General features: G+C 39.8%; 1 protein-coding gene across 2 annotated transcripts; it reads left to right on the top strand.

Moving 5' to 3' along the window:
* Positions 1–52,811: 52,811 nt before the first annotated feature.
* SLC44A1 (solute carrier family 44 member 1) lies at positions 52,812–123,250 on the top strand. Of its 2 annotated transcripts, XM_063181014.1 has the most exons (16): positions 52,812–52,921; positions 69,454–69,543; positions 71,626–71,768; positions 77,601–77,737; positions 92,150–92,243; positions 97,065–97,234; positions 99,030–99,119; positions 101,252–101,379; positions 102,410–102,596; positions 104,531–104,696; positions 108,935–109,091; positions 109,539–109,622; positions 110,702–110,839; positions 112,531–112,767; positions 114,322–114,402; positions 116,588–123,250. In XM_063181014.1, exons 1-16 carry the CDS (start codon positions 52,895–52,897, stop codon positions 116,609–116,611), a joined length of 1,953 nt encoding a protein of 650 aa, XP_063037084.1. In that variant the 5' UTR covers positions 52,812–52,894; the 3' UTR covers positions 116,612–123,250. The 2 variants fall into 2 exon arrangements, with proteins under 2 accessions (XP_063037084.1, XP_063037082.1); XM_063181012.1 differs by lacking the exon at positions 116,588–123,250 and having other exon boundaries at positions 114,322–116,581.
* Positions 123,251–144,179: the final 20,929 nt, after the last annotated feature.

Below are 144,179 nucleotides of genomic sequence, written 5' to 3'. Positions count from 1 at the left end.
GTGGTATTAGGGCATGGGTGGGACTTGATGATCTTAAAGATCTCTTCCAATCTAGTGATTCTGTGATTCTGTGATTTGTACCTTATGTGTTCCAGGAAGCCTTCCTTCATAATGCTTTATAGGAAGAAAAGCTATAGTGGAAATCAGGAAAAGTCATGTAAGAGGTTATTGCGATAATATTGAGCATATGTAAAATTACCTCTTTGTTGTCAAAGCAAGCAATTTAAAGTTGCATTTGTCAGCCAACAAGAGATTAAAGATCTTCTTCCTGTATCTAAGGAGTTTATTCTGGAGTCCCAGGAGTGCACAGAGAGTCTCAACATAGCTATTCCTTGCCACAAAGTTGAGGTTATCAAGAGGTAGCTGCAGACACAGTATGTGAAATTCTGTTAAGGAGCCATGCCTAAATCATGCCACACTCAAAATCTTACATGGAAAAAGTAAATACATCTTATACATAAAGATAAGGATTTATCAACAGTATGAAATCTTAATAGGCTAATTAAAAATTATTATCAATCCATGAAAAAGAAAAATAAAAATACAATAATGAGAAAATTCTGCATAATAATGCAGTTTAAAATGTTGAACATAATTATCTTACTTTCTATTCTTTTCCCTGGTGTTACACTTGCTCTCTGTTGCTTCTTTGGGTCCCAAAGTAGAGGGTTTCCACTTAGCTGGAGGAAAACAGAGGGAATAAGTCAACAGCATTCAAATTCCTTTGCCATGGTGATTTTGATTTCTCTTTCCTAATCTCTTTCGTTCCCCCCACCTCCCCATATACATGTGTTATACAGTACTTTCACACCTTATTCTTTGCTCACTGGTCATCAACTTCATATTAAATTGGAATTTGCTATGCTATACTTGTTTTATGTGCATTAAATACTTGTAATTTTTTCACTTTTCTAGTCATACAAAGAGCTTTGCCCACCTCCAGGTCTCTGTTTCTTTAATTGGTGGGCTGGGACCTTCAGAACGAGCCTATGCCTCAGCTCTTATCATTCCATGCCCATACCCCTCCACTGCATCCCGTGTACCTCCTTGTCAAAGCCTCTTCTGGTATATCAGGCCAGCCTGTATCTCTTGCTTTGCCCAGAACAACCATCTCATATTGCTACTGATAATGAAACACAGAAAAGAAAACTTCAGCGTAATAATGATGAACCACGACAACAAGATTACTAGAAATCCATACTGACACCATAAATATCGAGAAATTCCACAGTAATTTTAGTGCAGGATTCCATGCAGATGAAGAGGGATTGGCATATAAATTCACAGACTCTCCTGTGTTGACCTACAACACAGGAGATGGATTTATATGCCAATCTTTGTAGGTCACCTCCTACAAGGTGACCTACAAGGATCATGGAGTCCAACTCCTGGTCCTGCACAGGACACCCCAGAGGTGACACCATGTGTCTGACAGTGTTGTCCAAATGTTTCTTGAACTCTGTTGGGCTTGGAGCTGTGACCACTTCCCTGAGGAGCCTGTTCCAGTGCCCAAGCACCTCTGGGTGAAGAACATTTTCCTGATATGCAACCTAAAGCCCTCCTGACACAATTTTATGCTATGCTCAGCCACAAATTTTAACTGTATGAACACCCAGCACATGAGAACTTTGTCCTACTCTTGCGCAGAATTTCTGAAGGAACAATACAGGTTTATGAGATTTTTACAGCTTCTTTAGGGAAAAGAGAAAATAAAAAATATCACAACCATCACAAAATTCAGCATCTTCCATAAAGGTAATTTGTTTTCAATACTCCTACATGACATATTATGCATGGCATGACACATTATGTGAAGTTCTAAATTGGAGGCGGTTCTTTTGAATCAAAAAATGGAATCATATGAGGAAAATATGTTACAATTTTTTCCTTTTAAGCTTTGTTGTTTACCTGTTAGTCATTATTATTCCTATAATGACTTTTATTCTTTAATTTACAATCTAAGGAGGTTTTGGCCTGTCTCTGAAAAGCAAACATTAGTCTGAACATAAGCCAAAATTTTAGCACCTGTCTTCTGTTTGACATAGATCAACGCAAACACTGCCTTACCTTTTGCATTAAATACTGCCTATCAACTATTCCACTTCTTCAGTTTTAGAACTACTGCATATTCAAACTGTTTTTATAACTCTGAACTGAAAATTAGTATTGAATAAAATTGTAAAATATAATAAACTCACAGTTTATAAAAATATTATGAGGAGAGAATAAAGAATTAATCCACAAAAAAAACCAAAAAAACAAAAAAACAAAAACAACCCCTGGGGATATTTAATAACAAAATACAGTACAGAAGCTGATATACTGGGAGAATTTTTTTGATTCTATATTTTCACCATTACATTGTTTGACCAGCTCTATTAAAATACAATTATATAATAACAGAAAAAAACAATTATTTTTAATCACCTTATTTATTCATTTGACTGAGAATAGTAAGATCAGATGAATATTCACTTTATATCTACATGTCAAAGATAAATCATTCTGCAAGTCATCCATGAGATAATGGCTGTTACTGAATAAAAAATTTAAATAATAATCTTCCCTCCAATGATATACTATCATTGGCTCTTCTTACTGTTTTACAATTAAATCCAAGTTTTTACCTTGCCTCAAACTATTCTCAGGGATGAGTCTGTCTTCATAGTGTCATTTTGGTAAAGCCTGTACCTTTAATCATTTCCATACATGCCATTTTAAAAGGTGAATTGATTCTACTGTGATTACTTGATTCGAAGTAAAGAACTTGGGCCCCCTATACCCACAAAGTCTTTAAGTAAGGGGTGGCCTGCCTTAGTCCTTGAACAGACTGTGCATTTTAAGTGCAGTTCTTGCAAAACAGTAATATATTGCACAGGTGGAGACTGCTGTGTATCCAGGTCCACACACAATGCCTGAAATGAGCCAAGAAGTGTTTCAGTGAGTTTTGAATAGCCTTAAGGTCCATAGGCTAACCCATACGAACTCCACCTATAATGGCCTAATCAGCTGCTGGAGGTCAGTATTATCATCTGCCTGTGAACAGCCCTGGAAAACTCTGCCTCCTTGATCCTCCATGGCTGGTCCTGCATTCCTTCTGTTTCTCCACCACATGGAAGCTGTTAGGTGTCTCGTGTAGCCAGGAGGCTGGGTACCCCCTGCTTTCAGCTTATGTTAATGTGAATAATTGCAATATTTTTGTATTTATAAATAATCCCCTGTAAAAGTCTATCCTGTAACTGTTCTCTTATTTCCTCTTTCCAGAAGGATATGTTGGATGACTCTCTGCTGGTACTGATCTAGGCTGAATTGCTCAGCTCCCGAGCCAGTTCCTTTTCCTGATTCCTTGATGTCTCTATTAAATAAATGTTAATTTATGTTATCCTTTGGGGTTTAGACTTGTTTTGTTTTGGTCTTATGCAGAGTTTTTTCATTTGATTGGCTGTTTTGTTGTTGGGTTTTTATTTCTGGAGTTTTTTTCCCCCATGATAGAAAACTAATTCCCTCTAATACAAGACATAAGTGTAATTTTGCAGGTAGCTCATTCTGTCCAAAAGCCAGTCTGGATAAGACAGCATCAGGTCTGCCATATGTACTCTTTTAGTCATAGTCAAGAAGGTTTTGCATGTTCAAAACAGCTGTACATGCACTTATGCTGCCTAAGGCATGCAACATACCATTTTAGTGGCAGTAAGAAGGTACTACGCTGCCAGGCTGGACAAACACTGACTGGATATAACACTGGATATAACCCCACGGTCTAGATCCCTCAACAACTGTGAGCATAACTCCACATCGCTTGAACAGGTCAGGAACTGGATGCAGCTAGCAAGGAGGTACAGCCAGTAACCCTTCCCATTATCAACTGACTTGACACTTCATCAAGCTTATCTTAGTACTGAACTTTACCAGCAACCTCAAATGTTTTTGTAATAAAGTCAGTGGAACACTCAGCTATGTGCAGTAGAATCTGTTTGAAGAGGAAATGGAAGCCTCAAAGCTTGGACTGTATCCTGGATAAAACAATATCAGGTTTTACCTCAGTCCTATGCAGGAAAAAAGGGAACTTGTCTCTCATTTTACTCTGGGGCTTGCTTGCTGAAGCAAAGTGGAAGCAGTAAAACTTAAAGCACATCTCTTAATAGTAGTTTTCTTTTGATACTGTATTTCTGCACTTATTGTGGTGGTACATATCGAGATGAAACGGCAGTTGCTACTATTGAGGTTTTGATGTCTGTCTCCAGGTTCTGGTAGCTTTAGCTTTGGTGTGGAATGACCTAGTGTATTGGTCTGGTCAGAATATGGTTTATTTCAGTGACAAGTAAATAAAATGTAACTCTTAAGTTTGCCACTGTGCCAGTCAGTTCACATCAGAACTTTGAAGACCTCCAAGTCTGTGTGTTAACAGAAGCACATAAAGATGATTGCACCAGTAAGATCGGAGGTCCATCTCACTCAATGTCTGGAGGGCAGTAGCAGGCCCAAGGCTAAATGTAAAATGAGGGCAAGCATACAGTGGTACTTCCCTGAGATAAGTTCTCAGAATCCAGTGACCTAAAACTCAGAGATGTCAGGTCTACATAAGATTATGGGAAAAAAAAAAAAAAAAAGAGAGAAGAAGGTTTTAAGGTAATGCTCTAAAACCAGAAGAATCTCACTGGCTTGATGGCTAAATTTGAAATCTACTTAGGCCTGTACTACTGACAGCACAAACTGCAGTAATAATTCCTACCAACATATGGCTACTCCGAAAGACAGTGGGGTTTTTGTGGGGATTTGTGGACCACACCTGTAACATTAGGGAGAATAAGCTGGCCCTGGAGTTATAGAAAATGTTTTTAAAAAGCATATTTATATGAAGATGAAAGAAGATGTCAGGTCTGGTTTGAAATAAAGACCTGAACTGTATTAAAAAGTCTTTATTAGCTCTCTGATAACTTATTTGCAGAATGTGAAGAAGGTCTATTTATGGCAGCCTTCCAGGACTCGAGTTCATGTGTTGTCCTGCAGTAAGGTACGTGAATTAGGTCTGAATGAAATAGTCAGTCTAGAGAGACAGACACTGCTCTGAGGTACAGGATCATTCCCTGGGAAATGGAGAACACATTATTCAGTCTACATCAGATCATCTTCTATCCAAGCATCAAAGAAAAAAAAAATTGCAACCTCTCTGTGATTTAATTTTACTTTTCTAAAGGATGATTAATGAAGTAGTGATTAAAAATATCAGCAGAGATATACCCAGCAAGACTGTAGCTAATGATGTGCAGTTTACCAGTGGTTTTGGTTTCTATGATTTTCTATTCTATTTGGTTCATGGGTCTCTAAAGCTTTCTCTATCAAAAGAGCTGTAAATATCTTCAGAAAAAAGTATGAGTAAAAACTGACTAACACTCACAGGAATCCTATTCTCCCTTTGATGACTGCATGTAATCTAGATTTCCTACAGTGTTCTTCATCCATGGCTCAAAGTGTTTTATAAAAGAGTCTGTAAACATTGCCCTCGTTTCATAAGAAGAGGCTTGACCATGGAAGGAAGTGTTCAAGGTCACACTGAAAGTACTGGTAGAGACAGAAACTAGATTTCTTTCTTCTAAGTTAGAGAAAGCAAGTAGTAAACTTTTTATTTAATGATCACACCAAAAACTGAGAAAATAATCACACTGGTTCAATCTAAACCAAAAGAAATGTTGCTAAGTTGGCAAATTCATGTTGAAATGCAAAGTATAAGTTGCAACATTTGCTGTTGTTTTCCTAGCCAAAGCATTTCCTCAAACTAAACCCAGATTTAGAACTCTTTTCTGCTTTCTACTTGATCACCACAACTAATTTTGCCAGTACTAGGTGAGGGCTCCAGTTCAGAGTGTTACCTAGCCACAAATATCCCCAACACAGTACAAATATAGCATCACAGAGACAAATGCTAAAAGAGAAACCTGAACTTCTCCCTCTTTCAAAGGACAATCAGTAAAAATTACTAGACATTATAGTACTTTATACTTTACTAGACATTATAATACAAAGAGAAAACAGACTAGATTTTCCCTATGATCAAGTTTTCTGGAATGAACAGAAGTACAAGAAATGTGCCAGAAGAGCACAATGCATTCAAAGTTGTCTATAGAAACCATAATGAAAACTGTACTACTACAAAAGATGTGAGATATCAACAACAATGCAACTGCATCATATACTAACTACTAGATATAGCTACAAATATGAGATATATCAAACTATGTGCATTAATTCAATATTTTGTCTCAGACTAGCCAAAAACATGAGTTTAGGAAAAAAACTATAAAACCAGGGAATTTGTAGAAATTTTTTGTGGATATAATACTGTCTTTCAGTAGTTTGAGGTTTAATAATAACCTGTATCCTCACATTTGTGCTTAATAGTCCACAACGGATCTCCAGTAATTCATCTAATGACATTTAAACAAATTGCTGTCAGCACTTAGGGGTGATGCAGCGTGACCATTATGTGACATGCGCACACGCTGCACTGCCAAATCTTCACACTGTTGTCCCCCATATGGGTTCTTTCACATGGTGCACTAGAAGCTGATTCACACACAGAGTCAAAATATTTATTTCATCTCTGTGCAGAGAGAAATTCTGGATGGTAAATCCACAAAGCTGGCACACCTTCTGTTTTATATGCTTTGAACAGTGAAACATTGGCATTTCCCATATCCATAACAACCTGAAACCATAGTCACTGACCTTTCATTCTCTCATTCCTGCTGAAAGGTACACTGCACACTTATTTTACTGCATGTGGTCTGAAAGGAAGAGGCTTAGGTGAGTAAGAGGCAATCATATGGTGGGTATTATGTTATTTAGTGACTAAGACTAACACAAAATTCCCATTGGCTTTGGCTTTGTAGTTTGATTTCCAGTGTTTTCTTGTTCTTATTTCTCAAGTCATGGCTCTTGGTTCCTGAAGGTTTGGTTATTCCCTCATTTTTCATAAGCTTTTTTATTTACCCTGTACTGTGCTTCAGTGAATTTTTTAGCTTTTCATGACACCTTAGTTCAACAAAAGAGAAAAGGGCTTACAATGCTATAATCTCATGTAAAACTGGACCTGATGCTAGACACATCTTTACAAAAAAAGGTATCATCCATTTTGCTGATAATGTTTTAAAGCTTGGCCTTGCCAGGTTGCTCTTGTTTTCAAAACAACTCACAACACAATGCTACCTTGTGACCTATGTTTTGAGTAACACATGAAAGAAACTGAAAGAGTATTGTCCTGTGGGTTGTTGGAAACTACTGATCTGTGTCTACAGCTCTTTGCTGTGAACACTTTCTCTCCCCCAGCCTTGCTCCAACATAACGCAGCTGTCATCTTCCCAGCTAAACTGGAGGAAATTATCACTACACTTTGATATGAACACTGCCTTGATCATCTCTGGTGTTTAATCCATTTCCTTACAATGAAGCTTCTAAAAAAAGGCCAAAACACTTAAAGAGACAAATACTTATCAGATCAGTAATTCAATTTCAAACTTTCAACAGTTGGTCTTTTGACAGGGGAAACACTATCCACAATGGCAGGGACACTCACCTGTCCTTGGGCTATGCAAATGTTGGAAGAAAAGATTAGTTTATCTCCTGCACTCCTAGTTTAATCCAGGATGTGGCTGATACCACTCACATTAAATTTACAAAATGCAGAAGCAAAGGGTGAGTAAACCCAGCTGCCATGCTTTTGACATCTTTCTTGTACATCAGTTAAGAGATGACTGACCAAATTTTCAAACCTTTTAAATGTCTTTGAATGCTTGGGTCTAAAGTTTTTTTTAAACTATTATTATAATTTTTAAGTGTAAGACATTTTGACCAGCCAACATGTTTCTAATTTGGCAAATTTGGACAGTGCTTTATTGGCAGAGAGGAGCTAGTGGCCTAAAAACTGTATTTAAAGACAATGAAGTTGCATAAACATATCTGATTTGTGTGTTTAATTATCAAGGCATAAATACACTGAAAAGATAAAGTCCTTTTTTAAGACTCTGTATGTAGGACAGGTTTCTAGAGCTGATGATTACAGCTGTCACTGTCACTAGCTTCCTTTGGAAACATACATACTCACATCTGGAAATCAGGCTACTTTTGTTAATTTTTTCAGTTTCAGGTCCTAGGCACTAGAGTTTTACTCATTGTTCTATATATATCATGAACACAGAGTGCCAAAGCTAAGAAAGGGAGAAAAAATCAAATTGTTAAGCTATCACCGGAGGGCTCTTTTAAAACTAATTTTAAAATTAAAATTATTTCTAATTCGTCATAGAGTCTATTTCCTCTTCTTAGCTTTGGTAAAGTTGTAAACTCTTAATTTTCCAGGAAAACACAAAAAGTTAGGTGCCTACTATTCTCAGGAAGGGGAGAGAACTGAGATTTGGAACAACATATTTATTATAATGAAGGAGCTTGTGATCCTGAAAAAAGGCATCTCTTTTGTTTGTTAATTATTTTGCTGTGAACAATATGACTTGGGGCATGAGCCATAATAGAAGCAGACAGTGCTGTGTCCCTGTTGGCTACTGGGCCAATCTTTCAGTGCCTAGGAAAGGATGGAGCTTTCACTGGTGAGAGTTGCTGGTTTTACCGATGTTTTATTTGCAGAATGACAGCACTGTCCGTAACTGTTTCAGCTTTTGCAAAATTCTTGTGTCACAAATAAAATGACCAAGAGTGATATTTGCTTCTTGCCTGCCTGCTGATCAATAAGCCATTCTGGATCAGCCTCTCTTTGCATATAAGCATCTACTTGCCATGGAATGATTTACATTCAAAAACCAGAGTCAAGGGCTCCCTGCTGTCTTCCAGGACATATATGTTGTGAAAGTTTTGTTTAAAATACAAGTGGGACTTTCCTCATTTGTGCATGAGAGTTGGAGTTTGTGTGGTGAGAACTGTGCACTTGTGATGGTTCCTGCTTACAGTGTTTAAATAGGGCTACCATCTGTTTGGGATTGTCTGTGGCCATATTCTGATTATTGTTAATACTACAAGCCATAAAGACATAATAGACTGCAGTCCTGAAGCAGTTTGGACCCACAAACCAACAGGGAAACCCAGGCTCTTTCAAAGCAAATCAGAAGGTTGGAGGCCATTGGCACTTCAAGTACTCAAGCACAGCTTAAGTGTGTGTTACAAGTTGGTAGATCTAGCCAGGTATTTTGTGAAGTAATTCATATCTCCAGATGTGACTCTTGAAGAAAATTCCCCACATCACTCCTCTCTCACCTTGCACCAACAAAAGATGTCTTCACAGAATGTTTCTTCTGAGAACCATCCCATTTCTTCTTAACACCAGTGGTAATGTATAGGTTACCTTTACTGTTGCACGTGGTCACTTTCCTTCTAGCCTTAGTCAGAGCTTGTCTGCTCCATCTTTATTTGGGATTTGCTGCTGGAGTAGTCTTCTCTCTTTATAAAGAGCCAAGTCAGTTCATAAAGCCTGTGTCACTGCTTGTGTCAGCACAAGAGAAAATTGCAGGAGTATGCAGTCAACAGTCGGAAGGGGAAGCAATATCATATATATCATATCCTTGCTCTACTAGAACTTTCCTAGTCTCCCCTAGTACTAGTTACCTTAAATTTGTGTTTTCAGCAGGTTTTGCTGCTTGAATGAGAAAGTGACTTTTATTTTCTAACTAGTAACCAATGTCAAATCTTTCTCAAGACTTCCTCTGCCTGTGGATTTCAGATTTACTTAATAGCTTCTAACAAGGCCCTTAAAAACTTAGAAATATTTAGAAAACTTTACTTCTTTATCATGAATTATTTATTTAATCCCCTAGCCAATGCAGCTTAGCCTCACACCACAGAAGTCAGGGGACTCTGCTCTTTTATACTGGTTGGGAACCTAGCAGCCAAGAATCTGCTTCACTAGTTTACCTAAGAATTTAATTTCAGGAGTAGGATTTAAAAAGACAGGACTATTTCAATCCCTATTATGTGTTCACATCACAATGTTATGTAATTCTACCTTTAATGATTTGCTTCAGAGTATTTCCTTCGCACAGTTTTTCTCAGAAAACAATATAACACGAGTGACTCTCCAGCCAAACAGATCTTCTGAACCATAAAGAGCATAATTTTTGTTACCAGTATAGATATTTTATTCTTTGGTTCTGTAAGAACTCCCAGGTAAACTTCATCCAGTCCTGGCAAACATTCACCAATTCCTACAGTTTTTGTATCACAATTTTTAATGCCTCTCCCTGTGACAATGCCTCCTCATCAGACAAAAATCAGCATATCCTTTCCTTTGTTGTGAGAACTACAGCAAAATACTCATTTTGCTGCTGCCTTTTGATGTTCTCCTTTGATAGAAAAAGTGTACTTGTTCTGGATTATAATTCTTTTTCCTTAGAAGGTAAAATAAGGAAATAACAAACACAATGTCCAGAGAAAGATTCCTCCTCCCTATTCCCATACTATGAGAAAAATGCCAGCAAGATGGGTAACTACAGCCTTGGCTATGGATACAACAAATGCCAATAGTTCACATTATCATTTAGTGTCATTTATAATCAGGCTGTCCCTATTGATTACCACTCAGAATCAGAGCCTTATGCTCTGATAAGTACCTCTGTGGAAGGTACTGCCAAACACTTAAGAAGAGAAGCAGATACTTACATGGAGTTATTAGTATCTAGAGAGCTTATGTAACTTCTGGCATTTCCTGTTTCCAAGTGGACTATAAACAATGTTAAACATTTACATCTTCAAGATTTTAATTGCTCTCCATAGGAATTCCAATAAGATGTGGGCTGTATGCATTATTATCCATGTTTATTAGGAGCAGGAGACAGGAATGGTGAGTTGTACAAATAGTGATGAGGAGTTCCTGGCAACTACCTGTAAAAGAGGCCGGTAGCTCTTCTCTCAACACAGGCTTTCTCCCAGCCACGTCATCTATTTCACCTGAACTAAGAAACTAATGAAGGATATAATAATTTTGAGGGTGTAAATATTCATTCATATGTGGGCTATAAAGATATAATCCACTTAAAATATATCTGGAATCTCATTACAACCAAATACTGTCAAGATGCCCTTCCCTGCCCTTGTATTCTTGCTCAATACCTCTGACAGCACACCTGCTGTGTAAGCACGATGACAACTTCATGGGCAGGCTGCCTGCAGACTGAGTCAGGTGCACCTGTTCTGCTTCAAGTTATTTTATATATCTACAGATACCAAAAAATCACAAGAATTTTCGTTCTTGGAAGCAGGAGCAGAGTTCTGACCAAAGAGACTGCAAAGAGACTGGTAGGTGTGCAAAGTGGCAGACACAGGACAGGTGGTTTTTAACAGCACTCAAGTCCAGAGCACACTGCTGAATTTACAAGGACAGATCTAAGTAAAGACATGGAGCCCTGGTAAGACAGTGAAATCCTGGGCTGAAGCTGGAAGTGTGCCTAAATGCCAAGTATTTATCACCTTACAGTAGAAAACCCTTTTGCCCATATATGCCTGTCTATGTGTCCTGGTGGTGTCCTATGGGAAGCAGAGTTTTAATAGTCTTCTACTGCAGAAGTGTGTGTTTTCTTTAAAAACTTCTGAACCCATAGTGCAATTACAGTCAAATTTGACAGAGAATGAAATCAAGAAGATTTGCTTCATGTTTTAGGAAAACAAGAGAGAGGCTGGCAGAGCGATTCTCAGACATCAGCATTCTCTCTAAGGAAAAAGGCTTCACAAAACACCAGCAAAAGATGCACACAGGATGGAGATTCTGCTGCTTGCCTATCCACAGGAGAGCTCTAGACAGTGAGCTTACTTACTACTAACTAATACTTAAATAACCAGAAAAACACTCTGTAATCTGTTTACTGGTGTCTAGTAAACAGTGAGTTGACAAAATAGCTTTGATATAACAAAAAAGCCAAGCAACTATCCACAAGATGTAAAGCTCAAGAAATTAGGATTTATGAATTGTGCTACTTCTGGAACTAATTTTTTTGATTCAAGAAATAGGATCTAAAGGGGTCAGCATCACATTTTACATATATTTGGAAAATCAGCTCAATTCAACATAAACAAGCATAAGCAGATAATCCATCTTTGGTCAACTTTCAGTCACAAGAACTAAAATAATTAGCTCTGGATTTCAGCACTTTTGAATACTTTGCTTCCTAAGTATACCTACAAGCATTTTTTAGTGTTCAAGACTTAGATGAACATAACAAAGTCTCCAACATGTGCCCCTTGCATGGAGTCTTAGAAAGGAAAGATCCAAGATAAAATGCTATCTGAAAAATATAACATGACCACCGAGTCACTGATGAATTGTCAAAAAGTAGTTTAGGAGACAACAATATTCACCCTTGCTAATTCCATTTCCATTTCCTTCTCCATCTAACAGAATTTCTCATAGTACCACTGATCTGTAGTTTCCTGCCAGAACTGTGCAGGATGTGAATTATTTCCAGAAGTTTTCAAAAATATCTAGATCATGATCTGGAATGTGTTTTTTCCATCCAGGTAATCAACATGCACTCTTGCTATGGATTCTCTGATTTACCTTACAAAACCAAAGCCCAACAATATCTTTCACCTTCCACATTATTATTACTTGAATTTCTTTTCCATTTTAGAGGTACAGTCAGGAGATGTCTGTTCTGGTTTTGGTTTTCTTTTCCCTATTTGAATCCCAAGATGGAGAGAAAAAGCATCTCTGAAATGTCACATGTTTAGTGAGTGAGAGTTTTAAAACAAATCTCTTCCAAATGCATTATTGTAAATATATAAATGGACGTTAAAACAAATCTAGAAAATATTTTTAAACCCTCTGTGTCCCAAAAGAAGCCCAATTCCTATAGACTACCATGTCAGAATTGTTCATCCTTTGCATGGGCTTTTCACTGATATTGTATTCCCTATGTCCATGCAGATCATTAGAGGCAGCCGGGAAAGAGGAACACTGCTTGCCTGCATCTCTACAATGGTCCAAAGATATGATACAATGCAGAGAAGATGAAAGTACCATCAGCTCAATCTTTTTTAGGATATTCTCCCTGTGAGTCAAATATTTCTCCCTGACTAGAGTGCTGTGGGTAAATAGAAACAGTCAGTTTTCTGATTATATGGGACAATTAAAGAGAAAAAGTAGTTGGGAGTTTTGATTTAACAAACATTTGTTTTATTTCTATCTATTTCACCTATTACTCTGATGTTTGTGCCATCCTACAGCTCCACAGAATGATATGAGGTAAAAAAAATGTGCAGGGTAATGCAACTGTTACTTAAACTTTGCATAGTTTAAGTCTAATTTCCTAACAAAGTCCAGCTGATACTAAAGCACTGGCTACCCATCTGCTTATTTCTACTGGGATGGATCTCTATAGATGAGCTGACTCATTTGTGGTCTAAGTCACTACATATAGAGTCAGCAGAGTAGTCTAGATGGCAAGCAGAATAGTACCATCTGCCTGTATGCTCACACTGCTTTCTCAAAAAAGCAGACTGGCTTAGTATTTATACATATACAGTAAGGAAGGGGAGAAGGATACAGATAATTTGTTGTGCAGATGCTGACTCAGCTAAGTTGAAAATGGCTTGTGATAAGCCAGCCTGCTACACTGGAGGTCTGGAGCACTACTGAAGGTTATGGGACAGGTACCCAAGGTAGAGGTGTTGAAGATCAAGGATAAGGGCTTGAGTGGTGTTTCCAGACCTTCAGAATTACTGCCTCAGAAACTGGAAACTGCAGTATCAACAAACAAATGTGCCTGCCTCTTGTTAGACCTGAAGAAAATGAATAGGGTTGCAGACCACAAGTAATATTGAGCAAATTCCTGACTCCTTTAAGTGTAGATTCAGCTCCTTTTCTGTAAGAGAATTGTGCCTTTATTTATACTGCTTTTGCATCTTGAAACTTAAATGCCAAGTAGATGGACCTTTGCTGTCTCCTATTTTTGTCAGTTTTTTGGATGAGCTTTCTCCAAGCCAGTAACATGTCAGGCAGGATACAATCACAGGAAGCTGGATGAAAGGGAGAGAGCTTTGTCAGAAAGTATTTCTGTATTCAGACTGAGCAGGGATCAATCTGTTTGAGGATTCTGTGCAGAGGTGGCGACACTGACAAACTGAAAACACCTCATAATAACTGGAGCCAAACTGCTGCCATGGAGGATTATGAGCACAACTTCCTTCACAATCTCTTTTGGTTTTCAAATTTCCACTGGAGATATAAGATATATAAAAATAGAACTTGTCCTATGCATATCTAAGTAGTATAAAAAAATCCATAAAGTGGAGAAACTCTATAGTCCTAAACTGCTTCATACAGGTACTCAATACACCATGTTCTCAGTTCTCTGAAAAAGTGAAAACCATTGAGCTGTAAACTGCCATCTAAGAGATGCCAAACTTCATTTGTCATCAGTGATGGCCTGAACTACAGAAAAAACTAGGGAGGAAACTTGTAGGAGACCATACAACTTACCAGGATAAGTTAGGCTTACTGTAATGCAGCAGTTCAGATGCATAATTTATATTGGTTTCCTTATTTGACCATTTAATTTAACTGCTTTTAGTAAAATACTGTAGTCAGTATTTTGGAGTCACCAGATTCTTCCTTGACATCCTTCCTGGGATTTATATGCTGTGTTCATGGAGTAGCTTGATGCTGGAGAAAACTTTTATTCCTAGCTAGTGCTGGTGATAACTTGTTGACAAGAGTTTGGTTTGGTACTTGCATTACCTTAATCTAAAACAAGTTTTGCCAAAAGGAAAATAGCTTTGAGAAAAGGGTTTTCTTGACTTTTTGGCTAGTCATTTCCATTAAATTGATCCTAGGTTTCCCTTTCTGGCAGAAACAATGAGTTTAAGGCATTTGTAGAGGAATAGTAATCTCGTGTAAAAGCCTCACCAACACTCTTGATTAGACTTGGGATCTTGCCCTTTTAAAAATGTCAATTGTGTCCTTATTGCCCATAATTAAGGAGGAACATAACTCCAAATAAATGATTTAGCACCTAAAAATAACAACTAGCTGTGTAATGAGAAAAAATGTGCTTCAGCTCCCTGTGGCTACACAGAGAAATATTCTCCCTTGGCAAATGTACAGTTTCAAAAGCAGAAAGAGCCTGTCAATCTTCTAAGCTCAAGTGATATCGCAATTGGAACTGTCAGGAACCCCTAAACACTTCCACAAGAAATGGTTATCCACAGAAGACACAATATCATTGAAAACACAGAATACTTCACATTAAAAAAATAACAACCAATGCATTACACGCATTACACTATTATTCAGGACAAAGCACTCTGATTTCCATGCTTGCCATCACACTGTTTTACTTATGTTAATGACTATATACCACTACACAGTGGAAACATAAAAGGAAGATTAGCTGTGGAAACGTGATGAGCTCTTTCACTGATGCCACTTAGTCACAGAATAAGAGAATAATTCAGGTTGGAAGGGACCTCTGAAGTTCTTGAGTCAAATGTCCTGTTTAGAGCACAGTCAACCAAAAAACATTAAAATAAATGAGTAGGAAAAGTAGCCCAAGTCACTCTAGAGTTAATCTGACTTTTAAGTCAACAGCAGTGTAAATGTTATGCTGGAGTAATAGGTGCTTATGCAGAGGGCTTTCTTTATCTGTAACAAGAGTATGCAGCAGGAGTTTTACCAGTCTTTTCACAATGGGTTACACGTGGGAAGCATTAGGAAGTGGAAATGGCTGAATAAGGAAGTATTCTCCTTTGCTCAATGGAAAGCAACAGAGCTTGCTGGGTTGCAGGATGTGACCTATGGAAGGACATGTGCTGGCCCAGTAAAAGAGGAAGTGGTAAAGTCTTCTGAGTTTTGGTTACTGAAGTGCTAAATTACAGAAAAGTGGCAAAAGTTTGTGTCTTTCCTGCCTCAGACTAAGTCAATAAGAAGCATTCACTGAACACAGTCAAGACTGCCAGGAGTTAGCTAAAACCTCATCTGTGAGATTTTTCATTCAACTGGCAATTTAAATTCAAGAGAACATTTAAATTCTAATTTTCTCCCAGCATCTTCTCAAAGAAAGTTTAAAAAAAAACAGCTATAGGATAGGGCAATATGGAGAATAAATGTAAGGGCTGAGGAAATATGTTTAAAGCAACAAATATTTATAATAACTAGAGATAAAGACATGCAGGTGAGTTGTGTTGATGCTTTTTTGGGTGCCATAGTTTCATCATTATTTTCTCTGCTACCATTGATCATGCTTCACTCCCACAAAAATTAGTAATGAAAACATGCAGGACCAAAGAAGCTATTCAAATACACAGTAACTGAGTATCTGAGCCAAAAGTCAAATATTTGTCATCAACTTTGGTAAACTGTTACTTCCCATCAGGTTCAATTTAGTGTTGTTTATTCCCAGGAACACCCATCACATATTGTTTGTATTAGGATAGGGTCAAGAATAGGAGAAAAACCATGTCAGAATCTCAATCTGTGATTATTCTAGCCATAGATAGCAAGAAAATTTCAGAGTAGAGAGGAACAGAAATTTTGTGTACAACCTTGCAAATTTGATTTTGTTAGAATCAAAAATCTTAAATTTCTTCTAAACAGCTCCTATGCCTGTGAACCCAAATGCCATGTGACCTAAATGAATAGATGTTTTGAGTAAGAGCTCTGCCTTCTTCTATAAAACCATAGAAATGGTGTCTGTGACTTTATGGAACCATCCTGGGCCCCTATGTTGACAGCCCATGTTTTATAACAACAGGAGGACGGCTGTTTTACATGACAGGATGAACAGCCAGATAATCCTGTATGGCAGAGCACCTTCCATCTCACTTGGAAGGCATTCCTTAAATGCAGATAACAGCTATTTATTCTACAATGTGCTCCTGTTCATTTGGCAGACAAAGCTCTGTGAGAATTGAGTAATCCATGCCTTCTGCAGGCCTTTGGTGAACTCTGGTAACCCTTCTGCCTGCCACTGCTCACTTGTCATGGACTATACGGGCAGGTTCAAAAATTCTCTTGTGGGCTGGCACTGCCTAGAGCTACAATTTTGCAAACAGTTGTTTATCTGTGTGCCTTCCATTGCACTAGAATAACCCTGTGACTGGGACAAAAACACCCATTGATAAATGCCCTCTCAGAGAAGCCACATACACAACAATAGCATATGTTCTGCATTTAATTGTGATTTTGCAAACATTGCATTGGTTGTAAACACATCAGCTAAACAATAATTGTAGATGCATGCACAAGCAATATAGGAGTCTTTGTTAAAGAAAGAACGTCTACTGAAAATTGTACCTACTAACATAGTGCTTGCTTGCAGCTAATTACTGTAACTTCCAGGGGGTGTTTGGACATGTCAAATCAATGGTTTCCATTTGTGTTTTAATTTTTTTTTTTATTAGTCAAAAAAAATTTACATTAAATAGTATTTTTTTGTCAAATACGCAAACTAGGCACTATAAGAGGCAACAGGCACCAACAGGGTAACTCATATTCAGCTCCAATGCCTCCAGCAGTTAGGCAATATAACATTATTAAAATTAAAATAAGAAGTGGTTCAGCAAGATCTACTGTTGAGGCCAGAGCAGCCAACACACCAAAGAGCTAAAAGGCCTGTACTAGTGTGCTCTTGTTAACAGAAATTAATAAAATATGTGTATATACCTAGCTGTCTATATATCTGTTTACTTAACTGTGTTTTTGAACACAGAAATATCATAAAAACGTTAAAATCAGCATGAAAAGAAACCCAATGAGGGTCATGGAAAGATGGGATAATTTGGATTAGAAGGGTCCACAGATCATCTCTAGTCTAACCTTCTTCTCACACAGGGTCTACATGGGATCAGAACAGGGTGCTCAGTGTGTTGTCCAGTTACACTCTGAAATTCTCAAAGAAGGGGATGACAGCTTCTCTGAGCAGCTTTCTCCACTGGCTGGCTGTGCTCATGGTGGTACACTTTCTCATTACACCAATCTGAACCTCTCCTGTGTTGGATTATGCTTGTTTCCCATGCTCCTGCCATCTCATCCAAGTTGCAAACATCAATCACTAGGACTCTGGCATTAAACCCTTATCAGTTTGCAGTCTCTCTATTTTTCCACTGAAAGTACAGATCCCTCTACAGGAAATTTAAACTTTCTGAACAGGTAGTGATTTTCTATAGTTCCCTGACAAGTTGTTGTGGACCACCACCTGGAAATACATTTCCAGCTAAAGGCTTGTCAAATTTCAACACAGAAGACTGGGGAGCAGAATGGTAGAGCACCACTCTAACTGGAAAGATGATCTTTAGGAGCAGATGGCTAGCAGTGAAGAAATCTCAATACTGCTAATGAAATAAATATATCAAGGTGGAGAGAAAAAGGTACAATAGAGAGAACAATCTCTGTTCACTAATGAGAAAGAGCTGGCACCCAAACTGCTGTAAATCAGTTGAGCTCCAGTTCTTTCAGTGGAGATATATGCCTCTTACACCACCTCAGGATTAGGCTTGAAGTATCCTATCCCCTAAGGAGCTATTCCTTGTCTCATTCTATGTATCATCTTCCATGCGCCACACATTATACACCAGCCGGGAGATGCTTGTTATGTCGATACAGTGCTGCACTGCACGGTAATTCATTGCTCACTGACATGCCAGAAATTTTTTTAATGATGTGCTTCTGCTACTCCAAAATACGGTGAACCCTGAATATTAAGTTTTATTTACATTAGGTATTCATTTAGATACTGTGGCAAATCCAACATCCTCACAGCATAGCTCAAATTCCTTTTGACGCATTCCTTCTGTTTGAACAAATAATTTTTAATAATTTTTCCTTCGTATGCACGAGTCAAAGGTGGAGAAGGCACTACAAGGATGACCAGATCTGTCAAGAAATCTGTAGCATGCTAGAAGGTGCACAGGCAGTTTACTTGTGGCACTTCAGTGAGATTGAATGAGTGCTACATTAAACAGCTCTTATTTATAGAATGGAAAGTAGAAGTGGAAGGATCACATTTAGGTTTAAAATAAGAGCTCTCCTAGGGATGTGGCAGTGCATAATTGCATTGCAAGTCTGGCTGAATTTGCAATCTGATGCAATTCTAGGATCAGTCAGGAAGTCAGAAGTCATTGCATGATATCGTTCTAGATCTTTAATTACAATCCCTGTCTAAGCAGGTTTTTAAGTTCAAGTTAAACTCTCACTTCCACAAGATCACTCACATGCTTCCAAGTTAAAACATGCTTCACTGAGTGTCTAGCACAATCATGGCAAAGCTTGATTAATTCCTAAATCAAATTAAGTAAAGATTTTCACAGATAAAAGGAATTCAGACTGGCCCCTCAAACTAGGTGCAATACCCCATTGCCAGGGCAGGTAAGGCACAAGGGCTAAAGAGACACATGACGCAAGGTGATTCACACAGTATTGATCTTTAATGAGACTGTCAGGTAGATTATTTACTGATGTAACTCTGACAAAAATGCCTGGCAAAGCTGCCAAAACAACGCTGATAAGCAGGTGCTTAGATTTACTGACAGAACAATAGGATGGTAAAGTGTGGAGTGCAGGTGCTCACTGCCCCTGCTCTTATCTCTGCCACTTCATGCCAAAGAGATACAATTGAAAGCCAGTCTTCAACACAATAATACCTATTCACACATTCTCTGCATAGCAAATGAAAAAAGGAGAACTACATTTACTGTTGTGCTACTGCCCCTGGCGCAGCTTTTCCTCATTCATTAGTTCAACATCCAATTCATCAGCTGTACACCAAATGAGACACAGCATTCTTAGCAATATCTCAGCTAATACGCACACAGTCAAGGTATGCAACGTAATTCTGCATGATTTGGTTAAACCAAACTGGATTTTCTTTCCATTGGGTCTAACGGATTATATCCATTGCAGGTTTCAGGTTTCTGGCTCCTCCTCTTGGGATGCTTTAGTACACACATTAAAAAAATACACCTTTGTTTATAAATATTGTAATAGATGATATGTATAAATTCGTGCTGAGGCTACAGTAATCTCACCTGATGAAAATCCTAGCATACCAAAGGAGAGTTTCAGGAAATTCCCTCTGATGAGATTACAGCAATATGTGCCTAAATTCTTGAATATTTGTCTCCAGAAATGTTGATTACAGAGGGTTATTCATTTGACCAAACCCCAGCAATATGCATTTGATATGCATCATCGATAAGATAAATATGTGTCTCCCAGAATGTGTATTGCAGGAGATTTTCCTCTAACAGTTTCAGGGAAACTCTCAGCAAGAGCACAGCAAGGAAGGAGAAACTACATGAATATGCTAAAAGATTAGATCAACATAAGAAAGCAAGAAACCCTTCCCAGCAATCCTCAGAGCTTGGAAATGTATAAAAAAGACTTTGTGAGAGTTGTCTCTCCGTGATGCACAGAGGAGAAGGAGGCATAGTGGCCCCCTCTGTCTCACCAGACACTGTTAGCCTGGTTCAGTGCCGACCTGATCTTCGCTTGTGGCCTTTTCACAATTGTATTTTAATTATGGAATAAATTCTCCTTATTAATCAAATTGACTAATTCATTTATAACAATATAAAATCTAGAAAGAAAGTAATTCCATTGCATCAAGCTGTTTCTGCTCAAACTTCCCAAAATAATTTCTTTTCAAGCAGAATCCAGGTTCAGAAAAACTTCAGCTCTGTAAAAAAAAGGAAGCCGTCTTTTTTTGTTAGCTTTGCTTCTAACTCACTTTGGATTTCAGCTGTAACATTCATAATATTTAGAAGCATTACATTTCTGATTTCATCTGAAGTATTCCAGTTCTATTGTGATTAGATTTGGGATGTGAAATGTTGGGGGTCTTTCTGTAGAAACCAGTATTGAAAGAAAATAAAAATATTTAGAGAAAAGTATTAGAGTGTCACTGTAAGTGACAAACCTGTGCCATGTCTTATAAACTCTGTCTCTCCAAAACTAAAAAATATAAAACAGTTATAGGACCTCAAGATATACATGAAACTAATCTGTTGAGAAATGCAAGAAATGTACCAGTTTATATAAAGAATAAAAAGGCAAAAGCCAAGTTGATGCTAAACCTAATGAAGCCATGACAGATAATATACTTTAGCCACCCTGCTCTTTTCTCAGTTGTCATAAACAGTAGTCACTACTGACTGTAAGGAATATAAAGGAACAGAAAACCCCCACATTTTTAGTGCTCGTAAACACTTATGAAGCATTTATGACAACAAGGGCTTAACAAGATCTCTCTCTTAACATACTTCAACAAACCAGCATGGACTTGCACATATTTCAAATTAAAAACTATAACCAACTGAAGTTAGGCTCCAAAGTAGGAGGCTAAGCTCCTGTTAATTCTTCTGTGAGTGGACCACCACACGCATTTTCACTGCTGACCATTAAAAAGAGGAATTGGCCAGGAGAGATATAGAAGACTCCATGACACCATTTTAACCTTTCTTTTTCTTAATCCTCTTGCTATTATGTGGCAAATAGAAATCTAAATTGTAGGAAATGGTTACTTTTATGAAAGCATAAACACATGCTTAAACACAATAAGAAAAAGAAATGTCCCTTACCACCAACAAAGGGGAAAACAATTAGACCTGTTTTCTCCACTTCTCCCTACCCCACCTCACCCCTGATGCAGGAATTTTCACAGATTTAACAGAGTCTACTTTGAAGATTCAGGTCAGGCAGAAGCAGTTTACAGGTATAGGAGGGAACACAGAATAACACAGTTCAGCCTTCTATCTACATGAACTCTGACTTACAAGTACTAAGGCTTGTATAGATTTAGCACACCTCTGAATTCCACCATGAAGGGGTCTGATAGGCAAAGAAGCACCTACACAAAAGGAACTTTGTTCCTGCAGATGTAGCTATGTGGGCCTGATAACTAAAAACTGCATCCAGGCAACCTTGACATACCTCTTTTCCTCTGCTCTGCATTTGGCCTGTGAGATTATTGTGCCCTTGACCAACTTTCAGGTCTAGCAAGGCTTCCACACAATTTATTATCTGAAAAAAATAACAATGTTTCAGCTCACAAAAGATGCTTATTTTGCTCCTCCTGATGCCAGATTTTTTTATCAAGACTTACCTACAACTCAAGTTTTTCCATCTTGTTTCCCTAGCATGAGGTATCCAAAGAAGCAAAGAATTTATAGCTTCGGATGTCATTGGTGGAGTAAAATAGAGCTGTGCCATTTTTTCTTTACTAAATCCTACTTTATTTCTCTTCACTGGTTCTGTCTATATGCAAGCTGTACCCCATCTAATCTGCTTCAGGGATCACTCACCCTACTGCCTATGAAGCAATTATGTGAATGGAGCTTGCAGACTTACCCAGTACAGTTCTCTTTCCATTTGGCCATCCTTTCTGGCATCAGTAATCTCTCTTTCTAAAGTGTTTTTGTTAAATAACTTGATAAACTAGAACAATTTTTTTAAAAAGCACATGATCCTCCAGCATAATAGTCTACCTACTTATGTAATTACATGCAGATTTGATATCTGCAAAAAATACTTTCTCTGAAAGTAGATGAAAACATATTTAAAACTTTCTGCAGGGAGGCACTTTCTGAATGGTTGTTAATTCAAGACTTGTGGCATTCTTAAAATACTTTTTGACAGAGTTTTAGGAGCATTAAGAAAACTTGTGGTACCTATGACCCAGAGCCACAATCTGCTTTTGTACTTTCCTGCACAATTAAGCAAAAGCTGAAAAGCTCCCAGGCCTAACTCAGAGCTGGTATTCTTCCTCCAGCCAGAAAGGATGGTTTGTTTCAGAACAGAACCAAGAAAAAAATGTTGTCAGCATTTCAAATAATCTTTTTGGCATTACTCTACAGATTTCCCTCTCTCTCTGAGCCATATGAACTGTGTGTATCTTCCACACCTAACTGTTGTCATACAACTTTGTGTGTTGGGCTCTTGAGCCCATTAGACACCCCCTTATACACCTTGGCTCTAGATGAACACAAGAGAGCTCACTGAAGAGCTGGGAGGTGGAGTAGTGCATGGAAGACTTTCTTTGCTTGGCTACAAATCACAGCAGCAAGTTTCAAACAAGACCTGCCAAAGGGTGAGGGAAAGAGGGACGTGGGCAGAGTTAATGCCAAGTACCATCAAGCAAAGCCTGCAGAAGAGCTAGGCAGCTGCTGGGAGTCAAGTTAAGGGCTTAGTTGAGTGAACATCCACTAAATCTGAGCTTGAAGGCAATCTAAAGTTCAGACCACAAGTACAATTGCACCAGACATGAAACATGCCAATATCATTGGGAGAAGAGTGGTATCATTTCAGTACTTGTTGGCATGTATGGATGACTTGACCTTCTAAGAGTATCCAAGTATTCCAGTGTGAAATGTCTTTTCAAGAGTCTCAGAACTACATGTCCCAGGCTCAAGCAGCACACCTTCAGACACCCAATTTTAATTTTCAATAACCAAGACATGCCTCTTGACTGAGACCACAGCAACAACCCACAGAGCAACAGCCATAAATCTGTACTAGTACAATGCTGATTTACCTGCAGGGTGACAAGAGGAAAAATTTAAACATTTCTGCCTTTTCTGTCTTATTGTGTGTGAAGACCATGAGCACATCGGCAAGCTGCAGCTTCCAGCAAAGGAGATGCCCAGCAAGCTTCCAGATAACAGCTGGAGCTGCAAAGAGAGGACCTGCAACTTAGCAAAAGAACAGACTGTCTTCAGCCACTTTTGGAGTTTACGACATCTTGCTGTATCTACAAATACAGGAGGAAAATCTTCAACAGCTGTAAATCTGTATGGCAACAATAACTACAAAGGACTGGTGCAAGTTTCTATAAAAGGGACAGTAATTTCAGTTTTGACAGACACTCAGAAAGGTCTTACAGCAGTAAAGATCACTTTGTCCTCTCTTTGCATGAATCTAACCACAGTGGTACTGGGACCCACATATGCCCCCTATGCTGCTAGGACAACCACTAGTAACAGTAGTAACTAAGAGTTCTCAGAAAACTTCTAGCTTTACCACTCCATTTGCACTTTAAGACCAACCCCATGTCTTACAGAGCAAGGAGTACTGGCAAAACTATTAATACTTAGCCACAAGGTGCTATCTTTGTATAATTATTTAGATTTTATTTGCTATTAGATTTCTTCTGCTTTACATGCAAAGATGACTATGGCTTAGATGGCCTAAATCAAGATTTATGCTCTCTGGAAACCTGAGATAATTTACAAAATGAAGAAAGATAAACCAGAGTGTATTTTACATGTTTATAATATAGCATGTGTTCATGATCTCTTGAAATATGTGTATGTATATGTGATTTTCATACCTTTTTTCCTCAACTATGACCCAGTCCAGATCTCTGATCTATGTAAGATCAGGGAAAGGAGAGAAAATACCAAAATTGGTATCTCCCCAGAGGAAGGGAAAGAATCATACCACACAGAAGTCAACATGTTTTGGGCTTTTTTTCTGGCACTGATCTAGTAGCATTTGGGATATCCTAAGCCTAAATCTCAACACACAAGACTCTACACCATTAAAAGCACTCAAAATGCAGAAATGCTGTGCCATGTACGGCAATGTCTGATTTTTAGAACTTTTTTCTTCCCAAATAGCAAAAGTATAAGTTATTTTCTTTTTTTAAAAAAAATCCCTTCTAGAGTTACATGTATCTGACTAGTTTCAAGTGATCTGTTTTATCTCTGTTGTCTGGCATTGCATGTTGCAGCATGGCATGGCATAACACATCAAACAGTATTTAGAGTCATAGAACCATAGACTCATAAAATGGTTTGCATTGAAAGGGACCTTACAAATCACCCACTTCTAACCCCCCTGCCATGGGGACACCTTCCATTAGACCAGGTTGCTCTGTGCCCCATCCAACAGCTTCTCTGGGCACCTGTTCCAGTGCTTCACCACCTTCACAGTAGGGGATTACTTCCTCATATCCAATTCAAACGTACCATCTTGCAGTTTAAATCCATTCCTCCTTATCTTATCATAACATGGCCTTGTAAAATGTGCCTCTCCAGCTGTCATGTAGACCAATTTAGGTATGAAAGGCTGCTCTAAAGTCTTCCTGGAGTCTTCTCCAGGCTAAACAGCCCAAACTCCCTCAGCCTGCCTTCATAGGAGAGGTACTTCAGCCCTCTAACCATCTTAGTGGCCTCCTCTATTGTGCTGTTGGCTGTCATGCTGTAGAGCTGGATGCAGTAGTCAAGCAGAGTACAAGGAGAGAATCACTTCCTTAACCTTTTGGCCATGCCGCTCTAGATGCAGCACCATTGCCAGCTCATGTTGACCTTCTTCTACAATATTCATAAGTCCTTCCCTCCAGGGCTGCTCTCAATCTCTGCCAATCTGTATTGGGGTTTGGGATTACCCTGACCCAGGTGCAGGACCTTGCACTTGGCCTTGTTGAACTTCATGAGGTTTAAACAGGCCCATCTCTCAAGACTGTCCAGGTCCCTCAGGAAGTCATCCCTTCCTTTCAGCTTGACTGCCCTACACAGCCTGCTGGCACTAGTGAACTTGGTGAGGGTGCCCTCAATCCCACTGTCCATGTCAGCAACAAAGATATTTTAGAGTATCTGCCCCAATATGGACTCCTAAGGGATACCACTAATCACTGGTCTCCATTGGCTCATTGACAGCTGACCACAGATTTTTGGGTGTGACTATTTAGCCAATTCCTTATCCATTGAGTGGTCCATCTGTCAAATCTGCATCTCTTCAGTTTAAAGAGTAGGGGTGTTGTGTAGGACCGTGTCAAATACTTAGCACAGTTTCAAGTAGAATAATGTCAGCCATCCACCACCTCTGTAATGCCATCATAGAAGGCCACCAAATTTGTCAGGCACAATTTGCCCTTAGTGAAGCCAAGTTGGTTGTCACAAATCAGTTCTGTTTTCCATGTGCCTCAGTATAGTTTCTTGCAGAATCTGCTCCATAATCTTGCAAGGCACAGAGGTGAGACTGACCACCCTGTAGTTCCCTGGGTGGTCCCTGTAGCTCCCCTTTTTCCCCTTTTTAAAAATGGGAGTCATGTTTCTCCTTTTCCAGTCAGTGGAACCTTCACTAGGCTGTCACAACTTCTCAAGTGAGATCTTCATCCTCCCAGTCTCTTAGTACTCATAGCTGCAACTCATCAGGTTCCCTGGACTGATGCACCCTTCCTGACATGGTCTCAAACCTGACTTTTTTCCTACAGCAGGTGGTTCTTCAGTCTTAAAGTCCCTACCTTTGCCTTCCATGACTTGGGTGGTCTGGCTGGAGCACTTGCCAGTGAAGACCAAGGCAAAAAAAGTTGTTGAATATTTCAGCCTTTTCCACATCCCAGGTCTCTTGTCTCTTTCCAGAGAAGGCCCACATTTTTCATAGTTTTCCTTTTATCACCAACATACCTATAGAATATTTTCTTCCAGCCTTCTGACATACCTTGCCAGATTTGGTTCTGTAAGGATTTAGATCTCCTAACCTGGTCTTTGGCTGCTTAGATGGCAATTCACAGTTTTCCTGTCTTTGTTTCCATCCTCTGTAAGTCATAAAATTAAATGAATGGTTCTTCCACCACCTAACCCCCCAAACATTTCATGATTTTCTCCCAGTAGCACTGGTTAAATGCTTCTGGGTTTGTTGAATTGAAACAAAATTGCCACAAAAAGTTCTGCTAAGAAATTTTTATTCTGCTTTGCCTTCTACTTTTGCTAGCAATTCTCAAATGCATAAAGAAATGACAAGTAGGTTTGATATGCTCTCAAACTGGAATGGAAGCCTTTTATGCCCTGTTCACCCAGGTGTGAAGGATAATACAAGGTACAAGCAAAAGGACTAATGAGCCAGGCCTTCAGAGAGCTAATATACTTGGAAGGAACCAGGATGCAGCACAGTCCTGCTGCTAGAGCTGCTACTAGTCAGCTGAAAGCTGAAATGGCACAGTGCTAGGAAATGCAAATTAGAAACATACTCAGTTCTTGGGTTTTGACTGTCTGATTGTAAGTCTGATTTAGTAAATGATGAATGGTTTTATTATATCTGGTTAGGTTGAACATATGTTGTTAAGATAGGTGTAGGTGTTGCAGTGTGTTGTAAACTTCCTTCCCCAGGTGTGCCTATACCTGTCTCCCTTCCCCCTTGCCCCCATGCTGAGTGAGTCCTGTCAATCAGGCTTAACATTCCAGCAAGGCGTCGTGTGGTTGGTCAAGTTCAAAGGATGCCCCTCAGGCCTGGGGGTCATTGGCCTGTCTGGGTGTCATCCTCCCCTGAGACCCTGCCCCTCCCACCTGGTTGGTGGCTCACCTGTACCTCCCCTCCCCCTGTCCCTGAGCTTAAAAGGTGAATCAGACCATGCAGCTGGGATTCTGTTGGAGCAGTTGCTCACGTTCAGACCTCTGTAACCATGGAATAAACCTCTGGACATTAAACCCTTCAGCAGAATCCTCTCCTTTTTCTCTTCACCATCGCCTGAAGTTCTCCTCCTGAGGTAAACGGGGTTCCTAACAAGCCTGGACTTGTTCAGTGCCCAGCTGCAATCTCCAGCAAGCCAAGGTATCTCTGGGGTGATACACCGCAGTTGCTGCCTTTGGCCCAGCAGCGAGGGTCTGACTGGCCCAGGCACAATCTAACTGGTAATATTGGGATTCGTATACCAATAGTAGGAAATTATGATACTCTGATTCTTTCTGGCTCATTTTTTAGCTAGTATTAATACTTGTTAGCTTTTGGTATCCAATGGCAGATTTGGGCCTAGTTCTCTTAGAAGTATTGTCAGTATTGTGGACCCATGAAAAGAAGTGAGTTCATTTTGTCATAGATTAAGCTTGCAGTATCACAGAAGACAAACTGCTTAAGCAGCAGGCTTGACCTGGGATACCTTGTGTGCATCCTGCTTTCCAAAACAAATGGGCAGTACAGGCTACAGAACTAATGTTCAGCTTTAATTGCATAGTGTTATAGCTTTTGCCTTATCATACACAAACATCCTCACATATTTTAGCCTTGAATTAGTTCAAGGTTTTCTCATCTGTTGATAATTCAAAGGTTTTGTAGTCACTTTCATTCTCTTTCTCTTTCATCACCTGTCACTTCTACTCCCACTCTGTCAGTCTTTGCCCTATCTTCTTACTGCAGGAATAAAAGTCAACAACCTTCCCCATACTAGGGAAGAACCCATTTCAAATGACCTACATATTTCCAACTTATCTTGCAATATCTGTTTCTAAGGGGACTGTAATGAATACACATACAAATCAAGCAACCTCAATTTTTTCAACCTCATTTTTTCACTTTACTTTTCTATTTTCTGGATGTGATGAATTTTAATGTCTACACATCCAAGAGCCCCACAATCACGTCAGCACACAGCACAGGATCAATAGAGATGAACACTACCTCAGCTGTTTTACTTATTGCAGTCTCTGTGTATCACAAGTTGAGCCTCAGAGAATGGGAGCAGCGCTCTTTGGTATTCAGTGTCTGACAAGGATTTGGGTGTTCCCACATACTTAAAGGTTTCAGTCCCAAACTTTTACATTAGTTTCCTCTGTTTTTATGGGAAATCACCAAATCTCTCTATGACATTGTAATGGCAAATACCAATTCTTGCCTGTCCATTGCAGGATCTTTGTGATGGCAATCAGTTTTTATTACTAGTCTCTACAATGCCAAACAGAACAGAACACTTATAAAGATCTGCAGGAATTACTGTATTACAAACACTGTGAATAATTTGGAATAGCCAGTAATACTGTTTTGTGTCATGGCTCATCTCAAGTAGTTTCTGTTTTTTGTTACAATGAAGAATCAGATTGGGGTTAGATATCCAAAGCTGCAAGCACAGAGAGAAAGTAGCTTCACCTCAATTCCCAGTGAGGCCTTTCTTTTCTGAAAACATTAAGGAGAAACAAGAGACCTGGGATATGCTAGAGAATGAGTTTATGGTTCTTCCTATGCTCTGCTGTGTTGGCATGCAGAAGACATATCTACACAATGGAAATGAAACCAGACAAGACTGGGACTCTTGAGTTACCAGATTAGAGTTCTACTGAGGCCAGCTGTGTAAAAAACCTAAGATACTACTCAGCTACCCTTATTGAGTAAGCATGTGAGACTTAAACAGTCATGTAGTGTGGACACTGGCTATGTAGTACAAACTGCTGAGAGAGAGAGGAAATTCCTCATTTAATCTCCTGGAGAAGCCATCACTTCATTAACCAGCAGCTATTTACATATTTTAGCAGCTGCCTTTCATTCAGAAGCAACTAAACCACTCAATAAATTTTCACCAACAGTAGCTGCTAGAAATAGAATCCTTTAAAAACAAATTTAAAAAAAAGCCACAAAGAAAGTGGTCTAAAAGACAAAAGTAGATATTTAGTACATTGCCGTTACAGTAGCAGTTTATGAAACTGTTGGCCACATTCATTAACTGATAGCGGCCTCCTTCCACCAATGCTGCATCCCATGCAGCTAAATCTCTGAAAGTCCAGCAGACTTGAAAGAGCAGATGACTTATCTTGAGGAAGTCTAAGGCAGACTGCATAAGGAAGCACTTTGACTAATTCACCATTCACCATCTTCCTTCTAGGCCTGTATTATACAGGCACCGTGCAGTTTGCCTCTTCCAGTGAAGCAGTGGCCTAAAACTGAGCACAGTCTATCTATCAAAGATCCAGAAACAAATGATTTGACAATCACACAATGAACCTGACACTAAACTAACTGAATCCTTCCTCTTCCTAACTATAGTGGGGTGCTCCTACGAGATGCTCTTCCCTTTTGAAAGGCTGACAGTTTTTCTTGTTTCAGAAAGCTATACAGGTTTTCTTGTTTCCTTACTCAAAGGATGATGATTAGCAAGAAGCCACACCCATGCTGTCAGACCTAGACTGAGCTAGACTGACCTGGCACCCTGACTGCCAAGTCTAAATATCATCAACTGTTATGCCTCAGTACAGAACAGATGCCCCTTAAAACAGTCACAGCTGGTTTTATACACAACAGACTGTCTGTTCATGCAACACAGATGGCTAAGAACAGAGCAACTCAGGGCTTTGCTCTTTCCCTGGCTTCAGGTCAAAATAAAATGAGGGGTTTGATCTTCATATTATCAGAGACATTCTAGACTTATCACACATGCCATCCTTATCGATGTTGCTTTATTCCTCCATGAAAAAAAATGAGTGGAATGTAAAACAGGCAAAGACAGCAAAATCAAAATTATAAATCAAAAACCAGTGCTACTGATGCCCAAAACTGCTTACTCTTTTGCCATGGAGATTGACTAGATTTGCCCCACAAAATCAAGGTCAGGATCCAGATAAACAGGAGAATGGCTAGGAAAGGAATCAGCACCAGCACAATGAGAAGAAAAGAAAAATCATACCTGTGAATTGTAACCCAACTCTCAAGTAACACTATATAGTTGTTTTCTGTTCATAGATGAAGTACAAAACACTCTTCTGTGAAATTCTCTGATCTAGTGAAATTGTAATTGTAACAGTATGTTGAGAACACGGAGAAGAGTAAATGAGATCTTCAGCTGCTTTGATCTTTGCTTTGGGCCTTTAACTGCTTCTTTAAGGCAAGAACTTCTAGAACTATGATGCCATACTGAACCAGCCAGCATTACACACATGAATCTTGTCAGGTAAATCTTGTCCAGTATAAGAAATACCCGAACAGATAAAGTGCTGGCTTTCAATGGCATTCTTCACTGTAGTCTAAGAATTTATTTTATGGAGAATTCCCATAATCAGGAATTGCTCTTTCTTAAAAATAAAATTGAAAGTAGGTCTAGGATGCTTTGTTTTACAAATATGGTCTGAAAAGATTTTCCTTTGCTGTCATGTTGAGTTAACATAAATTGTTTTGACTTTGGGAAATGAGTAGAGACCCTTAACATGGTACTATTAGGAAATATTATGGTCCTATGAGAAAAAGAGAAGAACGAGACGAGACTGTCAACTGAATCTCCAACTTGAGACTAAACTTGACTTGTTCTATCTCAGACTAATGACCTAAACAAAAGCAGTGAGATGTAATGACCCCATGCCTTTCTATTCTTCAAAGAAGAGACAGTTCCCACTGCTCATTCTCTGCTAGACCAACCTGTATGTTTGCTATAGCAAGAGATGACAGCTGTTCCATCTGTTACGATCTTACTGTCTTAATTGGGTACTCTAGTCCTGAACATAGAGTTAATTTCTACTCTGTGAGTGTGTTTCTCAAAGGCTAATTCTTCCACAATTTCAGAGTTCTTAATGTACTGCATTATTTGCTGCAGATGAATCTTTAATGAAATTCCAAGGCTTTGAATAGGAAGAAAAGTTCCCATTCATTTCTAATAAGGCAGGAAAAAAGAAAAACACTAATACATATCATGCACAAAGTAACATTTCACTGATTTGACTGACAAGTCAGCTTGGCAGAAACCCACAGACATGAACCTGGGAGGGAGGATGCAAAATTCAGGTCAGCACTCACACTGCTGTGACTGGGATTGGCAAAAAATACTGGCCAAACTGTAAGGCATTCAGTGGCAGACACATTTTTGCATAATAAACTGGCAACCCTCACTAAAAAGATACATTGGCTAGTTAATTTGCATAGGAACCTTCTGAGAATGACCTTCTGCTTTGCCTACTTTCCAGTCTATAGCTAGAAAGCCAAACCTTTTTTCCCCAAATACTGCTACCATAAGTGGGATTCAGAGCAGCCAACAATTCAGCTATGAATCTCATCTCAAAATACTGCAAAAGAGAAGCTATTTCCTGCTTCCTCCTCCTCCTGAGGAGCATGTTGACTCAGCGGGCAGGTGGACAAAATTGCCACTGGTAGAAGCTTGCAAGTGTTCATCAGAGGTAGTTATGAAGCAGAGTTTTATGTCTACAGCCAGGACTGGGCATAAATTAATGTGTAATTGTCATTTTCAGGTTCTTGAAGAGGTTAAAGTGTAGTGCTATTACATGAAAATGTATGTTTGGGCATCATAAGTTAAAATTATATTCATTCTTTTTCAGGTTTAACGTTTTTAATATCCTTTTCTATGTCCATTATTTTATTCATGGATATTCATACTGAATTCATAATGACATACTTGGTACTTTCAAAGACTGTAGTAGAAACAGGTAGAAACAAATACGAATAGATGGAAAACAGAAACACGGACACAGCCATCCCAGGGATGAACATGTCCTCTTGTGTCATTCAGCCAGTAACTATCTCCATCAAGTAATTGGTCAGACAAGCATATGTCACTTTGGGAAAGCAACTGGAGGTGGATGATTTTAAAAATGAAATGCCTAGATGGATGCTCTAATCCACTCTAAACTACTAAGGCACTAGTAGCTGCATTCTAGATACCCATTATCTAATCTAAAACTTACTCTGGTTTCTCCACTTTCAGGAAGGCACTGGGCAGAACACAGATCTTCAGCTATTTTATGCAACATTAATCTATGAAGAGATTTATGAACAAGAAGAGTAAAACAGTCAGTCATGACCCAAAGAAAAATCACTTTTCTTTTTGTGGTTCTTCTCTTTCTGCTGTCTGAATTTACAAAGCCGATCAAGAGCTCTGAAGCAATTCATTTTTTCTCTACTGTGTACATCTGTGATTAGCCAGTCAAACCTAGCTTGTTCCCCATATTCCATCCCTTGACTTAAGTATAATAAGGGGCATAAGCAATTAATTCGCTACCTCCTCGTTGCAGATGAAAAGCCAGAATTATACACCCAAAAGCAAGCCTGACTTTAGTTTTATACTGCAATCCCAAGACAAGGAAAATGTCTCTTTTACCTCTCTGTGAATAGTTCACAGCTCTTCTTTTGCAGTGCAGCTCCTTCTCTATATATTCTCCTGCTCATTTCCTTCTTCAGCTCTCCACTGCCAATTTCATGTCAGATTTTCCAGTCCAAGGCTATGAATGCTTTACTGGCCTTCCTCTCTCATTGTTTTTGAAACTGTGGAGTGAACAGGACATGCTTCACTTACTATTAAGTGAATGTTCAGTCTTTGTCTAAATGACAGCAAAGTGAACAAGGGAAGAGAACAATAAGCCAAAACACCCAGAGACAATAAAGTTAAAAGTAGGCTGTCACATTCAGGTCTTTGTTGCATTCTCGTCTTCATCAAGACCTTTGACTTGGGCATCTACGGCATAGTTAGATTGAGTTTACCATTATTTTCATAGCACTGATGAATGAACTCATTCTAGGGGAAAGTAAATATTATGATGCTTGGCACTGGATCCCTACAGCTTTGATATTATTTGAAGTTTCCTGCTGCTTCCAAGCAGAAAGAGTGGTGACTTGTGCTATTGAGATTACAAAGACCTGCCAGCAAGGTTGCAGCTCATGTACTGGTCTGTTAAGGTCCTGAGTGGCACTGTCATCTGGCACCCAACATTCCGCTTCATTCTTCCTCATGGTTACACAAATAAAAGCACTGTTGACACTTTTGGGATCTTGCTCATCCAGAGCCTGCAAAGCATTCTGCCAAAGAAAAAGGCATTCAATGTAAACAATAATCTCACTAAATCTTCATCAGTTTCACTGTTGTGGGTAATAGATCATTTTACATTGCTATTATATGCTGACAGCTAGCTATGATGGACTAGCTCTAAAAATACTGTCTTCCAAGAAATTACAGAGTTAGTCACAGAATAGCTATCATGAAAATTAGCAGACATTGCTATCATGACATTGCCATTTTGTTCTCACTCTATGGAGCTTTCCCTTGCCTATTGTGAAATGGTTTCTCCTCAGTATTTTGTTAGCTTCTTTGTTTATCAGAGAACAATGAAAACAGTTTATCAAGCCACTGTTAAAGAAGCCCTTGATTTGAAATGCATTTATCCAGCTAAAGACATTGTTTGGTACTGAGCAAACCTTTCTGGACTGACACAGATTTAATTTTAGGTGAATATTATGCAAGCAGTATTTCAGTAACAGGTAGGAGAGCTGTTAAGGTCTTTGTCCACACTGTAGAGATGAGTTTGGACACATGCAGCTGTGAAAACAGAGGAAAAAAAGCTGGACTATTTGATGACAATGATGATGATGATGATAATAACAGCAACGTTAACATCAATAACAATGCCAAAACCAGTGCTTCTCCATTTGAATCAAACATTTTGAGCAAATGAAACAAATCAAACATCAAAACACTTGAATCAAACATCAAAAATATTGAGCAAAGCTCTCAATGAAGATTGCTTAGAGAAAGAGAAAACATTTACCATTAACTGAAATAACACACATGTAATTGGAAGGAAAACAGTTAAATGCTAAAATCTTTCCTAACTCTACACAGTCACCTTTTGAATGAGTCAAACTGATTGATGACTCTTTGAAATCAGTGTAATAACAACAAAGTCAAACTTGACCTAAAGAGTTTAATCTTAGCTCTCAACTTTAATCAGTGGAGACAAGAGATTCATGTATGCAAAAAAAATCTCAATGTCAGAACCACTGACATATATATCTTACTGCTATAACTGCCTCTGGAGACCTTGTCTGACACCTTCGGTGCCAAGCATTATGTAAAAGCATTTTCTTTGATGTAGAGTTAACAGTCAAAATGGAGGAATAAATAATGAAGAGAGAAAAAAACATTTCTCAAGTCCCAGTCTTCTTCACAGCCACTCTGCGGTATTGTCTTCTTTGTGGATTGTTTGTGGTTAGAATCAGATTTATTGGGAGATAAAAAATCTGGTAACAGATCATCTTCAGTCTGAACAGCAGTACATGAAAAGCCAGAATGTTGGCTGAAAGAAGAATCATATACCCAGTCCTCAGCTTGCACTGATGATATAATCTCTGACACAGCTTGCCAGAAATAACTGCATCTAATAAACTGAGAGAAAGCACAACTGAATTTATTACAATTGGGTCATCTTAGGAAATTTCAGTTGTATCATTCTATGCAAATGATCCCTGCATTCTGATCCACAAAACAAATCCCCCAAATAAGAAACTAAATGCAGTGTTGTGCTGGATAAATTCCTTAGCGATGAGAAAGACCTATCACATGCTGACAGGTTGTAGGTAGGCCTCTGAGAAGCTGCAAGACTCTACAGTTTGCAGCCAGTATTTAATCAAGAAGATGAGGAATCCTTTCCCTCTTTTGGAATCCTTCCAACACTACTTCAGAGCTGGGAGCTATCACCAAGTGCTCTCTGGCATAGGAGCTGTATCAGCTGAATACACCAGGAAAGGCCTGCACTATTGGTGGACAAGTGAAAAGAGGCGGGAGAGGAATTCCCCCAAGCCTCTGTCTCAGTGACCTCAGTGACCTGTGGCCATAGTCTAACAGGAACACCACAAGTGGACATTTCTACTCTGCATAGAAGCTGTGACACTCTGAGAGGAGCACTCCACTCACAGCATCTCCTGCAGAAGGAAATAACAAAAAGTCAAGGTATCTTGGGCTTCCCCTTTTTCAGTCTGTCCTCAATACCTCTGACCATTTCTGGAACAGGTAAATATTACATGTACTGTGAAACAGCAGAATTTGGTCTAAAAATATCTGCAAGTTCTCTACACAAGTATGTCCTGACATCAGTGGAGATAGCTTATTTCCAGAGTGGCTTTGTCCCCAGTTCAAAAGCAAAACCAAGGAGAGTTTGTTGTGATTTAAGAATGTATTTCTTTATCACTCTGTTGTCTGTTGGCAATAATTTAGCCAATTTTTATGGGTAGGATCTCTTCTGTTATGATAAAATAATTTAAGAGTATGTGTGTATAAATGGAAGAATTTAGCAAACGTATCCTTGAAAGATTGATTTGCCTTTGAAATATGACCTTTCTTTTACGTTTCACCAGCTCTTCTTGCCTGAATATTATTCAGGCTTTTTGAATGTGTAAACATTTGCTTTCAAATGGAACAACTTCCACACCAAATTATGCTTTGAGATAGAAAGACAGAGCTTACTAAATGAAATGGGTTGCAAGTTTCAAAGCAAAGAGGTTACTCTTTCTCTATTATATTCAAAGAAACTTCTTTTACATCATTTATCATATAATGGGAAGTCTTCACAAATACTCAGTATTTCCAATTTCAAATACTGAAAAATTAATTTGCTTAAAATATTATGACACTTTAAAAATGTTGGTTTGCTTAAAATATTATGACACTTTAAAAATGTTGTCTGCCTTGTAGTTTTAAGTTTTTAGGAGTTTTATTTTTCTCCAATTGGGGTCAGTACTTCTACTTTCAAAACAAAGGTATTTGCTCCAGAAAGTCCTTTCTCAGCATCTACAGGGACCACATACCAGTTTGAAGGAATGTATGTGTGTGTGTGTGTGTGTGTGTGTGTGTGTGTGTGTTCAGTCCCAAGAGCAGTAGTCTCCTGTCTTTCCTATGACTATCTGATAGTCATAATTTAATCTTTTTTCTCCTCTCTGGGAGGATGAAACAAAAATGGCAAGCTGACTCTGTCTAGCAACAGAAATAACTTAGGCCATGGAGAAAACACAGAATGGTTAAAGATCTGTAGGAGAAAAATCCCAATGGCCACATCAAGTTCTCATACTAGAATCTGGGGAGTATTTAGAGATGCTATTATATCCTTGTCTGTTTCTAAACTTCTCCCTAAACACTGTGTTTTTGCTTATGTTGAAAACCTAAACCTAGGGTCTGACCAAATATGTCCCTTCTGCTCTTACAGAATAGGGCAGGGAGGACAGAAATGCTGTGGTCCATCTTTGGAAAAGGGCAGATCTGTCATAGGTTTAAAACACCCACTTCTTGAACCACTTGCACACTGTAGTGTATTCATACAGTGGTATGGAGTGCTGCTTTCTCCTGCTGTAATGCCTTGCATGCATGTCTCCTTTCTTTAGCACTCTTTGCAAAGAAGTTTACATGCTTTGTCCTGTAGCTCAGCAATGCCACCACTGCAGATAAGAAGAGTGCTTGGACAGGAGAAGATTCTCTTCATTACAAACCCCATGCAAGCTTGCCCATCAAGCATTGCTCACCTAACACATGCAAAGGCTTTCTATGTGCTGACTTGCAAAAGCATTGCAAAACACGGGAAAGAAAGGGAAGGCAATGCCATTTTGCTGACTGGACAGAAGACAGAGCCATCAGTCCCATGTCTGAGAGCTACACCAATATGCATTGCTACTGAATATTTGCAGAGCAGTAAAACCACACGTACCGAACTGCTCTGCAAGTCCTGTCATTATTTTCAGATAAAATAATGGCAACTAGCAGGAAGCAGCAGTTCTGACAAAGAGTTCTGTGGTACTGCAATAGGGAATTCTCAAAGACAACTTCCCTCCTCAGAGAAGACAGGCTTGAGTCATCTTTTTCATTGATATTCAAAATGTCCCAAAAGACATCAACACTACTTATGTATTCTGAGTTTATCTATTTGGTAGGATGTTCCAAAAAACAACCACTGGGCTCAGAAGCCTGAAGAGAGACCTCAGGCCTTTTGGCTGTTCCTTGAAACACCAGGTTTACAGCGCACCAAGCAGAGAGTTAACATTTCACATGTGCTTGAGGTTTATCATCATTCAGCCATGCATTCAAGCACATGGCTGAAATTAACTACCTGTGTAAAGTGTTTTGCTAGATCACAGCCTTCCATCCATCAAGGTCTGAGTTATTCTACTAAGACAGGTCAGCAGCAATGTATAGTGGGAAGACCTTCTCCTATAGTTATTTAATTGCTTACTGAAAGTAAAGATAAAATCACAACTTGTAGAGAGCAAAAAACCCAAAAAGTTGTGGGCAGTGATTTTTGACAACAACCACCTCTGAGAAGTCATCAAAAGTTCTGAAACATGGTCTTCAAAACCCACCAATCAAAGTTGTGTATCACTCTATTCTAAGCTGAAAAATCTCCTGTTCTGCAAGAACAGACATAATATTGGGACATTAAAACTTCCCTATGAAAGCTATTTTTAATAAAGCAGTTAGCAACATTTCTGCTGACATCCAAATGCTGAATACTAAAAATACTTTCTGTCTATTTCAGAGCAGAATTGTGTATGCATAAAGAAATAGCTGCTGTCTTCTTCAAACACAGAACAGGTCTGACTTCTAAGGCTAAACAGTGAAAAAAAGCAAAGTCCCAGGGCTGTGAGCTAACTCTTTTATACTAAATTAGATGCATTGTTACTGCAGTTGTGAGGCAAATCAGGTCTTTGAATATACAAAATGGCAAGACGGCCATGCTACTGCAAATTCCAAATGAGAGTAAATAATATTTTTACAACCTGTGCATATGCATTGATCACAATGCTGTAAGGTACCTTTCCATCTTAATGAGAAAAAAAATCATAAAATTTGAATACTGAAATGAGATTCTAAGTATTTTCTCATATTAAGCAACAATGTTTATAAAACCCACTTATTCCCCTAGCCGGCAGAAACTGAACAACTGACCTCCTACAGTATTTCAGTCAAATTCTCTCCAGCAGCTTCCATATATGTCACAGCCTAAAATAAACCTTTCCCCCATTTCAGATGTAGAGGAAGATGGTGTTCCTGATACCTAATGTCAGCAACAATCACAGTATGACTTTCCTTCCTTCCTTCCTTCCTTCCTTCCTTCCTTCCTTCCTTCCTTCCTTCCTTCCTTCCTTCCTTCCTTCCTTCCTTCCTTCCTTCCTTCCTTCCTTCCTTCCTTCCTTCCTTCCTTCCTTCCTTCCTTCCTTCCTTCCTTCCTTCCTTCCTTCCTTCCTTCCTTCCTTCCTTCCTTCCTTCCTTCCTTCCTTCCTTCCTTCCTTCCTTCCTTCCTTCCTTCCTTCCTTCCTTCCTTCCTTCCTTCCTTCCTTCCTTCCTTCCTTCCTTCCTTCCTTCCTTCCTTCCTTCCTTCCTTCCTTCCTTCCTTCCTTCCTTCCTTCCTTCCTTCCTTCCTTCCTTCCTTCCTTCCTTCCTTCCTTCCTTCCTTCCTTCCTTCCTTCCTTCCTTCCTTCCTTCCTTCCTTCCTTCCTTCCTTCCTTCCTTCCTTCCTTCCTTCCTTCCTTCCTTCCTTCCTTCCTTCCTTCCTTCCTTCCTTCCTTCCTTCCTTCCTTCCTTCCTTCCTTCCTTCCTTCCTCCCTCCCTCCCTCCCTCCCTCCCTCCCTCCCTCCCTCCCTCCCTCCCTCCCTCCCTCCCTCCCTCCCTCCCTCCCTCCCTCCCTCCCTCCCTCCCTCCCTCCCTCCCTCCCTCCCTCCCTTCCTTCCGACACTTCCTTCCTTCCTTCCGACACTTCCTTCCGACACTTCCTTCCGACACTTCCTCCCTCCCTCCCGACACTTCCTTCCTTCCGCCACTTCCTTCCGCCACTTCCACCACTTCCTTCTGGCACTTCCGCTCCTTCCTTCTGCCACTTCCGCCACTTCCTTCTCTTCTCACCCCCCCCTCCCCTCCCCTCCCCTCCCCTCCCCTCCCCTCCCCTCCCCTCCCTTCCCCCTTAAATAGATTTGAAATGTATTTTTTAATATCTCCAGGGATGAAGACACAATTACTTCCTGGGCAGTCTGTTCAAATGTTTCACAATAATTTCTGTGAACAAAATTTTCCTAATACCAGATCTAAACATTCCCTGATGCAACTTGATGTGATCTCCTCTCATCATATTCCTTGTCACCTGTGACTGGCTCCCAACTGGATTTACCTCCATTCACCACCATCCAGGCCAGAAAACAGCGCACCTGTCCAAGCCATGAGCAGACAGCTTCTCCAGGAGAATTCAGACAGTGTCAAAGGCTTTGCTAACACCAAGTAAAAAACATCCACACTCCCTTCTCCACAAAATCAGTCACCATGTTGCAGAAGATGATCAGGTGGGTCAAGCAGGACCTGACTTTCTTAAACCTCTGCTGGCTGGGCCTCATCACCTGCTTGTTCTATACATGTCACATGATGGCACAGAAGTTGATTGCCACCTTTAGATGAGTGCTGTCACTGCTCAATAATCATCCCTGGCACTGAGGTCAGGTTTACAGGCCAGAAGTTCCCTGGATAGTCCTTCCTGCCCTTCTTGTAGATAAGCATGACACTGGGTAGCCTCCAGTCACCTTGGGACCTCCCAGGTTAGCCATAACTGCTGTTAAATTATTGAAAGTGACTCAATGAGCACTCTCCCAAGAACAAGTGATCTTACTATTAAAGACTGCAGCAATGAAGGCATTAAATATTCAGTAATATACTTTCACATACAAGAAATGCCCTTTCTTCTTGCTATGACAAATTAGAAAAACTCAGAAAAGAATGGTAACAATACATTTGAATACAAAGACCCAAAGGAAGCAGGAAGCAAATACAAAATCACTCGAATCACTACAGCCAATCATTTTCCTTTGGGCCCTTCAATATTCTTAGCTAGGGGGAATACAGCTGATGAAGATTAAGAGCATTGAGTTGTGCATGCAGAATTATTTTCTGTGTGCTCAAGACACCGAGTTAGAATCAAGTGTCAAGTCTGAAGACACTGAGATCTGGGAACATGGAGCAGAAAATTATGAAGACTGTGTAATAAAAATTAAAAATGGTGCTAGGTAATACCGTAACTTTTTGTTGCAGTTGATTTCCCTTCCAGAATCCAAAAAATTTGTTTCAAAGTCTTGAAATCTCACTCACCTTTGTGAACACTTGAAAAGGGTTTTTATACCATCAAGCTCAAATGCTGCTACTAATGTGATGTTGGCATATTTGGAAAAAAAGTTGCAAAGGGGAAACAGACATTCCTTCATAGATCCATATACTGGAATACTATATAGATCCATGTATTGGAATGTTACACTTCCTTGTGGACAAGCAGAAACTTCAGTGAATGGGTGAATCATGCTCCTTCCTGTTTCATTCTGATTGGAGAATTATGCAAGACTCTGTCTCCAAAGTATGTAGGACAACAAAATATGCCAATTACAGGATTAAAGAAAGTGGCAGGAGTGTGTTTCTCTCTATGCCGCATGAAAGCACAAAGAAGTTATTTACCCTGTCCTTCAGACATTTCAGTATTTCCAGATCTACCAAGACAAGAAACAGCAGTCTTATTCCAGAGATCTTGTTCTCACCAATTGCTCCTTCTTCTGACCAACCTGTGCTATGATCAAGCACAGAAGATACAGCAACTTGAACATTAATTTATCAGAGTAGAAACCAATTTGATCTGGAGCTGCTTCAAATTTTGCAGTTTTTGAAGTTTAAATTTTCTCCGTAAAATCACAGTCTTGTTAACATATTCCCTGGACATTCTTAATTTATCAGAAGAGTGCTTGGAATAAGAAACATTATTCAAATATTCTCTCTCTTTGTAACCTAAAGATTCAAACCAACCTAAAGCACATTGACAGAAAGAGGTCACAGTTTTAAAAGTTCACCAAACCTGAATTTTCCAAATGTTTTGGCTTAGCTCAGAAAATATGATCCCTTGTGATGTAGTCTGAGCTTTGATTTCACTAACGTTAACCAAAACCCCTAAATGGCATGTCTCAGAGGCAGATTCCTCTAAAAAGAGTAAATATTACCCAGCAAATACAAAACCCCCCTGGAATCATGCTTGAACCTTCTTTGAGACTGGCAAATCAAAGCCCTGAAAGATTGCATTAACAGGAGAATGTGTTAAATTTGCTCATGTCTTGAATCCAGCGTAAGTGCAAGTGATCCACCAGCTGCAGGGCATCATATCCCTGACAGGGTGTCCCACTTGTTCTTTCACACAGCTCCCTCTGTCAGGACTTGGATACTGATTTACAGGAACAAAGCTTAAAAAGTTTGCAAGCATTAAAAAAAAAACCCAAAAAAACAAAAACAAAAAACCCCAACCAAACCGGAAAACAACAAACGCGCACGGTTTGACAACGCAAATTCTGCCACCTACTGACGATGAAATCTGCAGTTTACGAACAGGCTGAGAAAGGCCTGGCTCAAACAGCTGCTGGTCGGTGGCACTGCCTTAAATCCACTGGCACTCGTCGTTCACGCCTCTGCATGCTCAGAGCATAAAAGAGGATAGTGCAGCAGTGCATGAGAAGGATGACCAAGCCAGTATGTACAAGCCCAGTTCATTCATCACGCTGGAACTGCTGCTGCCTCTGGATTTCATCTTCAGAGAGCTCAATGAGCATATTTAGCTATTGGTTGCACAGAAACATGGTATGGGAAGGTGGAAAGGCAGCAGACACTGATGTTCTTTCACAGTCCTTTGGCTCGCTGGAGAATAATCAGCACTCTCCATCTTTAAAGTGTGTAAGCCACATAGTGATTTAATGAGATTTTGCAATTTCCTAAAATGTCAGATGGCTCTGAACTGAGCCATACACAAAAAGGACATCATCTGAATGAGCGAAAATCATCATCCAGGGAAAATGTATGTACATGTCTCTATCCAAAATCTTCTCACTTTATTTTCACTGTCCTGTGTCTTGTCTCTCTAGGAAGAGACAAAGCATTTAGGGTAAAGGTTGCCTGCTGTTACAAAGGGAAACAGCAAATTGTGTGGCGTTTAGAAATGAGATTTCAGAGCAAAATCATATGGGTTAAAATATTAGCTTCTACATATCTGCCCTGGAAGCATTCCTAAGCTACATAGGTATAAATTCCTGCAACAGTGTAAGCTACCACATTTCTTGGTGCTTACCTACAGTGAAATTGCTCTTCAAGCTTTTGTAAAGGGGGTGGCAAATGCATAGAAAACCACAGTTGAACTAACAAACAAGAAAAATCTACACTGCTTTAAAAGATACATTACTAAGTAATACAGTCTGCAATTAATCATTAAAATCTTAGCAAGGACAGACTGCACCAGAATCCAGGCTTGCCATCTTCATCCTCCTTGTTCTAATGGCTTGAAAACCCTTTGTCCCTGACACAGACAATTAACTTAACAATTTGATGGTTTAACACATCAGTACCACAGTTAAAACATTTGTTGTCCCTCAAATGGTCTGAGTCACTAGGCCACAACTCAGGACTGGGTACAACTTTTCTACTCCAGAGGAGGCGCACTAGAACAGACAGATACAGACATGGTAACAATAAAAAACAACCATAATCCTAATGAAATAGTGCTAATGATTGATATCCTTGCCCATCTAGAAACTGACAGGGAGGAATAAACGCTGCAAGAGATATTTGGTGAGATAAAAGAAAGGAAAACACAAAAACAGCAGAAGCCAGTATCTTCTCTACTTACAGTGAGAGTAGGTCATCTGCCTCATCTTTACTGATGTGTTACACACTTTTTGCAACTTGCTTAATGACTTCCATGATGACTTATAGATCAAACCCTCCTCACAACAGAAAGGATCTGCACTATAAACAAAGCATGGGTCCTTCTGCAAGCTCACTAGCTGAGATGGAGATTATCTATTTCTCCAAGAAATTTCACAGGAAAATTCAGTACCACAGAAGACTTGCTCTAAAGAAGGATAATATGCAGTCAGCTCTCCTAATTCTTTCATAAGTTAGCCTACCCCCCTGATAAAGGTAGATACACTCATTAGAGAGGTGGAATAATTCCCCTCTTCCCTGTACCCTGCCACCACTTCTAAGCAGCAGAATATGTCCTTTGGAGATTTTGTGGAATTGTCTCTGATGAAAGCAAACTTCTGTGGAATTGTCTCTGATGTCTTTGATGAAATAAAACTTTACAGTAGGAAGACATTTATTTCAGGAAAGTCTCTGAGGTTGAGTTGTTTGGTAAATGTGATGGGATAACCCCTGAAAAAAAGACAGGTCTCTCAATCCTACCTGAAGCTATCAGTTTACCATCACGTTTACTGCAGTTCAGTTCTCTTGTTGTTTCAAGAAATATTTTGACTACGCAGTTCCTCACTGAAAAATGCAGGCTATTTGAAACTGAAACTTTTTAGCAATGCAGAAATCTTTCCCTAAATCTGTCTGAAATTAATTTTGCTATCTGAAGGACAATATCTGATCTATACCAGAGTCTGTCCTTGGTCATTAGTCCAAGCAGAACTAAGTGTTCCAAGAGTGAGGCATTAATTTGAAAAGCAAGTGAACAGCTGTGCACTACTTCCAACAGAATTTGCATTATCTCAGTAATGAAATGATTAACTAAAAAAAGCATGGGGGTTTATCTTATTAGAAGAAAAAATATGAAATATATTCTTTTCCTACTGCAGAACAAACAGCTACTGAAATCTGTCTTTATGGCATGGCACTGTTTATTACTGTTGAGGTTTTGTTAAGCAAAGTACAATTTCTATTGCAAATTTTCTGAGAACCTGTGTTTTCTCTATCTACTCATAAATCTTCCTGCCTTTCACTATTTCCTTCGTTTGCTGAAGGAAACAGTGTTTCTGTTTTGCAAGCACAGACTGGCCATACCCTCCAGCCGTCTCAAACGCACAGCACATTAGGAAGCAGTAAGGGAGATGGGCTTGTAGCCAGGGGCCTTATTATGGCTCCTGTGAGTGTGACTTCACCAACAAGGAGCTGAGATGCAGAAAAGCAAGTCTTAGTCAGGATCAAGGACAGAAACAGTGATCAGGTTGGACAGAGCATCTCCCAAGGGAGACAAGGGGCAGGGCCCTCACCTCTGGCCTTCCCTACAACAGTGCTTACTAGGGAAGTAGCTGACCTTGCGCTCAGACAGCTAAACTTAACTCACACAACTAAACTTCCAGAATGTGGATGTGTGCTGGACCCTACCTACCAAGGATCTGACTCAAGAAGAGAGAGGTTTCCCCATCTACCTCTAAAATAAGAGGGTTTCTGGTAATGAGCTATTGCAAGCACCCATGTCAACAGACTTGGCTGGACTGTAAAATGTAGTGTTCCCACAGCACTGCCAAAAAACAGTTTTCCACATTTAAATTTTTTCTGTCTTTCAGCTTGAAAACTGTCTCATGAAATCTTCTGTATTTCAAAGTGATACGCTTCTCTCTCTTCCGCAATCCCTCCTACCAGAAATAGCTACAAAAGTGTTGATACCAGACACTGCATCCTGCCCCACAATTTTTCCAGTGCCATGAAAATTGATGAAACTGTTCTTTTGTACCCAAGATCTGTCAGGGATTCTGTGGTCTATGCCCAGCTAGCTGTCTTGGTCAGGTTTCTGGAACCTGGTCAGTGAGATAACAGGGACAGTGACAGGAAAAATAACAAAATCCTTTTCAGTCAGTTATTAGCACCCTTTCCACATTCCTCCACCTCCTGAGCCTGTTGCCTGTGTCCCTTCACGCAATGTCTCAGTTCTGTGTCATTAATCACATGCTCATTAGTCCCGCAGCAGAAGTTAAACACTTGTGCTTGTCTGCCACGACTGAGAAGAAGCCACAGCAAAAGAGCTATTTCTCAGCGTCACCTGCTCAAGAGTGATATATCTTCAAGTGAAACAACAACATGTTTGGCTTGTCAGACTAATACCTACAAGCAGACTGTTGCTGCTTTTATTTTGGAAGTATTGTCCCACTCAGGAACTTACACTGACAACAAAAGCATTAATAACAGGAAAAACAGGTGCAGGTGACAAGAGGCTGGAGTTAGAATCATGTCACATAGAAGCAAAGAGCAACAAGAACATTCTGGAATACTGTTGAATAGATATTTTTGGGAAAGGCAGGGAAATAGAATTCCTGCAGACAAATCCTACACATTACAAAACAACTTATTACAGTATTTAGAGGGATATTTTGTCAAAGAAAAGAGATATAGCCAAAATGAAACTAAATAGATGTAAAAATAACACTGGCTGATTGTATTCCTATAAAATACTTCCTGAGTTTGAATGAACAATCAGAAGCAACTGTACCTCTCCAGGTGAGCTATAACCTCTAATCAAAGACCTGCTAATCAAAGATAAAGTGCTGACCAGAAAAAATGCTCAAAGTTATCAGAACTTGCTCTTCTCAAGAATATTGTCAGCCAATGTTCTTTCTTTGGTGTTTATGCAAACAGTGGTTATTGCAGATGGGGAAGGATTTTTTCTCCCATCTAATTTTTTTGTGGCCTTAGACCCCAGAGCTAGTGGTATGAGACTGCATCAACTAACGCATGCCTGGCTCAAAGGACATGGGCAGCCTGACAGCTGATACCGCTCAGCAGATGGAACCTTTATTCACTGGAGAAAATACATCATTCACAGTACCATACTGGTCTCCAGCACCTACAAGGATGGAAACCCTCCAACTAGGCCCACAAGGTCACATAAGCTCTATCACCTGCAGTTATTTTCTCAAACAAAAAATGCACTTTTTTTTTTTCCAGAAGAAACTCAATATTAACAGGACCTGATGAATATGTAGAACTTCTGAAAGTCCCCATATTTTCTGTATGCCAGAAAAATTAACATAATACCATTTTCCAAATATTCTTTTCATCACTTACAGGCTTTCACTAAGCAAAGTACTTGTTATGAAGTTAAAGATAAGCATGTCTATATAGGAAGGAAACATGCAAACTAAGATTGTCAATTTCAAATAAATCTCGATTCTTGTTTATATACATATGCTTACTTCTTTTTGTAACTGAAGTGGTGGGGCCATTGTATTAAAAGAAACTGCTTTTCAAATTTTTATTACTCTAATTTTAAAGGTAAATATGAGTGACTGAAGAACAACCAAGCATTGAGGCTGGGACCTTTACAAGCCACCTCAGAAGAAAAAAAATCCAGTGAAATTCAACAGGAAGGCCTCATTATCTTCTTTTGTTAGCTGTCACTGCCAGCTGTATTGGCTGTATATATACTGTAAGCTGCAGTATGGAGCTGAATTATGCAGTCCCTTGACAGTCCCATATCTCTTTCTGGTTTAACTGAGCCTGAAAGTCTCAAAAGACTACTTTCAAGAACTCACACACAGGACACACAACAGTATTTTGAGCTCTATCAGTGTCTACTTACCTACACTGAGTATATGAATGAGTGTTTGTGTCTACAGTAAAGCACTCCTTGGTCTTCAGCCTGCACCCGAGCTGAATGCAACTTCTGAGCCTACTGCAAATATTCAGCACAACCAATAGTCCAGACCTGTGCCAATCTAGCAATCATTAGCCTGGAAATTACTATAACTAAGATAAAAAATTCAGCCTCTGGAGAGGGATTTCTACTCCACCTCATATAAAATACTATGCAGACAGCCAAAGTATTACACTTTGAATATAGCCATGTCTCCTTTCTTCTCTTGCTCACAGAAACAGCTGAACCTTCCTTGATGAGTGATTCCTAGCACAACAGTAAAGAGTGTAGAATGGAACAGTACCTCTTTCTGTAGCCCCTCTTCCCATCTTGCCTAAGAAAACAAATGGCAAGTCCCTTTAGCATAGTTTTTTCTAGGCATTGACTCTTCTCCAAGAGATTTACAGCAGTAGCCTTGTAAGAGATTTGTTGCAGGCAGTCCTCCATCTGTAGTCTTACATCCTCACTATGGGAGCCATAACTCTTCTGGAGTGAAATGACAGGAGGTTGTAATAGCTCATCATGTATTATGATGGTACAGTCTCTACAGGAAGGATTGTACTTGGCTTTGTATGTCTCTCTTGGGTAACACAAAACTTTATCAATAGGTTGAAATAAATTCTACAATTTTGATTGCTATCATGCCATCATTGCACACGTGATCCACACACTCCACACATACACAACAGCACCATCACAGGTATTTTAAATAACATTTTTTGAGATTTTTTGGATTCGGATTTTTGGATATTTTGGGGCTTGGATACTGGATATGGAACATTTTAGCTGCAAATTGCTAGAATGATTCTGGCTCAGGCTGATAACAATGTAAATGTGTGACAGGTGTCTTGCTTGCATGAAATGGACTATTCACACTGTTCTTCATGCACAGGTGATCTGACATCAGAATGAAGTCCAACAGGTATTAAATAGGGCAAAACCTCCATGCTCTAATATAAAAAGAATATCCATTTTACTTTCATTACAGCATGAATGTACTACCACAGATACAAAGCAGGACTTAAACTAAATGTTTAAAAAGCCATTTTCCTAACACACAATAATTATAATCTTCTAATGAGTCCTGAATATTTTTGATAGCCTCCTATGGACAGGATCTCCACTATACACCTCTATCTTCTCACCAGGAAGTTACATCTCTAAGAGTATAATGGACCAAAATTTTGTTTCAGGAGTGGAGAAAGAAAATTTCACCTTCCTGATTTGTTCAAAAAGCCCTATGCTCTTTCTCTCTCCTTGGAGTCTCTAGTTTTAAATTGAAACAGTCCTGATATGACTCATTTATGGGGCTCCAGTAAAAAGTAGAATCACAATTGGTTTTCTGATTTTTTCAAAGAGTTTACTGAATTGACCTCCTCTTCTGTGGTCAGACATGCAGCAAGAAGAAAATCTTAGCCTTAACTGGTAAGAACTCAGTCTTACTGAGCATTGTTCATCTTTTTTTAGTCAGCAATCACAAAGACTGCAAGAAACCAACTATTCCAATTCAAAGAAGAATGCCTTGAATGTTTTTATTTTGACTGACAAAAATTCACAACTGACAGGATTTTCAGTATAGAAGCTGGAGTTTATAACATACAGCTCCAGTTCTCTGTTTTGTTACTGGTGTCCTGTGTGATTTGACAGAAGCCTCAATGCTGTAGCTCCACAGCACTTAAAAATGCGCAATGGCATGGTTTAACTTTTCAGAAAGATGATCAGTTTCACATGAGTTCTGAGATATGTAGGACCACAGGGGTCTGAATAAGTCAGTGGGCTTTATCCCCTGCTCATAGACAGGCTGACAGCCTACTTGCCATGTGTTTGTTGCAATTCCTTCTCATGATGCGCTTCCATTAGTGTTCTGCTGAAATCAGCAGAATCTCCCCTAATCCTGCATCGACACATGTGTATGACAGCTAAGCCCATTCACTGGGCATATTATGGAGAGAATACATGTGGTTCTGTATTTAAATACATTTTAAAAACCACAAAACCAAAACAACCAAAAAGGCCAAAAGTAAATAAAAACAACCTCAGGAATAGGGAGGCTAAGCACACTGGATGGGATTATTAAAAATTCATAGTGGTTGCCAAGCACATATAGATGCAGGTTTATTGGTAGGTGGAAGAAGTCAGCAGAATGATAAGTACAGTTTGCCAATTAGAAGAATGATGCAAACACACAGACTGCAACAACACATTGCTCGTGCAATATTCAGATTTTAGTCTGCACAATGCATTGCTCCCTATTTCATTAATGGCAAGGCCAAGTTTTGTCTACGTCTTGATTGAGTATTTTGAGAACTGAGCTGGTTCAAAAATTCCTTCTCAAAATTCACACTTAAGAACATATCAATGTGGATAGAATTTTATCTAATACAATTTTAAAGGTATTTCTCTAATAAATATGGAACAAAAGATATATATTGTACTTTGTAAAATCCTTAGATTTTTAAATATGGCTGAGTAAGGTCAAGATTCTGCACCTGCTGAGAAATGAAAAGGTAAATATTACCATATAATTAATGCTTCCTTCTCAGAATAGAAGCAGTTGGAACATAACCTACAATTTTCTCAAGTACTAATGGCATTTCTGTCATTCTAGGGCCTTCCTTCTTTCTGTCATTGTCTCTCTCAATATTAGATGGTGCTTAAAAACTCTTACCTATCATTTTGAGTCTAGCAATGAAATGAAAATACAGGTAAAGCTCTTGACGAGAGCAGAGGGGCGGACTCAAATCTGTTATGGAAAAACAGGTAGATTCCTATTAACAGTAAATTGGGGCAGTCAGATTTGCTTTTTAGCAGCTTGTGACGTAACCATGCCTTAGAGCCTATTACATTCAGATTCAGTAAGGTATCCAAAAAGCCCAATTAAAAAAATGCACTTAGACATCCGCTTGAAGTTCAACTTTTGTATTACTGAACTAAGATTCAGCAAGCCTCAGTTCAGTTCCTTCATGAAATGCTAATCCAAATAAATAAAAAAGCTCATATAATTATGAATAAACCAGAATCTTTTAACTTTTCCTCTCCTTTGTGTGACTGACCAGACAAAGTACAGTAAAACTAGTGACAGTCAGGCAACTATTGCTGCTGCTATTACTGCATCCCTACCAAAAACATAATTAATCTCCTTAGTCCAGAGGCAGAGATTCTGAGATTATTTCTAACACTCATATCTGTTCAAATAATTTCTACAGTTGTCATATATCTGCACTAAATCCCAGTTACCTACGCTACAGCTGGTATGTTTACAAGCTTTTTCATAAAGGCTCCCCTTGTCAATGCATTTTTTAATTTTTTAATCACTATTAAGTTATTATTACCTCTCTGCAGTTGCACAAAGCTCTTCATTATTGGCTAGAATATAGGGTTTTAAGAGTCCACAAATTTGGGGGGCAGACATTTTTAATGTCATGTGTTTTTAATGCATTACTCTCTTCTGATAATCATGCTGAATATATTTAGTCTGCATGCAAAAAAGTAGGAGGCGGAATTTAATTTCTATGACAACGTTTTGAGGTCCTAAATGAAACTATTGAAGCAAACGTCCTAAATGAGTAGACTATTTTAAAAAAATTAATTTCGCCTGTTTAAGAGACTGGCTAAATAACATCTATGGCATAGACATAATTCTTCTGACACCCAAACAAACAGAAAAGAGAAACACTGAGACAAAGTCAATTTTATAAAAATCAAAATGGAGGAACAGAGATTCTGATGACTCCAAAATTACACAAGAATTGGCTACAAATTTTTGTTATCAATTACTGTGTCAGTCACAAAATAATCATTCCTGCTAGAGAGTGTTCCTGCAAAACATTTCTCTCATAGCCACATCTTTGAACACCAGATAAATATCTGGATAGAATGAGGTGGAACAATGAAAATAATAGCAATATACATGCAAAAAGGTAATACACTATTTTAACCAGATACTACAAAATCAGAAAATTGTGATGTTACTGATGAGTCACCAACCTTGGAGGTATTTAAAGGATATGAAGATGTGGCATTAAGGGACACGGTTTAGCAGTGGACTTGGGAGTGCCAGGTTGTGGTTGGACTCAATGATCTTAGAGGTCTTTTCCAACGAAAATGATTCCATGATTCTACTTGCCATTAAACTGACAAGAGCTAAAAAAACCCCAGTGTGATTCACAACTCACCCACATGTCAGTTTCTCAGTTTTCTTGGAAGCCTAACAAAACTCCTTTTCTAGTCACAAGGTCTCTTTTGCCTCATTCTGCCTGTAAAAGGATAATTTTATATTTAAGTCATTGCAACACTATTTCTAATCATGGATATTCTACTATATTGATAGAATAGTAGATAATTCTGCTACTGAGTTAAGATTCAGCAAAAAACCCCAAATTTTATGCAGAGTATTGCTTCCTATGTTTAGGTTGTGCTCAAACACAACTGCTGGACCAGTAAACGTACTTTAAAAGGGACTGAGGTTAGCCAATGTGACACTCAACTACAAGAAGGACAGGATGGAGGATCTAGGAAACTACAGGTCATGTCAGCATGACCTCAGTGCCCAGGAAGATTGTGGAACAGACCATGAGTTCTGGACATTCTTGATCACAGAGTGTGCAGGACAATCAGGCAGTCAGGCCCAGCCAGCATGGGGTTAGGAAAGTCAGATCCTCATTGATCAATATGATCTCCTTCTTCATTGACAAAGTGATCTCCTCAGTGTACAAGGGAAAGGCTGTGGGTGTTGTCTATCTGGACCAGAGCAAAGCCTTTGACTCTCTCTCCCACAGTATTCTCCTAGGGAACCCGGCTGCTCATGGCTTGGATGTGTGTGTTGTTTGCTGGATAAAAAATTGTCTGGAAGGCTGAGCCCAAAGAGTGGTGGTGAATGATGCCACATTCAGTTGGCAGCAGGTCACTGGCCTCCCTGGGCTCAGTACTGGGGCCTATGTAATATATTATATATCAATATACGTGGGCGAGGGGATCAAGTGCCCCTTTAGTCACTCTGCAGATGATACCAAATTGCGTGGGAATACTGACACTCTGAGGGTAGGCTGGTTCTGCAGAAGGATCTGGACATGCTGGATTGGTGGTCCAAGGCCAATGGTAAGAGCTTCAACAAGGTGCCAGGTCCTGCCCTTGGATCACAATAATCCCAGGCAGTGCCACTGGCTGGGGTAAAAGTGGCTGAAAGCTGCATGGTGGAAGAGGGCCAAGAAATGTTGAACATGAACAGGGCCTGAACATGATACAGCAGCATACCCAGGTGGACGTGAAGGCCAATGGCATCCTGGCCTGTATCAGCAATGGTGTGGCCAGCAGGATCCTCGTACTTGGCACTGCTGAGGCTACACCTCACGTTCTGTGTCCAGCTCCAGGCCCTGCAGGACACTAGGACACTGACACTGAGGTGCTGAAATGTGTCCAGAGAAGGGCACTGGAGAATCACTATCCTTCGAAGCGTTAAAAGAAGTGCAGAAATGGTGCTTAATTCTACCACAGATTTTTGCCTGCAAATGCGTATGTACTACCAGCCCATACGATCAGGTCTTTTTTTCCTCTCAGCGGGCAGGCTCTCAGAGTCTTGGGCAGCCCCACTGATCAGAGCTTGGTTTCCACACGCAGCTGTCCCCACCGCGGCGCGCGCCTTGCCGCGAGGCGAGTGGTGAGCGAAAGACGAGCCCTGAGCTCGGCCGCCTCCTCAGCAGCGGCACCCCGCCGCCATCACCACACCGGAAGCGGCGGCGGGGCGGGGGCGGGGCCGCCGGCCGGGCAGGGACCCCCCGCGCCGCAGTGCTCTGGCCCCGCCCCCGCCAGGCCCCGCCCCCACCAGGCCCCGCCTTCCCCGCGCGTCTGCTGGGGGAGGAGGATGAGGGGGCGCCGCGGCGGCGTTTGTGGTGCAGCCGCGCTCGTCTGACCGGGCCCCGCGGTCCCCGCCGCTTCCTCCGTGCCGCCCTCCGTCCCCCCCGCGCCGCGCCGCGCCGCTGCCCGGGGCGGGGGAGTCGCGGAGAGTGGATGCCTAGCAGGACCCACGGGGCAGAGACCAGCGGACGCCATGGGCTGCTGCAGCTCTGCCGCGCAGGTGAGTCGCCCGTGTCCCCCTCCCTTCTCCGACCCCACCGCCCTCCGCTGCGGGGCCCTGGCACACCTGCCCCTGGCCGCGCTGCCCGCCCCGCGGCTGTGCCTCCCCCTGGCTCCGGGTCTGCCCACGTCGCTGTCCTGTGGCTGCGCAGCCGCTTGTCCCCTCCGCAGCCGCGCTCTCTGGCGGCCGTGCATCCCCTTGTGCCCCTCTCAGCCCGGCTTGCCTCATGCCAAGCACCCCTTAGCTGCCTCCCACCACGGAGCCCCGCTTTCCTGTGGCAGTGCATCCCCCTCGCTACACCTGTAGCGCCGTTCTCCCGTGGCTGCGCACTCTCCTGCGTCCCAGTCTGTAACCACACTCTGTCGTGGCTGGGAACCCATTGCTTTCCCTCCCCACTTCACGCTCCTCCACCAACAGCTCTGCCCTCCCGTGACTGCGACCACCTTGCTTTCGCCTCTCGTAGCCTTGCTGTTTCGTGGCTGGGTACCTCCCCCATACATCCACTCGCCCAAAGCCTTGATGCACATGAACTGTGCACCTTTTTGCTCCCTCTGTAGCTGTGCTTTTCCCGCTCATGGCTGTTCACCCCCCACCATAGCCTTGCTCCTTACCATGCTACGCACTTCCATTCTCTACGTACTGTTCTGTGTGCTCCTTCTCCTGTGGGTAATTTTCACCTTGCCCATTCTTCCCCAGCCTTTCTTTGGCCTTGCAGTCTGTGGCATTCCCTGCTCCACTTCCCTGCCATGGCTGCAGCTGCAGACCTCCCAGTTCTCACCTGCCATCCTTGTAGTGCCTCGCACCACTTTGCTGTGATCCCCACCCCAGCTCCCCCCGACCTCAGTACCTCTCCCTAGATAGCCCTGCATGCCCTGCCCTTCCCTGCAGCATGTTCTTTGAGGTCCGTACTACCTCACCCGACAGAGAGAAGCTATTCCGTGGGAGAAAAGTCATCAGGCCCAGGGCAGCCCTCAAGTCCACTGCCCGTGGAAAGGGAGGCAGTCCTAATCCCCAGCCTCCTTCCTCACTCTATGGCCAAGGCTTCAGGTGCCTCCCTACATCCATTTCCCTGTGTTTGATTGGTCCCGTGCACATCTCTTGTTTCCGAGGTCGGTTTTTCTTTCTTCCCCCTCCCCCTTCTCTCTGTTTTGCCCGTACTGACTCCTTTTTTCCCCCCAGAGTGGTGCTGCCAGGCAAGGCACAATCGGGAGCTCCACCCAATGCTCCAGTTTGCGGCTCTGCTTCCCATTTTAACTTTGCCTTTGAACAACACAGCCAAAGCTATGCTGTTTTTTTTCGTGGCTCTTTTCTGAAGGCTGTAGTACAAACGATCACGACTGATGCCTTGGCTGTGCTTTGCTCGCTTGTAAATGTTAGTTTCCTTTGGCTGTATCACTTGCAGTGGCTGAATCGTGCTTCCAGCAGACTGCTTATGTGAGAAAGTCCGTTTCTGCTGTCCCAGATGACTCATCACAGAGATGAGTTTTTGTAGCTTATCCGTTCAGGCATACTTTTATTTTTATATAAGAGCTCTGTCCTTCCAATGCAGAACACTGCGGAGAGCTGTCCAGTTGCAATAGGAAACATCCTTTCTGTATAGCAAATATGCTGCAAAGAGGAAGGCAATCAGCCTTATGGTGCATGAACAAATGGTTTGAATTAAGAGACTAACATATATGCTAAATGTTAGGGGCAGATTTTGAAATTGTTCAGTCACTGCAGTAGACTGCCAGAGGATATTGTGAAGTCTGTATTGCTTGAGGTTTGCTAAAAAAAACCCAAAGCATGTTAGATAAACATCTGTCAGGAGTGGCATAAGGAAAGCTGATACAGACTTGGAGCACTGAGAGTGAAGTTGATGTTTTGAAGTAATGTTTTCAAGTCTTTTCCAACCTTATTTTCTGTGATTTCTATGCAAGTGGCTTTTTTTGGAGTGTTTTCTAGGCCCTTTCTAGCTCTTCTGTATGAATTTGAATTGCAGTTCACCGTTCTTTTCTTAAAGGAAAATGCAGCTGTATTTGTGGGTAATGTTAGAGGTGAATTGGTCTGCATATCTAGCGTGTTTATGGGTTTCAGCTGACTGATTTTAGGTTTTAATTAAATTTCTGCTGTGTTCTGCTGCTAGGTTGTATGATGTTCAGAGTAAACTTTTCATTTGCCTTCCTTATGTATGGCAAGATACAGTACAACAATTGAGCATTGTACCCCATATACATATGAGGGAAGTATAAAGAATGACAGTTTATTTAATTTCCTAACTGTAAGCAAAGGTGTGTCTCCTCAGGAAATCCAAATCAAAGACTAGCTGCTGAATGTTTTATCAGCAGTTTTGTCTGGTATATGGATTACAGAAACCTTGCTGTATATCATACAGCACTACATTAGGTCCTAACGTCTGTCCTGTCATACCTTTTATCATGAAAAAAAAGCTGTGCTCCTCATCTACCATGGTCTTTGCATTTCCTCCTCTTACATTTTTCCTGGGCAGGGGTCCATCAGACATTCCTTCACATTTCCTCACCTACTTTTTGCTTCTCCCTTTGTGGTTTCATATTGGTCTTTGACATAATCTCTCCTCTTATCATGAATGCCTTCATTCCTTATGACTTTGTTTTTCAAGTAGATTTCTCATTAAGTTCATTTTTCAGCACTCTAGCCTTTTTGATTTTCATCTGCCAATCCCCGTTTCTGTTTCTGACAGAAATGATCACTTCTGTTTTGATTCTGCCTACCATCTTATCTGATTACTGCATCTCCAAGTCCCTTTCTCAAGACTACCACCTTCTCCTCTCATTTCTGATAATTCATTTACCTGTGACTGAGTGTTGAACTGGATAGATTTCTTTGTTGTTTTATTCATAGCTTTTATTTCATAATCAATTAGCCATTTTCCCCCCTATATATGTTTCCCAGTTCCTTTGCTTTGCCAGCTCTCTATCTTAGGTCTTTTTCTATGCCTCTTCCCCAGCAGAATCTAAAGGTTTCCAGAGAAAAACCGATTAGAATTGACATGTTTACCTTTATTCAGCACTATTGATTGCTACTTACAGAGATGTAGTCTCATGTTTGTTTTCTGCTTTTTCTGCCTTTTTAACTACCCAAAGCCCCATTCATTCAGTTTTTCTGTTTTAATTTCAAATTTCAGGTTTTTACATCCTGCTGCCATCTTCTTCCCTTCCTAATTTTATTCTGAGTTGCTATTCTCCATCCTTAAACATAACAGCACTCCAGTCTATCTCCCTTCTTTTCCAAATTCCTGAACACAGCAATGTATGTTTGTTGTCACACACTCTTTCCCCTTCATATTAAATCAATTCCAGTCCAGATTCTGTATTATGCTGAAATTGTCTTCAGTTTATATCTCTACAGGCTTCTTGTACCCAAGGTGCAAGGATTCCACGTCTTTCTCAACCTACTTGGTCTCTGTTGCTTTCAATAGCATATGTAATCCTCTAGCACATGGTGTCTTATTCTCCCTGGATGTCTGCAGTGCCACAGAATTTTCTGAGTTGGAAGGAACCCACAAGTATCATTGAATCCAGCTCCTAAGTGAGCGATCCCTACAGGGATAGCACTGCCTTCTACTCTCTGATTATTGTTTATTTGCCACTACTTCTGTCTCTGGTTATCCCTCCAGCCTTTCTCCACTTTTTCTTCTTATTTTACCAAATTTATCAGCTGTATCTGTTGAGTCATGTTAAATTAAACTTGATGCAATCATACCAGGCTTTCTTCCAGTTGAGCTAATCTTTCTGTTGCCCCACTGCTGTTTTGCCTGCTGAGGCGATTAGAACTGGAGTACTTCTTGTCAATTTCTTTCTTATTTTCACTTTGGTATTCCGTTGTTGCACAAAGTTCTTTCACTTCCCCTGGTGTAGCATCTTCTATGATCTCCGCTATTTCTTTATCTTCCCAATTAGAATTCTTGTTTACTTCTTGTTCCTTTTCAGCGTTACCGGTTGTTTCTCCTTGGTGTTACCAGGATGTTGTCATCTTTTTTTCTTTAGGGGCTTGTGCAATCCTGTACTTATTTAGGATCACTAAGCTGTCATTTATTTGAGCTTGCTGTCTCTTTACTACCACCATCTTGAACCTTGAGCTTATAGAGGAAAGCTTGTGCAGTGTTGGCTACGTCTTAGTTGTCTTAAAGCACTCTTGTTTACCTGTTGTCAGTTATCATGAACAGATCTTCCTAAGATTTCTTTGAATTGTTTAGCCAAAGTGTACTATCCTATATAAGATTAAAACATGTAAAGGAAGGGATGAATACTGAGGTGGGATTTCTGTCTCCTGTCTGGTATTGCTGTTACTTGTCAGTACCTTCGTGTTGTTTCAGACCTCTTTTGGCCATATCTTTATGGCCATCACGAGGTGGGTGTTTTCACAGGAAGGGTGCTTCTGTCTGGATGCATCTCTTTTGTCATGGATCTGCTGTGCAACAAAGCTTTAGTTTCTTCTTAACTTTTGATGGAGGTAACTCTAGTTTGAGTTTGTGGGTTTTTTTTTTTTGTATGTTTGTGCTGTTTTGGAAATTATCTTCTCTGCCTAAATGTAGGGATCTTTTTAGCAAATAGTGCAGAAGTTCTGAGTTGTTAAAATAATTGCATTTCTTTCAAATCTTTAGTTTTACTGAGGAAGAAAAATGGAGTTGAGTGCTGTTATTTTCTTCCCTGGCTTTTCATTCTTCTCCTTTTGCAATGATATTTTCTTTTATGTCACAGAATCAATCCATTTTAAAACTGGATTTTAAGGAAGCAACTGTTGGAGTTCATCACTCTTCTGTTGCCACAACTGTTAGGCTGTGCTGTAAATCTGAACCAATCCACACAGGGTTTTTTTTTGTTTCTTTTTAAGCAAGAAAACTTATTTTACAGTATAACTCAAATTGCTCCACTTATGTAATTTATAGCACAGTTCTGTAAAGTTTGCCTTTCTTTATCTGAGAGGACAGAAATTCATAGATGGTGAAAGGGAATGAGGTGTGGGGAGAGACAGACCTTAAACTGCCATCTCATGGAAAAGTTGTAAGACAAAATCTCTTCTCCCTTCCTGCTGTTCTATGAGGTAGTAGCTGATAGTAGTTATAAGGTGTTTGCTTTGGCAACATGTTATAGGAAACAAGGCAATTTATTGGAGTCTTAGTATTTGTGTTACTATTAGAAAATACTGTGTGTGTTTAAAATAAACTTACAGCTTTTTATGTTAGTGACTTTATCTACTATATGTGTGAGAGAAGCTTGAAATATTGCTGGAAACTGGAGGCGTGACTGGGAAAAACAAAGCACATTGGTGGTTTTAGTGGTGACCTTGGTTTTTGAAAGACTGTAAGAACTTCCTGTTATAAGAGGAGATGAAGACAGATTATCCCTTAACTTTCCCTTGAGCATTTGCTATCAAAACAACATTTAATAAATCTGGAGTTCCTAATTTTTTGCAAAATTAAGCAGTTCTGATGGAATACCTCTTTCGACTATTATGGCCAATACAGATTACTAATTGTACATCAGCTACATATCTTTAGTGGTCAGAGGTTCTCACAGTCAAATGAGTTTGAGGGGCATCAAAACATGCCTGTTTCATTCTGGGCCATGGGTATTGTCATGGAAGAAGACCAGACAAATAATTGTGTTGATGAAGGGAAGCAGAATGAATTACAACTTCTTCTTCCAGGAGATAGAAAGCTTGATTTCCCTTTCAATATATTGACAGTAAATGAGTCTTCTGTTCTAGTATCTGGTAAGCAGATATGGTAAGAGGGATGAAGTGTACAAGCAGGATCCAAGAACATGCTAATGATAAGGCGTCTCATGGAATTTCTTCTTTATTTCTCATCTGTAAGCTCTGTTGCTTTCCTGTGAAGCATGAGACGTCCTTTTATAAATGCTGTCACAAGCAACTGCACAACCTGTGCAAGTAATTCCTTTTGATCTTAACACAGAAATATTTCACCTACATAGATACTTGTGAGTACTCTATAAAATTCATTGAGTTTTTCCTACTGAGGAGTACCCTTCAATTGTTGTTTCCTTTACTTTGTCTCTCCCAGGGTGACTCGGAGGAGGAATGCGCAGCTTTGCCAACGAGGGGCAGAGCCGGGGGTCCCGTCCTTATGAGAGCAGGGGGCATAACCGCGTCTTTCGCAACTTTTGAGTGGCTCCAGCCAGTGTCTTGGCCTTAGCTGAAGTCTTCTTGCTTAGGGAGGAGGGCAACAAAGGTTTTCAGCATCTCTGCAGGCTCGGTACTCTGTTCCTCAAGTCCAGACATCACTCTAATCTCTTAATTCTGTATTGGCTCATTGTTTTTGGGGTCTTTTCAGTAAGTTTGGTGGAGTAGCCTCCCATGGCATGCTGGTCCTGACGTTAATTTTGCATTCTCTCTGATGCCCCCCACTATGTCACTTCCCCTCACTGTCCTTACTCTGAAGGCAAGCTTTGGCAGTAACTGCATGTCTTTTCTGTATTTAGGCTGACTAGAATTTTTGTGCTTATGAACCTAGCTCTGTGATTTCTTCTGTGAAAAGTAGAACTTACAAACCAGTTTAACAGAAACTGTGTCTTTGATATTTTGTATCTTTCCCCCTCTGAAGCAGCCTTTAGAAAATTGTGTAAATTCTACGCTTATCTTCTAAAAATGGTTATGCAGTGTTGTCCGGCAACTTCTACCTGTTGACTAAACTGATTACTAATTTTTACCTTTGTTTTATGAAACTGTACTGAGAGCTTGGTTATAATTTTTAGAGAAAGAGTTTGTGTTGATGGTTAAGGTTCTAATAAGGTTCTTTTAGGTCATTCTACCACTCTGACATTTCCCAGACTTATGCAGTAAATAAATGTCATTGTATTCATTGGCCTGCTTTTGCTAGGTCCCTTCTTTTTTTTCCTATGTTTTTTGGTTTCTTGTTTGTTTGTTTTGGTTTTTTTTTTGTTCTGCTCTTTTAAATCTTCTAGGTAAGCAATTTTCTAATGTGCAATAGAAGTGTATAATTGTATGTCAAGAGCATCTGTATGTATATTTAAGAAGAGAGAAGCATCCACTTCATTTTGAAGTTCAGCTTTACAATCCAAAAGTTTAGTTTTCTCTGCTTTAATATTTCAACACCCAGTATACGATGCATTATAAGAACAGAAGATGATTGCTGGTATATTGGAAAGCTGATGCCATACTGCATTTTTATATGCTGGTTTCTAGCAGCTGCTGTTTTTATCAGTAGTGTTGCTAGACTGTGGTGGAGAGCATGATTAGCAGAACATGTTGACTTGTATCTGATAATATATATCGTGCCTGCTCTTAATTAATGTAGTTAAAGCAGCTGTCTACAGCAGAAATGATCACTGGCCTTTTTGGTTTGATTTTGTTTTAAATTGAAACCACTCTTGCTGTTCTCCAGATATATTATTTGACTGAGGAAGAGACCTCTGAATGTTGTATGCAGATCTACAGAAACAAAACAGGAAAACCATTTAAGTACTTTGTTCAAGGTCATGGTAACTATGTCCTGCAAATGCTTTGTCAGACTTCCCATAGTTTGCAGTGGAAAACTGGAAAATTATTGCCTAGTTATAAGGAAGTATGCTTATGCAATAAGCTAAGGGCATGACATATTATTTCCTTTTCCATTCTCCTCCCACTTTTTCTTACATAAATCAGATAGAGCTTTCTTAGTATTAGTTCCTGTTAATCTAATATACTTTAAGTGTCCTCAAGCGCTGCCCTCTTATTATGTAATCCTGAGTGTTTTTCTTTCTTGTTATGCCAGAATTTTGAACCTGTAATTCAGGAGTTTGTGTTTAAGCAGCTTTGAATGTCACTTGGCAAATACATTTGAATATATTTTGGATGCATTTTGAGGGAATGTGTATAAAACTGCTATGAATGTCCCTGTAAGTGGCAACACGGTTAGTTCTCACAGCAGTGTCATGCAGACCATGAGCTCCTAATGAGCAGTGATTTACATGAAGACAGTGCAAAGAACAGGGCAGTGTTTTTCATGGAATGTCCTCCACATCTCATGGGGAGACCAGTAACTGGAGAGTTCTGCCCTGGGATTCCTGGTGGATTTTTTGGGTGCATCTCGATGTCCTGTGATAAAGCTAACATTTGAAAGTAAAGTATGTTTTTAATTGCATGTTTTACTAGTCATAAGTTAGAAAATATTTTGTAATTTATGATTTGTAGTCTGTAGAAGTCAAAAATTTTGAAATTCTATGAAACAGGTTGATAATCAGGTAGAAAATTCAAATGTAGTGCAGTAACTTGGTATGTGCAAAATGTCTTCAGAAGTGAAGAAATGTTTTGGTTTTGTGGTTTTGGGAGGGTGGGGTTGTAGGGTTTTTTGGGGTGGTTTTGTGGTTTGTTTTGGTTTTGTTGCTTTAGGTTTTTATTGTTGTTACTGGTTTGATTTTGTTTGCATGACTGATTTTTTTATTAATGATTAAGAACTGTGGAAGTACCAAAATTGCATTGAAATGGATATTTTAAGCCCCTGAAAAATATTACTGTGATATTTGTAAAATATCCTTATTTATTGCTTATTCAAAATGTATACTTAATGTATAATGAAGAAACCACAGCTAAATACTTTTGAGGCTTAAAAACAAGGCTTTTGTCTGCAGATGGCCTGATCTCTAAACTTCAAAACTGCAGCAGGTGTGCTGATCATGTCAGCTTTGTTTAATCAGCTGTGTTATGTTTCAAGATAAATATTTAAGTTGTTGATTGAGGTGGAGGTATGTAATCAAGGAATTTTGAAGCCATGTTTAGTACGAATTGACTAAAGATGAATGGAAGATGATCTACAACACAACATATGCTACACTAAAGATTGAAGTCCCTATGTATGAGTTTTCAGGGTAAACATCCTTATATTACACCATTAGTAATACTGTGATACCTTATGTGCTCTCAATTTTGTTTACCTTATGTTAAAAACTTATAAATACTATTGGTGCTATTAGCAAAATAGAAGATACAGAAGACATACTGAATTAATGGTATTCATAATATCTATAAGAAGCAAAGGATAAATTCATTACCTTTTGGTGGATAAAGCAGTAGAACACCATCAGAAAACTTCTGCTAGTATTATTTTTGTGTTTCATACTTAAAAGGGGCAGGTGCATCTTTTCAGTGGACAGGGCATTGGAGAACAGATGGTGGATTGTGAAGTTGTTAGGAAAATAAGAATGTGGGTGCCTAGATGTAAAACACAATAAAATAAAATATGGCTCTAGGTCCAAAGTGTGACTAGTGTCTGCTTTGCAGTAAATTAAAGAATACACTGGATTGTTACTGCAGTGCCGGATTTCTTCAGCCTGACCAGCTCCTGGCACCAACAGCAAGAGTGGGCCGCCCCCAGAAAGCTGTCGAATCTGGGGTGCTGCTCTAGGGCACAGCTGCTCTAGGGCACAGGTGGACTGCACTGGGGATAGTGCTGCGCCGAGGGCAGGGACAAGGAACGGGGAGAGGGCTTCTGTATGTTTTCCACACCAGATTACACCCTGCCGGGTCTGGGAAAGAAAGACCCTGACTCAACCGCATTCATCAACTTATAAGTGGGGGGAGGTCCCAGGGGAGGATACAATCTTTAACTAACCGGGAGAAACTAGGGGTGGAACATAAGGCGGGGAACACAATGTTTAAACCAGTAGGGGACTACAGGGGAGGAGAACTTAAACAAACCAATGGGGTTTCGAATGATGTAAAATTGATAGGGAAGTTTCTAGAGAAAGCGGCACGCTTGGGGAGGGATTGACATTCAATGGGAGGAGGATCAGGGTACAAAAGGGCAGGTCTTTGGGGAGATGGACAACTAGGGCAAAAACCAACAACACATGGGGAAAAGGAACAATCCATTCGTAATAAAATATGCTATAACAGTACTAAATAGGAAGGATTCTAAAACTGACCGCTAGAGCTGCATTACAATCAAAACCACAGACTGCAACAGTTTGTAGTGAGATTGAAGCAGAAATTCCACCAAAATGGAATTTGGACTTCACTGTGAGTTGCATGTCCTATTATGGAGTCCCTTTTGGAATTACCCCAGGGTGTTTTGGCTTCTTTCTAGAGATGACTGAGACATGCTGCAGTAGTGTTACAGTGACAAGCTCTTTTGTCCTTTAAGCAGGAGACATTGCTTCAGTTGTCGAAGTCTCTGGCAACTCAAGATTCTGCCTCCCATGAGAATGCAACCATTAGCAAGCTCTTTGAGGTTGGTATGGTAGTCCTCTTCCCCAGAGGTAGATCCGGGCCAAGTCTACTAATAATTATTTTAGTGTGTTTATGCAGGTACTCTAATTGATACAATTTAGTTTATTCTTCCAGGGAGCTGGTATAGTTTAGTAGTGTAAAAGTTTGCACTTGCTGGTGTGTATTCCTGTTCTAGTAGTAGTGGAGGTATACCAATAATATGCTGTACAATAAACAAGTTTTATTGTGAACCTGAGAGATTGTGTGAACTCATGACAGAGTGCTGTAAGGTGCTGTTTAGTGCTTTGTCTGAACATCTTATAGGTCAGCTACAGGAAGTCTGTAGGGAATGGTGGACATTTTAACTGAGTCAGCTGTGTAAGTGTTCTTAGACTTCCTGATGGTGTAAGCTAAGGGTTTTCTGTAAAAATATAACATGGTTGGTAATGTCATGAACTGAAAATAGGCTTCATTCTTCAAGACTTTGTTCTGCACACTTAAATAGTAAACTCACCACATGAAAGTTTTATACTAGTTTAATTTTTATTTTTTTCGGAAGTGTACTTTGTGTGGATTTCAGTGTGTGCTTGGGGTCAGGACTCGTGGTTTCTTTCTCTTCACGCTCTAGGATTGAGGTCTGTTCAGAAGTGGAAGAAGTTTCATTAGGATAATATGCAGCTGCTGCTAATTCTTTTAAAAGTTGCATAGTGTGGAAAAGTCTGCCATGTCTTGGACAGAAAAATGCCATATATGTTAGACCTCTTGCATTGGAAACAGTTTGGTAAACTAGTAAATTATGGCTCATCTTATTTGTAGGCGGAATGCTTCACAGTAAAGGTCAACATGTGATTAGTGCTGTTCTTTAGCTTGTAAAGATGTAAAATGGATAAAATACCATCTCCTTAAATGGCTGTTAGGAAACACTGATAAATGTTTCAAGAGCTCTTTTTCTTCTGCGTGGGTATGTTTCAAAAGCATTTGAAGGTGCAGGGTTAAACCTGGCTTGCAGGACAGCTTCTGAACTGGATGACTTCTTGGTCATCACCTTTTTAATCTGGCTTGTCCATTTCCCAAGGAGCCATGCCCTTAAATGTCATTTGGTGGTATGCAGCAGTATTGCAAACGGACTGTCCAGTTTTGAAGAGTTGAACTTGCATCATAGGTGTAAAAATGTATATATTCTATACTCAAAATGCTACCAGAACAAACCAAATTCTAATTATATGATCAGTTGAATCACTGGTACCTCATCAGAACCAGTCTGCCTTCTAGGAAAGGTGCATGTTGCAGGACTTTGGCAGTTTCCACAAAATGTGCCCATTGAGAATCTCTTGATGAGAATCCTTTTCTGCCTCTAAACGCCATTTATTAATGCTGTTTGCACACTGTGGCTGTTTGTCTTCTATGAAGACAGTTAGCTACACAATAATTTCTGAACTCTAATTTAAATAAACAAGGAGCAGTTATGTCTGTTTACTCTTCTGTATTGAATTACTGTTGTATGTGTTCTGAGTCAGGATGTTACATCAAGGTGATGAAACAACAGAGAATTTAAAGGAGATGTAGTTAGATTAATATGGTTCCTGATAGGGTTTTGTAACAAATTATCTCAACATCAGTGGAACTATTAAATGAAGTTGTGACTTTATTCTTACAACCTTTGTGTTCATATACAAGTTGGAATACCCCTATACTCTCCAGCTGCTAACTTACACTCACTAGCTAAAGTGGAGCCTAGGGTCTGACCTGCAACTCCTTTTCATCCAGTGGTTGTAACTCATTCCAGTTATTCACTAGGTTGTCCTTAATTCAGCCCACCTCCCTTACTAGCAACTGAATTTTCTTCTTCTTGAAACGTGTCATCTGACCACCACAAGACTTTTTCTTTCTGCTTCCTGTACCATCATGATGTTGCAGCATCATCAGTTGATAGCAGATTCCATCTTTATCTTATTCACATCTTTGCTACTTACCCACAGCTTGATTATCTCTATATGTAGTGCTGCAGATGTTCCCTAATAGGCCTCTCACTTTAGTCTTGTCACTCCCAAATTTTACGTTGCATGAGACATGTTGTTTTCAAAATAAATTCTCTGTAGCTCCCTGCATCTGTAGTCTCCTGTTAAAAGGCAGTGTTTTTTCATCTTTTTATGCTCTTATATGGGTTTCACTCTGGTTATGGCATATGAGTGCTTGTATGACAGCATCCAGTACTGCTATTACAGTTAACAGTGAAAGTGGTTTTGACTATGCTGGTTCTGGCAATTCCTGTACAGAAGTATATTGCGTATATAAGTATAGTGTGCGGAGCAGACCTACTCTTTGGTGCTGGAAAGGTATATTTTGTAAGTGGCAGCAAGAAAGAAATCTGGAAGAGGGATTTCTGGTTTTGTTTTGGAGTGATTGGAAAATAGCCTCTTTTTAATTTTGTATTTGCATGCAAGTACTTTTAGTCCTGAGAATGTGTAGCTCTGAATTCAGCTAGAAAAAAACAGTAGTTAATGTCCTGACATTCTTCCCACTTCCTCTTCTGCAAGAGAAGTCTTAATTGTAGACATCCAATTTTAAAGGTATGTAGTACTAAAACACAATTGTAAGATTGCGGCACCTGAGGGTTTTGATTTGGTTTTGAGTTTGCTAAGTCTTGTGCAAAATGGACAGATGTAAACTGCTGAACACAATTATTTGTGTTCTTGAGTAAGTAATTCATAAAATCAGCGCAGAAAAGCTTTTGTGAGCAGGAAATGTTCCCAACCTGGAAGTTTGTGTTGGACAGAAAGACTGATTTGCCATCCTTCCACTTCTGACTGATAGCGCTCCAGATTCTCTGCTTTCGTGACCCTACATGCTTTGTTAATGACGAGAATATCCTTAGAGAGCATAGTGTAAATTATGAAAGCTCTGTTTTAAGGGAAAACTTGAAATGAATCAAGGAATTCCCAATTTTTCTTTCTCTAGCTTTCTTGCATAAGCAAATATTGCAGGCTCCTAATCTGGAAGAAAAGCTAAGAGTGTAAGTGCTGATTTAGGATTTCAGGCAAAGCATGTCTACTAAAATGTTATGGCGTTTCAGTCACAATGGATACAAAGCATAGTTTACAGATTGCAGAACAAACAACATTTGTTAGACCTTATATTGACCATAGATTAACAGTTTATGTTGCCAAAGCATGAAAATCAGTCTGAGTAAATGCCTAAGGGTGTAGAGTAGACAGGGAGCAGTCACTAGAGAGACACAGACACTAACATCAAAGACAAGGATAAAGGACTGTGAAGCTATGGAACAGGATTCATTGGGAATCCAGAATACAAGGAAGCAACTGGGAGGAAAACAGTACACAGATAATGGTGGCTAGCTTGGATTTTAGTGAGATTTGAGGACAAGAAAGATTGCACGGGCTACAGAAGAGAGGTGTTGTTTTAAACATATAAAATTTCATACCTTGTTACCAGGCTAGGTAGTTAAATTTTAAGCTAGTGAGTATCTAGTACCTGTTGAGTTTCCTCCTGGGATACTTTTTGTTTAGAATACCTTCTGGTTTTTAATTTTTTTGGATGATTTTTTTTTTGTTTGTTTGTTTGGGTTTTTTTAAATTTTGTTTTGTTAATGCTTTCTTTAAGTTGTTTTTGGTTTTTTTTCAGCAGAGTAAGAACCATAGGCAGAGAATTCATTTATCTGTATAACTTTTTGACTATGTTGTACGTTACAACATTTCAAGTTTCTTTTTGACATATAAATTGGAGTCTACTTAGTAAGTAAAATGGATTACTTAGGGTAACTGTGACTAGTCAGACAACCGAAATCCTTGCAGAGCTATTCTAGAGGCTTTTAAAAATCCTATTAAAAGATTTTGTATGCAGATGGTAGAGAGAGGATAAAAAAAACCCAAACCAACAAAACAATCAAAGCACACTCTGCAGTGCATTTTGCTGCTCCCTTTTTTGCCAACGGCAATTTGCTCTTAAGACAGCAGCTGTAGCTGAAATTTACCTCTGCTCTTTGTAAATAAATTTCTAAAGAATCTAGAGTTCTTGGAGTGAATTACAAACAGGAAGCACGAAGCCTTGCATATTTTATGCAAGTATGATTATGCTAATTATAGCAACATATAAATGTCACAATCTTGTTGTAAATGTTAAATTCCAAGACTGTGTTAGTGTGAACTGCCAGGATAAGAAGATTTAGTTTTGCTGAATGTGGTTTGTAGAGTGCACAATGTGACCTTTTAGCACCTCTAGTGTCTTGTTATTAAGTAAAATCTAAAGAAGTTTTACTGATCAGGACCAACAGTGAATTTGCAGTTCAAATTAAAATAGTATTTATCACATCTGTAAAACTATATTCATCACATCTGTAAGTGTAACTTCCTTAATAAAAGATCGCAAAATTAGCTTGGAATTCTCTAATGTAAAGTTGGACTACTTATAAAACTCCATTTTTTTGCAGTGTGATGCATGCAGTATTTAATTTGTTTACCCAGTTTTTGGGTTTCTAATGGTAGTATATGAAAAGGCTGCTTTGTGCTTGTGAATTCAAAAAAGCCAAAGTCATGAATAGCAAAAAAGTCACCTTGCTAATATCATGTAAGTTACATGCTATTGCTTTTCTTTTTTTAAATTAAAAATATGCAGAATACATAGTGGAGGTAAAAATTGTTGACATTTCATTCAGCCATTCTGTTTTAATTCAGTACTGACATTTGCTACCTTGTCGGCAAAATCTCGAAGATTGTTCCATGTTGCGGTCCTTGGTGGTGGTGGATGAAACCTTCCCCAAGAGTGTCTTGTGCCAGCGGGTAGGAGACACAGGAGCACCAGCACAGACAGACACACAGACACACACAGAGCAACTCAACAGTGGGGACACGGGAGGGTCCAGGCATGGTGTTCCAACGTGCTTTATTTCAGGCCATGCTGAAGGCATCCAGGGGCCAAAGACAGGGAACAAAGGAGGGTCCAGGATATAAACACAGGGAAAGAGGGGGCAGAGGAGAGCATCATGGATCTGAGTGCTCTGGAGTTGTACACCAGGGAAGGGACCAATAGGAAATGCCAGGGTGGATAGGCAGAGGCATAAACCAAAGGGAAGTCAGGGAAAGGAGAACTAGCTAGAACATAAACATAAAAGGGTGAAAGGGATAGGGAAAGCCAATGGGCCAACGGGGAGGACAGAACTGGGACAAATTAACATAGTGCTGCAGAGCACCATGGGGAAACTTCTTTCCTCACCCTGAGCTGTGAAGAGTGCCCAGAGCCTAAGGTGCATCTCTCCAGGGAATTGCTGTTGCATTCTCCGAAGTCAGCTCACAGGCCTCCAGGCTTCAGAGTCTTCAGAGAAAAAAGTAAATTCATAGTTTCAACAGTTAATGCCCTTTGCTCTGTCTCTGCAGAGGACAGTTGTGTATGTAGTCTCATATCAATCTCCTTTTCTGCCTCAAGGGTTAAAACAGTGTCTGCAGTTCTTGGGTCTCAGTCAATATATCTGAATATTCAGTGTTTGGGAGCCTGTTGAGAAAGCTTGTCTGTGTAACTCTGTATTTTTAAAAGTTGCTGTAATCAGTATTTTTGTTATAACAAATTAAGATTTGCTGGTTAGTTTTGTATTCCAGCTAGTGCTTATTCTTTTCCTGAAACCTTTTTGCCTAAATGACTGTTTATAAGACTCTTAATTATCTTAGCAATGTATATATACTTGAGAATTTTTACCTCATGAGTGGCAAACTATCTGAATTGCTTACAACTACTTCCATATTGACTATTCCAACCTTTAATTTTACAACTTTCCTTTCTGGCACCATAGCAATACAGGTGAAGGATTTCTTCACTGAAGTGTTAAGCTCAGCTGCCTTATGGCAGGTAGAAAACTGTTCCTTAAACAGCAATTTATTGCTTCCTTTCTACATGCATAGTTCTTGTTTGACCTGCCAATAGTATTTGAAAAGTTTAATCCTTGCTGGAAATCAGATTACTGAAAGGTAGCTGTGGAAGACTGCAATAGGAGATATTTTCCATTTCATGCCATTGATTTCTGTTTTCTGTTAATAAAAAGATAGATGAAAATAACCTGTTTTGTGGATAAATATTTGTAAATTTCTGGATAAATTAACTATTTTCTGGGTAAATAACTATTTGGTGATCTAGCTCCTGTGGAGGCACTTCTTTTGGAATCTTACATGAGCTTTACTCTTCAAGTCTTTCAATTTCTTCTTTCAAGCTTCTTCAGCTATCTTGGCATTTAAAGATGGCTCCTATTGTAGGTAAATTACCTGTAGAATAATTTTCTGCCTTTTTCTTTTATGAGTGGATGAAATTTTGTTAACTTTGTCTCTCTTTTCTCACACAAGAGTTCCAAGCGAGAGTGGAAGCCTTTGGAAGACCACAGCTGCACAGATGTACCATGGCTGCTCTTATTCATCCTCTTCTGCATAGGAATGGTGAGTAAAACTCAGAGGATTTTGTAAATGTTATATAGCTAAAGAGTTTGTGTTCATAAGAAAGGAATTTTAAAACCTGTCAGTAACTGAATCACTGGCAAAGATCAGGATATGTTTGCATGAGAATCATCAACTGTAGAACAAAAATGGGTAGTATGTACATATCAAAGGCCATTGGTAGGGATCCATAATTTATTGTTGGTGCCAATTCTTGCTCCAGCTTCTTTTCCCCTGAAACTGCAGTCTCAGTGGTAAGTAATTTTTCAGCAAAATTAATTACCACTTGACTCATGTTCCTTATGCATGTCCCAGAAATGATAGCTAGGTGTCTGGTAAGCAATTCTGTGAATGAAAGTGAACTTTTTTGTGAGAAACAGAAATTCTGACTGTCAAAGAGTGAGCTGAGATTTTGTTTATTTCTTAATTTATTTATTTTTATTGTATACTTAGTAGAAGCAGCTATTGTTAAAAACCAATGATAAGATCTTTCTTTCAAAGTTTTAACAGTTCTGTACTCTGTGATGAAGCCATCTACTTTTTCAAGCCAGCCTCACGAAACTCTACACTTTTTATTAAAAGACTAAACCTCCAAAACTTAAAGATTAATGTAGAAGTACACTTCTTTCCATCTTGCTTTGTTTCATGGACCTATGTTTGCTACTCTTCTTAAATAGAGAATATCCATTGCTGTCTTGTACTACTGTGTTGCAAACAGGTGTCCTTAGGGGGGGTTGGGACTTAATGTACTCTCAGCTTTCTTCTCTGCTCTTCCTCAGTCTCTGGTGTTAGGAATAATTCCACTGAAAAAATTCTTCTACTTTCCTCAGGGTGTTTTTCAATGGTTGGGCTTCAAATGTAAAAATTATAATGATTATTTAAAATCATATCAATTGTGTTGTCACTGTAATGTGAATATCGTAAAATTGCAAAAAGCACGGTGCTTCCTGAAACATGTAGCTCTCTTTTTGCATTTGTTTTTTTTTTCTGGTTTTGTTCACGTTCCCTGATTATTCGGGGAACTGAGCATGAACTGTTCCTCCAACTATACATTAGTTTTCTGTGCATGAGTGTCCCAAATTTTCCTTTCTAAGTAATGTAGTATACAGAGCAATCATCCGACTGGGTCACATAGTTACCATTCTAGGAGACTTCACTTGCGGGGTGAACCACCCACGTTTTCACTGTTGCATGCCAACGTCATTACCTGTTGTCATCATTTCATCTGATCCTGCCACTGCCATCTGTTGCCCTATGCTCTTATCTCAGCTGTTTATCCACTTCTCAAATCTTAGCCTGTCTCACATGTAAAATCAGCTCCTTGGTGGTAGTGGAGTCAGCTGATGGTTCATTTCTCCCTATTAGTGGTTTGCTAATGAGGCTTTTGGGCTAGTCTCTTGTTTGCACAATCATTGCCTTAATCTTGGTTTTGCTTGCGAAATATCTCTGAAAATTCACAGCAAGACTTGCCTACATAGGATATTTTCCGCACTACTTGGGTGGTCTGAACCATCTTGCTTTGCATCTGTTTCTTTCCTGCATGTAAAACCAGTGTCTGGAACCATCGTGGCCTTGACCTGCTCACTTGCTTTAAGAGGATTTCCCTAAAAGAAACTTGTGTTAGATAGGCCTCATAATTCTGGCTCATCTTTGAAAGTATTTAATTTAAAGGAAAGAAAAAAAATCTGAAAGCAAGGAAATCTGTATTGTGTGAAATTGTCCAAGATGCTTAGCAATCTGTCACAACTCCATCTCTGCTTGTAGTTCTTCTTCACTGCCGGCCCTTGTGCACTTGCTGACTTCTCCCTTCTGCTTCATGCCCCTTGCTGACAGTATGACTTTCAAATAAACAACATACAGGAGTCTTAACTCTGCTTGTATAATATCCTGTATTAGATGTCTGAATCCCCTTTTAACTTGCATTCAGTTTTATTATTGCACAAAAGTTCTCTCTGATAGTCGTTGTCTTTCCCTTTCCAGTCTGAAAGAATTTTTAGACAACCTCTGCTTAGAAGTAAATGAATAAAACTGACTTTTCCCATCTTTCAGAGTATTGCTAACTGTGGGGTTTTTGTATTCTTCCAGGGTTTTATCTGTGGCTTTTCAATAGCTACAGGAGCAGCTGCAAGACTGCTTTCAGGATATGACAGTTATGGAAATATTTGTGGACAGAAAAATGTCAAGGTGGAGGGAATAGTCAACAGTGGTCTGGACCTCACACACAAGAAGTAAGTATGTGATAGGTTTTGCCTTGCCTGGTTTAGAGAATGCAAAATTGTTTCTTTCTTTGGAAGTGATTTTAAATATGGTGGGAAAATGGATATGTCAACTCATTTCTACTTGTCCTTTGACACTTTTCTCATTTAGAGGACGGCAATCTTTTTTAACAACTAGCAACATTAGACTATGTTGGCAGATATGCAATATTAATACAGCTAAGCCATTGAGAAATTACTTTTTCTCAGTATCCATTTCATGTAGGATATTGTACTAGGCTGATGAAAAGTCTTGTTTGTTAGGGTTTTAAGTATGACAAGTAGTCTCAGATTTGGGAGCAGGCTTTGATATCAATGTTTACTTTTGATGTTGTATGCTTGATTTCTGCCATGACATGTAAGGGGAGATGAGATAATCTGGCACATTAGAATAAGACTTTAAAATTTGAACTGTAGGCAGAATGTATATATGTGACTTGTGGAGAAAATGCACAAAACTTGAGAGGTGTGCACAGCTTTGATTAAGCACTGTCCTGTTAAAACTCATACTCAAAGTTCAGGTACTTCCTATCCGTTGTCCAGGAAGACATCACACTACAGTAGTAGTACTGGAGCAGTGGCAAGAATTCTTCACTGACAGGTTGAATACCTGTGAATGTCTGTTGAGGTCTGTGTTGTTAGATAAGCTCAGAGTCCTTCTGTACAACTTAGGAAACTTAAGGAAGCAAACTGTTTAGCTTAGTACAGTGATATTCACTTACAAAGAAAAAAGTGTTTTTTTCATCACCAGTTACTTCAAGGAGCTAAAAAGTTACTGATTTTTGAATATGATAGCCTTTTACTACATACTTTCACACTAACAGAATTTAGATAATTTTCCTAAGTTATTTGGGAAGCATGCTTTCCTGAGATGATCTTATTTTGAGTTACTATTCTAAAGATTTCTAAGTATCTCATTTAAGATTTAGTGTAGATAGATAATAGGTGGTTATCAGAAAGATATGAGATAAATAAAATGTCTGGAACTTTTTACTGATATCTTTTGTCAGAAAAATGATTTCTTACTCTAATCTGATCTTTCAAGAAGGTTGAAAGGCTTAAAGTTTATGCAGCGAAATTTTCCTGTTTTTTACAGAAACATTTTAGCCTTTTCTAAACTCATGTGTATACAGTATAAAATTGTGATTCTAGTGTTCTGAGAAAAAATCCAAGTTTAAAGAATAATTTTAAGTTTACCCTTAGAAGGAAATGGTATCTGAGTTCATGTGAAGGTAGAGAATTTCAGACACCTTATTGAAATGTAATAATTAATATTGTGATGGTCTTCTACATGTGACATAGGTCAGACCATCATGTGGGGAAACATCTACCACTAAGTAAATTCCTCTTGTAAATGCAAGCTCAGAAGACAGTAGATAAAAAGAGAGACTGTTTTAAACACAGCTAATTGACAGAGCCTGTTGTTTGTCAAGACATCTTAATGAGGTTCAAAAGAATTATGCTTTTCTAACAAGGATGTTGTGGCTTGAGGCATGAACTAAACAAATTAATAGACACACACATATAAGTTATAGTGCTCTCTATCTGGTTAAGAGAAAACCCTCTAAGGCAGATTACTCTTTAACTGTTCACATGAAGTGCCTGGTATAGTCCAAGGTATCCAGTTTTGGAAGTGATTGGTTCTTATATAAGTGAGTGATCCTTCCTTCTCTCACACCTCATGGTTTATTCTGAAAAATTGCCAAGCAAATTAGAAAAGCTATCTGCTTTGCATCTGTCTCTAGCAGATGGAGTCCCTACAGTGTCTGAGGTGGAGTTCATGGGAGTATTTAATGATATTTTTATAGGAGCACTTTGCAGACAGACGGTAAAAATAAACTCTTCTTCCTGCCTATACATTTCAGTTTGTGTAGAGAAAGAAAAGACTTTAAGCTCCACAAATGGGGCTCTGGAAACGTGAAGTTACTCTCATTTCATTTTGCTTGCAGGGTAATTCCATTTCCATTTCCTAGTCCAAGGGCTGAAAAGCTAAATCATCTGTAAAAGTAACATTTTCTTCCTTATATATGACAGCAACCCATAGGCACTGTCATGGAAGTGAAATTGATGTGGTCTGTGTGGATATGGAAATCTGGGTGGTAAGGGTAAAGAGTACAGTTCTCACAGGGATGTGATTTGGTCTGTGTACATCAGATATGCTGAAACCAGTGAGATGAAGTATTGGGAAGGAGGATTTTATAGCCTGGTCTTGTGAACAAAGAGTGGATCAGGCATCCTTTTATTTTTATAAAGTAACCACAACACACTTTAGTAGTCTGTCTTCTACAGTCAGACATAAGACAATATTCCAGAACTGGCAGTGAATTCTAATTAAACCTATTTGCTTCAAGTAAGCTCCTTGTTTTACAAGTTCTGGTAGTTATAAAGGGTTAAAAAAATGACCTTTTATTTGCAAATAAATGATAATCACAGCAGCCAAATGCAAGTCTCTGAAATGCTAGTTCAGTCTGGTTTTTGATCACCAGTGTGTTGTTATTTAGACAGAATTCAGTTTGTGCTGTCTACTCAAGTACTAGGAGATGTGCATATGATGCTATGAAGAATAGCTAGGGTGGCATTCTGCCTGAGCACATGCATTTGATCCCAGGAAATGCCTGAACTTTAGGTAATTCTCCAAGGTAATGGGAAAACGCAGGTTTTCAGGATGGTTTGCAGCATGTACACAGAGAATTTGATTGACTGAAACTGTGTATGCCCTACTGCTGAGAAATTTTTGACACTCGACTCTTACCTCCATTAGGTGACACAGATCAATTATGATACCTGGTAGCTGTGCCCACATTTCTGTCAAAACTGTATAGGATGCTGTAATTGCATTGTATTTCTAAACTTCCAAGTTTGAGTTAGAATTGTAGCATTTATTTTACAAAATATTCTGGCGATTAAAATGATAGCTTGACCCTTGAATTGAAATAATGGTAGAAGTGGGATGAGTTCTGTCTTGCTAATAGTGACATTCCTGATTTGGTTTCCGTGGGGAAATTCAGAGGACCCTCTTGTCTAGGAATTGGAGTCCAGTTCTACAGCTCCCAGAGCCCAGGGTCTCTGCTGAGATCGGAGGCTGAGGGATGTGGATGGAAAGTAACATACGGGACATTGACATAGCTGGTTACACAAACTGGCAGTGACAAGGTGCTGCCTTCAACAGTGGTACTCATAAGCAGAGCCAGTCATGTCCCCTCCTCCTCCTAGTGATGAAAGAAGGAAGGCTGACAGTGGCAGAATGTCACTAGTGCAGAAGGTCACTAGGCACCCGCATGACACTTTCCAGGTTCACGCCTTATCCACGTTATGGGTTCCCCTTCTCAGCAGCTGATCCAGTTTGGTGCTAAGTACCTAACATTTATGCACTCATTCCACAAGCACCCCAGAGCGACAGTTTCCCCCAAATAACACCACAGACCCTCTGCCCACCCAACACTTCTCACCTAGAGCTCCCTACTCGGAGCTAGACTCAGTGATCCTTCAGGGTCCCTTCCAACTCAGGATTTTCTATGTTTCTATAATTTGAATAAATCGTTCTGGAGAAGGTACAGATGCTCAGCCCCATCAATAGCCAGCACCACAAGGGCAGTGACCACCTATGCTGAGTCTTGTGACCTCTGTAGCTGCTTTTTTTGTAGGCACACATTGTTCTCACCCCAGCAGCTCATTGCCAAGACCCCTCCCTGCGACTGGCACCGAGACCCCACTCAGGTAGCTAAAACCACATTGCTGTGGCACCCGAACACCTGGTTTGATTCCTGCTGCTGGCACCAAATCCCTCACACCCATGTCAGTCCCCCCAGCAGCTGTCACTTAATCTCTGCAGCGCTTGCAGCATCCATGCACATTGTATAGAGACTGGAATTATGCAGAGAGAGAGTTTAAAGCTTTAGTAATAGGGCAAGATAGACTGCAGTGATCAGGTGCTGAGGTTAGATAACATACTGACCAACATCAACTTGCATGTAACTGTTCCCTTTTACACCCCTGTGTCTGCTGCCTTGTCCTGTGCATGTTCCCTTTGCTGCTAGCAGGGTCCCACTGACCCTTCCTACATTTTGTACTTAAGAGTTTGCATCCCTATCAATCGCAAAGTCCCTGTCTGCAGTTTCTTGATAGCCCATCAATCGCTGTCATTGTCAGAGTTTCTTTCTGATTATTGTTATTACTAACATTAAGTGGATAAGTTTTCTGTCTGATTGTCTCCTTTTCCTTTTCTGAATTTGGCAAAGTCCTTAGCCAGATAAGACTATCTGAAAAATCACCAAATCATCATCAAATTTTCATAATCCACATGTCCTTACCACTCAGTGAGACTGACCAGATTTGTTCCCATCCTAGCCTCCCTTGCAATATCAATCAAGTTTAACTCTGTAGGTTCTGCTTTGTAGCTCCTTTGACCAAATACCCTCAAAGAAGTAGACACTCTCCTGCTGCATACCCTTATTGTATGGCATAACAACTGGAGGAACTTCAATTAAAACAGCTATTTCATGTCCTGGTATCAACTCAAGAGTATTTTCCTTGAAGTTAAGGGAAAACTGTGGCTTATTGCTTGCATGCAGTTACTTTTACTGTGTTTGCATGATAGAATTTTCATTTTTACACTTGTTTCTCAGACTTCTTGACTTTTGTCAAGATATTAACAAAAAATTACTTTCAGTTTTAAGAATGCAAGTAATCTATTACTATGTTACAGTTGATTTAGACGACATGAGTTTTGATGGACTTCTAAAGAAGATTGTACTACGTAGTAATCATTCTTGTACACTGACACTGGGTAATAGAACCGTAGACAGCAATTAGCATATAGACTGCAGGTGTTCAGGGAGGACCTAAATGCTTTCTAGGAGCAAAAGGGATTTTTACTGGCTGCAGAATGAATTCCCATCATGAGGACTACAAAAATAGAAATGGCATTTTATGTGGCCGATTTCAGGTGTTTTCATATGATATTAGGTAATATGAAGAGAATATTTCAATGCATAGTCCATCATCAGAATTGTAGGGATTTAAGAATTGTTCAACTTTCAAAGAGAAAAGCATCTCTACTGTATCATCACTGGAAATTCTGTAGGGTTAATGTTTGTCATAAAACATATACATAGCCAGGAGATGTTAGTTAAGAATCTATAATATGTACTTCATGCATTGGATTTTTAAATTACATTCATTGTGAAAAGTTAGCAAGTAAAATATCTTTGAAATACTGCACTTAAGCATTAGATAATTCTACTTAAAATATCTGAAGACAGTTTATTTCTAAGTAAATACCAAAGTAATTAATTCAGTCATGACATGGAAAAATCAATCTATACTAAAAAGCTGTTCTTAATTACTGGTATTATGTGTATTCATTAATACAGCCATGGACCTTTTCTTTTTGCAGAATAAGAGTGACTTTATTTGGTTTGTTGGGTCTTTTTGGAAAAAATTTTGAATTCTCTAAGTCAAGTTTAAGGTTGGAGTAAAGGGTTATGAATGTTTGGACTCATATCTGTGAAGAGGCCTGGTAGGACTACTACTGTTTTTGTGAGTAGCACCATTTGAATGGACTTGAATCAGGTAGAGTTAAACATCCTTTTTGTGTGATCCAGAGGTACATAAATATCAATACATTTGTTGTGCATATGTTGAGTACATAAATTCTTTTGATCCACACAGTTACAATAATATCAAATTTCCTATATTTCTGGGTGGACTGAATCACTCAGTCTTGACTGAATCCCATAGTTTGAAATTTTGTTCAGTGTAATTGTTAATTAAAATAGAAGTAATTTATCTTTTTTCCTTCCATAGGTATGTATTCTTCTTGGATCCATGCAACATTGATCTAGTACATCAGAAGATTAAGTCTATTGCCTTGTGTGTGTCAGCTTGCCCAAGGAAAGAATTGAAAACTCTGGCTGATATACAGAAGTTTGCAGAAACTAATGGTATGAAAAAAATAGGTTTGTCTTTGTTCATGTTTTGCAGGATCTGAAAAAAAGACTCATGCATTAGCTGAGCTAAAAATGAAATATGTATTAAGAAATATGAATGGAAATAATGTGCTCTTTTCATAAAGCTAAAACATTACTGTACCTTTTAGTATGATAGTGTCTTGGGCAATTTGGAAAGCTTGTTTTTAAAATAGGAGTGCAAAATGTAACAAACATTTGAGGCAATGTCTGACTATATATGTTTTCAGCTTCTAAGGAAATATTCTGACATTGCTGCTTAACAGTAATGCTGTTTAAATGTTCTCATGTACAGGGGGTTAGTGAGAGCTGTGCTGCTGTTTAATGGCACTTGTGGCACAGAGTATGGCAGTGTGTGAAAATATTCCTGCTTTTATTCAATGCTACTGTGCTGTTCTTTTTTGGGTTTTTTTTTTGTTTCATTTTCTTATGCTTTTCTTTAAAAAGGAAGTATAAAGGAAACGAATTGCATTAACAAAGGAAATATTATACCTTGTCTTCCTTAAGAGCTGTACTTTTTTTCCGTTGTAGTAATACTGACATTACTAGCTCAGTTCCCATTTAGCAGTCAGTGTAATAAAATGTATGAGAAATAATCAACCTTTGGACATACAAAATAAAGATATAGAATTAATTTGAGGAAATTTTAGCAGTTTTTAGTTACTCAAGTGGGAACATTTTCCTAGTGTGTGGGATCAGTCCTAAAGTTATCTTTTAAAACGATGCAGTAATGGTTCTGTGCAAGGTACTTGACTAAAAATGAGACAGTCTGGATGACCTAGTTCAAAGCCGTGGAACTGATTATTTTTCATAAAAGAAATGGAAATGTTTATTTCTGTAATAGCACAGGTTATGTGTGTGGTCTTTATGTTGCAAGAGTTCTATTATCAGTACATTGCAAAGGTTCCATATTGCCAGAGTTTCATACCTCCTTGGTGTTTCTTGTAGGCAGCTCCTCTAGGCACTAACTCTTCCTTGCCCTCACAGCAGCCACTGACTCCAGCTCCCCTCAACCAACCAATCCACTCTTTTATAACACTCTGCTGATTGGCTACAGGTGTGGCCTGTTAAAATCAGGCCTGCTCCTATTCCTTAATAATTGGCTCAGCTGCAGCTCTTTAGGAGATAAGATTACATTCTATACCATCTTCATTTACCCATACTGTATCCCCCTACATATGTGAGTACTCTTGTTTGAAAGCAGAGTGAGTTGAAATGGCCCTGGGGCTACTGTTAGTGCCCTTGGTCTCCCACTGCGCTGTACCTGCAGGCCTGGGTTCTGACAGCTGAATCAGGAACCTGAACTACTGTAAGGCATCACAGCCTTTGCAGAGCTGCACAAACAGCTTCCTCCTGTGATCAGTGCACCGTTGTCAATTACAAGTGAAAATAGTAATATATCTACACTTGCATTCTTTACTCCTTCTCCGAGCATGCTGTGGTTTTTTTTAACTAATACAGGCCAGTTCTTTGTTAGTATGTAGTGAAGGTCATTTGTGGTGGAGTTTAAGTACCTCTTGAAGGAATGGAATTCAGACATGTCTTTCTTTATGACCAACATGGTTTCTATAAGTTAAATCTCTTATTAATTGTGCCTGACATATGTTCAGTATAACTATCTTTTAAAGTGCAACAAAGACCACTCCTCCCAAATCATGATATGCTGCATCTTGTCCTCATGAGTCTTTGTTCTAATTCTGTTTTCCTTAGGGCTTTAGATTTTAAAACCTAAAGATAATTTTAAAAAAATTAACATGACAGGCAATTTTTTCAGTTTCCAGGAGCTTGGTCAAAAGTATGAAAACTGGTGCTGGAGCAGAACAAAATCACTAATGAGTTCAATTCCCGATTTTCATTATATATATGACTTGTCAAAGACAGGTATTTTACCAAAATGAGCTTTCCTTTTATAGAGGAAGTCTGTGCATGACTAAAATTGCACCATTCAGAGAAATATTGTTATCCTCATGTTATATTTCTGCTTAAATTTTCACCAATCTATGGAAATTACAAAAAATGATGTTTTGCAGCAAATGAACAGCTTAATTGTTGATTATTTTAACAGTTGCATTTATATAGTAATAAAGTTCAAGTGTGATTCAGCCTTTTAGCAGAGCAAGAACAGTGAATTAACACCAAAACTGTAATGTTCAGTAAGCAGAATAATTTTTCTGAGGTCTATTTTGTAGCTATGATAGTGGATTTCAATTAATTAATGCTAGGATTAGGTTTGGCAGTCCATTTTAAGTGACCATTAACTCCACTGTAAAAATAGTAATAGTAATAATGAAATCTGAGGACCTTGAACATGACTGCAAAGAGCTTAATTTCAATTTCTGTGTTTGTGATGATGTATAGTTAGAAAATACAGTTCCACTGTCAAGTTCTGAAGGAGCAGGACAAATCTGTTTGGTTTTGTGATAATTGGTACTGAATTTTCTCAGGCTCACAACTTCTAACATTCCAAAAAAAACACCAAATCGCCTCGTAATGTTTTAAATGTATAGGTAAAGAATGCAATCAGCTCTTAATTTTGCTCTGTTGAGCCTTTCTGAAAGCTTTAACCCTTTCTCCATCCTGAAAATAGCAATTATCTGGTGACAGATTGTGTAGGTTGTGGCATGTGCTTTTGTAGAGTTGGCCGTTTTCACCTGGCTCGAATGCCATCCCTGAAATCACCTTACTTGTCCATGCATCTTGAAATTCATAAAGGAATTATGGTTTAAGAACCCTTCCTCAGCCCAAAGAAATCACCTATTGTGCCTCAGTTGCCCACCAAGCAGTGGTGTGGTAAGTTCAAATAAATGTGATTTTTAATCTAAACATCTTTATGAAGAGCTGTAACATGTAAAGTGGGCCAGACATATTTTCATAAAAATCCTTTCTTTAGGACTTTTCCCCTTTCTGAGAAGCTGTGGCCTCAGCAACAAATGTAAACAATGGTTACCTGCTGCTGTGGAATGCAACAGGTGGATCCATGATTGGTCTCCCATGGATGTTTGGATTTACTGACCACTCACGGCAGTGCTGTTCTCGCTTTCTGCTGAGACACAGAACTTTGTTATTCATTCCTTTTCTATTCTTAGCTTAGCCAGTTGCTGAGAACTTTTCTCTCTATTCCTATTAGCATAATAATAATGTAGTACATAGCATAAAATAATAAATCAAGCCTTCTGAAAATGAAGTCAACATTCTCGCCTCTCTCTTCACCCTGAAAAACCCTTGTAAGCCCTGTAACAGTAAAGCATATTAAAACATCTTTGTATTGGGTAGTGATTTTATCAATAGCACATATGAATTTGCAGCTAGCTTAGCATTTATAGTATTTTTACTAAAGTGAGGCATGCACTTGATTGCCTCAACACAAAAGGACAGAACTACCAATCCCAAAGATTCAGAACACGTATGGCAGAGCTCATACGTTTGTTGTGCAGTTCTGCAAGTGAGATTATAAATAAGCATTTGGGGCAGGGAAAATGCTTGCTTGAGGGAAGAAGACCATTTCATGATAAAGCAGCCTTTTAGCTTTCTGAATCAGTAATGATGCCCTTGTTCTTCTGCTGTAATTTGGGAAAAGGAGCTGATTTTTGTGAATAACACAGCACCATTTCAGGACAATAACTTCACTCCCACCTCTACCTCACTTGGCCTCTCACAGTCAGGTCCTGCATTTGCAGTACCTTCCCATCAAGAAAGAGAAGCCCATCTCTTGCAAAGCCAAGCTGATTTTGAGAACACAAGAAAGCACATACCTTTAATGTCTTCACAATAATTCACACCCAGAAAACTGGAACCAGCTGGGACCTTTTACAAGAGGAGGAAAAAGGGAAAAAGAAAGCTGAGCACTTGTCCACTCAGATCTTGACTTGTACAGAGATGCAAGCTGTAAAATACAGAAGTATTCTGGAGCAACTCCTGAAAGTGGCACAGGAAGATGCAGTGTTACCTGAGAAATGTTGCAATGCTGTTCTCAAACAGCCATGCTAGTACTTGATTTTGTAGAGCTAACGGTTGGACACAACTGAGAATATTGTGTTGTGAACTGACTGCTGTTGCTCTCCCCAGGATTTTCTCACCCAATAGAACAGCTCAGGCACAGAGTACTTGTGGTTCAATGTTCTTGTTGGTTTTTGCCCTTAAAAAATTATGTATTTTGAGTAGTGTGACTGAAAGCTGTCTTTCCCAGAAACCAAATTGATGCTTCAAAACTTGATGTCCATGAAATACTGCATTGATGTTTTCAAGGACTTGCTAAAGCATTTTGAAATATCCTTGAAGATACAATTAATGTATGACTGTGCCAAATGAATAATGAAGTGTCATTATTAAAGAGAATCACTAGACAAGTGGCTATAATTTCCATTGTGTTTAATTCAGTGATAACTATAGTGCCTACTCAGTGTGGGAACTACAATTCCTATTTGTTGTTTAAATAACAAATGCATATTTAAGAACCTAAAACGAAATTTTTATTTTGCAGCATTGTGGCAGGCATTTCTGTTGTCAAAATTCTGTAGCTAGACCAGGCTAGTGGCCTGTGTCTGCACAGAGCCAGAGGAATGCTTCATTAAATTTGCTATAGAGACTGACCTGAAATAGATCAATAAAGGAAATCAGTCCACTAAATCTGAGCAGGTGATATCTCTGAGCTATGAGAAGGAACCACAGGCGAAACAAAAAGGATTTTTCTTTTGTTTGAAGATAATGACATATTCATGTGTTCCTGTTGGCACTTGGTTTAGAAATAGCTGTTACGTGGGTCACTGTGAGCTTCTGACATTTTTTGTCTGCTCTTTTTCTCCTTGCCTTAGTTTTCAGTGAGAGTATGCTGCTTAAAACTTAATCCTTTTCTTGTAATTTTCCTGAAGTACAATGTACTGCGTTAGTTACAGATACCTTATGCTTAAAGCAATTCTGCACCCACAGGTCTTTGGAAACCTGGGTATGTTAATTTTGAGTGTCATTTTTTTATTGACTAGAGTAAAAGTACATTTTGAGCAGTTTTGAGATTCAGGGTCATCTACTGGTACTCTGTCTTGTTACCTGAACTGTCCATCAGGTTTGTGTTGTACTGCAAATGTATCCTCTAGTTAGAATTAAATTGTTTCCTCAAGAGAAAGTGACGGCATGTGGAGTCCTCCAATAATGCTGTGTTGTGTTATTGATCACATTAATAAACCATTTGGAAAGGGGAAGAAACAATGAGGTTATAAATCATGTTGTGACTACTGAATGTGGTCATGTCTGTTGTACCACTGAAATTTAGAATTATATGGAAAAACCCGCTGCTATCAATTGCATGGAATAAAATGTCAAATCAAAAGGAATGTCCCCAGAATGAAGGGGTGGGAACCTATTGTTATGCAAGTGGTGTTTTAATTTAAAGTGGTTATTGATACTTGGGGAAAAGATTGTGAGGATCACAAGAGGATTAAGTTGGAGGCGCAGCATTGTCTGAAAATGTAATGTTTACGAATTGTGAAGAGGGACTGCATTTTTTGTAAACTCCTGCTGTGTTGGCATCATAAAGGCTGTGTTTTATATATAATTTCTTTTTTATAATTTTTTAATATTTTTAAATAATTTTTTAAAAAATTTGTACACAAACATAAATATGTATATTCTCAGCATGTATTCACCTACTGTACATATAAATATATATATACACACACATCACACACATACATACTGACAAGGGAAACAAGGATTATCATTATAAAAGGACCAGTGATTTCCTCTGTCTGTAGAAGAGAAAACTATCAGGAAAAGTAAAGTCATTAAAAGCAGGAATATCTTTGAGAAGGTTGAAAAATTATTGTTCCTTCATCTCATAACCTGAGTAATGTGAAACTAGAGATCAAAATGAAATCACTAAGCATCAAAGAGACAGATTTTTTGCACACAAGTTAGGGTTAATTGCCATGAGGATATTTCAAAAAGAAAAAAAGATGAACTCTTAGAATAATTCTCTTAGAATAGAAAATACAAACTCTCTTTGGGTGTTTAGTTAGCACTAAAGAGTATCCTTAAGTTTTAAGTTGTGCAGAGCTAAAGATACGGTAGGAGAAACATCTGCTACTTGACTAGATGTATTCTTAATTTGATTCCAGAGTAGCTGGTTTTATTTAGCACTGGAAGAAATAGGTAAAATAGCACTGGAGGAATAGGTAAATTAATATTTTTCAATTCTGTACTGTTAAGAATAGGAGAAAGTGAAGAGTATTGTCTTATTTTTTTAATTACAACTCAAAATACATATATATATAGATACATGAATTCTGAAGCAAGATTTTCTTTTTTCCATACTCTTATTTGTAACAGCATGTTTTAAGATCTATCACAGTAGCTCTCTTTGTGGTCTTCAATTATAGAGACTTTTGAAGACCTAACTAATGAGGTTTTGTGATGGATCTTTCTTGGAATATTCTTGCAGGCATTGGAGAATGCTTACTTTCACTTCAGTCCCATATTTATTTATAAAAGCATCTGTAATTTCTCCTGCCTTTTGATGCTCATCGTTTTAAAGAAGTGGTGATACGTCTCTCTGCAACAATTAGAGCTAAAGATACATATAAACCTTACTTTTCTTCCTTGAAAACACCTACTGTGCTTCTGGAAGGCAGCAGTGGGTAGGAGAGAATGAAGCTTTTCTTTTCTGAGAACAGTTCTGTCATATTAATCTGACGAGTCCTGACTGCAAAGTGGTCTGTCCTTGCCTTTTTACTTATCTCAAGGCATCATTATTTTGCTAGGGCCCAGAAATCAGATTTAGTTGTCAAAGTTCAGTTCTGTCCTTATTGGTCTTCTATTTCTATTCCTGCTCAATTTGCAAAAGGCATAGCAGCAATGTTTAGGTATGTTTGTGCAATCCTCTGGTGCTTCGACTTCATCTGATACTTTAGACCCCATTAAAATCTCTGGCTAAGAAGTGGAGTTTGTGTTTTCTTAGTCATTATGTGTCTGCTCTTGGAATATTTTTGTTCTAAAATAGGTAAATAGGAAATTTATACAATTGTAAACTTCTGTGCTTAGTGCTTGTGTTCTGAGTAGAATTACTTCCTATAGTTGTAGATTGGCTAAAATTACTATTGTCAGGCCTAGCAGTCAAAGAATAGAGTCTGGTCAACATGATGTGGTTTGTTTCATGCTGATCTGAACCCTTTTCCATTTGGCAGGAGTCCATGAAGAGAGTATCATATAATTACTTGCCATAAGCATGCTTTTTCTGGGGTCGTGCAGCATTGTTTTCTTACTGACAGAACTCAGCAAAGAATAGTAAATACCATCTTCTGTGGAAGTAGTATTTGGCATCCTACCAGTTCTGTGGTTTTTGGCTCTGGAATTTGCTGCAGCTATATACATGAGACAGTATTTTAAGCTGCCACTTTTCTATGCTGCGTTTCTAGTCCATAATATGCTAAGGTAATATCCAATTATTTGTAGCATACCAAGTTGTCTCATTGCATGAAGCTTTGAATGGTTAGTATGTTTCAGATTAACAATTTAGAATTGATAGAGTTTGACATATGGATTTCAGGCAAGTTCTGGGGTGAGAAATATAGAAAAGTGTTAAGAATTTTGTCCTTGTGAGAGTCTGGGAGCTTTGTCCTTCCTGAACTGCACCTCTATCAGTATCAATATCATACTCTAGCCTTTATTGCATGGGTTGGTTGGTCAAGCATAGTCATCTGTGAGTCATGTATTCACAATGTTAACTAAGTTTTAATTGGTGAACTTAGTCATAAAACACCCAGAACTCAAGAGTAGAGCTGGGCTGAAAGTCCAGAGGTGAGTTGTGATTTTAACAGTCTCATTGCTGCTATCATTTCTGCACATTTCTGTGTCTATGAGTTTTATTCCTGTGTCAGAGAACTTTATGAACTAATAGGATGTTACTTGTAAAGGAGGCAATGAAATAAAATACTAAGTTTTTGAACTATAAGTTCTGCTTCATCATATGGCTTTTTAGAACTCAGTTATCAATCACTATAGAATGCGCTGAGTTGGGGAGATCCACAAGGGACCATGAAGTCCACCTTCTGGCCCTGAACAGGATACCCCAAGAATCATGCCTATGTACACGACATTATTGTCTGAACACTACTTGAACTCTGTCAGCCTGGTGCTGTGACCACTTCCTTGGGGAGCCTGTTCCAGTTCCCAACCACCCTCTGGGTGAACCTGACCTAAACCTCGCCTGACACAATTTCAGGCCATTCCCTCAGGTCTTTTCACTGGTCACTGCAGAGAAGAGATCAGTCCCTGCTCCTCCTTTTCCCTTCACAAGGATGTTAAAAACTGTGATAAAGTCTCCTCTCAGTCTCCTCCAGGCTGAACCAATCAAGTGACCTCAGCCACTTCTCACACAGCTTCTCCTCATGTCTCTTCATCATCTCAGTTGCCCTCTTTTGGCCACTCTTCCAGCGCTTAGTATCTTTTTTATACTGTGGCATCCAAAACTGCCCCCAGCCTTTAAGATGAGGCTGCCCCCAGTGCAGAGTAGAGCAGGACAATCCCCTCTCTTGCCCAGCTGTGATGCTGAGCCTGATGCACCCCAGGACAGAGCTGACCCTCCTGGCTGCCAGGGCACTGCTCACTTATGTCCACCTTGCCCTTGACAGTGACCTCCAGGTCCCTGTCTGCAGCACTGTTCTCCAGGGTCTTATTCCTCAGTCTGTCCATACGTCCAGGTTTTTCCTCTCCTAGGTGTAGAATCCAGTATTTGTCTTTCTTAAACTTCATACAGTTGGTAATTTCCCAGCCCTGTCATTTTTTGACTCCTCTCTACAAGGCCTCTGCTTTTAAGGGAGTGAATGTCTCTCCCAGTTTTGTATCACCAGCAAACTTACTTTGGGCCTTTAAGTCTTGTGTCCAAGTTGTTTATTAAGATGTTCAAGAGCAGAGGATGAGATGAAGATAAGACCTAAGGATGGAGCCCTGTGGAACCCCACTAGTGACAGGTCACACCAGTCTGATGTCACCCCATTCTCTGGAGCCCTTTGTGCGTGACCCCTGAGCCAGCTGCTCACCCACCACATGATGTGTTTATCCAGCTGTGGGCTGGACATTTTCTGCAGAAAGGTCCTCTGAAAGACAATATCAAAAACTTTACTGTAATCCATAAAGATCACATCATCTGGCTTCCCATGATCAACCAGCCTGTCCTAGAAGGCAGTCATGTTGGACATGCAGGACTTTGCTCTCATGAAGCTGTGCTGGCTGTGACAATGGTTGTGGTGTCATTCAGGTGTTTTTCAGAACTCCCAGAATAATCTTCTCCATCATTTTACCAGGCAGTGAAGTGAGACTGATAGGCCTGTAGTTTCCAAGGTCATCCTTCTTGCCCTTTTTGAACATTGAGACAGTCTTAGCCAGCTTCCAGTCAGCTGGGAGCTCCCCAGATACCCAAGACTGTTCAAAAATAATTGAGAGAGGCCTTGCAATGACATCAAACAGCTCTTTGAGTATTCTTGGATGAATGCCATCATAAAGCCAGATAGAGGATCCAGCTGGAGCAGCAGATCCCACACAAATTTGGGGTCAATTGGAAGTTGATTATCAATTATCATTCTCCCTGCCATGGTCCTCCAGCTCTGGGCACTGGGGCCTTCTGGGCTCATCACCAGTTGAAAGACACCAGCAAAGAAATCATTAAACATGTCACATGTGTCATGCCATGTAAATGCACAATACATGCACGATATCAGACTCAGAATGGAAGTTCATATAAATTACTCTATCAAAAGAGTGGTTTGTAGTCTCTCGAACTGTGCTTTGCCACATGTATGTGAGAGAGATATGTAGAGCTGCTTGGAGTTCGTTGTAATTTAAAAGAACATCCTCCTAAACTCCTAAGGTGACTGTGCTGCTCCTGGTACTGAAGCTATCCCTGTTGTCTCTGCATAGTTTTGTATTTTTCTGCTTAAGTCTTTGATTCTGAATATGAGTCCATGTTTCTAGATATTGAAGTCCTTGTTTTAGTTGCTGTTAATAAGTGTTGATAGATGGGCAGACACTGCTGAACTCCCAGAATGGAATCCAAAACCCCTTGTATGCTTTCCACTACTATAAGTCAGGGAATATGAATGTCATTGGTGTCCTCTGTGGACTGCTCCTCTTTTTGGATGACTTAGAAATCTTGCCATTTCTCAAGCTGTAAACTCTTGAATAGTAATGCTGCTCTAGCAGGGGTTTGTTTGTTGGTTCACAGCAAAGCAAATGCAGGAAGGAAAGCTGTACTGGAGCTCTGGTCTGTAAAAGTATTTTTACTTAACCACCTTTGGTTAGTTTGGACCTTCCTGTTTACTGTATTGCTGTGGAAAGCAGAGTGTTCTATCTTCTGTGCACTGTGTCTTCTGAGCACACAAGACCTTCAAAAATTTGCCTCCCCATTTAGAAAGAATCTTTGAAGTAAAAGTCCTGGCTTTCTACAGCATCTTTATATATAAGATTGGGGTAAATATAGCTGTTTTCTTTGAGTGCTAGAGATAATGGCTGTTTAGCTCCTTACTATTCCAAACCTCAACAAAACAGAAGGAGGCTTCGAAAAGAAGTTTCTATTCTACAGCTAGGTTGGAAGTTTGTCTTTTGAGGTACTTTGCTCCAGTTATGGCTCCAGTATATTCTAGTGGCTGGAGCAATTCTATTCATTGAAAAGAAACCATGGAACAGAAATGTTTGTATGTCTCCATGATATCACTTTGTGTGTGAAACCACCAAATAACAGGATTGTGGGGCCAAAGTGTGCACACAGGTTGGGCACACTACTCTGTGCTCACCAGTAGCCCAAATACTGATGCTCTGCGTAGTTTAGAAGTATTTTTCTTAATGTTACAACATGTTGGGATCTGAAATCTAATCCTTGTAGGACAGATTGATGTCATTTGCCTAAGGGTTTCTCCAGAAGAAATATGTGTATTGCTGTAGGAAGCAAAGGGTGTATTATATCAGTGATCTTTTAGTTTGTTCTCTGTATACTGCTCATACTGGTTTTGAAATATTTGAATGATACTAATTTAGGAATGAAAGTAGTATCTTTGATAAACTAATTATCTCAGCAAGATGACGCAAATGTTTCCTTCAGCTTTTTCTGGCCTTACCAACTTGAACAGCAACAAAAAGATTGGCTATGTTGGTCTCTGCTCACCCAGAGTAACTAATATAGAGTGGAAAGTTTGACAAGGCTGTTCATTCTTCTCTCTCACCCTAGAAAATGTAAATTTCTATTCAGTGATGCACACAGGCTCTTTTGTGAAGAAATCAGTTTTAAGTGTAAAGTGACATAATTCAAGCACACATAGCACACATTTGAGTTCTAAAGCTCTCTTACACAGTATTAGAGAAGGTTTTCAGAGTATAAATAAATAAATATTTACTGGAATAGTTAGAGTTTCTAATAATTTGGGACAAAAGGACAAATAATCTCATGGGCGTTATTTCAGCTGTGGGACTGGTAGTTTCTTTAAAGGCACGGTAGTTAAGATCTTTTGTTTGACAAGCTACATGAAAATATTTTTCTGCTTGACTGTGACTAAAGAAGTGTGCTGTGAGTTAGGCATCTAAAGGGAAAAGATCCAGAGTAGCCCAAAAGCAGTTCCCAGGCAAGACATGGTAGTGGCAGCCTGAGTTGTCAGGCATGGCAGGAGGGAATATACTGTTGGCTTCCAGAGAGACCTACCAAGGTGTTTCCGTTTTACTCTACAGCCAGGAGTGTATTGGGTTACCCTACAGGTCCTACTTGAATGGCTTGTGACCTGTATGCGCATCAGGGTGTCTGGCATTTGATTTTGCTTCATTTACACTTGTGATCCAAACAGGTCTTCAGATGCACATTTGTACAAAGAGTTGCCTTTCTCCCCATAGTAAATCCTGCCCTTTTTCTCTCATGCCTGAACTGCTAGAAGTCAAAGGGAGCATGGGCATCCACAGAGCAGCCCTGTCCCTTAGGCTTGTTTAGATCTGGGGGCCTTTTCATAAGACACTTAAAACTGTAGTTCACATTGGTCATTTGGCAGAATGGCCAAGCTGGCCCCAAACACTGTGTCATGAATCTATATACACTTGTCCGCATAACACATATCCTTCTTCTTCCTATAGAGCTCTTTATTCTCGCCTTAGAATCATAACCAGAGAGTCATAAGGCTGGAAAACACCCTTAAGGTCATCAAGTCCACCACTAAACTATTTACCTAAGCTCCATTTCTCCACATCTTTTAAGTACCTCCACGGATGGGGGCTCAACTGCTTCCCTGGGCAGCCTGTTCCAATGCTTGACAAACCTTTTGGTGAAAAAATTACTCTTAATACCCAGTCTAAACTTTGCCTGGCACAACTTGATGCCATTTCCTCTTGCCCTGTGTTTTATTACTTGGGAAAAGAGGCCAATCCCCACCTGGCTACAGCCTCCTTTCAGAGAGTTGTAGAGAGTTATAAGGTCACCCCTGAGCCTCTTTTTTCTCCAGGCTAAACACCCCCATCTTCCTCAGTCACTCCTCATAGAACTTGTGCTCCAGACCCTTCACCTACTCCATTGCCCTTCTCTGGATACACTCCAGCACCTCAGTGTCTTTCTTGCAGGGAGGCATCCAGACCTGGGCACAGGATAGGACGGGTGCCCTCACCAGTTTCCAAGTACAGAGGGGACAATCACTGCCCTGGCCCTGCTGGCCACACTATGGCTGATACAGGCCAGGATGCCATCGGCCTTCTTGGCTGCCTGGGCAAAGCTGGCTCAGCTGGCTGTCAACCACATTTATAACTTATCTTTTGACCTATATTCAGAGCAAAATAAAAGTAAATTTTCTTTCTGATTTTAAGAAAAACCTGTAGATTTAGATGCATTTTAGATACTTCATTTACAACAAAAATCTAAGGAATGTTTTTTGTGATATCTGTTTATGTTTATATCATGCCGTATTTTCCACATAAGCAAGCAGAGGCATAAGGATTCATATTGAAAGTATAATTGAAAATGCATTTCAGATGTTTCACCTCCTGTCTTCTTTTTGTAGGAGATCTATCTCTCTTCAATAGTGCATTTGGTGGTTTGGACTGGCTTCCAAAAAACTACTTTGTAGAAGTGGTACTTAAATAGTGACTGCCTTAGATAGAGAGCAGCTGAAGCTGCTAAATAGGCTCTCTGCTGTTTCAGTATGTGAATAGAAGAGGTCTCTTCATAGAGGTACAAATGTAGCGATGATAGATAAAACTTCTGCAAATAATATTCTACAAATTCTACAAATAATAGTTTTGTTCAGTGTAATGCAGGCCAAGGTAAAGCTGTTTGTCAAAATTCTTGGTGTATTTTGGGTAATAGTGTATGTGTATTATCCAGATCCAGCTTGCAGGACTCTATTATACAAACTATTCCTGAAGAGGAGACTTTAATAATGGAAGGAATTGAATATTTATATTGATGATTAAGATAAGTCTTATAAAGATAAGTCTTTATTAAGATAAGTCCTTAGTGTATTGCATAGGGGAAAAGGACACTAAAAGCTATGTATTAAAAGCCCTTGCACTTGGAAGTAAGCAATCTATTAGGAAAGCAGCTTGGAAGGAAATTAATCTTTTGATAGGCAGCTTATATCATTGGAGGCTTCCTTACCTCTGAATTGCTGATATACCAGGGCTCCAATCTGATTTGGAAGTTTCTGATTTCCTAGAAGCATTGGGTCAGATGTTCAGTGTCTTCATTATAGATAAATTGAAAGAAATCTCTCCTAGGTAAGGCACTTCCATTAAGCAAGTGTCAGGTACAAAGGAAAACTTAATTTATGTTTGAATTTTGTTATAGGCAACTTGATCTTTACTGTGCCATACCAATTTGTTTATGGAGAGAGTTCAGCTTTTAAGAAGTTTTGGATATGTAATGCAGAGCTGTTATTTCTGAGCCAACTTTCCAACTTTTTCAGTTTGGCTTATTTTTGTTTCTGTCCCTGAAATCTATAGACAAGCTGTATTTTGAATACACATGCACAAAATCCCCCTGCAAACACAGGAATATTTTCTTTCTATCATAAATGTTATGTTATGCAATATTCATGCATTAAAAATTATCAAGAAAAGCATGGTGGAATAGTAGGGGGATGGGGGGCTTCACAGTATTTTGTGTTCTCTTTTACACCACATTGTGAGTTAGTGTTCTCCATTTAAATACTCGGACTTTGGAAAACCCAAAGCTAGATGGAGAGCGTCATTGTATTTTACTGACAGCTGTGTTGGGCTTGATTTACCACATTACAGGAGGAACTGTAGCAAAGCTTTGTGGTAATGACATGAGGAGGTGCAGAATTAGCACCTGTATCAGTTTTAATGCTGTTTGCAAAGAATATTAGTGGTTTTTAAAATTTGTTTTCTGGACCAATATTTTCTTTTACTTTTCAACAGGATCCACTCTGTGTAGCTATGAACTACAGCCATCAGAATATACAACAGACCCAAGGGCTGCCAAGTTATGTCCTAAATATCCTGTTCCAGAGAGGTAATATGATCAAGTTTTCTGATTTGGGGTGGAGGGAGCAGAGATTTGTTTTGATCATGAACTTTAGAAAATACCAACACATGTTCACTCTTACCAGATAGGTGTTTTAGTGTATTATTGTATATATTTCTAAAATTCAATTTTTAAAAGGTAGTGAAAATAATAGTCAAAGAAAAACCCAAATTATCTGTGTATGTGTTACTGAAACTATTTAATTGTTATCTCCAAATTCTCTTGTCTCATATGACAAACACTGTTCTAAGTATCAGCTGTTTTACTGCCTTTCACCCTATCTATAGCCAGCTGCCTATCAGCAATGCAGATCTGAGACAATCATGGAACATTTTTAATCTTTGGGAGTAAAAAATATGTAGGGATGCACAGTTCTCTGCAGCATTCACTTCTTCTACCTTACGTCAGCCAGTCAGATAGATGCAAATTGCTTCATTTTTTACTCTTTCAGTCTGCAAATAACTAATATAGGGATAGTTCAATACCAAAAAGAGGGCTGTATTTTATTAACAGATAATTTTGAGGTTTATTTTTTTAAGTGTTACATTAGACTGCTGTTTGTGAAATAGGATTGGAAAGTTCATGGCTTCATGAACTCTTGTAGCTGTGCTGCCTGGACCTGCGGAGATGAGCATTGCTGAGAAAAGAAGTGATATGTTAGTGATGTTCGCAGCTACTGTCAGTGTCTTCTGTCAGTAGTTGCACTAACTCAAGAAGAACCATGTTGTGTTTTCTCAAAATTTAGCTTCTCAAATATACTCAGTAGTGAGTGATAACTGCAGAGTCTTTTCTTATGCATAGTTTTCTGTTACGTTTTTTGTAAATATTTGTTCTAACAAACTTGTTCTACAAACTCTGATTTTAAGTCTTTCTTGTATATGTGGTAGCCTCTCCACTGAACCTTTTTTTTTAATATTATAGTGACAATTAGTGGGAGCTGGCATATTAGCTTTTTAAAAAAATTTTCCAATATAGATTTATATTCCAGCTAGCCAGCTGTTATTGCCATAATACAAAAACAAATGAAAACTTCAGTGCCAGCTTGCATACTGAAAAGACTTGTTAGTTCTAATTTTTGCCAGAATTATTTTGACTTCTCATAGTGTGTTCTAACATCATTCAGTCTCAATAAATACAGCTTAGTAAGAAAACAGAAGGATAGAATAATGTATCAGAGCTCTAATGATGTTATGTAAATTCCTCATAAAAACGACCTTATGTTATTTTAAATAAACTATTGTGTAGTATTTTCCCTTTTTGATATAGTATCACTAAAATATATGATTCATTTGAGCATTTTTGAGATTGAAAAGTCTGAACTTAATGCCCTAAGGCAAAAAAGGCCAACACTGTATCTGTAAACAACTGGTTTTCAGGTTTTTATAGTTAAATTATTTGAGTAAGTGTAATTTGAAGGAGAATTGTAATCCTGTTGAGACAACCAAATGAAAATCCAACATCTTGTAGTCTGAGGCATTCAGGAAGAACTTACCTAACAGTCACATTTGATCTGTGTCATGGTTTAATGCCATCCAGCAACCCAGACACCCACAGCCAATTGCTTGTTTCCCCATGAGCAGGAGTGGCGAGAGAACTGGAAGGGTAAAAGGTAAAAAGCTTGTTGGTTGATATAAAGATGGTTTAATAAGGGAAGGAAAGCTGCATACATAAGCAAAGCAAAACAAGGAATTAATTAATCGCTTCCCAGGGGCAGGCAGGTGTTCAGCCATTCCAGGAGAGCAGGGCCCCATCACATGCAACAGTTATTTGGGAAGACAAACACCATCACTTCAAACATGCCCTCCTTCCTCTTCTTTCCCCCTGTTTATATCCTGCACACGATGCCATGTTTGGATGTTTGTAATATTGCTTTGGTCAGTTTGGGTCACCTGTCCTGGCTGTGTTTCCTCCCAGCCTCCCATACACTCAAAATGTCCTTGCTAGCATGTCAGTAAAAAAGAACAAAAGGCCTTGGCTCTGTGCAAGCCCTACTCAGCAATAACAAAAACATCTCTCTATTATTAACCCTGTGTTCAACACAAATCCAAAACAAGCTCCATACCAGCCACTTCCTACCCCAGCTGAAATCAGTGCAATCTGTCAAGGCTTATGAACCCTCTGATCTTCATTAGTTCCATGGGATGGAGGTAGCATATGGTGTGAAGATTGTCCCTTGATGTTTTCTGTTTGATGACCAGGCTTCTTCACAGCCTTCAGCTGAGGCTGTCAATGGACTCTTACCATCCATCCTCAAGGTATTATGTCCAACTTTGGCAGAGTAGTACAGTCTAGCAGTGCAGTCAGCAGTATGTATTTCTTCCACACCCCACCTACATCAGCCTCTGTAGACATGACTGCATGTTTAGAGGGCCCTGGAGGAAAACCTGTCCAGTTCCCTGCAGCATTTATCTATAAATCAGCTGTGCCAAACTGTGCCAAGGGACTGCCCTGTAGAGGTTATAAAGAGCAGCTAGCAGTGTTATTCTAATTGGAATCCTCCTCACTCACACAGGTTGCTGTACTACCCATGTACATACACAGGGGTAGTAGCAAGAGGAAAAAATTCTTTGCAATCTAGTACTTGAGTAATCAGATGGATCTCTTAACTTCATTTGAATGATGCTTTAAAAGTACAGCTGCTGAGACCATCATCTACTGGCTTCAACTTTATTCGTTCTTGTTTATGATTAAGCATCATGTTGCTACTCTTAGAAATTTTTCCCTGTCAGTAGGTAATATACCAAGATATAATCAAGAGTTCATATAAAATAGTGCAGGTCATAGAGAATAGATCTATTATTGTGTTTTTTATTGGGACACTTTACCTCACCTACTCACTCAGTCAGAACCACTGGAGCAGAAGCAGATCTCAAAAGTGGTTTCTCAGGAGTCCCATTTACTCAAGAAAGCTTGTAGGAACTACTAACCTATTTTTTTATTAATTAAAACAAACTTAACAATTAATTACTGCACATGAAAATAATTAACTTAAAATAGGTAGTGAAATTGCTTTAGGTTAAGAGATATTAGATGACTAATATAAACTCTGATGCAAAAAGCATGTTTTCTTTCATTGGGATATATTTTGGAAGAATACTTTAATCCCATTTGTTCCCTTTTCAAAGCGAATATTTTTGTACTGGGATGCAGGAATAACATTATTTTGCCTACTCCCACCTCAAAATTTGGGCTTTCTTGCTGGTAGCAACAACTTACAAGTGCTCTAAGTTTTCTGAAAAGTTGTAGCAGTTAACAATTAAATAAACCTCTCAAATGTCAGTCTTTTTCAGTAATATGCCATATAATAAGCAGCCATATTCCAGAATAGGTTATGTTTTAAGAAGCTAAGAGGATACATGGGCTGCCTTTTAAGTAGGGCAGACATCATTATGGGTTTGTTTTTTAATAACTGTGACCAATGCATAATTACTTTGCTGTACTTAAATGCTGTGTTCATTCCTACCCAAACGCAGACCATCAATATGAGCATCTTCAAATGCATTTACCTACTCAACACAGTAATCCTATAAAATTTGCGATCATCAGTGAGTTTAAACAAAAACCTAGGATTAACTAATTAATTACCTAGAAATGGCAGGTGATCATAATTTCTCCCAATTTCCTTACAGAATAGTTACACTTTAATTGTTTTCAGCATGTCATCCTTTTTCCCCAGAAAAACAATGGATTGGAAATATGTGCCTAAGGCAGCTGGTTTATTCACTACGTGTTTAAAATGGTGGCTAGAATTTTAGAAAGACATGTCTTTAAAAGTAGTTCTTGAGGAGAGAAAATGGTTGATTTATAGGTCATTGCTGAAATGGGGAAACTGCAGAAGATTATATTCATTGCTGGTATAGTCCACCAAAATTTTTCAAGTAAGGAAGACTGGGCAGGTAAAACAAGAGAAAAGACTCTTTTTTCATTGGATCCAATTACAGGAAGGAACATGTAATTCATGTCTGAAATGTAATTGGGAATTGATCAAATGATGTAATAGGCCACTTTGAAATCTGACATACTTTATGAACATGGCAGATGGCTACTAAATGGGAGACATTTAGAAAACAAAATCACCCACTTTTAAAGGAAAGTTGTTGCTCTTTTGTGTCTTTCTCTTGATAGCAGGTTTTTCATAGCATTCTGCAAAGGTTAGTGCATAGTCTCAATAGTTTTTTGTGAGGACCTTTCCAAAACACTTCAAAACAATAAAGGCATCCTGGCATGTTTTGCATAGTTCTAAGAAAGTTAATGAATATAAACACTCTGATTGTAATATTCAGTACAAGAACTAGCTTAGTATGGGGAAAGACTAGGAATAAATGCATTCGTTTTGCTTGGCAGCAGTTTTGAATGCTGATGTCCTTTAATGCAAAAGATATACTCTCAAGAAGAGTATTGTTATTCTGCAATTTCTTTTGCTGCAAATATGGACCAGTATTCCATTTTAAAATGAGTGAAAGGCATTGTTTCAGCTGCTGGTTCACACCTGACACTTGAAAGAAAGGTATTTAAGTGGAAATAGGAACATATGCTTTCTGTGCCTTGTCATTTAAGGGTGGGAGGGTAATAATATCCTATTGGAGTGTACATTCCAGCCTCATAGGGTTGTTTGTAAGAACTGCATCACTTTTCATTATGATCATCCTCATTTCAGCAGCACTTGTGCATTCAACACATGGTTTCTGGTTATGATGTTATAAGAGTAGAATGATTGCATCTATTCACCTTTCATTTGTGTGTTGATGTGGCATTTATATTAAGTAGGAGTAATTTTTTTTTCTGATTTTTTTTTTCTTGTGTCACCAGTGCACCTATTCCATTCTTCCATCGCTGTGCTCCTGTGAACATTTCCTGCTATGCCAAGTTTGCAGAGGCCCTGATCACCTTTGTCAGTGACAGTAGTGTCTTACACAGGCTGATTAGTGGAGTTATGACCAGCAAAGAGATTATAATGGGACTTTGCTTGTTATCACTAGGTAATTGTTTTTCTCATTACTAGCTATTTCTTAGTGTACTCCATTAGGAGGTTGCTAACACACTCTAACCACATTATGAGCAAAAAAGCTGTATAATAGCAACAATCCCTTAGAAAATTATTCACAATGCTTTTTAAAAATTTTATTTGGGAGCTGGGTAACTTATTCATAAGTAATATACTGGTTTTGTTTCTCTTGTTTCTATGAGATAGAGGATGCATGGCTGTTAATTAGCCAACATTAATTTTTATATAGTTAAGAGAACATCCATATTTTCTTAATTTTTTATAGTATTCCCCTTTCCCATTTGTAGTAGTCATCTTCTACCAACTCAAGTCCAAATAAACCCTTTCCAAATAAAAAAGACAGGTTGAGAAATGCAAAGTAGCACACTCTGATTGGACGTAGGGGATTTAATTTGTTTCATTTAACATACTTGCACAAAGATATGAGAACTTGAAGAGTGAAAATTAGAAAATCAGGTGCCCATTTGTTGCACTGTATGTTACCTCCTTCTTCCCCTTCCTTCAAAATTAAAAGCTTCGGGTCTTTGAAAATCTCAGCCTTTTCTGAAGAGCTGGAAATTCCCAACAATACAGAGGTGCTGAATTTTTTCTATAGTTGTGAGATGCCTCTAGCCTATCAAGTGACACTTTGTGCTGCACTGAAGAACTGCTTTAACAAAGTCATCTTGTTTGAGGTGGGATGCTGCCCACTGACATAAATTGATTTCCTAGTGAGTCTGTTTTACTCATACAAAGTATAAAATCTGAAATCCTAAAATGGGAGTATCATGATATTAGCTATTCATATGAGAGTGTATTATTTAGAAAGAAACACTGCAAAGCTGTATCAGATATAGGGATCTTTTGTTTTCAGTTTCCTTTTGTGGTTAAAGAAAAGGGTAGGGGAGAAGGAAGGGAAAAGGAAAGAAAAAGAGGAGGATGCTAGATACCATTAACCCCCTCTACATACACACAAAAGACCATTGTGTATTTTTTTCAACTGTAGCTTGAAAGCTGTTTATTTTTACATCTTGACAGATTCAGTATTTGGTAATAATGGTAGAAAACAGTTCGAAATCTGAAAGCTAGTGGCTGATTCACAGTTCTGCTGTTCAGTTAGAGTCAGAAGTTAGTACAGAATTTACATATAGTTAATTTTAAAAATAGTTTTTGTAATATCATAGTTAAACAGAAATTATTTGTTTTAAAACAGTGGGTTAGACTGTGGTTGAAAAAGCCAGGTTCCAGTGGCTTGCATGTGACTGCTGAACACAAATGTGTGTATGTTAAAATACAAATATGTACTTGTACACACCACTCACTTAGCCTTAGCTGCTGTATATTTTTAATTGTAACTGGCATGACATTTCAGAATACACAGGTATCATATTAACTGCACTGGTTTGATATGTGTATTTGAGTACAGACTCTGCCCTGGTCCTCAGGAGGTGTGCTCATGTTACCAGACTCAAAGTACTGTCATGCCTTGCTATCTGTTTGGTCATTGTCTAAGTACATCTCTGTCTGTATGCATGCATTATGTCTTGTGTTTGATGTATCGTGTAAATGTATTTATGCTCTCTTTGTTTTAATCAACATTATCAAAGCAGAAGTTATAGAGGTGCCTGATTTTCTTAACTATCTATTCAGTGAGTTTGTAAGCCTCAGAGAAGAAACCTGTCTGTAAAAATTCTGTTGGAAGGCAGTTCCCTTAGTACAGTGGGAAAATTAGGAAGGCTGTATCTACTTGAAGTCATTAGTCTGCTTATTTTATTTGTCTTCTTTTGCAGTGTTGTCCATGATTTTGATGGTTATAATAAGGTACATTTCAAGAGTACTTGTCTGGATTTTAACAATTCTTGTCATTCTGGGATCGCTTGGTAAGTCTTGTTTGTTTCCCACTTGGAGTGCCCAGTTCTAATCCTTGTGCTCCATTTCCTCAGCCCAGCTACAATTCTCACACACTTGGATCATGCATTTCCCTTCAGCCTTTTTATTTTGAGTCCCTTTTCAGATGCACATCCAAAATGCCACCTTAGTAATTGCAGATCTCTCTCAGAGAGTACATTGCTCCTTGGATATTTGCACACCCTGCTTGGCATCAGTCATCATGTCAGCCTAGCTCACTAGAGCCCACAGGTGACAGTGCAGGAGATTTCTCACAGCGCTTGTAGCACAACCCTAAATGTTGCCTACTTCTTTACCTGCCTTCCAAACAGGTCAGCAAGGCAGCTAAGCCTGGGTGTGTCTGGTGGTACTCCCATGCCTCAGCTGGTGCATGAAGAAATCAAAGGGCAACTCTTGCTCATGCAGCTGAATATATTTACAACTCTGACATGTTCGTCAGCCCTTCAGTTCTTTGAGTAGCTCTTTAAGACCTGTTCTCGAAGAGAGGAAGTAAAGGTGCTTCTCCAACAATTCTAATTAAATTATTGTATTTCTGTATGACTCAGGAACACCTGCATGACCTAGATCATATGTGAAATGCCACCAGGCAAGCTATCTTGGAAATGACCAAAGATTGTTTCCTCCAAAATTATGTAGCTTGTGTGAAAATAGTCTTATTTTGTCACATTAGCTTTTAAACTCATAAAACGAAAGTTTTCTACACTTATTACTGAGTAGCTAAGCCAAAATGTCCGGGCAGATGACTGCACAGAAAGAAAAAAAATAGAATAATCACATTAGGAAGCACTAGTGATTTAATTCTCGCAATTCAAGACTGCAATGGATGGAAAAAATCAGCAGACCATCTGTATTTTTTCAGGATCACTTTGGTTTTCTAATTAATGGCCTCACAATCTATGACCAGGGAAAAGGAAAAATATGGATTTTTTTTTTCATTTATATTCTCTTTAGAAGCTGAGCAACCATGTTTAGTGGAACAGTTGAATAACTTATCTTACTGGCATCTGTTACTATGTTCTAGAAAGTTACATCCATTAAAATAATGGATTGAATAAAACCTCATCTTTTATGACATATACTGCTTATTCTGTCTTGACTGTTTGTTTAGGAGGTGTCAAAAGAGCATTCTTCATTTTAGACCTGAACAAAGTATGTTCAGCAAAAACATGGCAGTCACAGAATCACAGAATGGGTGAGGTTGGGAGGGACCACAGAGGCTCATCTGGTCCAACCTCCCTACTCAGCTTATGCATTTAATTCAGAAATACCAGCAGAACAGAGAAGGACAATTAAAAGAGAAAAGAAATGTACCAGAGAGGAGAGGTTATCTCCCTGAGGGGCTGGAGATCTGTGTTCAAGAAAAGTTCTACCTTGGAAAAGCAGCTAGAATAGGAGAATGTTTTTTCTGGCCATAAGGCTAGGATTAACATAATAGGGGTGAGAAGATAGTACCTCACATTGTATTTGCCTCCTGTGCCTTTTACTAATGTTTTTTCTGGTGTCCAAGACATTGTGTGAGGCATGTTTAGCTACATATCATTAAAGTGCTGTTTCCAGCATCAGGCTGATGCTTGTTTGTTTGTAGTCTTCCCAGGAACAGTAGACTCCTTGCTTTGTTGTTATTTCACATCCTAATCCAAAGGTCTGTCTTTATTTTCCCTCATAAATCCTTACTCCCTGCATTATTGCACACACCCATACATTCATACATACAGCCTACCACAGAACTACTTATTCTTCCTTTTTTCTTTTATTACCTGTGTAGTGGGAGCTGTGCTGTTCACTGTTAGGGCTTTCCATGAAGTAGTTTTTCAATGCAGTTTACCCTAAAACACAGAGTCTAGGTTCTGCAAGTCTCTTAAGTGGTCATAGTATGGTGAGACTGTGAAAAGAATATATTCACTTGAGAAGAAGGCAACAGAGGAGAACTAGGTACTTCTCCCTCCTCTCAATGTCCTGTTGGGTTGAGCATCAGTGCTTTTGAGTATTCACTACCAGACTAGACTTAAAAGGAAAGAACTGTTTTATTTCTCTGGGACTAGGTGGTATATATCACACAGAGGATTCATTTATTTATCCTTCTTCTTTTCTCACTAAAACATAGGTGGTACTGGAGTCCTGTGGTGGCTCTATGCTAAACAACGAATGTCTGCTGGTGCTCTTGAGACCCAAATAGCCAAAGACAATCTTCAGGCTCTCTTGATCTATGCCATTGCAGCTACAGTCTTCACGGTATGCTTTGCTAATGATGGTATTATTTTCTGCTCTTGTCTTCCTGTTAATCTCTATTTTTTGTCCAGGTGAAAGCATTGTATTGCACACATTTTGGAACAGTTTATTTCTGCCACAATTTCTGTTGAAGTGATTTTCTTTCATTGTGCTATTTTTTTAACTTTTAGGAATTGTTCTCTAACACCTGATTATGAGTCAGGGGAGACTTTCTAGGAGCTGTTCTCTGTTATCTGATTTTAAGTCAGGAGAGACTTTCTAAGCCTGCAGCTACTTTCATCTACTGTAAAATATCCACAGGGACTTCTAAGAATAGGTATGATACTGGACTGCCAATCCAAAGAGATTTTTCTTAGCTTCTCAGTTCAGAGGTACTTAGTCATTTCAGTGTATTCATAGCCCTCAGCCTACTTCTGAAAGAAGTTGTTTGTAAATCATTATGAATTGAAATACTAACACCATTTTGACCAATTTGTCTTCTTTGGGCCTTGCTGTTAATTTCAGAGTCACTGAATTTACTATTGGAAACTGACAATGTTTGACTAACTTCACAGGAATTGTAGACTTCCTCTTCTGTTCTTGTTGCTTCACATCCTAATCCAAAAGTTCCTCTCTGTTCCCTCTCCTAGATTCTTACTCCCTATATTATACACATATATACGTACATCCTATAAGACCACCACGCCATGGTCAGATATATATTTTAAATTACCTTTCTTAAAGGTAATTAAAGGTTAAAACTGGCTGATTTCAGTGCTTTGTAAAACATAATTGAGGATAGAACCTGGTCTTGTCTCATCAGCTTAAAGCTATGATGATTCCAAATACGTACTTAGGAGAATGGAATTCACCAAAAGTATAATTTGGAAAATAATTTATTACCAGAAGAAGCTGATAAAGGTTTTACATTTTGATGTTGTGATTTTATAGATAATATGTTAATTTAGTGTATTCGAATATCCTAACTGTGTGAAAGAGTATCTTGATTCTGTTTCAGTACTCTAAAATGTGATTTGGAAACTTCTCCCTCCAGGTTGTCTTGTTCTTGATCATGTTAATTATGCGCAAAAGAGTAGCTCTCACCATTGCCTTGTTCCACGTGGCTGGCAAGGTCTTCATTCACCTGCCACTGTTAGTCTTCCAGCCATTTTGGACATTCTTTGTGCTTATCCTCTTCTGGACATACTGGATCACTGTCCTGCTTTTTCTTGGTACTACAGGTAAGCAGTGACTTACTTTAAATAATTTTCATTTCATTGTTGTATGATTTGTAGCAGGGTTGACGAAAAACCCTGTGGGAGTCTCAAAGAAAAAGGCCCACTTGTTGTGCTTCTATTCCTGTCTGCTGCTTCACTGCCTTCAGGTTATTGTGCACTTGAGTCTTAATTCCCAGCATGGTACTTTGTGTGTTAGGATGGCTTTTTGATTTGATGCCAGTTGGCTTGCTGCAAACCATGAGACACTAATAATAAAACTGCTGTAGCAATTTTTCAAATAATTCCCTCTAATTTTTCACACACAAGTTAAAGACAGCATAAACTTGGAGTCACCAAGTATTGTACTCACACAGATGAGTACACAGTAAGGGAAGGGCCATTGCACACAATACTGTCTCCCACAATGTAAATATTGTGATTTTAGTTTTCAATTGTTTGTAACTTAAGTGTCCAGTATTATTCCAGAATCAATAGGGATATTTTTCTGCTGCTTGTGCATTGTATTCTGAGAGCAGCCAATGTACTGCTAATTCCTGCCTGCTCTTCAGTATGTAGAAGGTGAAATCTTTGTTTGTATTCAGGGTCTGACAAGAGCTTCTAGAATTAATCAGCCCCATAGGTCCTAATCTTAGTTACTTCAGCAAAAAAAACCACCACAGCAGATGCTTTTTAAACAGTCTGTTATTTGCAGTACATTGTAGGCAACAGAGACTGTCATTAATTATTAAATGTCTTAAAATTTTGAAACATGTTGTTTGCTACTGACCCAAAAGTAGCAGTGTTTCAAGTCACAAGGCTATTTTACAGTAATACAAGATAAATATTTTTCATATCATGAGTTCTAGCAAAGGTTGGAGGCAATAGAATTCATATGTTCCTGTTCTCATTACTGATGGAATTTTTAGTTTTCATTGCATGCTGTGCTATGTGCAGAAAATGGTCACCACTGAAAGTCTCAGCCCTGTGCTTCATTTTCTGAGTCAGACCACTGCACAGGCGCTTAGTTTGTAGGAGAATGTAGTCTGATATTAAAGTTAACTGACAGAACCCTTCAAACTGCCTTGATTTTGCAGCAACTATCTTATCTTTTTAGCTTATATGTACTCAGTATCATCACTATCATCAGTTAAACAAACTGTTTCTGCAAATGAGGCCAAATCCTTGTTCACCAAAATCAGAATTATTTCAATAGTTAACCTATTGACAAGAAAACATTCATTTTATATGTAAGTATAAAAACATAACTAAGAATGTGGGTAAGGTGCTGTCAGTGCTAAGTCAAAACAATGCTTTTCAAGGTAAGCACTTTATACACACTTCCTTGCAGTGTTTTTCTGAATCTCATCAGCTGTTCATGTAAATGTTGTATAAGGTGAAACATCTCACTGTGCATTAACACATTGAAATAGAGCTTATCTTAGCTCTGACATGCTGTCAGTCTCTGTACATCATATTGATATTCATATTAGACAAAGAGTTGATGCATTTTTGAATATATGAAATTACATATTTAGAATTTCTAAGGCTGCTTCATATGTCTGCTACTAGCTTTAAAGCTACAAGAGCTTACCATAGGGAAAACAAAAGTGATTGTTAATGTTGACATCTAGATGTAAGGAGCTGATACTGATTCCTACTGTATGAAAAATACTGGTAAGGCAGCAAACTCAGATTTGAAATTACTGAAGTAGACTTCCATTATGTTTAACTGTGTGAATTTTTGCTATGAGATGGTGGTTAGTTGTGGAATTTTTTTAGTGTATTTTTTTCAGATACCATTATACTTATTGTAAATGTGGTAATTGTAAATTTAAAACTATGAGTAGAAACTAGAGAGGTTTCTGCTGTAACTGGCTATGAGCTGCTAATACCATATGCTTCCTTCATTATGAGTTCATGTAAGCCTCATTCTGTTTTTTACCCTCATTCATTTCTAGGTAGTCCTGTCCCAAATGAAGAAGGATTTGTTGAATTTCGGATGGCAGGTCCTTTGAAATACATGTGGTGGTACCACGTAGTGGGACTCATCTGGATCAGCGAGTTTATCCTAGCCTGTCAGCAGATGACAGTAGCAGGGGCTGTTGTAACATACTATTTTACAAGGTAACGTTAACCTAAGAAGCTCTATTATGAGTAGCCTACACATTGACTTAGCAGAAATAATGAGCAGCAAGGTTTCTGGGGAGAATATTTGTGTCCATTGGGAAAGCGGGGGAACAGTTAAATTGCCTTGACCCTTTTTAAATAATGTAAAGTCTGTTTTGCCATTTATAGATGGTATTCTTGACATATAAGACTTGAAGTATTATTTGCCTTGTAACCTGTGCACATTCTACAGGTATGGTATGGGTGGTTATTTACAAAGTAGGATGAGTCTGGAAGGTCATCTGTTTTGCTAAATAATTAATGCTGATAAGATCTATAGCAGAGGTTAAAAATAATGAAAGCAATTGATTATTATTTTAATTGCAAAACAGTGCCCTTAGAATTATTTACAGTGCTTCACTAATCTTCATTAATCTTTCCTTCACAGGATTCCTTAAGATCTTATTAGATTAATAATTTATATATAGATCCTGACAAGATCATATAGAAATTAATGTAAAATTTTAAAGCTCCATATTTTATTGCTGTACTTGTGAACTAAATTGTGTATCAGTTTTTTGAATAATGTATGCAGGTATTTTTCAAGTGCATGATTCAGATCACAAATGTTTAATTGCTTTGTCTTTTTCATTGAGGCCGTTACCTGAACTACATTTGTCTCCTTTTCTGCCCTACTCTTTAAAATAATACCAAAAGCAAGGAATCAATTTATTGTGCTGTCAGAAGTTTTGTTATTTTATTAATGATTAAGTTCCCCACTATACCAATCAAATAAATCTATGAGGTTATTACAAGATGTTACAGGGCTATAATCTTGTGAATAATTAAACTAGATTGAGTATGGAATGAGGAAAATACAGAGGAAGGAGAATAACTCTGCACTGAAATAGATTGCTTAGCAATGTGTATGCTTCATCTGTAAGTTTATGTATTTCCTGTGGCCTGAGGGTGAATAATTTTTATTTCATCCGTACCCTATAATTCCATGACAGCAATTTTATTTTAAGTTAGTAAATACTCATTTCTTTCTGTTATCTTCTTTTTGCATTTTAAGGTACAACCATAATTTGAAATGTGACTTGTAAAAACAGAAAAGGCATTAATTTGCACTTACCCATTATTTTGCACATGAACAGCTTTCCAAATCAAATGAGATGAGGTTGTCCATGGAGAAATGTTTATACGTGTTCGCTGCTCATTCACTTTACCCGGATGGATTCCTTTCAACTCAGGCAATAACAGGCCTCAAAGTGTTTCACATTACAGACTTTGCCCTGAAAATGAGGAAGTGTTTGGTTTGCCTGGGCATGAGACTCAAGCAATTTATGTGATTGTGCCTAACAAGGAGTAAAATTTGTCTTCTCATAAAAGCTAATTGGAATCAAATACAGGGTAAACCTACTTTACTCATTAACATCTGAGGATTATGCAGATATTAGTTTCGTGGAATGAAGAATCTACTTCTGTTTGCTTTTCTGAGTGAAATTCTCATCTCTTCCAAGCTGGGGAGATCCTTTATTTTTGAATGTTATCACATGTTTTTTAATATGCTTATTATCATGCTTTTATTTCCAATAAAGAAGAGGAGCCGTTCTTTAAATGTTTAATTAGTGCTATCCTTTGAGAGAGATGTACAAATGAGTTTCTTGGTAGAAAAGAATAATGGCATGAAACTGTGAACATGAGTATTTATCTGATAAATTAAAAATATTATAACTGCATTGCATAAAATAACTTATTTTAAGGCTCAACCCTTGGTACCTTGAGGATATAACAGCTAAATCAGAAATTTAAAAATTCAGAACAAAGAGTTTACCTGATTAATTAGTAATATCCACTCCAAAGTCCATACAAAGATCTCCAAAAGAACAAGAGAGGAGAAGGCAAGTTTATCAGTAGCCTTACTAAAAAAGTATTAGCACAGTTTCCTACTGTTTTGGAAGGTTTTGAATTGCATACCATCTGGTGCAACTTTAAGGGAATTGCCAGTTCTTAATAGTGGTAATGCAGCCAACTGCTAGTAAGACTACCTGAAAACAATGAGTGTTTCCAGTTGCTTGAAAAATCACTGGCCAAGGTATTGGCAAAAACTGGTTAATAGAGAAGTGTCACAGAGTTCATTGACAAGAATCACTCTACTACTTAGTAGATGATTAAAGCACACTTCAAAAAGGAAAAGTAGGACCAAAATCAGTTAATCTAAGACTAAACCTAAAATTATGTGGAAGCTGGGGATAATAAAAGCTAAGGATGAGAAAGCATAAGGATAAAAAGAAATGAGGGAGACCCTCTCATCAAATCACAAGGCTAAGAGTAGGCTGTCTTGCCACTCTTAGCCGCAGGCTTCACCAACAGTGTAGGCCTAAAGAGTTAAACAGCACTTAAACTTAGCATCACTTAATCAATAGTGTAATTTAATGAATTTAGTGAAAGAGTGTATAGAATTTACTATGAGCACAACAGTGACTCAGTTACTTAGACCTGATTTACTTACCCCTGTAACATTCACAGTACATTTGCTGTAGCACATTCACACTCTCATGTGTAGGTACAAGGTATAGACCCGTGAAAATTCCTCTCAAGTTTAGTGAAGTGCTCAGGTCAGATGCCTCTACATCTTCTCAAAAGGTGAAGGGTTGAGGCTTGAGAAGTGGGTTGTCAGCCCAGGCTCTGTCAGCAACATTTGATGTTGGTCCTCTGAGTATCACAAATTTAAGTGTTCAGTGGCTCAGAGAGGCCCACTCAGAAGGAGGTGCTGGTCATAGGCCACTGTGGTCCAGGAGTTTACAGGGTTGCAAGAGAATTGGCTTTAGTCATGGTAATTTTCCATCCTGTCCACAATTCAGGTCTGTTACTTTCTTTGAAAGTTCAATAACAGAAATGGTTGTTCTACCTAGGTTGATATTTGGGCACAAAAAATACGTTTACAAGGCTGTTCCTTTAAAAACAGGAGCCTGATAGACAGGACAAGTTCCTGGGAGCAGACTGTGTTTCTGATAATTTTGAGGAGCTGAGCCCAGGTGCTGTTTGTCAAGACAGGGGTCTAACAAGCATTTCTGAGATTGTAATGCAGCCCAAGATGGGAAGGGACAAAGGGGATGCATCACCACACGACTCTTATGTGTTACAATTCAATTTAAACAGAAGAGCAAAGAAAACTAAGTCTTTGTGAATAAAATGGATTGAACACAGAAAGGTTCAAAACATACTCCAAAACTTGATTAAAGCCAAAGGAAGTTAGAGGTTAGTGCCAACAAAACAAAAAAAAAAAGTTTGTATATTTTATTTTATAGTAAAAGAGGCAAAGGGAAAGAAAGAGAAAAGAAAGGAATATGTAGAAAAAGAGCAGGGAGTGGAACAGGAAGAGGGACAGGGGTTAGGTAGAACTATACCATCCTTCCAAGGGTTCCCCGCGCCCCAGAAAGTATAGAATCCAGTGGATTCATATATATTTGGGCCAGGTAGGAATACCTTGAGGGCACGTTTGACACTGTCCCTTGCAACACTGTGGATCTGGTACATCATGGTGCTGTGCTCCAGTGCAAGATCTAGGGGCCCCTTGTGGGGATAACTTTTGCTGGGCCATGACAATCCGTCTGCTGTCATTCACATGGATGTCCTGTAGATGTGGCTTTCCCAGGTGAAGAGATGACTGCACCTGGGCCGGTCTGCCCAACATAGTATTGGCATTCACTGCCTCTTACCGGTGGCTTTTTCAGCACACACCCAAGACCTGTCCTTCCCACCCCCACCCTTTAGTGTGAGGGCCTGTGCAAGTCTGGCAGCTGATAGTCCTGGGGTTGTGGTCTCCACCCCAAAGGTGTGAGGCTTAATCCTCCTGTGAGTGTTTTTATTTTTTTTCCAGCCCAGAATTGAGTCACTTTCTCTGAACTCCATCAACTCGCAGTCCAGAGCCTCAGTCAGGAGGCTCATTCAGGGTGTGGTGGTCTTCCATGCAGCTTTTGTTATAAAGTTTTGCTATAATAGGCAAAAGTCCTTCATAAGAATGCTTAAGGCATAAATGATAACATTGCAGTCTCCAACAGTATGACATACCAATTCCTAATCCTCATCCTACATTAGAGACAAATTTGTAGTTACACAGATTGTCAGGGTGGAGTGAGCAATATATCCTGAAAGCTAGTATGAGCATAATATATTCCTTTTGTACATTATTTTATTGAGAATTTGTAGCACTTCTTAAATACTTAGGGTTTTTTTCCTCTTTTCAACAGGGAGAAAAGAAATCTGCCATTTACTCCTATTCTGGCATCTGTTAATCGCCTTGTTTGTTACCACCTAGGAACAGTAGCAAAAGGGTCTTTCATTATCACACTAGTGAAAATACCACGTATGATTCTTATGTATATTCATACACAACTCAAAGGAAAGGTAAGAGAAATAGATTCAATTTTCTTATAAAAACTCAAGGCCTGATATGTTTGCCTGTTTATTTAGTCAGTGTGGGAGGGTGGAAGTCTTGTTTTGGAATAGATCGGGGTAACAAGAAATTCTTCACTGTGAGGGTGGTGGTGAGGCACTGGAACAGGTTACCCAGAGAAGCTGTGGATATCCCATCCCTGGAAGTGTTTTGGGTCATGCTGGATGAGGTTTTGAGCAACTTGGTCTAGTGGAAGGTGTCCTTGCCTGTGGTGTTGGGAATATCTTCCAACCCAAGCCATCCTATTGTTCTCTGAATATTTAGACTTTACAGGACCATGGGACTGATACAGATTGCTTAAGTTAGCAGGCTGAATATCAGTTACTGAAGCACAAGGGAATATTAGTTTCCATAAAAAACTCTTTATCTATGTTTTCCCACATTCTGTGCTTTTCTAGGAAAATGCTTGTGCTCGCTGTATGCTTAAAGCCTGCATTTGCTGCCTTTGGTGTCTAGAGAAGTGCCTGACATATTTAAATCAGGTAAGATTTTCCATATTTACGTTTTATGTAAGGGCCAATATTAGTATATATATATATATATATTCCCAGAGTGCAATCTGATGCCGACACATAGTGTATTGTACTTTGGAACTGAACTTGAATGACAGAACTTCAGTCTTGTCTCCATTACTGAAATTACACTGCAAATCATTACATCTTCGGAATATAAATAAAAACTAAAAAATAGCCCATATTCATCTTTGTGAACATGGTTTCTCAACTTTATAACAATTTAGTGGTTTAATGGCGGCATTCCCTCTTAGGTCTGCTCAGTCAAACTACATCTGAGTTTCAAAATATTTTTGCTATGAAAAGAGAATTAGGCTTTTCTATGCGTAATATTTAAGATTCTCAAAATGTAAAAATTATACAAAACATCAAATTGTCATCATCATCTGCAAAGGACAAAAAGAGTTGCAAAGTGCAACACACTGGCTGGTCCTTGTAAAAGACCCATTGTAAAAGTGGGTTTATGGGCCATAAATATCACATAAATAATTATCAGATACATAAATATCTTGTACATAATATCTCTTTCACTGTTGTTAATTTTTTTTTACTGATGGAAATGTAGAGAATAAAATTGTAAGAAAGCATTTTAAACGCCCGAATGTAATCCTTGAAAATTGTCCTCACTAACCTTGAATGCAGTCTAGTTAAGTATTTAGAAATTATCTTGGTTGACTTGTATGGCACTCAGATTCTTTTATATTTCCAGATTGGTTTTTTTGGAACTATTTAATTTCTGTAGCTATGCTACTGTTCACCTCCTCCTGCAGAGGAATTGCAAATTCTGTTTAATGAGTTTTTTTGAACAAACTTGTTAATGCATAAATTATGAGCAAGAGAGGAGAAGAATAGTAATTCTTTACCTCATATAATCTTCTGTCAGCTGGTTCATATTGCTTGATTCAACAACTCTCAAGGGAATTTTTGTTCATTAAAATCATATGATGAATGTGCCTTACTCAAAGCTGTATCTTCCCCTTCACCTTCTCCACCCTCCATCTGAAATGCCTGATCATTCTATGAATAAATCTTCAATCTCCTTTTCTCAGAATGCTTATACAGCCACAGCTATCAACAGCACCAATTTCTGCACCTCAGCAAAGGATGCCTTTGTTATCCTAGTGGAAAACGCTTTGCGAGTGGCTGCCATAAACACAGTTGGGGATTTTATGCTGTTTCTAGGAAAGGTATGTCTGCTGCATACAGCTGTTACAGATCTATGTAGGAGCAATCTCTCTTTAGCAATGGCTTGAACCCTAATTCAGAATACCTTAAAAGTCCTGTTTCTTGGTGTGCACTTCATCACATCTAGCTGCATCATGTTAGGAAGGGACCATCCACTATAGGGAGCATAAACAGATGATCCACTTAAATTTAGTAGAAGTGACTAGAGAGGAATAGCTGAAGTTTATGACACTTTCTGCATTTTTTAGGGAGTCAAGAGAAAAGTGATTAAAAAGTCTAAGGTTTTGATTTTGTAATTCAGACAAAGAATTGTAAAGAAAGGAAGTGTTCTTTTAAATTCTGTGTAGTATGGAGTTTCTAGGTTTATGTTGAAAGTTTGATACATTAGTGATCACCTTTTATGACAAAATCAGACTGGAAGAGTACAGAAGCCTGCTATGAGGAACTGCAAGTTTAAGCTACTAAGTTCTACTCTGAGAATTAAAAGAAGACCAGAATAATTTCTGTGATCAGTCAGCCTTTTGATTTCCAGCTAATGGAGATACACTTTAATCCAGTGAATTATTTCTGTGCTTTGAAGTGCCATAATTTACTGAAACAATTAATACCAGATTATTTATCTGGACACTGGTTGGACTGATCTGTATTCTTTATTGCATTCCTCTCCTGTTAAATCAGAAGTTCAGCAGGCTGGACCTTGTATCCTGTAATTAAGTGAGTAAGCTGTGAGAAGAAATAAATGCATAGGGGAGATACAAGTGCTTTGGAGAACCTGAAATTACATCACAAAGTTTTTCTGGGGAATCTGAAAAGTTAGGAATCTGAAAAGACATCTCAGATTATTAGAAAAATGTTCAGGTGACAGACATGTTGAAATGAACAGTGCACATAAAAATCAGTATCAGCTCAAATAATGCTACACTATCAGCATCTCCTCTAGCAGTTCAATGTGATGTTTTTGTAAAAGCTGACCTATTTTATGATTATTGCAACTATTTATGAAAAGCAACTATTGTTTAGTTGCTTTTCATAATAATACACTCAGAAATATTAAAAAAATTACTTGGCACCACGAATTTAGTCTTTTTGGTTTTGTCAAAACCAGACTGATACCCAGTGGAATGTCTGTTACAGGCTCATACATAGTGTAATTCTGTAGAGACTGTTACATGAAGTGCCTCATGTGAACTCTGATCTGCTTTCTCCTGAATGGAGAAGAAATAGATATTAAACAAGCTTGGAAATTGTTTCCACTAGCAAAATGAAAAATATACCATTCTCCTAATACCTAACTTCTGCCTTCATCCCAAATAAAAAAACAACTGCATGTTAGTTGATGCATGGCATTTGATTGTGGGGTTTATATAATGGACAGGACAAAGTTTTTTTTACAGGAATATTGTATAACACTAGAATGATGACAGCAGAATATAAATGTAATTTTCTCTGAAAAATACTCTTTGTGATGAAGAATGTATAACAATTGACTTGAACCTGCTGAAAAATGAATTAAATGTCTTTTATCCTCAGGGACATGGGGAATCCAGGAGGTAAAGCTCTTGTTACCTACTGTCTGTTACCTCTAGTTCTAACCTTGGCAGACCAAGAAGCATACTGCCTTAACACAAACAAACCAAACAAAAAATTTCAAAAGGCTTCTGCCATTAGAGTTGTCTACCATTTTCTTCTTCAGGTCCTGATTGTCTGCAGCACAGGTTTGGCTGGCATTATGTTGCTGAATTACCAACGAGATTACACCATCTGGGTGCTGCCACTCATCATTGTCTGCCTCTTTGCATTCCTGGTTGCTCACTGCTTCCTTTCCATTTATGAAATGGTTGTTGATGTACTTTTCTTATGTTTTGCCATCGATACAAAATACAATGATGGGAGCCCTGGCAGAGAATTCTACATGGATAAAGTTCTCATGGTAAGTTTTCCCTTACTCTCAAAGTGTAAGGATCTGGTTCCATAAAATAGGTATTTTGACAATGGAATGAATGCAGTAGCTGAGTTCAGTATGGGGTTTTTTTGGTTATTTTTTTTGCCTTGCCATCTTGTTCATGGCTTGATCAAGAAACAGTGTCATGTGATAAGCATCAAGTAAGTAATGATGCTTCCTTCCCATGGTATTGGCTTCTGTTTGCTAGCTATTGGATGAGCAGTGATCTCACAGATTCATACTCTTGGATATCATGTCTTGTAAATTACACAGTGCAGAACAGAAAGAAACAAAACAAAGGAAGAAAGCTTGGGTTTTTTTTACTTTCCCAAGAAGGACTTGTCTTTGGATATGAGAGAGGAAAAATATCAGAGTATTTTACCTCATGCATAGATAGTGATCACAGTGGAGTTTTGATATAGGCATCGACCAGAATTGGCTCTGTCACACCTAGAAATACCAGGCTTTATGTCCTATCCTGGAGCCTACTTTGTCAAGGCCTTTTGCAAGTCCGATTCATTTTGTCTATTTTTGTCCATGTTATTCTCTGTTCACTTAGCTAGAAACCAAGATATAAAAAATCTGCTTGTCAAACCTCTCACTTTTTTGTTGCATAGGAAATTTCTTGTCAGTGTTTTTAAGTGGCAGGTGTAGAATATGTCTCTGTAAAATGTACGCTTGTGTAGGCTAGAGGAAGATTCTCATGACTTCTTAGCAATTTTTTTTTGGTGGGAAAATCATGCCAAGAGTTTAGTGCTAAATTTTTTGTAAACCTCTATGGAATGTAGACTATATAATAAATAAATAAATAAATGAATCAGCTGCTGATAAGTTGCTTTTTAACAGAGTAAGAGTAAAATGCAGCAAGTTCTCTCAAAAGAAAGCATTGATAGATTGTAAAAGCATTGAGGGTTTCTTTAGTCAACAGTCAATATCACAAAACCTCAGCAGCTAAAGTTTACTGACATGTTCTGCAGAATTCTTGCCTTTAAGAGAAAAATATTGCTTAACATTTTATAGCACATTTTCTAATCTGAATGAAAAGGAGATTGTGATTTTGTGAAAAATGTAAGAGGTTGAATTAAGGACAGTTAGGGAAATCAGCCAAATCTTGCAAGTAATTACCTTTAACTCCCTTTGTTTAATGTAGTTCTAACATTCGGCACAGAATAAATGAGATTCTGATTTGTTTGGGGTATTTGTTGTGGATTATTTTTGTTTGGTTTTGACTTTTTTTTTTTTTTTTTGAAAATCAGCCTTTTACTTTCTTTCCCCATAAAGGAGAGCATTGCAGGGTAAATATGAAAGTTGTAAGAGCACACAAGGCAGACATCTGTCTGGCTTCCAGAATTAAGTGAGGCAGACCTTTGTGGTTATTTGGAAGGTTTTTTTGATACCTTGTGGTCCAGTCTAAGCAAGAGAAGTGGGAGATGCAAATTAGCTAGATATTTTGAGTAGTTACATCTTGAAGTTTCTGTCTTGAGATTTAATGTTTGGAGTCTGCTCTGTGAAAGCACTTGTGTTTTCATTACTGTTTTTCAGGAGTTTGTGGAGAACAGTAAGAAATCTATGAAAGAAGCTGGCCGGGGAGGTGGAGCTGAGGGCAGAGAGCTAAAACCAATGGTAGGTGCAGATGAGGAGGTGGCGATCCTCCAAGAGTTTCACTTTTACTTCTTCTCCCTCTTTGTCTTTACTGACTGCACTTCTTCAGGAGAAGTTTTTGTTCTCTGTATCACTCAAGATGTTCTGCTTTTTCTGTTTGTGAGCTTGCCTATCACCTGGATGGCAGAGTTTTTGTCACAGCTGAGACCATCTCCTGTAAAAGTAAGATGAAAGGAACTGTCTCATATGAAACAAATGCAGTGTCATTTCATTAGGATTACTGGTGCATGCCATGTGGTATATGCAGACAGCCCCAGATGCTGAACAGTCTAAAAATAAGATGGTTCTGAGATTCTATGGGCTCTTCTCAGCCCTGAGATGAACAATTTTTGCTCATCTTATATTCACTGCAAAAGCCTGAAATGAAGAACACTTACTGCGTGCATCAATTGTTGCAAAGTAAGACCAGGTATTCAAAGCCCTCACCAAATTATCTTACACAGTGCCAAGGAATTGGATACAGTGATTCCTTTCAACCTGCTCAAATGACATTTCTCCCAGTTGTTTGTTTTATTGCCAACTACTTATGTTGCTTGTCTCTTGTGTGCTCTTTCCATCTCACACTGTCAGATGCACAGACAGTGAACAATGCATCATTTATGCTTCTGCAGCCTGTTTTACTTATGGTGTGCCTGTTAGGAAGGCATTGCATGTCTGAGTAGCCTGGAATAAGAACACTATACATGGTACAGATAACAGATAGGAGGATAAGTTTGGAAGGTGGAGAACAGAGGGCGTATAACAGAGAGCCAGGCTGGGCAAGGTATGATTTGTCATCGTACATTATGACTTTGTGAAACAAAATATTTTTCCATTATCACTTTCTCAGAGTGTTTGGGGTCTTATTCATTTCCGTACCATGGGGATCATTTTTTAACCAAATGGAATCTAAATAAGCGTATGCTAACAGAAGAATTTATTTTTCCAGCAATGTATGTGAAGTCATGTTGCATGAGCATTTTTTGACTAAGCTGGAATGGGTTCCTGCTATAGACTGGATAGATGTGTAGCTTTGCGTGTTTTGCTATTTCATTATGGCATACCAGTTTCTAGATTTGCTTATGCCTAAATGCTGCTGTGTTTATACATATAAAAAACTAATTCTATGCTCATTTACTGTTTTCTTCTGGGAGTAATTCTAGCTGGTCAAGCAGACACTAACGTTGGGATTTTCAGAGCGAGCTAATTGCTGTAAATGCAAATGTGCCATGAAAATAATTGAGAATTGGGTGTGCAAACTCTCTAGTAATATGCACAAAAAATTCAGTTCAAAATCTTATGTTAAATTCTGTTTCAAGGAATTGGTTTACCTTAAGTGGTTTTCCACTTACACTGTTGTCAGAGCTGACACTGACTGCTACTTACAGTTTTGTACTTGACTGCCTGAATCTTGGATGTTAAAAAACTTTATTCAGCCCCACCCCTTGTAGAATTGCAAACCAAGGGTGGTTTTATTCTTAGAGGAAATTTTTTATGGACTCTTAGCCTGGTACTGGCTGAAAGTCCTCTTAGGATGGCTTGGAGATGCTGAGCACTTGAGGCTCAGAGTGGAAGTCTCCTGCTGAATTACTCCCAGTTCTGCTGCTCATGTGATTGTCTTTGTTTGGAACTGTTTGGGCCTTGTGGTTTTCCATTTTTGGGCATTCAGCTCCAGTTGATTTGATTATGAAATACTAGGATCTTGCTTCCTGATCACAATGGGACACAGCAGTTAAATTTCTGAGACCTTTCCCCAAAGTAGAGGGCCTCAATTATAGCTAGAATAGGATCATTATAAGTCTACTGTGTAACGGTAGTGCCCATAGTCCCAAAATTGCATGTCTGAAAAATAGATCAACACTGCGTTTTTCTCTTTTTTTACAGAGTCTTTACTGCTTTGCTTCAGTTTCCTTGAAAAGCAGATATTTCTTAGATATGACAATTATTTCTTCAAGTGAAATGCCCTAAGTGCAGCTGTATTTAAAATAGATACTAGTAGCAGAGATGAGAAAACACTTTAGGAAGTTCTGTTCTTGTATCAGGGCACAACAAAAAACCCCACCTTTTCACTCTTTTTTCTTTATGGCTTCCAGTGACCCCTTTGACTCAATTTCTCCTTGTCCTTTGGCATCTGTCTAAGACTGTACTGTATGACTTTGTTTTCTAGGCCTCTGGAGCAAGTTCATCTTGAAACTAGCCAGCCATATTGGAACCCATTGACATTCCAAAACAGTATATATATACATATATACATACATACATATATATATATATATATATATATAAATAAACAGCCAAAATCAGAGAAAAGGAACAGGGATTTAAAACTTTTTTTAACAATTATTTTTGTGAAACATGTACTCTTTTCATACGGGTGGCTTTTACAAGCAGCTTTATCATTGTTCATTTCTTAAGTTATTTGTTGTGGTCATGGAAATGTTGATTCTTATCTGCTTGATATTTTAAAATCTGGAGGAAGTATCATTGTAAAGATAATCTGAAATCATGACTGGGTTTAGAGACAGATTTCCCATGACACTGCTAATCTGCTGAGAGTTTTACTTGTTTAATTTCTTTAAAATTTTCATTAAATTCAGGACAGTGACATGTACAGAAAACCTTACATCAAGAAAAATTTCGAATTTATTTTTTCAAGAGTTTGTTTCAGCAAAAATTTGTTCAGTTGAAATGTGTTTGTAAGCAGCTATTTTACTTTACAGCCCTGGCAGGGCACAGTTCTGTTTACCAGTATCAGATATCACAATAACCAACTCCTCAGGTATTTAGGTGTGTGGGAGCCCTTGCATCTCCTATTAAACAGAACCTACAAAATGGGGACAGATAATTTTTATATGCAATTAACTTCCTGCTTACCCTACTTTTACCCCTCATACCCATTGCCCTCTATCCTCCCCCTGAGTTCAGTAGCCTCCTTCACACTTCAGCAGTGTTCCTTTGAAGGGTATGGATTCTCCATACAGGCAAGTGAAATAACAGATTGTTAAAGCTTGGTCTTAGCCATACTCATGATTAATTCATGACTACATACAAAGATGCTGAGGATGGGAAGAGAAATGAATTGTACTGCTGTACATAAAAAAGTACTGTATGCTTCATTTCATCTAATGAGAGAGCTCTGGGAGGTAGAAAGGATCATTCCTTGCCTGTTGCTTGATCCATATTTGTACATACTGTAGTGAGTGGCTAAAGCCAGAAAGGGCAGAGAAACATTCCTTTGGAAGTGTAGCTCCCAGTATAGTTATCTGAAATTATTAAAGAGAACATGCTGCTTTATTATTATTATATACATAATATACATAAATATCTCTTCAGTCTGGAAGTTCACCAGATATGAATGCTAATATTCAATTATTCAGCATAGTGAATTGGTAAATGCATAACTGTATTTGCTAAGAATTTATGATCTGTCTATGCTATATATTCCTTTTGTTAACATTTTTTTAAGAAAACTATTTTTGTTATTGTAAAATTAATATTTCAGAGCAGAATTTTTAAACTTATTGCACTAAATACAAGCTGTCTACAAATAATGATGCCTCAATGGTTCAGTCACTCCATTCCAGAAAATCTTTTGAAAGAGTAAGAGCCTTTCTACAGAAGCTTTATGATGGAGTAGAGAGGTATGTCTAGGTAAAGACATGCACAACTTTTGTAATCAAGGTTTAGTAAGTAAGCAGTTAACCGTGCTTCCTTTCAGACTATACCAGACTTCTAAATTGCTGCTGAAGGTTTAAATAATTATTTAGTGTCATTTAGCTAACTAGTGCTCTTATCTTTTTGGCAATAGTAAAATGTTTCACTTTTGCTTCCAGAAGTCATTTGATAACTTAAATTTGTTCCTTTTTTCCCTGTAAGCCAGTTAAAACAATTTACACTTTTCATATCACAGAACCCAAACTATTTGAATGGTACAAAAATAAAGACACATTCAGAAAGGATAGCTGTTGGGGAGGCAAAGAGACTTCTCCAATCCTGGAAGCACTTACTCATTTAAGTGAACCATATCTGTAACTACTGGCATCAGGAAGGCTCTCTAAGTATGGAAATTGCAACATACACATCTGTGTAAGTGCTGACTGGATTAGAGCTTCAGCCCAGGGATCCAAACTGGAGCACAGATGAGGCCTCTCTGTGCAAGTTAGAGGTCAAACTTGCCCAGAAGAAGCATTGGAACAGCCTTACTTTTGTGGAGAGGAGACACTCCTGCAGTACCAGTGTCTAAGACAGCAGTGGTACTCAGCACCAGATCAGAGGGATTTAGCAACACAAATTTAAAAACTAGCTTACATGAATTGTAGAAACTGGTTTTCAAGACTAAAACACTTACCAAGTACCCAGTTGCTTCCAGCGAATCTAGTTTTAATCTTGTTTGGAGGTTATTGGAAGTGCTTAATCAAAGAAGCCTTGTATTCTGCTCATTTTGATAAGAAAATTCTGCCATGACTGGTTCCACAAGTTTGTGTTCTCCACTCACTGGATGTTCTGAGTGGGAACTGTACTCTGTAATTGCAACTAGGACTGCAATTGGTAACAAATTTTGTATTTTTGTATGACTTGACTGTGCACCATTTTTATAGCAGTTTATCCTGTCTTAAAAATAAATTTGTTTATTCACATGGTGTTTAAAAGATACAGGCAACACTTTTCTATGGGTAGTTGTAATGTTTAAGTGAGAAACCTATATCATTACAAAGTTCTTAATAAAAACATGTGCACCATTCTTGAGTGTATATCCAGCATGCAGAGCTTTTCAGTCTTGACAAAAAGGCATTCCATCCACACACATGCTTTCCAGTGGCCCCTTAAAGCTTTTGAATGCCCATTGAAGTTCATTTGCAACAAACTCTTCCAGCTCTGTCTTGTGCACAGAGATAAGCAGAAGTCAGAATTATGAAAAGATAACTTTTCAGGACAAATTTAGACTGCTTTCCTTTCCTAGTGGGGATAGTGGAGTGGGAGGACATTTTGGCATGTAAATACCATACATAAATTTTGGCAGTAGGGATGCTGGGGTCTGCCAGCTGTGAGGGATTAAATACTTCTTTTGACTGTTGGTTATTAAAGCCAGTGTATGGTCTCCTTTGTGGGAAGCAGTCTAGACTAAGTAGAGAGTGATGCTGCACTGAGAATAACAATGCAGGAGGAGCAGATGAGACAGCTAAAACAGAGAAATCATCTCCTCAGAAAGTCCATTGAATTGAGTAGTGCTAAAAGATTGGAGATTTAGGCTGGACAATTTGGGTTTAGAAACAATCATTGAGATTACTGCTTCCCAGCATTTGGCTTCTGCATCATGGCCTCTGACCAGTTAAGTTTCAAATAGAAAAAACATACCAATCCTTAAATTGTTAATTTTTTCCCACATTATTTTTTCTGTTTGGAAGTTGAACCAGTACCATGTCATCTTTACTGCTTCTTCCAGCCTTAGAGAATGTTTTTTATTGTTGTTCTTTTGGGTCTCATTTCTATATTGCTCTCTGAGTAAAAGAGTGGCAAGTGGCAGAGTGTCAGCTCCCTTTGTCCCTTGATCTTACCACATTCCCTTTTACCTTCTCGAGGCAGTGATTCAGGAAGGTAGTGAATGAGAGGGAGAGTATGTGCTAAGCTGAAGTTCTGAGGTAGAACTTTTTTCTTTTTTTGTCTGGTATTACTCCATCACTGTGGTTAGAAGTGCAGCCAATCACTTCTAGAGTTTCACTGCTGCTCCAGAGCTAGACTTAACACATAGAATGGCCAGCTTAGATTTGCATCTTCAGCTTTCCATGAGCTCCCAGTGCCAGAACCAGGACGGACTTCTAAATGTGGCCTTACATTGGCATAGTAAATGAAGGATTTTTGCATTTGGAAAGTGTTTTCTGTAAGGGAGACCTAACAGTGGAAAATGCAGTTAAATGTTGTGGTGGGTTGACCATGGCTGTCACATACACTGCTACTCTATTGCTTGCTCAGAATGGGAGAGAGCAGTGAAAGGACAAAAATACTGATCTAAGTGCAGTTATAAGCAAATAAGGAAAAAAAACCAAAACAAAACAAAAACAAAGGCAATCATTTACCAGCAGATCAATGCCCAGCCAATCTCCAAGCAGCAGCTGCTTGTGAACTACACCCACCCCAGTCTGATTGCTGAGTGTTACATTACATGGTGTGGAATATTTCTTCAGTCTGTTCAGGTCGGCTGTCCTGGCTGTGTGCCCTCTCATCCTTTTGCCTAACCCCAAACGACTGCAGGGGTCATAGAGTGGAAAATAGAGAAGGCCTTGACCCTGTGCAAGCACTGCTCAGTAGGAGGTTAAGCTTTGTGTTAGCAGCGCTGTTGCAGATCTAAAACACAGCATCTTGCAGGTTGCTGACCATCCAGTCTAACCCAGTACACAGACCCACCTACCCAGTAATTAATCCAAGACTTGCTCCCTGCATTTCTGTACAGCATCTTCTCAGGGTGGTTACTTCTTTTCTGAAAGGGCTTTTTTTGCAGCAGGCAATTCGCCTGCTCCACAGTGCTCCCTTTCCTGGAGGGAGCAGGGGATGTTAGCTCTTACTCTTTCAGCACATAATGGGGATATAAAGCAAAAATGAGCCCTTTCTGTATCAGTGTTCTGGCAATTGAGCAGCCAGTGTTGGAAACAATATACTTAATGTGCCCTCAGGGCATGCACTTTAGTGGTTTGCTCTTGAGTGGTTATGATGTATTCTATGAATGTATGTTATGGAGTCAGAATAAAATGCATGTAGCAGACATATACTCATCACCATCTAGTGAGCATTTAGTTCAGAGTGCATATTACATGCTATATTGAATATGGCACAGTCGTTTTAAGAAACAGTTTTAAGATTTATAAGTAGATACCTTACAGCATTCCCGTTTTTAAAATCATGGCTTGGCCTGTGCAGATACCATTTACTAAATCTAACTATCACTAGCCCATTGTTTCTTGAACAGCTTGTGTCACATTATCAACACAGAAATTCTATTTCATCTTTGTGAAAAAACCAAAAAGACAACAAAACAACCCTTGTGTTTCCCAACACAAAACCCAACAGGCTTATCTGAAGCATTTCTTACCCTCAGCTTCTTTGTTGGGATGATGAAAGATTACTTTAAATATTTCATTTTCAAATGCTCTTCCAACTATTTAGTCTCTGCTGTTATTTCCACCATGTAACAAGATTATGGAGACTAGTAAATCTGTATTTCTTGTGTTCTGTAGCAAATACTGTTTTCAAGGTATTTTTTTCTTTTATATTTAAAGAGATGAGAGAAAAGATGAAACTCATCTCCTGTGATGTGGGTTATGTATAAAAGGCAAAATTTCTGGTCTGGGATGGAGCTGTGATGAGTCTTGCAATCTGCTACAATCAAGCCAAAGCTCCTCAGAGACCAGGATTATGAAAATATTTCTAAAGAGAACTGGTAGCATGAATTGATCTGAAAATACCCATTTGAGGGTTAAATTATCTGGCATTCATTGGAAAGACATCTGTTAAAATGAAACTAGCAGAAAACAAGCAAATGCCCATCAGATTCTACTCCCCTGTCTTACTGAGTTCAAGTCATCATATTTGAATATGATGACCAGAATTGGTGTAATAAGCATTTGGTACTTCTCTACAGAAACTCCCTTTAGAATCAAAGTTCCAAGAATTCAGAGTAAAAGTACCAGCTGACTTTAACAGAACTAGCCTAATTTCAGTTATGTTAAAGACAGCTATGGCCTCTCTAAGTATGTGACTTATAAGCAGATACCTAACAGCATTCCTGGTTTATGTTGGCAGCATAGGTGGATACCATTCCTTAAGTGTACCACCTCTCCTCTTTGGGTTAGTGGGAATTAGGGGCAGTTTATTTCAAAAAGCTATGGTGAAATTAGGAAACTGACTAGTTTTGAAACCCAGCAGAAGTTGTGCATTGACTGGAGTTCCTGCTATAAACATGTTTTTTAACTCAAATACCATGTGTCCTCTGTGTTAGTATTAGTTGGGTCCCTCCCTGCTGCTCAGTCTGAAACAGGAGAGTATCTCTCATTTGAAAAAACAGCAGCACCAACAATCTTATAATGTCTCCCAGGGGAGTGAGGGAAGAAAAAACAGAAAGGTGGTTTTATTTCTAATGTAGGACAGAAAAGCTGCCAGAAATTAGGTGGAGCCATGGAGAGCAGATAAAAAATATTCCACAGGATCTTCACAGTAGTTAAGAAAATTCACATTCCAATTCAGACATTTCACAGCAACATCTCCCGTGTCCCACTTTAATTTTACTCTGGAGTTCTTCAGAGCAAAATGAAAGTGGAATACTATCCCTGTAGAAAATAATTATTTCTATATAATGAATTGTGTTGCTGATTACAGAAACTACTCTAAGGAAAAAGGAAAATCTTCTGAACAGATTTTAAAGGCTTGACAGTACTTGCATTGTCATAGTCCATCAAAGCTTCATCTGGAAATGAATTTTTCATCCTCCTTTACTCATACTTCTAACAGGGCAATCAAACCCCTGGACTGGCTTAGTGATTTACATTGAATCAAGATCAACTAACAAGTGCTCCTTTTTCCAGTGGAATGCCACCTCCTTTGAGAATGGGAAAAGTAAATGTGACACTGTTCATTGTTGTCTTGAGAACTTAAACTATTTTATACTGCAAGCTGTGAATGCAGGAAGAGAAAAGAAATTAACAGTGCTGATCTAATCTTAGATTTTCTGTGTAAACTGACATTGTGCCAGGATACTGATGCAAAACTGTATTTTAGTCTAAGAAATGTATAGATTTTTTAATGTATCAAAATAAAGTTTTCCTTTTAAGTAAGAAAGAAATTTCTGTATCATCCATGTGGTGTGTGTAAGCCATGCTCTCTTACTCAATGCAATACAATCTCATGTTCCTGAGAAGCAAGTCAAATTTTTGCTGAAGTTTTACTTTGTTCTGTGCCTGCTCTTTAGCTGAGTAGCTGTACTTATACTGGACATACTGTCCTGGTGCCAAGAAAAGCATTCTGATGGTAATGTTTTCTGAGATGAGCGTGTTAATGGCGTTTGGTAGAGGAAAGGCAGGATATTTTTGCTGTCTTTCTTCTCATTGATCCTCTCACATCTCTGCTTCTCAGCTTCCCTCCAGAGTCTTGGAAACTGCCCCTTTAGGCTAATGTGCCTTTAGGCACATTCCTCAGCCTCTCTGATAGGCTACAGGGTGTGCTGAAGTCTGTCACATATAGAAGCAGTTGGAAAGTTCTTCACTGTGAAAGGGGAGGTTGTGGTCACACATGCAGAAGAGTCCTTGCTCATACCCAGGAAGCAGGACTCTCAGGGCTCATAAGGCTATCTGGAGCAGGCTGGTTCATAAGATGCTTTACCTTACCAGGACCACTGTTGGGCAGTGAACAGTAGGGAGGCATGAAGGAGATCTTGCTATGCATTATGAGCCATGCAAGATGCATATCCCAGCACAGCACCTCTTGTGGCACCATTACCTTGTTCCTCAAGGACCTGTACATATCCCCACTCTGCACAGCTGTTCTAATAGCTTGGATGTCTAAAGATAGATGGTGAGTAGACTCAATAACAGAGGCACGTACAGTCACAAAGATTTCTTCCCCTCTCCTCGCTGTCCCATAGCACAGCATATTTCTGCTTCTTGCTGACAGGTTTTTTTAACACTAATACTCTAATGCACTAGTAGCGAAGCCGAACCATGTTTTCTGCTTCTATTTTTCTTTACTGCAAACCACTTCAGCACTGTATTTGCCTGAGATAGTTTACTTTATCTGGAAACTCCTGCTGCTTCTGAAATGGAGATTGATTCCGTTGTGCTCATCAGTCATCATCATCATCAGTCCATCAGGAGGAAAAGGACCAGACAGCCCATCAAGCAGGACCTCTGCACACAGGCAGGGTCCATGCTGTGGACCCAGAGTGTTCTGCTGCATGTCAGTGTTCTGCAGTTCCACTGAAGGTACGTGCCCTTGGCTCAGAGTGTCTATTTCATGGTTTATTAACAGTGAAGCTGCATGGCTAGATGGGTTTAGCTGCACGGAGAAAAAGAGGCTCCAGAGATAACCTTCATCAGCAGAGGTGTTAGGGGCAGGAGGCATGAAACATAAAGGTTGTATAGACCCTGTCTGGTTTCCACTGTATTTTGCCTATGTCAGAGCTGCAGAACAGGAGCTCTTTAGCTTTATTTACACTCTTTAGCAGTGAGGGATTGAAGCACTGTTTGCAGAGATCAGTGCTCTGAAACAAGAGTTTCATGACGTCTAGGAGAAAAAAAACCAGGCACCTAAAGGTGGGCTGCAGAAGGCTAGTGAGAGAAGCATATGCAGCGAGAACAGAATGGGACATGGGACTTGCAAGGTAAATTTCAGGGTACTGTGGTGGATTGTGGAAGAAAACCCTGCTCTCCTGCTGTTAGCAGGGATCTGGAGACAGAGGACTGGAGCTGTAGAAGCAGGATTTTTCCTTCAACCACACAGCAGTTCACATGGCAAGACATTCTTCATGTGGTGGGCATGTATCTCTGACCACTTACCCTTGGGACTCAGCCCCTGGCATTGGCAATTGCAGAACAGCACAGGCAGCTGCCTTCCCAGATCCCCACTCCCTGAAAAGCCCTGCTGTCCGGGAGATGAAGGACTAGTCTTCTTGCTAGCAACGCAGCACATGTCCTTGGCTGCGGAAGGAGCTCTCCTGCCAAGTGTAGAGGATGTGACCCTCTGTATGCAGCATTTGGTGTGCAGGAAATGGACTTACTCTCCAAGGCAGGGAGCTCAGATCCTGTGCTGCTGGGTCTGGAATCACTCCTTCCCTCCACTCTGGGCCACTGACCCAGTTTTAGTCACTGGTATTTAGATGTTAGTTTAATGAAGATTAGCTAGTGTCCAGGTAGTGATTATTTAGAATTTCTGATTAAATTATGAATGTGTGAAATGGATGGAGCTTGCACTCCCGCACACAGAAAACCTGAAAAGGCTGGTTTTCTGACAACTACTGCCATCATCTTCATCTAGTGCTTATTCTTGTTTGCCTTAAATATGCTAAAACTAAAGTGAAAGAAAATCCAACACCAGAGCAGATTTTGTGAGACCCTTACCAGGGCAGTCAAAGCTAGAAATAAAGCCTATGAGAGAAGCTATTGAATTTCTGTATCTCACTGCCTCACCTGACAGTAATCAAGTGGGAGACCAATGAGTGAGCAGTGGAGTCTTCTGAAGAAGAAATTAGACCTGAACCCTGTGCCCTAGAAAAAAAAAAAAAAAGTCTGCCACAATCCCAGAAATAGTGATGTCTTCTGTTTTTAATTGCTTTTCTGTTAGCTCTTGTATTCTAGTTTTAAATATTAAGTCCTGAATACAAACCTTGGACAAAAAATATTTGCTAGGCATTGGCAATGCCAGATGAGGCACGGTGGTCTGGCCACTTCTCCATGTCCCTCCATCTTTGCTTAGATAGGAGAGGTTTGGCTCAAATATTTGGACACCTGCCTGTGGCCAACACACTGCTTATCCACCAAAGACCTCCTCCTCTGTCACCTGGGACATCTCACTTTGTGTCTCTGTACCTCCCTTTCCTCAAAAGATGGGGATGCAATGAAGGCTGAGTACATTAAAGATCAGTCAGTACTCAGATACAGCAGGAGGACAGATTAATGAAATAGGAACAGGTAAGGCTGTGTGTGAAACTGGGATCTAAAAATGCCTCTGCAGCTGCAAGAGGCAATTAATTGGGTGGAATTTGTATCCTATGCAAGGGAAATGATACAGACATGAACAGACTCATTGCTCAGACTCATTGCTCTTCTGATAGTTAAAATATCTGAAAACTTAATCCTCCATTAGAAAATCCCCTCCAGTCTTTTAGTGGGTCTTGATACTTCACTGTGCCTGCTTTTTGCCAGAAGAAAAATCCACTTGTTGGAAGGTGTGCTGAGTGTCTTTCAAATCTCTTACAATTGCACTGCCCCTAGTAACAACAACAAACCTAACTTTAGTACCTAATGTTGAACATTGCTGAATGAAGTAAAGGGATTTCAAAGCATGAGTTTGCTGCCTGTTCTGAAAGGTTGGGTAGGAGGTCTGCAGAGTTCTTCCTTCTTATGGGCACAGAAGCCGTACTGCTCCAGGCAAGGAGCATGATGGCCTGCTTTTGAAAGCTGTGGTGTTGTATCTGTGCATTATGGGACAACGCAAGGACAAGAAAACCTCAGAACGGTCTGTATTTCATCGCAGCAGGAGACCAGCCTGCCACAAGAGCATGTGAGGTTCATGCTGTTTATGATGAAGATGAAGCTTGACAGCTTTATAAAAATGTAATTTGCTCCCCAAAAAAGCCAGCATAAGCACTTGCAGGTCTGAATTTCCCAAAAGATGAACAGCTTGAAAAGCTGTTAAGCTTCTTAAAGAAATAATAAGGAATCAAAGCTTGAATGAAGAGTGTAGGAGAACTAGACACAAGCCTGAATTTCTGTTCACTTCATTGTGTTCATGCGCCAGGGTCCCCTACCTTTCCATAATCTGAATTTACTTTAAGAATAGCACATAACAAGGCAATTAAGGTTTTGAGCTATGAGGGGAAACTTTTGTTTGAATTAAGCTAAACGTTTATATACATGGCCACAAGCTGGGGTTGGGCTCCAAAAGGGCTGCAGCCATGACACGGTGAAGGAAGTGGGAGGAAGGAGGAAATGAACTGATGACCTGCCAAGCCAGAGGCATGACATCAATTGGGGTAAGTCCCAGAAATGGCAAAGCTTTGCTTGTTGTCTGGGCTGCTGTGGAGCAGCTTTGTATTTGCACCTTGTAGCTCTACCCACCCCCACTGTGGCCCCTGCAGATGTTTTCCAGCTAACCTTTCTGGAGGGATGAGGCTAGAACAGCCATAAGTAGAGAAAAGGCAATGGAAAAAGCAAATATGAAAAGAGCAATTAGTAGTAAATGAAGTGCCAGATCTCAGAGGTGGGCCTCTGGAAAGCTCAGAGGGGATCCAAGAGCATTATCTGTGCCATGTTTACTGGAGTGGGGGACAGTGGAGAGTTGCTTTGCAGGGTATTTGAGCTTGCCTTTACCAATTACAACTGCTGGAAATTTAAAAAAAAAAAAAAAAGTTGCTTTGGCTAGAATTAAGCATTTACATGGGGGTGTTTTGAAAAGTCATATGAAGACAAATGAGCCCTTGCCATCTGAGCATCATTGCATTTGCAGCAGGAGAAGCTTTTGGAGAGACCATGTCTTGAGTGTCTTACTTTTTTGCAAGGGGGAGAAACTGTCCTTGCTGCTTGTTCTGGTATTTAAAATGTAAAGAAGGTCTGGTAAGCAATAATGCAGTGCTGCCGGCCAGGACACAGAACACCTTGGTGTGACAGTAGTAACACATCAAACATGGGGTACTGAGTATGCCACATATGTCCCGATATGCCTATGATGTGCTCGTGCAGGTGAAAGCTATTAAAGATGATTAGCACTTCATACTGAAGGAGTCTACTCTTTGGAAGAGAAAGAGGAGCTACTCCTGAGTCAAAGGGTTAATTTTTTTTTGTATCACAAAACCTAGACAAATACAAAATCTTTGTTTTCACTCTTCCAGATGAATCCTGCCAACTCGTTCAGCCTAAGGGCACAGCTCAGTACAAGGCATAGGCAGCATTATAAGCCTAAACAGCTACAGCTTCATCTGCTATTCTGTTCCTTCCTTTGCAGTCACAATAATGAAATCCAGGGGGAATTAAAAGTATCCTGGCTGCAGAGCCCATCAGCCAACCATTGTAATGTGGTTGTGAAATACAGAGCCACAGACTAGCAAGCACAATTAGCTAATAAGATCAGCGCTCCATCGTACCCCATTTTAAACAGGCTGCTGATAGAGTAATTTTGACACCAAAATAGCATCACAGGAAATACATATTCACTGCAACTCATTGTGCCTTTTATTAAGCAACAGTACAACACTACAAAAAAGCCAGATTTTCACTGGAGGCTGTCAGCAGGAGCAATTTCTCTGCTCAGGCCCGTGCTGATGAGAAAATTTTTCATGTCCCCTTCCCCCAAGCACAGCCAGCATGATTACACCTGCCAGCTGTGAAGGTTTTAGGCTGCCCATAGCTTCCCTCACAGACCTCAGCAGGAAGAAACACCCTGGCTGTTCAGCAGAACACTGGCTCTGCCATATCTTCCATATGTAACTCAGCTCAGCTCAGCTCAGTTCAGTGTGTGTTGAGCCATATTTATTCCTGTGAGGCACTGGGCCTGTTCTTACCCCTATCCATGAAGATCAGGAGACCAAATGAGCTATGCTAGACTGAGTAAGCTCCTAGAAAATTAAGGTAGCTTGGGCTGCTGGATCTCACCAGCAGCTCATAGCTCATTAGGGAATGTAATTTAATGCCCTTTAATGCTCTGACAATGTACTACTGCTTCCCACAGCATGCATGGATGGATGCACAGCACTCTCTGGGTTTGGAAGCCTCCCAGCAATGGTGCTCTCTCTCGTGGTCCTAACTGGAGACTGAGTGCAGCTCTCTGAAAGGAAAAGGCAGCATTTTTTCTCCTCTAGTTTTTCTTGTAAGAACAAACTGTTCTCTTTTCTATCTAGTCTAGGTTTTTAACAAACCAGCAAAGGGCAGTTCATCTCCTTCGAGCCCACAACATGAAATTTTTCACCACGAAAATAATCCCATTGCAGTGAAGTCTCCAGTCTCAAAGGTGCCTCTTGGGCCAGCCTTCTGGAAAGCCTTGTTCTGAGATGAGATGTGGTGCTGCAGCTGGGTGATGTGGTTTCCAGTGACCTGTTCTCTCAGTGGCCCCTCTGCCCTTCTGAGCCTGTCCTGATGGTGGGCTCACAATGAGCCAGCATTGCTGTGAGCTTTACCAGCCTCCTGCCTTAGAGAACTATTGCCAGCTTGATAACCTTCTGACAGATGTCAACCCTTTGTGCCCTTCCTCCCTCCTCTTCCAAGGCAGCATTTGTCCTCCCCACAGCCCGTGGTGCACATGCCTCACATGATTTCTGTACTGGACACAGCCAGCCTATGAGTGCAGCCAGAAGCATGAACAGATGAGAAGCTCACCTCCTGACTGGCCCAGCCCGGAGTCAGGAGATGGTGCACAAAGCATTGGCATGGACAGTACCTGACCTCCCCCAGCTCTTGTCCTTGCCTCCTCCTGCTGGCTTATCAGACTGCAACCCAAGGTGAAGCACCAGAGGTTATTGCTCTCCAGGAGGTAGCAGAAAATAGGTGTCTGGGGCAAAGGTGATCTGCTGCCTCTGAGTTTCACTTACCGTAAGAGTAGGACAGGATTAGAACACCCTTTTATGCTCCTCTGCTTCTTGTGCTTAAGGAGAGTTAAGGCTCATCAAGCCCAAAAAGTGCTGTGGGGTTTTTTTTGTGGATTTTTTTGGGTTTTTTTTTTCCTGCTGTGAACCTTCTTTTGCTGTGCAGCCAGAATTCACTGTAAGATCTGAGAAGTTAAAGGGTCAGATCTTCATCCCTCGCTGCTCCCTAAAATAGTCACACAAATATATGCAACATTGCCTTCACAGAAGTGCAGAAATGTGGCTTTCAACCCTTTTATAAATCTCTTTTTTCCTTGAGGATTACATCCCTGAACCACCTTTTTAACCTCAATCACTGCAGTCCTAGTTTTTTCTATTCTTTGAAAAGTCAGTTGATCTTCATGCCACACAAAAAACTCACCCTGTGCTTCTGCTGTCCACATGTTCAGCCACTTCCCTTCTATCTGTTTACCTCAAACCCCTTCTCTTCACTCACCCAAACATTTCCCAGTCATGCTTCCATTCAGTTCTCTGCTGTTCTCTGTGATTTTCCAAAGCCAAGCCCTTGCCCCCAGCCTCAAGTTCCTTGCATAATCTGCATCTCTCCCCCATCCACACCTTGCCTGCATGATACTTCTCTTCCAGCTCTCCTGGGCCTTGAGGTGTCCCACAGTCAGGCTTGTGCTCTGACTCTTGCTTCTGCCTGGGACAAAGTTACCCATCTTTCCCTCTCTCTGTGTTTTTTTCAAGCTAGACATCAAATTTGAGTGTCTCACAGTTAAAACATCCTCAAGAATGGAAAGTAGAAGCTGTATGCATTCTGCAGCTCTGGCTTGCCCCAGTAACTTCAGTGAAGGTAGACAAGTGGACAACAGCTTCCAATCTCGGTCTTGCCTTTCACAGGATCAATCAATGGCAATGTAGTTCTGCTGCTATTTTAAACTATGATCCCCTTGCTTTGTCCCTAATGCTGGCAACAAGACACAGATGTGCTGCTACCTGCTTGCATCTGCATCCTACAGTTCCTCTGTCTGTGTATGTCTAGTGCTTGGTAAAGCTGGGGGTTGACTCCAGTACAAAATGTTATGGTGGAATTTCAACTGTGCAACTGCACCCCCACTTATTTGCACTTCAAGCAGAGTGGAGACGAGATATGCACAATCAAGTATTTTTGACCATGTCACCCTAAAATGAGTTGAACAGGGACCCAGAGGACTTATGCATGATGTGTTTTAGTTGATTCTTCAAGAAGCATTTAAATGGAATTGCTAGTTGCAGGGTCCCTCATTGGCACAAGCAACAAACGCATAAATGCAATCTGTCTACATTGCAAACAGAGGTAGGATAGATAGATAGATTCAGATCTAAAAAAACTAAAGCTTTGCTTTAGAATATGTTTTATCTTGCATCCACTTATAATTGAAATACTGTGATTTATTTGACGTTCTTACTTTGAGAAGACATGAGGAGTTAGGCACTCCACACTGGCTCCAGTAACACGGAGAGACTGACATTGGTTTCTGCAGGATTTCATTGCACTGTTCAAGGGAAGACCAAGAGCACCCTAAAGTGACTACTGCTTTCAGCACATGGCATTTTTAAATTAAAATTTCCTTCAGTTGGTGACATCAGCAGAGCGTAGTGCCATGTGTTGTTACTCGCTGGTCCTCCAAGAGGCAGCTGGCACAGCCTCACGACCCTGGGCACACAGACCAGCACACATGCAGGCTCTTCTAATGGCGGGTGTGCCCCGGCAGCCATCTCACGGTGCCCTCTTCTGCACGGACCCTCAGCATCCACAGGTAGGTGAGGGCTGTGGAGCTCAGGGCCAGAGAGGTGCCTGCAGGGGCAGGTACTGAGGGACACTGGGGCATGGTGGGGACAGGAAGTGCAGGAAATGCACTGGTACCCAGGTCAGAAGGTATTTGTGGGGATATGGCAGAAGCCCTGAGAGAACACTGGTCACAGCAAAACCAGCAAAAATGCTTGTAAATTTGCCTCCTTCATCACTCTGCCTTCTCTCTGCTCCTTGACTCTTTTACAAATTACTTCTAACGTCCCCAACGACTTTAGTAAAATTCTACTTGCCTGAGCAAAACTGCAACTACTTCAAAAGAAGACATGCCCACAGGAGGGTTCAGTAAAACATGCTATTAATTATAAATGCTTCTCAGTGATCAGAAAGCCACCCATTTGACCAGCTGGCCAGCAAAAGGCAGGCTTTTCAAGCTAGGCATATCCAAATCACAGTAGTTGCAGTCACCAGTTCCTGTGAAGGAAGGTGTACACAGTGCATAGATGATTTCTTAAGCACTATGACAGTCTGATTTGCATGGTAGGTCTCTGGTGACAGCTACACTTTTTAGAGGAGCACGCTGTGGACCTTCTTCTCTGATCAGGGTGGCCACCATGGCTATGGGAAAGTGCCAGCTAGGTGCAATATGGTTCATTCTGCCCCAGAAAGCAGGCAAATGCCATGGAGAAGTGGATCAGGAATGGCTGCATCTCCTTTCCGAGAATATGCTGATGGTGTTCTGCTGTAGTCGCAGCTGGGTGTCTTAGAGAGGAGAGTGTGGGACTGCTCCTCAGGCTTTCATACCACCCACATCTCCCAAAAGGAGAGCCAGGATTGCTGTAGAAAGGAATAAGATGAATGTGTCTTTACACACATTACAGGGGCAGGAATTTTTAGATAAGGAAGTAACAGGAGAAACTATCAGTTTCAGAAAATTGACTAATAGACATGGACTGCTCTTCAGCCAATGTCATGCTAAATTCCTAAACTCAGAGAAGAAGAAGACTTAATATAATATGAATATCATTTAATGTACAAAAAGGGGTTGCCTGCACATTAAGGGAGACATATAGTAGGCAAATCTGGAAGTCTGTACCTTGCATGTACCTCAGCCAATGGGAAAAGGAAGAGGGTAATGCAGCCAGGAAATTAGGAAAAAATGGAGCCTGCATCCTCCAACATTTTCAGAGACCCCATGGGGAAACACCCTGTTGGGATTTTAGCTGACTAAGAGACTGGAAAAGTACAAGGCCATGGCTAATTCCAAGTCCTGCACCTGCAAGATAGTGTGTCCTTGTGCCTAGCTGGGTATGATAACAAGTAGACAGAGAGATGTGGGAAATAGAGAATGTAGGCCCAAAAGTACGAGGAAGAGTCGATGGTATAGTTTAACCAATAGATTGCTTAGCTTACAGAATATTCATAAGCTTATTACTTGCTGTATAAGTGTCTGATGCTCTCTTCAATAAACAGAACTTGCTGTTGACTCAAATTGAGCCCCGAGTTTTCACGCACCCGACAAATGGCTCATCCCCAACAAACGGACTATTCTGCAACAATGTCCTATGAATAAAGTTACAGGACTCTTCTGTTTCCTTTCTGGACATAAACCTCTGGTGACTTGAATTTTTCCATACACTGTCTATGCCACAGCCTCGAGCTTGGCTGTGCCCAGGCTCTCTGCATGCACAACAGCATCCTTCTCTGCCAAGTCTTCAGATGCCAGCACCCCTGTTCACTGTTAACTAGAGGGTAAAACGGCACGTCATGGACTATGTTTGGCGCTACAGCAATCCTTTTAGTCACTGACCACAGGCAGGTAACCCACCTCTCCCCCTAGACAGGCAGACTGATGAAGACACAGTGCCATCAGCTGGGCATTTGCAGCCTCCTGCCCAGAGTCCAGGCCACAAGGCAGGGGTTTCACAAAACCACACCTTCTGGTGACTACGAGCTCTTAGTGGCAGACAGCAGTGCATGCAGGGTGTATGCTTGTCATAGGTGAGGAGAGCAAGCCAGTCTGCAGTGCAAAAGCAGGATTAGAAGGTGTTGAGTCCATTAAGAGGGCAGCAGCTAATTCTTTCTCAGAAGCAGCTGTAGGGAGCCTTTTGTCCTCCATTCTGCACCTTGCCATCCAACAGCACTTACTTGCTACCTGAAGGCAGAGGCATGGCAGTAGCAGTGCCCCTGGCACCAGCAGTGTGCCATGGGGACAATAGATTTTGCCTGAAATTTGATTTGGGAAACTTTTATAATGAAGGGAGGCACAGGCAGCAAGCTGGATGAACAATATTCCTTACGCTTTAACAGCTGGGGGACTGCAACTGACTGTACAGCCCAGTAAAGTGCATACAGCCCTGGAAACCTCATTAATTATGCTCCTTCTCTTCCACACAATAACTGGTCTTTCCAGTGGAGCATGCCAGCATATCTCTCCCTAGAGGTGAGAGCTCATATTTCCTCCTTCCCACTTAACTCCTGCCCCTGACTGCCCACTAAAAAAATACAGGCAGCAGCAGAGCCTTTTCATAGGTGTGTTTGCTTTTATGCCATGTGAAAAACATCCCCTTTTCTGCTCTTTCTGTTGCTGCTGCCTCTCAGTTTATCTCCTCACTCTGCCTGTCTTGTTTCTGGTCCTGGCTGGCTGAAGGGCTTCTCAAAATCTGGTTTTAAAATATGAAGTGACTTTTGGACTGTGTGGCTCTGGGCCACATAGCTTTCAAAGGCAGTGGCTGAGAAAATGTATTTATTCACTGCTTTTTGACATGGTCAAAGGTTATTCCAGTAGACACTCTGGCATGAAAGGAGCAACTTCAGAAAATGACAAAATTATGTGGTTCGAAGAACTGAGCCTTCATCTTCATAGGCAGATGACTCCTGAGCAATATACTTTTATCCCCCCACATAATAGATCTTCAGTTTCTTTCCAGCAGCTCTCATTAACTCCCTTGACTGTTTTATTGGAGTGGTGTATAGGGGTTTATCCTACCTATACTGATCCATCCTGGGCACTGAAGAATTCCCTCTGTCAGAGACAGGGAAGGAGCAGGAGTTGCATTAATGAGACAGAGAATTAAATTCACAATAGTTAAGTGAAATTAAAGGCCAAGTTCTAATCAGCTAGGTCCATTTGAAACTTACCCAACAGAAACAGAACAAAATTCTCAGTAGGGTAGTGTCCCAAAGATGGCACAAGCGTGGTGATGCATTTTAATACCAGCACTGTGCTCAAAGCTGCTGTAACACCATAGATCTGCACTCCAGTGCAGTGGCTGTTCTGTGGCCGTGGCTGTGTCAAACGCCATCATTATGAATTAGGGTTTCCTTTCAACACTGCAGGGCTGGAAATTTTTTTTTTTTTTTAAGTTTTCATACTTTATTTTTAGAACTTGGATTAGTGAACTCTGTGATTAAGCAAAGTGAACTCTGTGATTAAGCAAAGTAAACACGTATACACAACGCCTAGAGACAGAATGCCTGGGGTTAGAAGGGGCCTCAAAGAACCCACGGCAGGGCAGTCGAGCCTCACATGTGGCTGCTGCTGCTGCTGCTGCTGCTGCGATCCCACGTGGCAGCCGGGCCGTGGGCACAGGCTCCGCGCTGCGGGACACCCCCAGCTCCAAGAGCGGCCCAGGAGCAGCATGCCAGCATCCCGGCCCGCTCCGGCTGCGCGCTCCCAGCGGGCATCCCAGCGGGCGAGGTGGGGCTGGAGCCAGCCTGCAGCCCCGCGCCGCGCCGGGGCGGACTGCCTCCTGTCCATGCACAGCGCGGAATGGATCAGGACTGCCTTAAGGCAGGATGTGCTTTGGTGTAAGAGCTTGGGACACTTTCAAGGCTAATCAGCAAGAAAGGAGACCTGATCAGTGGAACTGGGAGCGGCTAGCATCGCCTAGTTCAGGACATCCGGGAACTAAACGTGACGAGATTTGAGGACGTAGTGAATCCGGATGTTGATGTGTGTTTGTTGTATGCATTGATATAGGTCAAGGTCTATCTGTCCTATAGCTTAACTATGTGCATTATAATACTTAAAATCAGCCTTTTTTCTTAACTATGTGCATTATAATACTTAAATTCACGCCTTTGTGTAGAGCAAAAAAGCCCGGACCAGGTGAGGGCCCTCCTCTTGAGCATGCGTAGAAGTTATCTGGGATATGTAGCGTATGGAAATTTCCGAACAAACCGTGCTAGCGGGGCTGTACTTGGGAAGTCACTGACTTCGAGCTTGTGCGTGTAAATAATGCAGGGGAAAGTCCGGCAGGGCGCGCTCCATCTCTGGAATACCACCAGGCTTGCGCAGCTCTGGAATAAACATCCAGTACCTTTCTGGAGTGTGTAATTATTGGCCTGAGGAGAGGAACCAGGTTCTGTGGAAGTCGCTCTCGCAGTTGGGGAGTGAGAAGGGGAAGAGCGTTCTCAGATTTTAGAAACAAGCTAGGAAAAACCACAAACCTTCCCATCCACTCCAGGATTGTTGTGTTTCCCCAGGCTGCCATGAAAAGCACAGTTATTGAAAGCTCCTGGCATTTACTTTTTTTCCTGTTAAAATGGTAGGAAGATACAGAAATGTATTCATAACAACTGGCTTGTTTTGCTTCTGCTCTGAGCAGGTGTCTGTGTTAAACCGTGACCTTGTGAATTTTGCCGGCCACCCTGCCTGTCCCCTTCACGCCTCCCTCCAGCACAGCAGGCATCTAAGAAGCATGTTTTTTCCAGGGCTCAATTCAGATTGGTGGATTGCACTCTCTTGAAACCATGACTTAAAAAAGGAACTTATCAATGCCAGCCACAAGGTTCGTCTGGTTCTTGGCTTTGTAGGCAAATTATGGAAAACCCAGCCATAGGGGACAAGTGGTGAGAGGACAACCCATGCTGGATGTGCTAACCAGTGCAAGGCTTTCCTCCCCAAATTTACTGCTGAAGATTTCCCCACAAAGAAGAAATCTGGGTGCTTGTAATCATCTCCTCCAAAATGCCCCTGATCCCAATATCACACCATAGCCTTCTGCTTAGAAAGGAGATGTTCTGCTGGCCCAGTCAATGCCACCACTGGGTTGGGTACAGTGTGCTTGGGACCCCAGGGACATGATCAATATCTTATCTTAACCCATGAGATTTACTGGATTTTTTCCCTCTGATTTTCCTTGCTCTGCCACCAGGGTGGTGGGAGGTTGGAGTGAGTGAGCAGCTGTGTGGTGCTCAGCTGCTGGCTGTGGTTGAACCACCATGCCTTGTTATTTTGTGTTCTTGGTATGCAGGCCGGTATCCTTGTAAACATGCAGATGAAACAACCATTGACAAAGCAGAACTGCAAAGAGAACTCCCCCTGAGTTTAATGTTCTCCTACTGCTGGACAGGACCAAGGGGACGCTTTACTGGGCCCTGCAAATGCACAATGTCCTTGTGTCCATCTCGCCAGTCTAGTGTGGCTGTAGAGAGGAAAAACCCTGTTTTAAAAACAAACAGGCAAAACGTTGGTGCAGAGACTGGCCTGAAATGACTGGATGCATTTAGATTTTACTACTGAGGTAAACAAGAAGCATTGTGAATGGCAAATGAGGCTGTCACCTCACAAAATTCTAAAGGGCAAACCATTGTGCCAAAGGGCACCTGCCACCATCTTGCAGTCAGACTTTAAACTAACAAATAATACAGTTCAAAAATAAAAGATAAATGTTTGAAATAATGTCTCTAAATGGTTCTGAAATCCAGAGGCAAGAACAGTGATGGGACAGCCCATCCTACACAGACATGGATCCTGGGATTCCCGGGGTAATGAAAAGGTTGTTGTGAACCACCTGGTTGATGAAGGGAAGCCAGTTGATGTGATCTTTTTGGATTTCTGTAAAGCTTTTGATACTGTCTCTCCCAGGACCCTCCTGCAGAAAATGTCCAGCCCACAGCTGGATAAACACATCATGTGGTGGGTGAGCAGCTGGCTCAGGGGTCAGGCACAAAGGGCTGCAGTGAATGGGGTGACATCAGACTGGTGTGACCTGTCACTGGTGGGGTTCCACAGGGCTTCATCCTTAGCCCTGTGCTCTTCAACATCTTCATAACTGACCTGGACTTTTGAAGAGATACTAAAATGAAAGGAGCCATTGACTCCCTGGAAGGCAGAGAGGTCCTGCAGGGAGACCTTGACAAATCAGAGGTCTGGGTAATCACCAACTGTGTGAAGTTAAACAAGGGAAGGTGCTGGATTTTGCACCTGGGATGGGGCAACCCTGGGTATGTTTATAGACTGGGAAATGAGGTGCTGGAGAGCAGTGCTGTGGAAAGGGACCGGAGAGTCCTTGTTGAAGGCAGGTTGAATGTGAGTGAGCAGTGCCCTGGCGGCCAGGAGGGCCAGCTCTGCCTGGGGTGCATCAGGCACAGCATCACAGCCAGGCAAGAGAGGGGACTGTCCTGTTCTGCTCTGCTCTGCACTGGGGCAGCCTCGCCTCAAGCACTGGGGGCAGTTTTGGGTTACTCAATGTGAAAAAAGATACAAAGCTGTTGAAGAGTGCCCGAAGGAGACCGATGAAGATGAAGAAGGGTCTAGAGGGGAAGAGCTTCAGAGCAGCTGAGGTTACTTGCTTGCATCAGCCAAGAGAAGAGGACTCAGCAGAATGCAACTTGCTCATGAGAAGAGGGGGAGCAGGGACTGATCTCTTCTCTGTGATGTCCAGGGACAGAACCGAAGGGAATGGCCTGAAGTTGAGTCAGGGGAGGTTTAGGTTGCATACCAGGAAAAGGTTCTTCACCCAGAGGGTGGCTGGGCACTGGAACAGGCTCCCCAGGGCAGTGATCACAGCACCAGCCTGACAGAACTCAAGAAGCATTTGGGCAATGCTCTCAAGGCACAGGGTGTGATTCTTGGGGTGTCTTGTGCAGGGCCGGGAGATGGACTGGATCACTGTGGTCCCCTTCCAACTCAGGATACCCTAGGATTCTTTTAGAACTTTAAGAGTTTTAAAAGTCCCGTATGTCTAATCTAACCTTGCCTTCTGTGAGTGTGAAGCCATTCCCTGTGTTCCGTCCCTACAGGCCCATGTAAAAATTTCCTCTCCACCTTTCTTGTAGGAAAAGGTACCCTTTAGGTACTGGAAAGCTGCTCTAAGGTCTCCCTGGAGCCTTCTCTTCTGCATGCTGAAGAACCTCAGTTCTTTCATTCTTTCTTCATAAGAGAGCTATTTCATCCCCCTCACCAGTTTTGTGGCACTACTCTGGACTTGTTGTGGAAGAAGTCTGGGTCAATGAGTGTGATGCTTACTGCTGGCACTGTGTTTGTCGGGTTTGTGTTCAGATGATGGAGAGGTACCTGGTAATGCAGAAATAGCCTGGTTAGCCAATGTGGCTCCTGTTGAGGATGGATTCAGACCCCTGGTTCTCTGAGAGGTCAGCTGAGGGACCAGGGAGGGACTGTTCTACAATATGGAATTTTGACTTTAGGTGGGAAAGAAACTTTCAAACCCAGAAATGTGTCTCATTCAAAGTAGTTGCAAAGCATCTTCAAAAGTGATGTATTTGTCAGTGGAGGTTATCTGTGGCAAGACTTTTCACTGCCTTTAAAAAAATCTGAACAAGCCTGTCTCCTTCCAAGGCCCAAGGGCAGCACATATTCCGAGAATTGACGGCATCGCCGCTCTTTATTTCTCACTTCCAATTACTTGTTTCCTAGCAGTCCAATGGCATCTCTCCTGGGCAGTGCAGCTGGCCAGACAACCCTCCTGATGGAGGGATAACAAAAGCCTCAGTCAGGGTATGACTGTGTATTTTGGAGAGAGAGAATGGTATCAGTCAACAGCTCTGCATGTTCAATTAATGCGAAAGATAAATCAAAGACTTCTGTAGGTTAAGTGTTTTTAATGGATGTATATAAATATATGCATACTTTTTTCATACAAAAGGATTCACCAAGATTTTTTCCTTTTAAAATTTTTGTTATTTTTGGTTCTAGAGTTTTACATCCAACTTTGCATTGCATTGTGTAGGCAAGTAAGACAGGCAGTGATGGCACGAGGACTGTAGCTGTTGCAGTGGATCTGTAAGTGTAGATTCCGGTTAACACACAAACTGGTCCAGCAGCCTCACATGGTTATTTCTTGGCTTTAGCCTAGGTTTGTTGTCATGATCCTAAACCTTTCTTTTGGGAGTATCTTGCCCTACTCACTTTTTACTGAAATCTAAATCTCTTCAAAACAGACAGTAAAAAAAATCACAACATAAAAAAAATTTTATCCTGTGGGAAGAGTAAAATGACATGTCATCTTATGACTGGCTTATCACAAACACCATCCACTGCTCACATAATAAAGAATTACATAAATAAATGTAGTTTATATTTATCTATAAACACATGTAGTAGATAAAGTGTGTAAGCAGACATAGCAAACAAAGTCAATCCTTGCAATAAAAACCCAAGAAACATATGCACACAAGCATGCTGAAGCCGGTTGTGCCCACACTTGTTTGTGCAGACCGCAGGGCTGTTTTCTTCTCCTGACTAATTTCAGCGGCTTTCAGTAAAGAATCCCTCATATATCTTCAAGCAAATGCAATTCACATAGTTTTAAGAGTAATGGTGGGAGAAGGTAGCTCTTCACAGGAGGACAGGTGGAGACTTCAGGGCAGCCTTTGTTGGCCCTTTATACTTGAGTAATTCATATTTACACTGCTTTACTTCATTTAAATGGGGCTTGTTGTGATTTATTTCTCACATATTTTCAGAAATGTAGCCCTGGCCTGCCCACACTGACAGGAATTACACAGGCTGTGGTTCCCTTACAAGTCTTTGTTTACTATTGTTTGTAGTAAACAGCTGGTTACATTATGATGCTTAACAAATGCCCTTTTTGCTCTGTGTGTGCTGGTATGAATGCAGAGCTTCCCTTCTGGGGGTTTCGACAAACACCCTCGGTGCAGGTAGCTCCGTGTGCAAGCTGCTAGCCGCAGGCTGTGGCCTGGAAAGTAGGAATCCAGCTGGGAATGCGGCAGGTCTCTAGTCTAAGGAAGACGTAGGGATGAAGGGGAAATCATCCCGAGACTCTGCAGGAGCCAGTGCCCGCACAAAGAGGCCCCAGACTAAACGCCAGCATTGGAATTTGTGCAACAGCTCGAGCCGCCCTCGTGTCGCTGCAGCACGATTCAAAACGCTCCAAATGACGAGAGATCTGGAAATGTGCTGTGGGAAACCCGCGGCCGAGCCGGGGAGAGCCACTGGTCTGACCGGGGGCGTGTGAGGTGTGCAGGGAGCCGAGCGGGAGAGACACCCTCCGCGCCACAGGAGCTGCCGCAGGCCCGGCTCCACCCGGGGCCTTCGAACCAGGGAGGAGCCACAGCGCGCGTGTGGAAATTTCCTGAGCAGATCAGTATCAGGCCTAAGGGTGGATCCCAGCCCCTCCGTTGGGGCAGCATTTGTTCAGATTTAGTGGCGTTCCTGGGGAGCAGTCTGTGTGGGTGTGTGTGTGTGTTGTGAGTGTGTGTGTGTTGTGGGTGTGTGTGTGTGTTTGTGTGTGTGGCTCTTGTCTGTGTGTGAGTGTATTAGTGTGTGTCTGTGTCTGTGAGTGTGTGTATTAGTGTGTGTCTGTGTCTGTGTGTGTGAGTGTATTAGTGTGTGTCTGTGTGTGTCTGTCTGTGAGTGTATGTATTAGTGTGTGTCTGTGTCTGTGTGTGTGTGTATTAGTGTGTGTCTGTATGTCTGTGTGTCTGTGTGTGAGTGTGTGTATTAGTCTGTGTCTGTGTCTGTGTGTGTGAGTGTATTAGTGTGTGTCTGTGTGTGTCTGTGTGTGAGTGTATGTATTAGTGTGTGTCTGTGTCTGTGTGTGAGTGTGTGTATTAGTGTGTGTCTGTGAGTGTGTGTATTAGTGTGTGTCTGTGTGTGTCTGTGTGTGGTCGAAGCCCCTCGGCAGGGCAGGTGGAAGCGGGCAGTGTTTTCTGTGCCGTGCCTCAGCGCTGTGCCGCAGGGCCGCTCTGCCCGGGGCTTGGCGGAGCGATGCCGCCACGGGAGCCGCCGGCCGCACCGATTCCCCTTCCTGCGGCACTGAGCGCCGGGCCATTCCCGTCTCCCAGGGTTTATCGATGCCCCCCAAAGACACCGCCGGGACGCAGCTGAAGGGAGCTTACTACCATACATCCTGTTAGTACTAATCAATGAATATTTGCACGTGTGTAAATTCCTTTTAAAGGAGGTAAAATCAATTTTAAAAAATCAAAATAAAACTTCAAAATAAAAAAAACCTAAAGCTTAAAAAAAAAGTTCCTTTTTGGGGTGTGGGATGGTTGGTTGAAAGATGTCTCGAGAAAAAATTCATCCTAATCAAAAGACACAAGCAAACATAAGAAATTCCCATGCAAAAGTGCATATGAGATAAAATTGGTCTTTAAGGTTTCCAGCAGATCTCATGTAGGCTCTCTATAATATGACTTCTAGCCGTGGTTAATTTGGTTTGTGAAAAACAGATGCACTGAAAGTCATTCTTCTTAACCTCTGACTTGACTCTAGAAGAAATGCAGAGGCCCAGTGACAATGACACAAAGAACTGGCCTTCCCTGTGGCTCCAAGACAGTATTTTTCACTTGATTTTGCCTAACTTAATTTCTTGTTTGCAGAAGGACATTAAGAAGAGGTTCCTAAGTGTATGCAGGGAGTTATTTAATTTTTGCTTACTTACATTTTGTTATGTTGAGGAGTTCTTGTATTTGGTTTGGGTATTTTTGTTTGTTTTGGTTTGGTTTGGTTTGGTTTTGTTTGGTTTGGTTTTCCCCCAGACTTCTATTTCTGCATAGAAAAGCCTGACTTTATAGAAGTACCATCAAGGAATCATTTAAATGGAAAATCTTGGGGGCCTGTATTCATAATACATTTAAAATAACTTACAGCTTTTCACTAAACTTTTAATATTATTATTGCACGTTTTTAGGTAGTTACCAAGACAAATTCGTGCTAGCTGTTCAATTGGAAACAGTCTTGCTTGGTAGTGGTGGAACGCTGTTGCCACCTGGCAGCTGCTCAGTGTCTGTGTGAAATGACTGGGTCGTCCAAGTGTGCTTTGTATCACAAGTGTTGCCAAATGACAGTATGAACTGGCAAACTTAATAGCAGACTGACTGAGCTCAGGAGCCAAAACCTAAATGATCTGGGAATTGGGGAAATGGGAGTAGCAGTGTGAAGCTAAACCATGGCTAGTTTCAGTTTGAGAATAAAATACAGTGTTTGCTGTGTTGAAAACTTTGTAAAAGTGGTAACAATGCCTGAGAACATTCTGTTTTGAACTTTTCCCTTAAGGTAAGCCACATTTTAAATGAGATTATTTTATATCCACTTCTGCTCCTGGACACTGACTATTGAGTGCAGACCAACTTGCTCATGAACTGGCACTTGAAAAACTGCTTTGCAGCAATTGCTTGCACAGCATTATTTTAATTTATCACTGATAGGAATTACTTTTGTCTAGGCCACCAATATCTTAAGTTAGTTGAATATTTTGCTCCTTTAGCTCATAAGACTGATTCTGCTTTTAAAGTGCATAAATTATTGGATTAATAATGTCCTAAGCATTAATAAAATACAAATCATGCAGTTGGAAACATAACCAAAATACTGCACAAGCACTGCATATAGACTACAGTTCAATGTTTGTTAAGTATATGATGTAATATTTAATTACAATATTTTATGTAATGCTCAGTATCAGATTTTTTTGTGGAAAATAAACATTCAATGTCAAAATACAGTTGAATACATTTGGTTGTCATTCTTTTCCACAACTTACACCAGAATTAACACAGATAAAACTGTTTGCAAAATCTCATCAATTCTGGCACAAAATTTCTTCCTTTGCTTATCAGTTGCAATATTGCTGAAATAGAGTTTTCATGAAAAGTGGCCTGCAATGACTGTAGGTTCCAGCTTTTCCTGGAATTGGACATGTACGCCCTGTTAAAGGTGCTGTGACACCTTGCAGGAAGAAGCCGACCAGAGAATATAGCATTAGCACACCTGCTGGATGTGCTTTCCTTCGTTGCACATATCTGCATTTAAATATTAAAAACTCCACATTTACATGAGGGAAAGCCAGTCTGCTGCATATTCTGCTGTATATTTCCCTGAATTTGCATGATCTTTTGTCCAGATGGATAAAATAGGTATTGTATTAACCTAGTTCTTGCCCCATTTGGAGCCCATTTTGCAGAGGTATATTGACATCTCCCATGGGATATGAGGTTTCTGAATTTGGAGTGAGGTTATAAAAGAGCTATACTTGTTACATATTCCATATAAATTTACTAATCTTCAGAATCATTGAGTCCAACTCCCTATTCCTTGCAGGTCTATGTAAACCATATGAATAAGAGGATAATGTTAAACTAAAACAACCCAATCTACTGAAAGAAATTACTTCAAAAGCACTTTGAAATCTTGTTTCAGAAAGTGTGTGGACACCACGTGTACTCAGGGACCCTGCAGGTAAGGAGATGAGCGTCAGAGCGCTGTCAGTGTGTTCAGCCATTCCAGCACCACAAGGTGGTAGCATTTCTGAACATTACTCATACTGGCTGCCTTCTCTGGTACTTCCACACACATATTTCTATAAAACACCAGTAGCCTGATTTCTAATCACAGAAGGGTTGAGGTTGGAAGGCTCTGGATGTCTTCTGGTCCAACCCCTCAAGTCCAGCAGAAATACCTAGAGCCAGCTACCCAGA

The sequence above is a fragment of the Melospiza melodia genome, chromosome Z (genome assembly GCF_035770615.1).
Source record: "Melospiza melodia melodia isolate bMelMel2 chromosome Z, bMelMel2.pri, whole genome shotgun sequence".
Taxonomy (NCBI): Eukaryota; Metazoa; Chordata; class Aves; order Passeriformes; family Passerellidae; genus Melospiza; species Melospiza melodia.
Note: the sequence above shows the minus strand (reverse complement) of the source record. Positions and strands in the feature narration are given on the sequence as shown.

What these genes read in the sequence shown, in the direction of transcription:
- SLC44A1 (XM_063181012.1), top strand. Translation starts at nt 52,895, where the DNA reads ATGGGCTGCTGCAGCTCTGCCGCGCAG. An exon ending in AAATATCCTGTTCCAGAGAG is followed by an intron (nt 92,244 to 97,064) that starts GTAATATGATCA and finishes TTGTGTCACCAG; the next exon opens with TGCACCTATTCCATTCTTCC. An exon ending in GCTTTTTCTTGGTACTACAG is followed by an intron (nt 102,597 to 104,530) that starts GTAAGCAGTGAC and finishes ATTCATTTCTAG; the next exon opens with GTAGTCCTGTCCCAAATGAA.